Genomic DNA, 144179 nt, shown 5'->3' on the forward strand with positions numbered 1-144179 from the left:
AAGGAAGGGAAGCCCTGTTTTGGGGGGTTTAGGTCAAACTTGTTGAGCTTCTTTTAGGAGGGAGGGAGGCCCATTTTGTTTAGGGCTTCAGGTCATAGTTCAACTTTTTATAGGGAGGAGGAAAATTTTGGGTGAGCTTTTTTTAGGGGTGGCAGTGACCTACCAGTGATCTACCACAGACATCCAGTGATCTACTGGTAGATCACAATCTACCTGTTGGACGTGCCTGCTGTAAATCAAGCAGAGAGAAAGCTGCTTACAAGGCTCCTGTACAGGTAAGGCTGGCTATGGCTGATGGGAGTTGGAGTTGAACACCATCTGGAAGTCACCATGTTGGCCACACTTGCACCAGAGGAAGAAGGAAGCAGTTTTCACTGACCACCATCCCTGCGCCCCCACCCCAAAAAAACCAAACAACCCTGCCATAGAAGATCAGTGCACCCTTTGGAACAGCATGGGAGGTGGCATTGGGAGGTGCAAGGTGAAGGAGGAATTGGGGCATGGAGGGGGAATCACCTTCAGCAGAGCATCCCATGAGCAGAATTTTCACTCATGAAAGGACAGCCAAGGCAAATTGATATTTGTCTTCTTTTATCTGTCTCTCTTTTACGCTCAGAGAGAAGAGCTGACGCAATTGATCCTAAGGCTTTTGCAAGGCTGGAAAGAGCCTCTCTCCCACTTTGACCAGAGCAGAGTCCATCGTCCTAAATTGTCGGATGGGAACCTGCACAAAGCCAAGGAAATCAGCAACATGGTGCAGGAGCTGGAGACGGGAGTGGAAAAAATCACGGAGAAGGCTAGTTTGGTTAAATTCAGGCAGAACCGAACTTTGCTTGTGACTTGTATGTTGTGCCCTGTGGGAAACACAGGGCCTTACAACAGGACTTAGGGATCTTTTTTCAGCCCACATTCCCTTCTAAGTAGCCTTTTAAGGGCCACATGCCCTTACCAGAGTTCAAGGACAAATTCCAGCCAGGCAAACAGCAGTCAAGGAGAGTATGAAGCAGGCTGGAGAGGGGTGTGGCCTGGGAAAAGGAGGTGTGGCTAAAGAGGGGGTGGAGCCTCAGGAAAATCTCAAGAGCTCAACAGAGAAGCAAAGGGTGCATAGGGAAGAGATCCCGTTGGTATAAGTTTCCTAAAGTATCCCTGCAAGATAGACTGCTGTTTGTCCATAGCTGTTAGCATGACATCACTTACCTAGGAATAAGCCCCGTTGATTTCAAAAGCACTTACTTCTGAGGCTTTCAGCCCAAGTTAGTATCCTATAAACCTGGCTTTCTCCACCTTGAAATTTCCAGTGAATGCCCCAAGTGGCAAACATATAGTATCAAAAAGTCAGCTATGAATGGATTTTTACATGGGATTCAAGGCATATTCTTCTTCTGTAGTCACTAGAAGAGGCAAAGAACTATGCTGCAATCCTGGCCTCCTAACTACTGGAAATCCTTCTCAGTTCTCCTTGCCCAACCCACTCTTTCTATAATCTGTAAGGACTGGAAACTTGTGTTGTTTTAAATGAATGCTGAGATTGTCGTGGTATTTTTTTAAAAAAATAAAAATAAAATTCTATGCTTCTGCAGTTTGGTCACAGCTACGGTATGTAGATCCCTGGTACAAAAATGCTAGTCTTGAAAGTTTGGAATAACGCCATGCCAGTTATTACTGAGTGCATTGGTTAAAAGTATTCATCACGGAATATTTTACGAACTCTGATTCTGATATTTTTAACTCTAGCCCTATCTCTCTTTTTTTCAGGAATGTAGGTTTGGTTTTGTGTACATCCTGTCTTCATTTCATTTCATTTTTCTTTCTTTTATTCAGATGCAATCAATGGGGATTTTCAGCAATTCACTCAGCAGTGTGGGATCATCTGAAGCAGCTGGTTTATCCATTAATAATGAAGGCAATTTAATGAGTGACTATGAGTTTATCCATTGCTTCAGGAGAGACTCCAACAAAGTACAAAACTACTTAAAAGTTCTCAAATGTAGGATTGTGCCAGCAAATAGTTGTTGAATTTTTAAAATCTGCAATGGCAAGGCAGTTTCCAGGACTAGCATTGTGTATTGTCTGTGGAGGTTGAGCAAAATAATTTATAAAGGTCTTTATCATGCCTGCAGTCTCATTAAATTATTAACTGAAAAGCTGGATTCAGATAGCTTTGCCCCCGATTTCTTTTCATTGTAATCGGCTGAAAAATTAAAGAGGACAAATTATGACTATGTGGCTTGACACAGCAGACAAAATGCACTTTGGTGATAGTTCACAAATCAAATGCTGCATGAAATTGCATTTTAAATAGTTCGTTTTCTAATGTGAGCATGTAACTACCGGTAGTGAAATGATCACTAGCCGGAAAAGCACACCTGGTTCTTCCCTAAACTCCTGGGTGCTAGATCTTCCCCATATAGTACATGTTAGAATTAATCAAGGTTTAAGTAAGCTGTGCCAAACACTGCTTGATTCAGCTTACGCTTAGGAGCCAGGCCAGCCTTGAAAGACCAGCAATAACATAACAAAATATGAGCCATCACGACATTCAGACACCAAGGGCAGAGACAAAAGGGTTTGAAAAAGGTTTAGGATTTCCATTTGGCCTGATGTAAGCTAGCAGGAAGGTCAGTTTGGAGTTTGCAAGCTGGATCAGAACTGTGACAGGCAGAGAGAGAGAGAGAGAGAGAGAGAGAGAGAGAGAGAGAGAGAGAGAGAGAGAGAGAGAATGGCTGATATCTGTATTTTGGAGCAAAATGCTGCTGCAGGAAAACCTCTTGGAAGTGTGATGTTGGGAACTCCCTCCAGCTAGACTCAGGTTGTAAATGTGTAAATAAACTATAGATCATAAAGTCACCACATTTCTTCATGGTACCTCATTGCCGAAAATGGAGGGATAAAATAAACCCTGACAAGCACACCTAGTACCCCCAGAATCTCGCACCGCACAGAGATTGGGGTGGTGTGTAATAGTATTCTTTCTCTCTCTCTTGTATTTCTTTCCCATAACATCAGATGGACTAGTTTCTTTGATTTCAAGGTTTAAAAATGGTTTCGCTTCAGTTCAGTCCACTCCTGGCCTAGAGTGGAACACACACACACAGATGTGGTGGAGCAATGGCTGCTCATTCACTTCAATGGAAGAGGCAGCTTGGCTGGATGTGTAGGGCCCATCAGGATGGTCTACTACAGAGTCTTTTTCTCTCCTTGGTTTTTCTTGGCTCCTGCCTCATTTTTTGTTTGGGCACAATTCCACTACAGATATGCCACCGATCTGATGTTCGTTTACTTGCAAGTAAGCTCTGTGTCACTCAGTGGAACATTCTGCCAGGTGAGCTTGCTTGGGGCTGGAGCCAAAATTGGCTTAATAGGGACATTCCTACATCCCACGGAGCTGGTTTTATAAAAGGTTAGGTAAACCTCCAAAATGTATTTTGTATACCGTAGTTATGTTTTTACCTCCATCTTCAGTACATTTTATTTTACTGCTATGGCTAGTGACTGATACAATTAAAGATTCTTCTGGTCTAAAGGGTTAGAAATCTCTTTATAGAGGATTCTCTGTGTCTCCACCAACCCCCAGTTTCCAGGGTTCTTTGGGGAAGGCAGGACAGGAAATTGGTACAAAACGGATATAAAATTGTAGCATAAATAGGCTCTCAGGTTTTTTGTTTTTTGTCTCACCTACCATTACTTGACTCTTTGGTATCTTCTTAGCCATGACGGAGCTTACTGCCAGGACTCAGATTCTACCACCATTTCTCGCCTTAGCCCCACAACACCTACCACATCATCTATGACAAGTAAAGACGATGAGCTGATAGGATCATGCACTATAGGTTTTATCGCTTCCCTAATGACCTTTAGAGGATGTAGGGGGTATGGAACACTTTGTTACGTGGCGGCTACTACTTCTAAGATGGTTATATTGCACTGATAAAATTGACCTCCTCATATGGCAGTGCAGTAAGGCACAACATGGCTGACTTTTTCAACATGCAGAGAATGCCAGGGCCATACCTCCTGCCACCCTGTGGTCTAAACCGTTGAGCTTCTTGGGCTTGCCGATCGGAAGGTCGGCGGTTCGAAACCCCGCAATGGAGTGAGCTCCCATTGCTCTGTTCCAGCTCCTGCCAACCTAGCAGTTCAAAAGCACGCCAGTGCAAGTCGATAACTAGGTTCTGCTACATCAGGAAGGTAAACGGTGTTTTTGTGTGCTCTGGTTTCCGTCACAGTGTCCTGTTGCACCAGAAACTGTTTAGTCATGCTGGCTACATGACCCAGAAAGCTGTCTGTGGACCAACACTGGCTCCCATGGCCTGAAAAGCAAGATGTGCGCTGCAACCCCATCGTCACCTTTGACTGGATTTAATCGTCAAGGGGTTCTTTACCTTTACTTTTTACCTGCTTTATAAATGATTTGATCCTCTGTCACAGGACTGGGGAACCTGCGGCTGTCCTGATGATGTTGGGACTACAGATCCCCTTGTCCCTGACCATTGGCCATGCTGACAGGTGCTGATGGGAGTTGGAGTCCAACAACACATGGAAGGAAGGCCTCAGATCCCAGCTTTAGAGAAGACATGAGTGTTGTGAAATGTTAAATTACTGTAATTGGTCTGGAGAAAATGACCACAAACATTCCATTTGCATGTTGTGTGTACCATCATGTATTCTGAACTTCACATTCAACCTTTAAAGTTCACTTACCATCAGTTCCATCCTACTTCACTTACAAGTACTGTTCAAGGTCAGAAGGCACATATGAGGGAAGAAGACTGACTAGGGAATCTTTCTTACAGCATTAGTTTTTTGCCAACATGAACGTGTTACATTTTTGTTTTAGTGAATGGCGGAATACAGAAACTAATTCAGTGTCCATATAAAATACAGTTAGTCTTGTGGGAGGGATCATCCTCAATCAATGGTCAGTTATCATTTTGCTTCATCAGTCCCCCCCCCATATGATACAACGTCCTTCTCTGTGCTGTCTTGTTCTCGATACAAATGTAATGTATCAGGAGAGGAGTTTGCTTTTGTAGGTATCTGCAAGCCGCTTCTGCCGTTCTGTCTCTCTGAATGTTCTGGGAGGCTCTGCCATCTTGGACCTGACTGCTGTTGAGCTATTTCCCAAACAGGACATGGCGAGGAGGTAAAATTCAAAGGTTTGGAAAGGTAAGTCTCTTCCTCGGGCAGGCCCCTGTTTGACAGCACTTCTTTTTCTTTGGAGTTTCGCCATTTCATCCTTCGATTTTGGAACCAGATTTTGACCTGTTGGTGGGGTAATTTAACACCATTATTGTTGGTTTCTTAAGACAATTCCACCTACCATATGCATCCTAAGTTTTTCAATCCTCTCCCTGTTATACTTCTGCTCAAACAAGGAACAGAGCAGTCACTGGCAGAGGAACGGGAGTGCGGAGGGAGCGGACCACCCCCGGCGCCACTATTCCAGCAGGGTGCCATCGCAGTGGGGGCCACCCCCGGACACATGCCGTGCGCACCCCTGCAAGCGTGCCGGGCGCCACACCCCCACAGACGGCTCATCATGCCCCCAGAACGCGCACCATGCCCCTGCGGGTGACACGCCACACCCTTGTGGGCAGTGTTCTATGCCCCCGGTGTCATGGATTTAGGTGCAGAGCATTATGGGAACTGCGAAGATTCATGGGACTTTGGTTCTTGAGAGGAAGAACGGCCTGGGAAAGTAAACTTCTGAACTCTAAAAGAGAAAGGTTTCTGGTTCTTTTGATCCCGTGTAACCTTGCAGCTGTGAAATCTCCCATTCCTGTGCGATAAGAAATTAGGGAGGAAACTGCCCGGTGCGCTCTGAGAACTGAAGGCGTTAATTGCCCTGTAGGTTGATTAATGGGTAAACACAAGACATCTGTGTAGCCTCTATTTGATTGACAAGACTAACGGTTGTGGGTTCTTTGATTGGATTATTCAAACCTCAACTCTAACGTAGATTGGATAATGAGCCATAAGCCCACGTGGAACACCTCAAGGGTTGTGGGGATTTAAGTCTGTTAGAGATGAGGGTCGTCGTCTTTTGTCCTCTTTTGTCTTGCAAAATGACCCAGCAAGGTACTGCTGTCCTGCTCATCTTCAAAGAGCCTGAGAAAGACTGAGGTCTGCGTGGCTCTTGACTGCAATTTGCCGGATGGAGAGATGCAGTCTTGGATCAACCTTATTCTAAGTTTGTACTTGTAAGTTAGCTATGCTTTCTTGTTTTATCTTTGTATTCCCTTTGTTTTGAGAACTGTTGCATGTTACTTTGTTATGCTATTTTATAATAAATAGTTAAAAGAGATTTCTTGTGGATTTTGGTCCTTCCTGGTCGCACTGCTAAACCCAGTCCTAGGCTGCTTTGCCCCTACCAGGCAGAACGTGTATACTTTGTCCCGGTGGTCTTTAAGTGGACCCCCCGGGTGGTGGCAGCGATACCGGTTAAAGAAGTGTTTAAAATCCCTGTTCTAGCCATAGAGGTATAGCCAGACCCTTCCCCGGGTAGAGCAAGCAGCCCCAGTAGCCTCCGGAGGGAGAGCTGGTGGTGCTATAGGGGAAGAGGTTGAGGGTACTGAAAGGCAGAAACATGACATGGTGGCAGCGGTGTGGGATGCGACTTTGTGACCAGAAAGTGGACAAAATCCTTTGGTTATAATCCAGTTCTCAAAAAAGGGGTACAAGCGTTTTTATTTTGCTAGTGAGTCAGGACAATGGCAGCAGGCTTGCCTAGTGAGATCTTACAAGCTTCGGAGGAGTGGCAGCAGGAACGCAGCACCCACCCTTCGTATCGTTTTGCGGAACCAGATGATCGGTCTATGCCAAGGCAACCGGTTCCAGGAGTGTATTCTCCTTTAAGAGGGGCTGAGGAGTTAGCCAGAGAAGCCGAGAGGGAGCACGCGGAAGCGTTCAGGAGCCCTCGGTCTGCACATCAAAGGTGGACACAGCAGCTGGAGGAGGCGGGGCTGGGAAGCCAGGATAGGCTAAGTGTGCGCGCCTCACCGACAGCGGAGAGAGAAACGTCACCTTTGCAGCGGCAGCGGGAGGTGGAACAAGTACCAGTTGCACCGTACCCTAGACCAGTTGCCGGAGAGGTTGTGGTGAGATCCCGGGAGATGACTTCCCCACCCCCACGCAGAGTAGAATGGGCCCGTGAGGACGTCCAGGGGGATCCATACGCACAACAAAGACCAGAGCAGATGGGTCAGCGCACGAGCGGGATGCCGGCGGCCAGCCCTGAGAGATGTGGATATCAGGAACTGAGGACTCGGCTCCGGGAAGATTATCCATACGCCGAAAGAGAAGATCCAGAGTTTGAGGCGCAAGGCGTTTCTGAGAGCCGGAGGGCATATGTGGCGGAAAGTGAGTATCAAACTTTGCCTAAGAGATTTATGGAAGGTGTGAGACTGAGGGAAAGACACTATGCGGGTGGGGAAACTAGAGCAGCCAGTCCCCAAGGGGTTAAACCTTTGGAAGATTCTTGGGAACTGCGGAGGCGGCCCCCCCCCTGCATATGAAAGAGAGAGGATGCCCCGGGCTGAAGCTTTACGATTTGCCCAAGCAGAACTTCAGCGCAGACAAGCAAGAGGCCCCAGCTCTCTTCCTGCTCTAGAGTATTACGGTGATTGGCAAAGAGCTGCAGTGCCTAGACAGAGGGAACTGAGTCTCCAGGACATTAATCTCAAATATTTCCCGACTCACGACCCAAATATGGATGTCCTATCCTATTTAACCCTGTTTGAGACCACGTGTGAGGAAATGGCAGTTCCATATCGGTACTATATGCCGATCCTCAGGTCCCTTGTGAAAGGACCTCTTCAAGAGCTGATGGGGACGCTCTCACGAGAGCAGATGTTTAGTTATGAAACATATAAGCAATTGGTCGAACAAAGGTTTTCGTTGGACTCTCAGCATTATCAGCAGGCGTTTAGGAAGGCTGTTAAAGTGCCGCCGCAGGAGAAATTCCAGTTATTCGCTGCGAAATTAGAACAAAACTTTGGGCTGTGGTTAGCGGCTGAGAAAGTGCAGACTTTTGAACAACTGAGACAACTGGTGCTTTTAGAACAATTCCAGAGAAGTTTGCCATCTGAGATTGCAAGTTTGGTTGCGGATAGGCACCCTCAAAACCTGCAGGAATCGGCTAGATTGGCGGAGGAATTCCGTTCTCATCGGGCGCACATGGCTCAGAAGCCGCCGATGGGAGGGGGCGGGACCCGGACGGGCTCACCCGGGCCAGCTAGCTCAGGCATGGCTCTTAAAGCTACAGCGCAACTAAAGCCTGCCGATTCTAAACCTGCATTTGGAAAAAGGGGAGCATCTCCAGGCAGAGGGAAGGAGAAGGTGGCCCCCTCTTCGGGTCTGTGCTTCCTCTGTCACGGAAAAGGTCACATCAAAGCCCAGTGTCCGTTGCAGTCAGCTAGACGGTCCCCAATTGCTACGTCAACCCCAGCGGTGCGCCAAATCGCGCAGCCGGGAGAGGATTGGGATGAGGAGATCCGGCGTGCAGGAATCCAGGAAAGAGCGGAGGAGCGTGGCCCTGAGCTGGGAAGGGGGAGAGGGATGGAACGGCCCCAGGGAGCAGCCCCAACACCCCCGCCGGCGGCAGCGGCCCCTCAAGCAGCGAGATCCAGTGGATCCCCAGCGCCAAGTCCACCTGAGACTTCAGCTGAATGGGCTAAGAAGCATTTCATGGCTCCCATCCGGATAAATAATATCAGAGTTAGTTCCTATCGGGACACAGGTGCGGATGTTACCAGCGTATCTAAAGGCTTAGTACGCCCAGGGCAGGTGCAGCCCCAGCCTTTGAAAATCACTCCGTTTGGGACTGAGTCTATCTACCGCCCAACGGCTATTGTTGAAGTGGAGTACCAAGGCTACTCAGGAAATCAGCTAGTCATTCTACATGAGCCTCAGGATTGCCATGTTGCAGCCCTGGTGGGCAATGATCTTGCCTTCCTGGCTCACAAGCATCGACAGTTTTCCAGCGACCCTGCAGCTGATCCGCCCATTGGAGCAACCTGGAAGGAGGAGGAGGAGGAGACACCTTCTCCAGTGGGGATTTACGTGCCAATGGAGGGCGGGGATTGTTTTGCCATGGGAAGCTTGGAAAAACCAAGCCTTGAGGGGGAAGAAGGGGGGCGGGATATTGTGCCTCTTTCTTCTGCAACAGCCGTTTCAGCACCATCCAACGTGGAGAGGGGGAATTCCCCCCTCCCTTGCTCCTCGGCTGAGGAGGAACTTGAGACTGCTGAATTAGGAGACACAGCACGCCTGGTGAAGGAGCAGCAAGAAGACCCTACACTGCAGTCGTGCCGGGAAGCGGCCGGCGTCACTCCCAGGGGGGAGCGGAGGGCCCGCTTCCTCTACAAAGAAGGACTTTTGTTTAGGCAGTATTGGCCTAAAAGGGTTACAGATCGGGACTCTATTTTGCAGCTTGTGGTTCCTGGAATCAGGAGGGAAAAGGTTTTGAGTATGGCACACTCAGGAGGGCTTTCTGGGCATTTAGGGGTGCAAAAGTCTTTGGAACGCCTTACCCGATATTTTTACTGGCCCCAAGTGTACCAGAGTGTCCAACAGTATGTACGCTGTTGTGATGTATGCCAAAGGGTGGGGCACAATCGGGACAGCCCCCCTCACACCCTTCAAAGTATTCCCTTAACAGCGGGAGTCTTTGCTAAATGGGCTATAGATTTTGTAGGTCCTTTGCCTCGGACCCCCAGGGGGAAAAAATATATAGCCACGATTGTTGATTATGCGACTAGATATTGTTTTGCTGCCAGTCTTACTAATACCAGAGCCCCAGGTCTAGTACAATTTCTGTTCACTGCCTTTTGTTCCATGGGGATTCCCCAGGTTTTGATGAGTGATTTGGGACCCAATCTTTTGTCTGATGTGGTTCAACAGGTTCTGAAACTAATGGAAATACATCACCACACTTCAGTGGCGTATGAACATCGTATGAATGGATTAGTGGAGCGGGTGCAGTCCACCCTGACTTCTATGTTAAAGAAATGTGCATTGATCCATGCGTCTAGCTGGGATCAGGACTTGCCCCTGGTGGTAGCTACGTATAATGATTCCTACCAAGCAAGTCTGGGGTATGCTCCTAATCAATTGGTTTATGGGAGATTGCTGAACAGCCCTCTGTCCATGCTTAGAAAGCAGTGGGACCAGAGTGAGGATAGCCTCCAATTACCCTCTGTGGCTGAACATTTTCAGGCTTTGACCCAGACGTTGGCTGAGATTTGGGATCAAGCTAAAGCCAACCTGGAAGAAGCACGTAAAGAGTATACCCGCACACATGATGTGAAAGCTGTGGAAAAATGTTTTGAGGTGGGAGATAAGGTTCTGGTACTGAGACCCACACGTCCACATAAGTTGTCGCCTAAGTGGAGTGGTCCAGGTGTGGTTAAAGAGAGGCTTAGCTCTGTAAGGTATGTGGTAGAATGTCCAGAGCTACATCCATCTCCTCGACAATATCATGCCAACTCCATGAAATTGTATTGTGAACCTGACTCCAAGAGGGTCTTGGCTATTGCTGGAGGGCATGGAGGGGAGTCTCACTTGCCTTTAGACCTGCTGCAGGAGTTTAAGCAGGCTGGCTCCCTTGAGGATATTTTAAGATCCCATACACTGAACGCCCAACAGGCTCAGGAACTATATGAAGTTTTGTTGCCCTTTGAGTCCGTTTTCAGTACAAAACCAGGTCGGACTCATTTGGCCCAACATCATTTTGAAACTGGTACTGCTGCTCCCATTGCCTCACGACCATATCGTGTGAGTGAAGCCCATGCTCAGTGCATTGAGGCAGAGATCAAGGCGGAGTTTCAAGTGCAGACTGATCACTCGCCTTTATGTTGGCTATCACGCATGAAAAACTCCAATCAGAAACTGTTACGGTGGAGTCTGGCTTTGCAGGATTACAATTTTACTGTGGTTCATATCCCTGGAAAGCAGAATGTTGTGGCGGATGCCCTGAGTCGCTTGTATCAGTCTGTTGAGTAACTGTTATGTTTATTATGATTCTCACAGGCTGGGTGTCCTACCTTACAGGGGTGTGCGGAAATGTGGGACGCCTTGACCCCAAATTTCCGTTAGGGAAGGGGGTGTCATGGATTTAGGTGCAGAGCATTATGGGAACTGCGAAGATTCATGGGACTTTGGTTCTTGAGAGGAAGAACGGCCTGGGAAAGTAAACTTCTGAACTCTAAAAGAGAAAGGTTTCTGGTTCTTTTGATCCCGTGTAACCTTGCAGCTGTGAAATCTCCCATTCCTGTGCGATAAGAAATTAGGGAGGAAACTGCCCGGTGCGCTCTGAGAACTGAAGGCGTTAATTGCCCTGTAGGTTGATTAATGGGTAAACACAAGACATCTGTGTAGCCTCTATTTGATTGACAAGACTAACGGTTGTGGGTTCTTTGATTGGATTATTCAAACCTCAACTCTAACGTAGATTGGATAATGAGCCATAAGCCCACGTGGAACACCTCAAGGGTTGTGGGGATTTAAGTCTGTTAGAGATGAGGGTCGTCGTCTTTTGTCCTCTTTTGTCTTGCAAAATGACCCAGCAAGGTACTGCTGTCCTGCTCATCTTCAAAGAGCCTGAGAAAGACTGAGGTCTGCGTGGCTCTTGACTGCAATTTGCCGGATGGAGAGATGCAGTCTTGGATCAACCTTATTCTAAGTTTGTACTTGTAAGTTAGCTATGCTTTCTTGTTTTATCTTTGTATTCCCTTTGTTTTGAGAACTGTTGCATGTTACTTTGTTATGCTATTTTATAATAAATAGTTAAAAGAGATTTCTTGTGGATTTTGGTCCTTCCTGGTCGCACTGCTAAACCCAGTCCTAGGCTGCTTTGCCCCTACCAGGCAGAACGTGTATACTTTGTCCCGGTGGTCTTTAAGTGGACCCCCCGGGTGGTGGCAGCGATACCGGTTAAAGAAGTGTTTAAAATCCCTGTTCTAGCCATAGAGGTATAGCCAGACCCTTCCCCGGGTAGAGCAAGCAGCCCCAGTAGCCTCCGGAGGGAGAGCTGGTGGTGCTATAGGGGAAGAGGTTGAGGGTACTGAAAGGCAGAAACATGACACCCGGGATGCGTGCCACACCCCCGGAGCACGCACCACGCCCCCTGGGGGCATCAGCCATGTGCCCGCCTGCTCTCGACCCCCCGGTAGTGGAGCATGCAGCTTCGCCACTGAGCAGAGGTTCAGAACACAGCTGACAAGGTGCCAAATCTCTCTGTACCTGTGACTCCTTGAGACCCAGATTGAGGGCCAGTTTCTTCCTGTCTGTTTTGCTGATGTATTTCTGCTTCTGGAACATTTTCTCCAAAGCTTTCCTTTGATCTTCAGAAAAAACAGCTCTTCTTAAAATGCCTCTCCGGGATCGGGAATCCTGGGTTAGAAGAGGCAGAACACTTTCCTGTCCTGCAGCAAGAAAAACGGAGCAGCGCACATTAGTGTCATTAATCCAAGTAGCCAGATTTTTGAGGGCGGGGCGGGTGGGAATACTGCATATTACTTGGCAGGCAGATTTCAAAGAGTTCCCATACCGCTTTGTTTCAGAGATGCTAGTGCAGCACAATAAACTGCTGCAGATGAAGCCCATGCAACATATCTGTCCTTAAATATTACATCTCATTCTACAGCAATTGAACCCAGATGTTCTAAGTGAAAGGGAGATGCTCTACCACAGGGGTAGGCAACCTAAGGCCCGGGGGCCGGATGTGGCCCAATTGCCTTCTCAATCTGGCCCGCGGATGGTCTGGGAATAGGAATTCATTCATTTTTTTTATTATTTTTTTCAAAATATAGTCCGGCCCACCACATGGTCTGAGGGATGGTGGACCAGCCCATGGCTGAAAAAGGTTGCTGACCCCTGCTCTACTATTTAGTTACATCCCTTTCCTAAGTGTGTGTGATCAAAATGCTGGCCCAGTAAAGTTATTTGAATTTGGCCACAGTCTTCTATAAAACTCTGGATAACTCAGAAGATTTCTATAATCTCTGATTGGTTCAGATTGGTTCAAACAAACAGAACATCTAACCTGTTTTAACAGGAGATATAGGACTGATCACGTTAGAGCTAACCACTACAAAAAAAACCCCACAAGTTTAAATCAGATCTTACATTCTGAGCAATGGCCTCATTGTGATAAAGAACTTTATGGATTCCCACCCCTCACCCCCGATCTACTGTAGGCAGAAGAATAAGCTCACCTACAGATCACAACTGTTTTGTCAGGACAAATCAGCTGCAACAAGCTTGCAGGCCTGGGCAGCTGAACTCCACCCTTGAAGGGTGTAATACCATGTTGACACAAACGCTAATATGGTGCCAAATACTTTTGGGGGGCAAAGCTTCTCCTTTGCATTCTAGTATATGGTGATAAATGTCTCCTTAATGTGTGGAACAATCTTCATTTGCCTTTGTGGCAGAGACCACCTTGAAGGAGCGAGTAAAGGCTTTCGTCATGGTTTCCATTTTTTCCATTGCAATTCAATACGCTCTAGTTAAATGGACAATTAATAGGTCACTTCCAAAATAGTAGTGTATCAGTCCTGGTTAATAAACAATTGCCGCAGTTGATAATGGGCCCAGTGTATTCAGTGGGTCCCTGTATGCACTCGGCTCAGCTCACTAAATCCCTTTTCAGGTAGACAGGGTTATATGGGAAGATGAGCTAGAATGAGTCTATAAAAGTCAGTTTCATTCACTGCTTTATTTTTTCAGTCAAGTGCTTTAAATGGTGTCCAGAAATCCTCGCGGAATGCGAGACAGGAGAAAAGATCTGCGCACAGAACCCCGCTTTATGGCCACACAAAAGGGCAAGTGACCCCTGGCCCGGCCCTTTCAGCCCAAAATGGTTCCTAAAGTTCATCGGCACAGTGAAAAATGGTGGTGAGGTCGCGTGTGGATGAGTAAAGTGAAAGTGGCAATTGGTCACGGCGCTGTCGCCCATTGTGAGGTAGCTGGGCCCATGTAAAACGCTCTGTGGGAAAGTGTCAGCTCCCTAAAGAGGGGCTCTGAAACTTGCAGCTCATTAAACTGGCAGCATTTACTGCCTCACTTGTCAAGAATCATTCGACTTAGCAACTGGCCTCCTGAAACATTCATAAAGAAGCCTCTTCTACCATCACCACCCCCCCCAACCACCTAGGCAGCCGCCTCCTAGAAATCTGTCACTAGCACAAGAAGATCCTTCCAGCAGCCATATCTTCCGCCATGCATTTAGATTATTGCTCGGGGTCTTCCCGGAGGCATCGGGGTGTTGAACTTAGATTTATCTGGCTTATTTGATTCATTTTCAATATTCAAGGGCAGCTTTCCACCATAGGTGGTGACAGAGCAGATTTCAGAGTGATCAGTAAAGTAATCCATCAATCAAAATAGAGCAGTGTTCAAATTAAAAACAAAACAAAAAACAGAGTCAAAGCATAACTTACTTTAAAACAACAAAGAAAGGTCTTTGTCAAGTACAGGGAGATCATTTCCAAGAATCAGACCCACAGTACAGATAGCAGTGCTGTTTTTCTAGAAAAAATAGGTGCCAGAACTCACCATGAACGCCTCCCTTGTTCTCCTTTAATGCCAATGGTGGAAGGAGGAGCTGGAACTGAGTTCTGGCAAGTTCCAGTTGAAAAAAAATTCCTGACTGATAGGCCTTTGGTCTAGAGCCAACAGGGCTCTGATGTTCTTTTCACTATATTCATTCTTTTTTAGAGCATTTGACCCCAGTATCGCTTCCTTGGGATATTCCAGTTACCATCAACAATAATTTCTGTTGTTGTTTTGAGGATGGGTTCCTAACATCTGCAACCTAAACAGATGTGTCAAGAAAGGGGATCCTACCTAAATCTACTGGACTAGCGTAGGAACGCAGGTGGTGCTGCGGTCTAAACCACTGAGCCTCTTGGGCTTGCTGATCGGAAGGTCAGCGGTTCGAATCCCCGTGACAGGATGAGCTCCTGTTGCTCTGCCCCAGCTCCTGCCAACCTAGCAGTTTAAAAGCACACCAGTGCAATTAGATAAATAGGTGCTGCTGCAGCAAGAAAATAAATGGCGTTTCCGTGCTTTCTGGCTTCCATCACGGTGTTCCATTGCGCCAGAAGCAGTTTAGTTATGGTGGCCACGTGATCCGGAAAGCTGTCTGTGGACAAATGCCGGCTCCCTCTGTCTAAAAGCAAGATGAGCACTACACCCCATAGTCGCCTTTGACTGGACTTAACCATCCAGGGGTCCTTTACCTTTACCTTTTTACCTTGCTGGATCTAAATCTACTGGACTAGCCTGAAAATTATGTCATCGAAGTGGTATAAAATGAATTAAACTCATAGAAAGTACCTCTTCAGGTAAAAGACTGGGGGGGGGGCGGAATAGTACGATCAAGTTAGTTTGCAGTTACCATGTGGGAATAGTTTCAGAAAACCATGGGCCATGTTCACACCATACATTTGAAGCATTATGATACCACTTCAAATAGTCATGGCATTCCTGAAATAATTTTGGGAATTGTAGTTTGCTAAAGGTGCTCGGAGTTTTAGGAGACCTGCTCCCCTGCCCAGTCATTCCCAAAGTAGTTTAATGATTAGCCCCTTTCACATGGAACACTACCTACCTAGAAGCACATATCTAAAGCACTGGAAATGCTTAACAAAAACAGCAAAATCTGAATAGCTTTGAAATAGGGATGGGATTCAATCAGATGAGTGAAACAAACTCTTATACTGAGCAAATGACCATTTACTCCACCCCCACCTCCAAAAACCCTATTATCTGCTGATACATGCTCTTTCAGGAATCCTAACAGTATAAATAGTCATGGTAATGATGACGGCTTTAATTTGGTGTGAAATTTCTTCTAAATTTCTCTGCTACCTTTGTAATCTGTAATTTGTAATTTTGTATACGCACCTGTTTGTGTGTTTTCATATTTGGCCAAAAGGAAAGAAAACATGTTTTGTTTTGGTTTTTTAAAAAAGTATTATGCATACACCGTCACCAACTTTAATAGGGAGATTTAACCATATGTAGAACTCTTCCACTGATAACTGTGGGACTTAAAAATATTTGGCGGTATAATACCCCAAGTTTAAAATGTGGAAAGGATGTCTCTTTTCAAAAACATAATCCTTATGTTTCCCAAAAGTTAGGTTTTGGCTTGTGTTTTTTTTAATAAATAAATAAAAAGACTGGCATTTTGTTTTTGCGTTTCCCATTTACGAATGACCATTGATTCAGGCCTTGAAAGCAAATTGTGGATCTTTTCCCAATTCTCTGAAAGCCAGATGCCTCCCTTGGTTGGCACTTTCTCTCAATGGGGTTTAAAATCTCTCACAATTACTCAGTGTACTGAAGTCTGATAAATCTTTGGAACCCTTCTGAATGGAATTGCTGTGATTTTTACAGAGGCATGAGCTCTTTGCCATTGCATTACCAATTAGGTGTTTTTTTTTTCTCCTCTTCCCAGCGCACATTAAATCCTGCTGCTTTGGTTTACAGAATAACTCAAGCATTACTGATGAAGCATAAAAACTTACTTGGAAAAGCAGTGGGAGACGCAGGGTGTTGACAGGACCCACCGCAGCACGTCGAATAAACTGGCGGGGCTCTCAAGAAAAAGGGCTTCAGAAGAGCTGCAAACACAGGGTTGAGTCCAATGAATGTTGCTGGCATTCACAACACTTTTAAGTATAGATAATGCTACAATAGAAATCTATTAAAGCCAATTAGCGTTTCGCCATTGCTTTCTCTGTAAAAAGTGGATTCCATCAGGCGTCCACTGTGACGGAAGCCGCGTTTTTTTTCTGCCTAAATGCAAACACTGAGAAATGATAAGCCATCTCCTTTTGCAAGAAACTTCATCAAAATCTGTTTCATCTCATTGGTTGCTTAAAAATATAACCAGATGAACCATCCATGCACATTTATTTGCTGGCAGTTATTTTGTCAATCGTACACTTGCTTAGGTTAAGTCCTGTGATTCATTAATGCTTCTAAGTTCTGGAAGCATTGGCTGACGTTATCTCCCATTTGATAACTAATTTTGCAGAATAGCTAAGCAACGGCTGTTTTAAGTCACCATACTATTTACTCTGAATAATTTTAGTGGCTCTAAAATGCCAGCGTTGTAGGTTAGCAAATGTGTTGATCTAACCACCCACAGGTTGTTTGAATACCCACCGAGCGCATTTTAAATCTCAACCGTAATACAGAATTCCTAGAAACAATAGTTCGCTCCAATGAAAGAGGCTATTTGCATGCCAGTCATTTGTGCACAGTGACTTGCCACGTGGATCAGGAAATGTTCTCCATGGCACTGCGAAGTGCAACCCTTTCTTTGGACGATTGCCCTACCTGCACGGCAAGCCATTGCATGCTAATGGCTCGCTGCAGACAGATTGAAGGGGTCTCCACTCAGCTGCTTCACAGGCACCAGCCCAGGAATCTCACTGTGTTTCCCTTCATCCGACTCCCAAATAAGGATGCTATAGGATGAGGCACCAAATAGTTGGAATTGATTGCAGGAGCACAAGTGGTGCTTCCTTGCCTCTTCCAAATATCCTCCCCCACTGTATTCAGTATTCACCACATTTCAAAAGCTGTTTGAGCTCCAGTGTGGGAAGGCAGCTGATGAGATATTTGCCAAGAGTGACTTCTCTGAGTTGTGCTGATTTGAGTTTCCCTTTTGGTCCTCTTCCCTTGCCATGCATGTAGAAGCCATTGGGGAAATGCCTGCTACCAACGTGATGATCAGCATAATGGAATTATGGCTGACTGCGTTGGCAGTAAATAAATACTCCAGCAGTTGTTTCAAACTAAACTTTCATAAAAGTAATAACATTGGCACAGGTGCACCTGGAATAAAAAGTTAGGGCACATAGTGAAGGTAAACTGGGGCAGATAACTTTATTAGTTATCAGCGAGAGATATCCAGTGTGAATTGGAACCACCTTGTGATCTCCTTTGGGCATCCTAAGGACAATCCTGGCCCTGCCTGCTTCTGCCACACCTTTCAAATGTTGAAGGAGGACTTCCTGAATCAATACTTGTCCCACCCACCCCAAGTGTCAAGACTCAGGACACTGAGGGCTCATGCACATTTCCATTCGTCCCATGATTTCTACGTACGGGAATGAGATGATTTTCTTTTATCCCACTGCTGCCCTTGGGACAAGTGTCAATCCGCAGAAAACCCGACTGATGTCTGTTCCAATTCAGCACTAAATGGCAGGTTTTCCCAGGGAAAGAAAAACCTCTCAGACCTGTTTCTAGAAATCGTGAGACAAATGGAAGTGCAGATTGTGGGAATGTTCAGGGTGGCAGGAGAGGATATATTGTTTATTAATATCCTTCCTAACTTCCGCTAGCAACTTCCTTCATGTAGCAGAGTTAAATTCCCCTTTCTTACATGCACAGCAGATAGCTGGTTGCAGGCTAGTGTAAGCCTTTCACTATGAGAGTCCCATGGACTGCAAGAAGATCAAACCTATCCATTCTTAAGGAAATCAGCCCTGAGTGCTCACTGGAAGGACAGATCCTGAAGCTGAGGCTTCAGTACTATGGCCTCCTCATGAGAAGAGAAGATTCCCTGGGAAAGACCCTGATGTTGGGAAAGATTGAAGCAGGGCAGTCTCGAACAGGTCGGGCGCCCTGGCGCTGAGGGGCAGAGATCGCTCTGACGCCCCCGCCCTCGCAGCGCGCGGCATGGCTTCCGCGCGGCTGCGCAGCACCCCACCTACCAGCCTGGCACCCTGGCGCCCCCAAGGGCTCTACCTAGAGCTGGCCCTGGATTGAAGGCACATGGAGAAGGAGACAACAAAGGACGAGATGGTTGGACAGTGTTCTCGAAGTTACCAACATGAGTTTGACCAAACTGCAGGAGGCAGTGGAAGACAGGAGTGCCTGGAGTGCATAGGGTCATGAAGAGTCGGACACAACTAAATGACTAAACAACAACAGCAACATTATACAAATCAGTCTGTCTAAGATTGAATTGTGCATTTCTGGTAAGTTCCCTTTAATCCCTCTTTAAAAAAATAAAGATACGACAATCTTATTTAAAGTCAATAAAAGAAGTTTACTCACATCAGTTCACAGTTGGATTCCTGAAAGCAGACTTAGTTACAAATATGTACATGTGGATCTACCCCATATGGGGAATAGTCCCAGTGCTTCTGCTAGCTGAGAGCTAGCAGAGCACTCCTAACTAAAAAGCAGGTCCATCAAAGAAGGAAGTGAAAAAGAGAGAGAGTGCTGCGTGACTCGTCCTTTTGTTACCTGGACAGGTAAGGTCACACCCACCTCTAGTCACATGCAAGGAAGGATGCTCCAGCCCAGGAGGAACAGGAAGTTTTGACTGCCTGGACCAACATCGCCTTGCATGGGAAAACAAGAAATGTTGTATTTGACTGCTCCCAATAGTATACATCCCACACAGATGAGCCTTGAGCAGGCGTAGGCAACCTTGGCTCTCCAGATGTTTTGGAACTACAACTCTCATGGTCCTTGACCTCTGGCCCTGTTAGGTAGGGATCATGGGAGTTGTAGTTCCAAAACATCTGGAGAGCCAAGGTTGCCTATGCCTGGCCTTGAGCATAGGATAGAAAAGCTGTTCGCCACATGGTTCCTGGAAACTAGCCTCCTTAATGGGGTGAAGAGTTAGAATGGATGGATTTAAACTCATTTAAGCAGGAGTTGGAGAACCTGTGGCCCTCCAGATGTTGGAGGCTGGTCCATTGGAGCAACTGGGACACTATCCGAGCCAACCACAGTCTGCCCTCATCCAGCCCCTGCCTGCCTGCCTGCCTGCCTTCTTACTTACAATGAGTCCAGGCCCTGGAAATCTGTGTCCACCTCCTTAGTCTCAGCTCTTACCTGGTAAAACTCAACCGGGGCGAGAGCATTAACAAACCTAGAAATAGTTGCCTCCTCCACCCATCGTTGACTCTGGCACCATCTACTGTTGGCCTCCCTGCTTTCTTTGCTACTTGCCTCCAGATATTGCTGAACTACGGTAGAAGTCCGATGATTCCTGACCACTGCCCATGCTAGCTGGGATTGATGGGGATTTAACAGCCTGGAGGGCACTGTGTTCCCTACTCCTGATGCACTGAGTAAAGAAGTCCACGGCCATTGAAAAGTATGCTATACCCAGTGGAAAACCCAGGGTAAGACTTGGCAGTGTTTAAAAAAAATGCTCCCCCAAACTGCGCCCACAAAGAGCCCATTCTGCTCTCATCTAATTGGCAGTCGGACTCTCATGGAAGCCAATTGCTTGCAGGCTTGAGAGCAGAAATAGATGAGAATCAACAACTAAGACAGGCTGCAAGTCCCATGACATTTATTACACAGCAGATCTGCCAAAAGCCATTTCGCAGTTCCAAGTGACTGAACCTGAAGCAGAGCATGCATTTCCACAGATGCTTCTGACAGGGCCTTTCGGCTTTTGCAAGCTTGAGAGTCTGTTCTTATTGAAACACACACACACACAAGTTCTCCAAGCGCCTCCACCAAAGGATTCCAAGGATTCAATTGTTATCTATCACCACAACAGCCTCCAAGTCTTTCTGGTTGGCACTTCTGAAAAGTTAAGCTCAGGAACAGGCAGAAGAAATTACATTGGAAGTGTCCCAGATAGACAGGTTTGTTGTACTCAGAGAGTTGCTTCCTGACATATCAGCTCTCAGTGTGTAAAGTGGGCCTCTGAATACGTTTATGAAATGTTGCCTGCCATGGAATGAGCTACCTCTGGATTCCTCTCAGTGGAGGACAACTTCCGCAGCAGACTTGCAGAGTCTCAGGTCTAGGTGAAGCCTTCCAGGCCCACTATGTTGCCATTACAACTCTCTGCAGGCCATGCCAAACCTTCTCAGGCAACTTGCACCTTGAGTGTTTTTGCCTGGCTGGAATGTGTCCTTGAACTCTTATCATACCTCTTGCCTGTCCGAATGTTGAATAAAGAGGGGTGGGAGCACTGGCGAAGGAAGAGGAGTGCGGGGGGAGCGTTCCGCTCCCGGAAGCACTATCCATGCCCCCAGGATGCCCACCACGCCCCGCCCTGGGACACATACCAGCCCTGCCCCTGCCTGCTCTCCGCCCTCTGGTGTCGGAGCATGAAGCTCCACCACTGGGTGCGAGACTGTCTTTAAAAATAAAATTGCCACACAATGGTAAATTCATGGCTGCTGCTCTGCCCATTTTTGCCTCTGGCCCCTCCCACCACTAGCTTGTGGCTGTCCAAAGGGATTGTGATCCCTGGGCTCCGAAAGGTGTTCTCACACTTGTTCTAAAGCATTCTCTCCCAATGACAGTAATAAAGAAACTCGGGTTGTCAACTTTTTGAGCTTGGGATAAACACACTCGCCGCTACTTGTATTTTTCAAGTGTTCGGTTCTCTCAAGGCCAGGGCTGGCTCAATACATTTTGCTGCCTTAGGCAAAGGACAAAACAGCACCCAGCACTCCAATTTCATGTACAGAAGCCAACTACATTTGGCAGGTGAATCTTACTTCAGCGGTACTTGAAAAGCGCTCTCTATTGCAACTTCTAGCTCAGGGCGAGCTGCGTAGCATGCACAGATCTGTCCTCTGACCAGCACTGGGTCATGAGGTAGGGTAGAGGCAGTACACATTGAATCAGGTTCAGTTCAGGATGAGATGGTGGCAGACACAGAAGCTCCAAGTATGAACACATGAAGGTCACCAAACAATAGACAAACTGGATCTATTTTACAGAAGAAAGAGGTCTCTGCCCCTGCCATGATTCAATTCAGATTTGGACCCCAAACTCATCTAGAGATGGATAAATCCATCTGTTCCTCATATTTCCATTCTAAAGTTTAGTCCTCAACATTTCTCCACCCATTTGTAATTCTTAAAGAAAGTCCCCTCAAGAAGTCATCAGACTTTCTGTGCGCATGTCTCTTAATATTCAAATTTTCACAAGCAATTATACATTATTTTCACTAATATATGCCTTTTTATAAACATTTCCCCCTAATCTATGCACTTTTGTACGTGTTTTCTGGTTAGAAAAAATGCATTGCAAAATTTGGAGAAGTACAAATTAGGGCTTGCTGATCAGAAGGTCGGCGGTTCGAATCCCTGTGACGGGGTGAGCTCCTGTTGCTTGGTCCCAGCTCCTGCCAACCTAGCAGTTCGAAAGCATGTCAAAATGCAAGTAGATAAATAGGAACCGCTACAGCGGGAAGGTAAACGGTGTTTCCATGTGCTGCTCTGGTTTGCCAGAAGCGGCTTTGTCATGCTGGCCACATGACCTGGAAGCTATACGCCGGCTCCCTCGGCCAATAATGCGAGATGAGCGCGCAACCCCAGAGTCGGTCACGACTGGACCTAATGGTCAGGGGTCCCTTTACCTTTACCTTTATCCTTTTGATACATGCAAATTAAATAGGTTCAAATTAAAATGCAAACCAAACCGAATTTCTCCTCCATCCCCACATTGCCCCTTCCCTCCTACTGCAAAAATAAGAGTTTCCCTGAAATCGTTGGATTAAATAGCCAAGGAAATAAACTGCTTTTTTAAAAAAATAAATCTCTTATTCTATCAAGCGGTGTATAAATTTTATGAAATCAATAAAACAGAGATCGATCGATAGAGATCGATCTTCTAAGACGGAAGGGGGCAAAAAGAGACGATTGAGGCGTCGGGTTTCCACATCGTTTCAGAGCGCAGACGTAACAAGTGCGAAGTGGAGAACCGGATCCGCTTCGGATCCAGGGAGCGGCTTTTCGCTCTCGCGCAGCTGACGCAGAGCGTGCGGCGGGGATCGAGAGCGGGAAAGCCTCTTGCACTTCGCGGAGAGCGAGCAAGCGGGACTCCGGTTTCTGCGCCAGCAAGACGCGAAAGTTCGAGTCCCGGGTTTGCGCTCCCGCGCGCCGTTTCCAGCCGCAGAACCTGAAATGAGCGAGGGAGGAGGAAGTGCGTGGATCTGCCGCTCGCCCAAGATCGAGCAAGGGGATCCTGAGCAGCCGGGATCGCTTTAGGCAGAGAGCGGGTTGGGGAGCGGGGAGGCCTGACCGGCTGCTTGCTCGCCTACTGGCTTGGCTCACCTGTGGCTGCGGGCGCAAAGCTGCCTTCTCTGTCCGCCGTCGAGGCGCCCGGAGCGGGGAAGGGCCAGGGACTGCCGATCTGGGCGGCGGCTGCCGGGCACAGCTTGAGCGGGACGGGCGCGGCGGGCAAGTCGGCAGGGCCCTGCTGCGGAGCCGCCCCGCCGCCGGCCCGCAGCAAGTTCTCGATCAGGAAACTTTTGCCGAAGTTGCCGAAGCCCGGCGTGGCGGGCAGGCTGAGCAGGCCCGCCGAGCTGCCGCAGGGCCAAGCCAGGGCGCCGGGAAGCATCGCCGGGAACGGGAGGCGGTAGGAGTGGGGAGCCTGGCCCGGATCCGACGCCTTGACACACACACACCCCTGACGATCAGCCTCCTGCCGGCACCTCAGACGGGATCCGTAGAGGGGGCCGCGCGTGTCCCCATTCCACGCACCCACTTTCTAGTCCTTGGGGGGGGGGGGCTTCTTTCGTGCGCGATCGACGTGTCCCTCTCGCGCTCTGCAGAGATCCGACGCGGCGGACGAGAAGGTGTGTCCGGCCTCATTAATTACGTCCAGGAGACTTAAGGAGTGATGGACAAGGGCAACAAAGCAAGCGCGGATGGGGGCGAAGAGCTGGGCGGGGGCGCCCTCCGCCATTGGATGGGCATGGAGCCTCCTCGAAACCATTGGATCGCCGGGTCCCCCTTCTTGGCCGGCGCTGAAGGGGCTTCCCGGTTCCTTATGCGTGCCCCTCAAATGTTCACCACCCTTTCCCCTGGCAGAGAGACTGTGTCCCCTTCCAGATACTGCCCAGATTGAGCTGGTGAGGAAAAGGGAGCTGTGGCTACTCCCTGAATGCTCTCACCCACTCTGGGCCCATCCATACCTTGGCTCGATGTGGATTGTGAACCCCATAGGCATGGGCGTAGCTAGGATTTATCGTGTAAGGGGGGCAGGAGTCAGGACACCCACCTGTCATCATTCTCAGATTCAGAATGAAATAACAACAGTTGTTTTAAATTACGCTCAGAAAAACCTGTCAAAATCTTTCTACAATTTCTACTTTTAGTTAAGTATTTTTATTTACTTACTTAATTTAGGCGGTGCAGCTGCTTCCCCCCTGTCTACACCCATGCCTTTAGGTAAAGGTAAAGAGACCCCTGACCGTTAGGTCCAGTCGTGAACAACTCTGGGGTTGCGGCACTCATCTCGCTGTACTGGCCGAGGGAGCCAGCATACAGCTTCCGGGTCATGTGGCCAGCCGCTTCTGGCGAACCAGAGCAGCGCACGGAAACGCTGTTTACCTTCCTGCCAGAGCGGTACCTATTTATCTACTTGCACTTTGATGTGCTTTCGAACTGCTAGGTTGGCAGGAGCAGGGACTGAGCAACGGGAGCTCACCCCATCGCGGGGATTCGAACTGCCGATCTTCTGATCGGCAAGCCCCAGGCTCCTTTAATGCCCCCCTCCATTTGCTAATGCCTCCCACTTTCTCTTCCCTGTATTCGGATTGTCTCTGCAATCAGTGTAGCTCTCCCAGACAGATTGTCAAAGTGTAAGGGATCTCCGGATTTAGGGAGGGGAAGGTGTGGGACAGCAGGGGGGGGGGCAAATGCCATGTGGCTGAGCTGGGGTGTCTCGCAGAAGTGTGAGTGTATGCTCCAACCTTATTGTGGGATGCAGAATGGAGTCATCACATGTAAAAAGGTGTTGCACAAAAACAATACTTTTTATTGGGAAGAATTCTAGCAAATCTCTAAAGGGACAGTTCCATGGTCATTAAAACAAAACAAAAAAAACCTTTATTAGTTCCTTCAGTTCTTTATTGAGTCTGCTAGTGGGGAAGTGATAACCAAATTCTGACTGTCTTCCAGGTTCTTCAGAGGGCTTACAACCCCTTTATCCAACATGGGCCATCCATCTAGATAGCCCTGGTGCAGGGGCCCCCTTAGGAGTGGCCCGCAGGGCCCAATTTGGCCTGAGTGCTCCAATTGCCTTAAGGTCAGCCCTGATGAGACTATGCAGGGGTTGGACTGACAATCCCTGCACCTTCTAGGTCCCTGGTGTCACCATTCAGAGTACAGACTCAAGGACAGGGGTCCCCAAACTTCCAGCGCTTTGGGCCGGTGCCTGCAGCGCCGATGCCGCAGTGGGCTGGAGGGCGGGGGGAAACATGGGATTGCGCGCCCATACACATGCGCCCACGCTATTTCTGGTGCACTTCCGGGTCACAGGAGCCCCAGAAATAGCTTGTGTGCATGCGCATGGGCCTCCTCCCACCCAGAAGTGCGCCGGAAATGACGCTTGCACATGTGCACGAGCTATTTACGGTGCTCTGTGACCCGGAAGTGGGCAGCCGCACCGCGCCGGTAAGAGCGGGCGGTGGCAGTGGGCGGCAGGCCGGATAAATGAGCCCTTCGGGCCTTATCCGTCCCCCGGACCGTAGTCTGGGGATGCCTACTCAAGGACATGTTATGGAAATAAAGGGGGGCACTTATTGGGAATCAGTTTTGTCACCTCCTCCCCCACACCCCAAGACAATGAGCCCAGCCACCTTTTATTCACAATCACATAAGCACTACACCACAGCATGGCCATAAACTTGTATGTTCAACCGCTTAAATATACACCCAATATGTAGCCATGGAGATTTAGCTGATTTAGCAGGGAATGCTTCAGCTCAGCCTTTGCACTGTTGACTGAACACCCCCTGCTGTGCAGATAATGGAGAAAGCTCATAAATTATATCCCTTCTGGCATCCTGGCCAACTCTATTACACTGGTGTAAACCCTGGTGCACCAGAAGCACATAATAGCAGCAAATAAAATCTGCTCATACTTCAGCAACTGATAAGACTTGTCAACCAGTTCTTCCAAAGTCTTCCTCAATTATAAAGCTCCAAAATACAGGCCAAAAGAGAGCAGGTCTGGGAAGGGTGAGGCATGCAATGGGCACCACCAGTGAAAAGGCCCTGTTCCATGTAACTCCTGCCCTGTCATTTGCCCATTTGCCCTCCTTCTTGACATGGAAAGCTCTCTATTGGACCTTGAAGTCCCCAACAGCTGTTAAGCAAGCGAGCAAGCACACAGGTCACCTTTGTAACAGTCAGGACACCTATGTCCTGGCCAGGCCTGCACCCAACCTTGTTTTTGTACAATCTTGTTTGTCCTCAGTACGGTATCCAAAATTATGTTATCAACATATACAAACAGAAAAGTTGTTTTTCTTCATTTGCAAGGAATCGTACTAAACAAAGTGGCACTAATAAAGAAAAGTTCCGGGTGGCAACAGAAAGCAAACTAAAATGCTTTTGCAGTTCATCAAAACTATCCAGCAATATCAAGTTGTAGGAAAACTGGTGCTATTAACAGTAATCCTTCTAGTTGGTTAATTGGTTCAGCAACTTCCATGCACATGACGTGTGATGCTAATTATTTCCCCCAAGAGTTAAATGATAACTAATCAGAGGCAGCTACAAGAGAGCTATGAGATTCAGGTGAGGGTCAGATGCCTTGTCAATCCCAGCAGGTATATAAAAGGACAACCTGGCCTGCCCAGGCCCCAAAAGGTTTACAAAGTTCAGTTATTGCAAAAAATAAAATAAAATAAAATTCAGTGTTAATTTTATGTATTTTTTAAAATCGCCATGGTATTTAACAATAATATATTATGTCCTTTAGAGGAGAAATTGTGAATTGTAGAATTTTAAATACCCATTACCATCCTTGGCTTCACTCAATTTTGTTTACAGTGGTGCCTCACTAGACAAATTTAATTCGTTCCATGGGTCTTTTCTTATAACAAAAAATTCGTCCAGCAAATCCCATAGGAATGCATTGAATTTTTTTTTAAAAAAAAAATTTGCCCATAGGAACACATTAATTGAATTTCAATGCATTCCTATGGGAAACCGCGATTCGCTAGACAAATTTTTCGTAAAATGAATTCGTCTAGCGAGGCAACCTCCGCTCGGAAAATCCTTTCGTTAAGAGGAAATTTTGTTAAGCAGGGCATTCGTTAAGCAAGTCACCACTGTATAATACTCTTCCATTTTCTTCTAGTTGTGAGGGTGGGGAGGGGCCTCATAAGTGGAGTAGCCTCTCTTCATCTAAATCCGGCCCTGGTAGGTTCCCATTGTGAAATCATCCTTGCCAGGGCTGAATTTAAAGTCCGATCCCTGCAGCTTAAGAAAAAGCCGCTGGACGAAAATGTGGGAGGGGGTGGCATTAAAGCCATGCACCTAATGATCATTTCATTGACTCCATCAACCTTTGATTTTTTTTATTTTCATATCTCCCCAAGCTCCGAAAGCCCTAAACACTGCGAATGCAAGAAAGGAGCTGGGGAGGGTGGAAGCAAGAAACCAAGCACAACAGTTCTTGCTTTGGAACATCCACTTGGAGGTGATTTATTAAGCCTCGCTGAATAAGCCTGATTAAAATGCATAAACAGTTCTGAACAGTAAACAACCATGTCTAAGGATGAAAAAATGGGACCCACATGCTGTGCATGGAAATTGCCCTTAACACCATGGCCTATTGTTCAACAGATAGGAAGCCAAAGGTTGCTTGTAATCAAATTTGAAGTTTCCCATCACTTCCAAAAGAGCTGCTTCCTTGTGTAAATGTTTCAATTTGTTGTTGCTCAAAAGTGTTTCCTGACTTCTCCTCGCAGAAGCCCAGATTCCTTTTGACTGTCAGGTGGAAAGACAATTAGGGACTAGCAGGGAGTTCGCTGGGCTTTTCTCTCTCTTCCCTAAAAGGTGAAGCAAATGCGCTGAAGACAAAGGTTCCCACAGGAATAAAAGACAAATAGCTGTGAAAGAAGGAGAAAGCAGACACTTGGAAAAGTTTAGCCTTTTCTTACTATTTAAAAACCTAAAACGTAGGAAGAATACAATCTGCTTCTATATTATAAAGCCTCGCGAATAAATTCTTACACTTAGATGCATGAGCAAAGAAAGAATTTAGGAGGGGGAGGTAATAAACCTAAGCCAGGAACCATGTAGACTGGATTGCCTTTGCAGATAACCGGCTGGTAGAATATTTAAGGCTGGATAATTAAATAGCAATATGTACGTAAAAAAGATCTGTTTACGGCCCCTTGGAAATTATTTTAACATTTGTGTGGAATTTGGAGAGTAAGCCCAAAATTGAGTCTCGTTAACACTGTGATCCTAAGCATGTTTACTCAGAAGTAAGTCCCACTGCATTTAGTGGGTCTTACTCCAAAGTAACTGCGTATAGGAAATGGAGCATGTGTTGGAACCCTAGCCATTCTCAGGCTCTTGCATTCCAAGTTCTGTGTTGCCTTTGTGGACGAATGGCAAAACAGGAACCACAGGCCTCCCTTGCCAGCATTATAATTTCCACCTGTTCCCCATTTAAGATTGCTGCATTTTGATACTCAGCAAGCAAGTGTTCCTTGAAATAGGGAACAGGTTGCAAGCCTAAGCAGGGCCCAAACCACTGAACTTCACAGTGCATACAACCATATGCTCTCATCTGCAGGTTGGTCCAAGCAATGTCAACACTTCCTATGCTAACAGGCCTTTGGTGGAAAAGCATGTAGACATGGACCCTTTCATCAGGTCTCTGGTGTGAGCAGGCAAAAGAAAAGTCCTTGGTACTGTTGGGTCAGGATTTGGGAGGACAGAATTCCAGTTTCCCATGTAGCAGAAGGAACAGGAGAGCAATGCAGCAAATCTGATTTTGCACATTATGAAGTAGTAGGCCTACATATTCCCATCTAATGCACATTCCCGCCCCACAATAACACCATTACGTCTAGAATGTCAAATTACCCATACCTTTATCCGTTTTTTTCTGTACCATATGAATTTTGACTTAAATCAGTGACTTAAATATACCAAGTCACTGCTTTTGCCCCTTTGAAGGTCCTATTTCTGTGTCTTGCACAGCAGCAGCAATCAATTAGCATCAAGGCACTCTGATTAGTATAAACAAAATTGCAGGGAGAAGTGAAGAGTATCAACGAAAAACCAAAGTTCTCATAAACCCAGTCTACTTTTGAGGTAAAGAGCTTACAGTACTTTCAGATTAGATTCTTCTTTCTGTTTTTTAACATTATCTAGTTTATTTTTCTGGAGTTTACAAGCACAGAATGCAAGCTCTCTAAGGCATGTATTGTATTAAATATGTATTGCTAAGCATATTGCTCTCTGGAATGTTACAGTACCAAACTTGTTTGCAAAGCCCTCTGTTGTATAGCCAAGGATACAAGGTCTACTTTTTCTTTTAACATCTCCGTCTCTCTCTCTCTCTCTCTCTCTCTCTCTCTCTCTCTCTCTGGATTTTGCATTGCTGCACACACACTGCACTACCTGACAAACCCCTTTGGACTTTAATGGTTCAGTACAAGGAGATATTAAAAGTTGTGCAATCAATCCATAGGTATATTTAATTTTTCTTTGGTCAATATTGCAGCTCTCCCAGTTAAAGCATCTGTAAAAGAGCTTTTGACATACTGTAAAATGAAAGTGTCATATAATTATAATAATAATAATAATTAATAATAACATTGTGACCCTACATCAGGGACCTCAGACCCAGAGGTCAAATGTGACCCTCCAGGCACCTCTCTTTGCTTTCTTGGACTCCCCGCAGGCCACACTGTCTTCACAGCTACTTCCCTCAGAAGCCTGATTTCATATTATTATTATTTATTAAATTTGTATGCCACCTTATACCTGCAGGTCTCAGAGCAGTTCATACCCTACTTGAGTGCTGTTGCCAGACTGAAATGTGTCCCTGAGCTTCAACAATGCCTCTTGGCTCCCTGGAAACCAGCCTACTGTATGAAGGTAAAAATTATATTCATTGCTCTCCCCTCATTTGTCTTCTGCCCTGCCAACTTCTGGCATGTGGTCCCTGGAAGGCTATCAAGATGGGAATGTGGCCCTCCTAGACTGAAAAGGTTACTCCACCCAGTGGCAGAGATTCATGCTCTGGCACTGGGGGGCAGAGAGCAGGCGGGGCAGGGCTGGCGTGCATCCCGGGGGCGTGGGGTGCGTACTGGAGGCAGGGGTGTGGCACCCAGCGCGGGGCGGAGCAGCCAATGATGGCACCCCACCGGGATCACACTGCTGGGGGGCGGTGCACTCCCCCCCCGCACTCCTCTCCCTCCGCCAGTGACTCCACCTCTGTTCTAAATCATTCCTGAGGCTCAGCTATACAGCTGCAAATAAAACGTTTTAAGTGTGTTTTAAGCGCAATATACAATGTGACTCTAGATGGCAATGGGGAGCCTTATGGAAAATTCAATGTATTTTTAAAAACGCTTTTAAAAAACAAACACATTTTCAGAATGGTTTTATGTGTGTGTAGATTCCACCCTGTAAACGGGAAGAGAAGCAAAGGTTGGTAGTGGGAGAAAGAATGATTCTTATGAGGGGTTGAGCCTCAGACCTGCTCCCTTTAGAAATAAGCCAATGACACTTGTTACATTATCTTGAGAAACTAAGGAGACCTGGTGGGTGGAACTGTGAATGAGTGCCTCTTTCTTTCCTCTTTACTAAAGCTGGAGTGAATGGTTTGGTAGTATTTAATAACCATATTGCTTTCATCTACAGTTACTACTTTATCCTAATTTAGTCAACTACAACTTGGCTGAAATAAGAGGAAGCAGCAGCATATTTTTGGCCCCGAATTTAATTCTGTATTTGGTATATTTGCATCATTCAATATAAGCGCAAAGTGCTAAGCTAAAATGATTTCAAATATGCAGTGTTTAGAAGTGTGTGTTTATAACATCTCCAATTGAAAAGTAAAATTGCAGATGGTTCCGTGATTACTTTCATTAATGAATCAAAGGAAAGTCTAATGTGCCCAGAGAAGAGGATGAAATATCTTATTCTGGCAGGGGACAGAACACGCTTAGGGCACAATCCGCTGGGAAGTTCCCCTACCCAAGAACAACCGAAATGTATTTTGTTTGGGTTTGCACAGATGGTCACAACATGACTCTCAGTCTGCAAACAAACTTTCAAAGCCTACCCAAATGGAACGTTGTAGGAAAGAAAGAAAGAAAGAAAGAAAGAAAGAAAGAAAGAAAGAAAGAAAGAAAGAAAGAAAGAAAGAGAAAGAAAGAAAGAAAGAAATCCCAAACCCCATCTTTGGAAAAGGCCAGGTGTGATTCCCACTTAAGCCCGTTCGATTCCTGAATGAAGCGGGAATTTCAGGAAGCTGAACTTCAGGACCAATGGAGATGCTGGTAAATGAATCTCAGCGACAAAGGATGGAATGGTGGATTACAAATGAGCACTCCCTTTAGTTAGCTTGCTAAATTGGTGTGCAGCGCTGGAAAAAAGGGAACAATGGCTGGCTCCTGACACCAGGCTGTTTGTCTGGTGAGTGCTCCTCATTGCAAATGTTGGTACTATGCGAGTATTTTTTTGTGTCTTTCTATAAAGTCCTAATGAGCTCCTTGGGTGAGAGTGAAACCCGTTGCCTTTTCACACTGTGCTCAAGACCCCTAAACTTCACGGGGTCAGGCCTAAAGAAAGGTTAATGGACCATGAGGTGGCGCTTAATAGACCTGATATTAACACAGCAGCTAGAATGTCACCAAATGCAAAGTTTAGGGCATCCCATGAATGAGGTATTTGTTACACCCAATAATATACACAGATGATAACAGAGTAGCAGCACTCCATCAATGTCATCGCAGCAGGACTTTTGAAATCTCCCAGGTATGAAATAACGTTTGCAAATTTGCCCTCCCCCCCACAAGTAACAAGGGCCTTCGTTTGCTTCCAGGCATGGCATTGTAAGCTATATCCATCTCTGTACATATCAGGCCAATAAGTAATGTTGTCCGCCCCCCGCCCCCCCTTCAAGTTGGTTGTGTGTGTGTATGTGGAAACTCTTTGTTAAAAAAAAAAAAACCTCCACTGGGGCTGACTCAAACAATAGAATATTTGCATATGAGAAGAATGAAAGCATGGCTGGGCCTGCTATGCTAGGAAGCTTAAATAATAATAAAAAAAGGATAAAAAGAATCAGAGTTGCCTGTTTAGACCTATTCCACAGAACACTAGGCCTGTGTCAAAATGCACCCTCTGGAAAGGATCGTCCTTTATAGGATTTGGCCCTGGGTCTTTTCTTTGCATTATTCCAGAGTAAAATATAGTTTGCACACTAATCTCATTCAGCCATGATAACACAAACAGCCGTGTTGTGGGTGCCTTATAAGGACCCTCATTGAGTTCTTAAAAAAAAAAGTAATTGTCTTTATTATTAAACATCTTCTCCCAAACCTCCAATTGCCCATATTTAACAGGTGCAGTGCCTTTAAAATAAAATAAAAAGACACCCCCCCATAGCTGCCAAGTTTTCCCTTTTCTCACGAGGAAGCCTATTCAGCATAAGGGAATTTCCCTTAAAAAAGGGGATAACTTGGCAACTATGCCCCCCCCCCCAATCTAGGGCTGCACAGTATATCTCACTTAACCTTTTAGTTTCCATCCCTTCCCCTGATCATGTTCCATATAACCTGCTCCTTCCTGGGCTTTGATATTTAATGTACTCCCCCACCATGCGTCCATATTTATTTATTACTTGTAAGGTGTTTATATAATTTTTATTTTGTTTAAATATTTATAGGCTGCAAGGTAGCATACAACATACAAAATTGCAATAAGATGATACACCATACATTTAAAGCACATTTTTTGCCTGCTCACAAAGAATCCTGGGAACTGTAGTTCATTAAGGGTGTTGGAAATTGTAACTCTGTGTGTTCACAGCCAAAGATTATGGCCAACAGTCCCCACGCACAGACAAAAGGCTGCTTATCTTCCACCTTATCCGTTTCAGATAAAAAGAGGAGAGGAAACTTCAAAGGTGTACAGGATTCAAGGGTTATACATACTAAAGTCCCCCAGAATTCAGCTTATTATTGAATAGATCATAGAATTGTAAAGTTGGAAGGGACCTCGGGGGTCATTTTAGTCCAACCCCCTGCAAATGCAGGAATCTTTTGCCCAACGTAGGGCTCAAACCCACAACCCTGAGATTAAGAGTCTCATGCTCTACCAACTGGCGTGTAGGATTGCACCGTTAATTAACTGATTTCTGCACACTGTTGGTGCATATATATATATATATATATATATATATATATATATATATATTCGTTCTGTTGAGTATGAAACAAGATCATACAATTAACACATTGTGCGTCTTTCTGCAGTGACATTTCCCAGCAAGTACTTAATGAGCAATAGGTTTCACCCGAGGTGCAACATGGCAAACAAAGATTAATCGCTGCCATCTGGCTTTTTTCCCCTAGTGGCTGTAAAACTACAGTATATTATGTAACTGTTTCATCCAAGTGAATGAAAGGAAGGCGTACAGTATGTGAGTTCTGCAGTTGTCAGACTTTCTGCGCATTTACATCTCACCCCTTTTGACATTGATAGCAAGCTCATGTGCCAGACTAATATCAAAAGGAAACAAGCGCTTGCTGTCGATTGACCTTTGCCTCGTCTCTTAAAAATATGCTAAATCCAATTACTAATGAAGACTTTTAATGTGGAAACAGTGCAAGTGTGAAAAATGTTGGGAGAGACATCATGGAGTGGATAAGAGTAAGAAAATTCTTGCCCAAGAGCGCATAGTTTCTTGCCTTTGAACTTAAGCCAAATAGTTGCTAGTTAAATTTTCCAAATAAAAAAAAATAAAAATATGTATGCGTTTATTTTTTGAAAATATTTCTAACTTTTTAACCAACTGACATAAGAAAGTTAAAAGAATAAAAGATACAAATAACTCAAACTGTATAGAAACTTATCCATGTGTGTGACTACAGTGGCAAGAACGTTGCTTGCCGAAAAATGAAAAGCAGAAGAACTCCCAACAAAGGAAGAATGGATACAAAAACTTATGGAATATGCAGATATGGCAAAACTTTCTGGAAGAATAAGAAATCAAGATAACAAACTTTTTTATAAAAGAATGGAAATGGTTTATTGAATATTTACAGATAAAAGCATTGGCAGGATTATTGTAATAACCTGCAGTTTCATAAGAGTATATATTTAAAGAAGATGAACAAATGAGCAAATTAAGTTAATTAGGATATGCAGATGATATTGAAAATAAATTTAAGGAACCACAGAAAGAGGGGGCAGGAAGTCAAGTTCTGAAATGTCCAAAAATGTATGAGCCTGAAAAGTATAAATAAAAAAGTTAAAGGGGGGGAGATACAAAGGTTAAAAAAGAAAGCACAATTTCAACAATAGCAGTAAAATGGTCATATTTCATCCTCTTCCTTCTCCAAATTCTTATCTAAATAATATAGATCAGGTGTGGGGAAACTTTGGCACTCCAGATGTTGAATTAAGCCTGTCCATCAACCCTGGTCATTGTCCATCGTTGCTAGGCCTGATGGGAGTTACTTCGCTTTGCCGTTATTTTGAAGCCAATTAATCCTGAGAACTGTGGTTTGTTAAAGGAGCGAAGAGTTGTTAGGAGACACCCCTGTTTCCTCCACAGAACTACAAGTATCAGAGTAGTTTCACAGTCAATGTCTCTTCCCAGGAAACTTTGGGAAATACAGTTTTGTGAAGAAAATAGGGGTTTCCTAACAATTCTCAGCACCTTCAGTTACCAAGATTTACTGGGGAAGCCATAATTGTATGTTCCTATGTTAAATGTGGGACACGGGTGGCTCTGTGGGTTGAACCATAGAGCCTAGTAATAATAATAATAATAATTTATTATTTATACCCCGCCCATCTGGCCGGGTTCCCCCAGCCACTCTGGGCGGCTTCCAAAAAAACAGAAATTCTAAAATACAAAAATCCATCAAACATTAAAAGCTTCCCTAAACAGGGCTGCCTTGAGATGCCTTCTAAAGGTCTGGTAATTGTTCTCTTTGACCTCTAGTGGGAGGGCATTCCACAGGGTGGGTGCCACTACCGAGAAGGCCCTCTGCCTGGTTCCCTAGGGCTTGCCGATCAGAAGGTCAGCGGTTCGAATCCCCGCGACGGGGTGAGCTCCCGTTGCTCAGTCCCTGCTCCTGCCAACCTAGCAGTTCGAAAGCACGTCAAAGTGCAAGTAGATAAATAGGTACCGCTCTGGCAGGAAGGTAAACGGCATTTCCGTGCGCTGCTCTGGTTCACCAGAAGCAGCTTTGTCATGCTGGCCACATGACTTGGAAGCTGTACACCAGCTCCCTCATCCAGTAAACTGAGATGAGCACCGCAACCTCAGAGTCGTCCACGACTGGACTTAACAGCCAGGGGTCCCTTTACCTTTACCTATGTTAAATGTATTGTGCAAATGAGCCACACACACACCCTATTGGATGGTCTGGCATGGAGGCCAGAGGTGCCTTCCATACCTGGACTACTTGGATTTTCTAAAGTCTGGATCATAGCCATTGATTTATGTTTAATTGAATGTCTGCACATTGAATTTGTGTGTCCTGATACTGAACTGTCTGTCATTTTTAATATCTACTATAAAATCAGGGCAAAAGCTTTTAAAAAGAAAGGAAGAATTTATATAAACGTAGACAGTTGCATAAGATTTGGCCCCCATAAGCCCATCTCCAACACCTGAAACATAAATTCAGGTAGGAGTAAGTAATCTGATTGCAATTTAAAGCTTTAGTGCTGAAATATTTGACTGTACAGAATCACAGAGTTGGAAGGGACCACAAGGGTCGTCTTGTCCATCTTCCTCCAAGACAGGAATAAATAGGCTTTGATTGCAATCTTGCTTTGTGAAGAAAACAGCTGTATACATACAGCTGTATTGCATACAGCTGTACAAATATTCCAGTTTCTGATCTCATCACCATCCGCAAAGCTTGGTAGATAATCAAATATCTGGGATTTTCTACATCCGTTTGTTTGGTGTTACTGTATATATGTCAGTTCTAGTACGAGCGAAATGAAACCTTCCAAGCTAGGAGTTGTACAAATTTGCATTAGGATCACAGCATTGCTTCTTAAATCAAACCAAGCTTGTTCCTAGAACATAGGGTTTTTAGTCCATTGCAAATGCAGCTTCGGTGGTAGCAGCTGCTGTTTCAGGCCACAAACCAAAACACGACTGCCATCAGGAGGCCCAGGTGAACAAGGTGACCTGAAGTTTGTAGCTGAGCTATAAAAATTGTTGGCCCATTTGACAAAGCCCCAGGATGGAATATAACAATAGAGGGGAGATAACTAGCCTGTATAGTAAAGGTAAAGGGACCCCTGACCATTAGGTCCAGTCGTGACCGACTCTGGGGTTGCGGCGCTCATCTTGCATTATTGGCTGAGGGAGCCGGCATACAGCTTCCAGGTCATGACAAAGCCGCTTCTGGCAAACCAGAGCAGCACACGGAAACACCGTTTACCTTCCCGCTTGGAGCGGTACCTATTTATCTACTTGCACTTTGACGTGCTTTCGAACTGCTAGGTGGGCAGGAGCTGGGACCAAGCAACAGGAGCTCAGCCCGTCGCGGGGATTCAGACCGCCGACCTTCTGATCGGCAAGCCCTAGGCTTTGTGGTTTAACCCACAGCGCCACCCATGTCCCTAGCCTGTATAGTACTGATAGCCAAAAAGTTTGCATTGGTCAAGTGATTGGTAGCATGTACATTGGGCCTGGATGGCAGAAGATCTTTTTAATTGAGATGACATGGTTGCCATATAGCTGCGAAAGAAGAGTTGGTGCTTTGTGGTTGCTTAGAAACTGTGCTGCTCCCTGCAAGTCCATGATTCAAATCTTTCCTCTGACACAAAATCGCTAGCTGCCTTAGGCAAGGCGCAGTCTCTCAGCCTCATCCCTGGGAATCGCCTTGTAGAGTTGTTGTAAGAATCACACCTAGATAATGCATGTGAAGTGCTTGAAAGTGCTATGCAAAAGCCGAGCGTTAAACCAAAGGAGGGTTCCCTGGGAATCAACCCTGGAATCTGCAGTAGATGGTGGAACTCGGTTCTATAATATGTGATGTAAAGAAAGGGAAGAAAATGATTTGCTTTCATCACTGAATGATAACTAAGTGCAATCCTATTCAAAAATGTCAGGTTTTAAAAGCAGGGATTTTAGACTAGAAGTCTATATTTCCAGTGATGTTTGACCTGGCACCCTGCTCCCATCAGATGGATAATTGGAGCAATTTTTCTAGCTTCTATAGGGAATGATTTTCTGTCTGATGAAGTATTCTATTTAGCGGGGGCTTTTGTTGTCAGGGCACAACACTTTGGGGGAAATGTAAATTGAAACTTTAAGACACGCTTCAAATAATATATTGACATTTCTACAGAAAATGCATCAAGCATTTTATAAATGTGTTTTATGGTTGTAGTTCTCTTAGAGAAATTGTTTTTGAGGGGTTGTTTTCTGTTTATGTAGTGTTTCCCCCCCCCCCATTTTTTACTTGGAAAAAAGTCGTAAAAGAAACATGCAGGCTGGGTTTTACTCATCTCATCTCCTCCTGTGAGGAATTTTGATTTCTTTCATTTGAAGGAATTAGACATTGCTGAAACATGCTGGCAAACCAATGGAGCATGTCTGAAAATAATAATCCAACCTGGGAAAATGTTCCTTAATATGACCTCAATATTTTGTAAGGCCCATTCTGCTATTTCTGAAAAGCAAAGGTTAAGAGTTTTTTATTTATTTATGGTGAGAAAAATGTTTCCTTAGTTAAAGGTTGTATAAATATGCCCTCCTGTGGCCAAATGATGGATTGCAAGTACTGAAAAATGCTCAAATGTTGCAGTTAAGGGGGAAACACACAGGTCAGATGGAACAACAGGATTTACATGCTCTCAACACTAAGAATGGGAAGAAATGACACTGCCTAAAAACAGGAGTTAAAATTTGCCTCCAAACACATGCATAATCTTGACCTATAACCTTCAGCAGGATCAAAATACAGCTTGACAGTACAGAAAGGCAGACTTTCTTACATAGGCCTTGTCTGTACTAGCTGTGTAATCATCAGTATGTAGAAAGGAACAGGATATCACAGTTTTTCTCTCTTTGGCTCACTGTTAGCGGTTTGTACTGAACTATGGGCAGCGCCTCATCTAGCTATGTAAGGTCAAAACATTCCTAGAACTCTGTTGTCGCAGGACAAAGAGTTCAATGGCGTACGTGTTTGTTGTGTGACGCCGACGCTGCCAGTTTTGCAGAAAGTTGAGTGGGCTAAATGAGGACAAGACCTATCCTTTCAGTACCACGATCCTTTGGAAAAAAAAACCCTCCTTCCCCTCCTGTGCTGATGTGCTGTGCAAGGAAGGGAACAGATGCTTAGCAAAGTGCCCATGGCAACCAGTCCTTGGGTTTCCTAGGTGATTTGCTGGCTGATAGCCAAAGGGAAGAACGGTGACAAAAGTTAAACACAAGGCAGAGGAAACACATTTGCACTCAGGTGAAACAGGGCTGCAGCAACCACCCAAAAGTTGAAACTTTCAGGTCAACGTCCTGGCAGGGTGGCTTTATTGATTCACGCTATTTATATCCCAGCTTTTCACAGTTCTGTCTACTACAGGTTGGTGGCAAAGTTGCTGGAGGCACAGTTTCTTTAAGCGACCCTCCATTTTTTACATTTAATGCTACTAATAATTATTATTTATATTCCGCCCATCTGGCTGGGTTGCATTTAGACATAGGGCATACTGCATTAGTTTCCCTGTTATGCTGTTAGTACTGCTGCCCCATTTTCTAATAGGTACATGGGTGGCGCTGTGGTCTAAACCGCTGCGGTGGGAAAGTACCGGTAAATGGCATTTCCATGAGCTCTGGTTTCTGTCACAATGTTCCATTGCACCAGAAGCTGTTTAGTCATGAGCTGACCACATGACCCGGAAAGCTGTCTGTGGACAAATGCCGGCTCCCTCAGCCTGAAAGCAAGATGAGCGACAACGCCACAGTTGCCTTTGACTGGACTTAACCGTTAAAGGTAAAGGTAAAGGACCCCTTACAGTTAAGTCCAGTCACAAACGACTCTGGGGTTACTGCGCTCATCTCACTTTACTGGCCAAGGGAGCCAACGTTTGTCTGCAGACAGTTTTTCCAGATCATGTGGCCAGCATGACTAAGCCACTTCTGGCAAAACCAGAGCAGCGCACATAAATGCTGTTTACCTTCCCGCCGGAGCGGTACCTATTTATCTACTTGCACTGCGTGCTTTCGAACTGCTAGGTTGGCAGGAGCTGGGACCAATCAGCAGGAGCTCACCCCATCGCAGGGATTCAAACCGCCGACCTTCTGATCGGCAAGCCCAAGGCTCAGTGGTTTAGACCACAGCTCTACCCACTTCACCTTTACCTTACCCACTTTCTAATGTTCCTTTCACATTGTGAAGAATCTTTTGTGCCGGGGGGCCTGCAGAGTTTTTACTGGTATACCAGCACGTCAAGCTAAATGGAGGTGCTTGCACACACTTATTCTCCAGCCCTGCCTGACTATATGTTTAATTAGTTTTTTTAAAAAACCAAATTAAACATTATTTCCACCCCTGGATTTATTCAGGGCCGGATCTGGGTTCAGTGTTCCCTGGATTAGATGAGTGTGACTCTGCAAGGCCTATTATTTATAAAAACGATTGCATTTATTTAGACGGTCAGCATTTGAAGTGGATGTCGGTTGCTTGTTGGGTTTGAAGACATTGCTCCCGTGCAATGTCGGAAAAGGTTCTTAGTTGGCTGCACAGGGCCAGCTCTGCTGCTGGCATGGTGAGACAGTTGCTTCAGACTGAAGATGCTGGGAGGCAGGGAGAGGCAGGAAGGTGGTAGAGGACAGAGCTGTGTGTGCCTTGCAACCCCTTGCTAACTTTAGGTGCAGTAAGGTTGCTGTCCTGTCACCAGTGCTGAACTAAGATTCAGCTGCCAGTTTAGTCTGTTTCTGTTCATGGGCTTGCAGGGTGCGGTCTTGTCCTTCACCTCAGGCAACAAAATGCATTGGGTTGGCCCTGTGGCTATGTTAGCATACAATTGGAATCCTGCAATGCACCTTTACAGTACGTGTTGGTTCAGCAATCTCCCTACATAATCAGGAGCCAATTTTATCATCAGTTGTTATTACCAGTTCAGTTCAGTAGAGGGCAAAAGAGACTGTCATCATTTCATACTGGAACTTGCACAGAAGTACCGGTATGAAAATTAACAAGTCCTTGGAGGGTTATACACAACTGGAAACAACACTAAATTGGGTTATGGCTGCTTCACACCATTTTTCTATACACAGTCATTTTAATTTCCTCTAATACGTCGCTGCAGTGCCAATGAAAATACTGGGAATCAATTTCTGACACTGGGAAATGTGGCCCAGTCTCAGGAATGTTTTTTTCCATCAGTCTCTTGGAAATCATGCTTTATCCAATGGAAAACAATTAACAAAAATACTCTATTGGTTTTCCATGAACTCAGCAGAATTCACAATCAGTCCTTATGTCCCTTTGTTGCTTATTTTTTGCTGCTGCTTCTTTGGCGATCACTCATAGCCGAGTAAGATTGTCTTCCATAAACACTGTTTTAACAATAAATCCGTAAGTGACTGTGGAGGCCAATTCTGTGGAGGCCACATCCTTCCACAGTGGGGACATTGGTTTCCGGGTGGGAGTTGATCACGGTGTGGATTTGACAAGCATGCCTTCCTCTTAACACATTTCTCCCTTGCGTCCTGAGTTCGAGTGTCTTCAAAGCCCATGACACCTTTGGTAAAGGCTGTTCTCCAACTGGAGCGCTCGCAGGCCAGTGTTTCCCAGCTGTCATAGTCTGCCTCCCTTTTTCCCTGACTGGATTACCATGCCCAGTGGGGTCACCACCTAGCAGTCGTAAAAGACGATCAAACTTTTGCTACCATGACTTGCTGAAGTCGACGCTCCCCAGGGTTTTGGCTGTTCTGCTCTACAAACTCTCTAGAATCTAATGTTACATTTCAGGGTGAACTGGAGACTGGGCACATTTTGCCTCCAGCAATGTCTACCCTCTACCAGAGCAGGCACCATGTAACACACAGCATGGTATTCATATGTTTATTAGCTATGTAGTTTTTATACCCTGCCCTCCCTCCAGGACAGATCGCAATATCAAATATGTAATAGAAATAAGACACACACACAGAGGGACAGTAAAAGCAACCTAACACCCAAAGCTGCAAAAATCAGCATCAGTAAAGAATCAGAATCAACTGCTCCAGAATCAGCATCAACTTTTGTGTACAAACCACACATTATAAAACATTGCAGGGGGTTGGACTAGATGACCCTTGGGAAGTGTAGTTTGTAAGGGTGCCGGGAACTGCAGCTCTGCGAGGGGCAAACCTCAGTTACCAGGATTCTTGGGGAAATAATAACGTGCATTAAAAGGCATGTGTGCCTGCTTTTTGTAGACAACTCCCTGCACTTCTGGTTTCCCCCTCATAAAGCATTTCTTCAGAAACGGCTCTTCTTTAGAAGGCAGCCGGTTGGGAGCAAAGCAGAACAGCGCATTTTGTGTAATAGTGGGGCGGAAGTTCAAATAGTGATCGTGATGATAGGTACGTAGCCGTGTTGGTCTGACGTAGTCGAAACAAAATAAAAAAAATCCTTACACTGGAAATAATTTTTTAATTAGTGACCCTGAGATAAATTTTGAGGGGACGGTTGCCTTTTCCTGCATTGCAGGGAGTTGGACTAGAATCCAGGGGTTTCCCGACCTTGGGTCTCCAGCTGCTGTTGGACTACAACTCCCATCATCCCTAGCTAGCGGGGACCCGCGGTCAAGGGTGATGGGAATTGTAGTCCAAAACAAAAACAAAAACAGCTGGACACCCAAGGTTGGGAAACCCCGACTCTCATCCTATGAAAGGTCCTATTGGGAAGAGAGCGAGAGCCACCCCTTTCCAGCAGGGTTGCTGTTGGCTGCTGGTTCGAGCTCGACGAGCCCCCTGGCTGAGGTAAATTGCTGGGACCCACGCGCCCCTGAAAGAAAAAGCGGGACGTGGGGGGGGGGGAGAGAGACGCTATGGCAACGGGAGGAAACTCCCCTCTCGCTTTCCCGCCTCTTTCTCTCATTCAGGGAAGGCTGCCAAGAGGGCGGCGCCTTCAGCCCAGCCCGCTGCTCTTGCTCGGGCCGCCCCGCCTTTCTCCTTCTGGTCGCGGGAGCCCCGGGGCTGCCTTCCCTCTGTCAGCCAGACTCCTCCTGGAGATTATTCCACATTATCTGCAGAAAAGGAGGAATGCAGCAGCAGCAACAGCGACGGACTTCTGGGGAGATGAATGCGGAGAAGGAGGGTGTGTTGCTGGAGCTGGAGGAAGATGACGAGGAAGAAGAGGGGGAGGAAGAAGAAGATGGGGAGATGGGTGAGTAAGGAGGATCTGGGGTGGCGTTTTGTGTGTGTGTGTGTGTGTGTACACGTGTACATGCCGTACATTTAAAGCACACACGCCCCGAAAAAGAATGTTGGGAACTGTGGTTTTACCCCCACGCAGAGCTACGATTCCCAGCAAACTACAGATCCCAGGGGAGGGGCGTGCTTGAAATATGCTTGAGATGAGACGGTGGAGGAAGCGCATCTAAACTACTTTTGAGAGGCTAAGGCGACAGAGCTTGCTTTGCAACAGAGAGAGCTGAATCATGTCTTAAAATCTCTTCCCAAAGAGAGAGAGGGGGGGGAAGGGTGGGTTGTTTCCCCCCCCCCCGGCCGGTTTATTGGCTGCCCTTTGATTCACCCTTTATATTTTTAAAAGCGGTGTGTCAACAGCTTGGACAGTCGCGCAGGCAGCACAAAGTTAACTCGGAAAGTTCGGCTTCGCTATTCTTTCCAGCTCCTTTCCGCGGAGTTATTTGGCTTTCACCATTCAGCTGGGTCTGAAAGTGTCCTGTGCCGGGGGGGGGGGGGGTTCCTTCTTTCTAATCCTGAGTTGAAAGACCTCGCCGTTGTCTCTCCCCAGTGCTCGCCTCTCTCCCCTCTCTGCTTCCAAAACGCTGATCTAAGATTTGAACGGAACATTCGCAAAGAAAACTGACGGCAATGGGCGTTTTGACGGGCTTGGGAAAGAATGCAGTGTTGTTGTTCCGGGATCTTTGGTTGTTGCTTTTTTATTTTTGTCTGGGAGTTTAAAGTTCAGTGATCATTTGTCACTTTTCCAGATAAATGTGAGTCAGAAAAGACGAAAGAATAAGCTGGGAGGATAAATGAGACCTAAAGGCATGGTGGTGGTGGTTGTTTGTTTGTTTTTTGCAACAGATGATCTGGAAATACTGTACTCAATAGCGCCACCTTTCTCCCTGTGCTAAAGGAAATTCTTTAAAATACTGCTAGGATATATAAATTGAGGGTAACAATCCAGCAAAAGTCTCGACCAAGGCTGTAGTCCTCCTAACTCCACCTACTTGGGAGTAAGCCCCACTGAATCCAACGGGATTTACTTCTGAGTAGATGGGCTGCAGACCTGACTATGGCTCCATTTAAACCACACCTCCCACCCCCTAGAATCCAGGAAACTGTAGTTTACCCCTCACAGAGCTATAATTCCCAGCACCCTTAGCTACAGTTTCCAGGATTTTTGGAGGAAAACATGCTCTAAATGTATAGTGTATACACAGGCTGCAAGTCCCTTTGAAATAAAGAAGATTTAGGTTAGTCACATGGGGTCACGAAGAGTCGGAAACGACTAAACAACAACAAAGGTTAGTCACAAACCCTCTGCTGCTGTTTTAAATAACTACCGTATATCAGTAAATAAAGCAATAAAATGTGTACTTTATTAAATCTAAGCTGTCCTGGAAAAGGACATGGAAGTAAGTTTAACAAAGAAGTATAACATACAGGAACTGACAGTAGGAGAAAGATGCAGTTCGCTGTAGTGATGGAGCCAGCATTCTACCGTAGGTCCAGCAGGGAACACAATCTCTTTGGTTGCTGCGTTAAAAGCCACCCCCTGTGTCTAGCTTGGTCCTCAGTGCTGACATCAACATCAAGAAGAAGCGGTTCTGCTTTCCCAGTTTTGCCATGCCTTTATTTGACTGCCAAAGCAGCTTTGCTTGGCAGGGAGAAAAGGCATGATGAGTAGGGGGGGGAATGTATTCTCTGTCTGTAAGCGTTAGTAGTTAACTGTCTCTCACAGATAAAACATGAGAGGACTGTTTGCTTATTTCTTAAGTTACATTTTTTAAATTCATCAACTGTCTTTTCAAACAACCTGTGAGTTGGATTGCAGCCTAAGTCATGCTTAAGAGTGAACCCATTGAAACCAAAGGGACTAACTTAGGCCCCACTGATTTCAAAGGGACTGGTTTAAGGATTACCAAGTGTGAAGTCCATTTCAATGGGCTTGTTCTAAGCATGACTTAGGCTGCAGTCCCAACCCTTATATGCCAGGCTAATGCCATTTGGGCATTGGGTCTGATCTGGGCCCTGTCACTGTGCCAGCCTAGCACTGCCTACCCTCCCCACAACCTGCATTCCCACCCCACTTTTCTTTGCTGTCAACCATGAGTGGCAAGACTGCTGGAACTAGGATTGCTCTGCCCGTGTGGATTCAATCCTTGTTGCAGCAGGTGAGGTATGATTAATGAAGAGCAAATGAACAGAACAATGGAAAAAACCAGTCTACTAAAGCTGCGTAAAACTATGACTCACCAAAGAGACCGTACCAACTGAAGGTCGCATCGGTCAACCATAACAAATTATACTCCGTGTTAAAATGCCATTTTCTGCCATCAAAAGTGATACAAAGAGGGACTCCTCCAGGTGCCACAAAAGAGAAACTAGCAGAGTACCACTCCAAAACAACCTCTGAGGCACATTCAGCATACCCTCATAAATAGGCAGAGGCCACATTCAGATGTACGGCTAAATCCTTGTTTAACATTACATGAATGAGCCTAGCCTCTTCCTGTGCTTGTAAACTACAGTATTCCTTCTCCTCTTGTGGCTTCCCTCATGCCTGAGAAGAGGAAGCTTTTGCTTTCCCTTAACTGTGGTTTGTAACTTTCCAGCCTTAGTTACAAATGCTTCTTTCCCATAAAATTGTCACAAAAGTTGCTTTTTGTAATTTAGTACGAAAAAGAAATGTTACTCCAATCTTCTCCTTTCACTTTGTAAAATGAATCTGGCATTTAGCTCTTCTAAATTATAGTGCAGGTCTGTCTATGTAATTGACACGAGTCCTCCTTGCAATCATGAAACCGTTTACTTCTGCCTAAGTTGTCAACGGAAATAAAACGAAGCAGAGACAACAAACAACTGATGTGTGTGATATTTGCCAGTGATGCATGGAATCAGAAGAGACTGGGTATTAGGAGTTGTTCAGATTTATCAAAGGGATAGTGTGTGAATTATTTATCATTTTTGTTTCAAATTCTAACAAGGCAAAAGTCAATAGACATGTGAATGTATCTATTGTCATTTGTATTATGCTTAGGTCAAGTACCGTTATTTGTTGAAAGGTAGCAAAGTTATATAGACAACTGTCATCGGTGTTCAGGAAATCTTGTGGTTTATCTGCATCAAATGTAAATGTAAGTCTTGGTAAATGTCAACACCATTTTTTAAAAGTGAGGTTGAATGTGCAAGCAATCAAGCCAGTTTTAAAAATACTTCAGGTACTTGGAAGTTCACATGAGTAAGTTCTTTTTCCATACCCTCTGAAATAAATTTATTGCCTTTGTATGTTCATTACAGTTCTGCTCATTCTGATCATTGACCCTAATCCAACTGAAGCTGATTAATAGGGTGGGAGTTAGGTTTTAGTGTGTGTTCAGTTCAGACTCTATAGAGAGATCAGGGAAATGTAAAAATAATCAAACAGAGCTATGTTTCAGCTGCAGCAATATACAGGAACTAAGTTGGCATGGCACCACTTCCTTCTTTGTGGGTTGAGTCAGTCTTCTGGTTTTATAATCGAATCAAGCTGTCTTCTTAAAAACTGTCCATAGAGAGAAAGTGAACTCATGGACATTTTGTTACTTGTTTATTTCTAAAATGTCTATGCTACCCTTCTGCATTGCTGCATTGCATTCTCAGTTGCTGTTGCTGTTGAATCTATAACCTCAACCTATGCTGGAGGTTGTACTCTGGGATGTAATCCAGAAAGAAAGTGCCCCATTAAAATCAGTGTCTTTGAATGCATGGTTTGCAACCAGGCAAATTGATACTTTCTTTCCCTCAACTTGTCATGGACTGGTTGGAGACAAAGGAATGGTGGGAGGAACCAGCTGTGGAACCACCAAGGCAAGAAAGCTCAGAGCCCAGGGAATGGTGGTGGGACAATGATGAGAGGTCAGAGGGAGAAGATTGGAAAGAAGAGGTGTCAGGAGCTGAAGGGGTAAGCAGGGCTTAGTGAGCAGGGAGAGTCTGTGGCAGAGAGGGCAAGAATCGGAAGCTGAAGTTAGTGAGGTCAAGAGGCAGAGCTAGGTCAGGCTGGTGAAAAGTCATGGTTGTTTCCTCCTCCTACTGTGACACGCTCCCTCCCTGCTGCCTGCCAGAACCAGGAGAGACGTGAAAAGGTCAAGGAGAGTTTGGCTGTACACAGACACACAGTCTCCAATTGCTTGGGAAAAGCCCTGGAGAGGAGGAGACATAGACAGCTGTGGGAAGGTGGGGACCTGTAGCCTTGGCAACTGATTTTCTGGAGGAAGACCCACTGGGAATAAGTTGCTGCTTGTTAGGGCCGACAGTCCGACACTCAGAAAAGTCTGTGAAGATTGTGTTTTTGCTCATCAAGTGTTAACTCCAACTTTGGACCATGTGATTACTGACCACCACACCCTGTGACATAACTGTAGCTGTTGTTGCTCAAGAAAAGTTTTGTGCCTTGTCATGGAAGGCTTAGTGCACATACCAGAAAGAAGAAAAACTACCAGAACTACCAGAAAGAAGAAAAAAGAAGTTTTGTCTCCCTTCAAAAAGAATGGCAACAGAAAACCTCTGGCTCCGTGTGTGTGTCCAGTTGCCACTGTCCACTTGCACTGCAGTAACACAAGTAGGGCCTAGATTAAGCTAGATCTCTAGCTTTCATGTGGTTTACTGTAAGGGGAACCCCCTCACTACTGCTCTTGGCGCAAGACTGCCTGGCATTAAAAACTCAGAGCCACAAAACTGCATGGCAGGTACTTCATTAGGATGGAACATTGCCCCATTCTCCATGCCTCTTATTCCCTAATATAGCCATTGAGCCATGTCTCTATGATGCTATTGTGTGCAATGCTGATCAGTACTCCTGCTTGGCAAAGGCACAGGGACTGCTGAAATGAGTGGAACGGTAGAATTATTCCTTTATTCCCAAGGGGAAATGTCAAATAATTGTGGCTCATGTGGAAAGGAAAATGGAAAAGTTATGGAACAACAGCAAAAAATCAATAATGAATCCTGTTGTGATGCCTATCATTCTGAAATTTGTGTTAAAATGTATATAAGACATACCCCTTACCATCTTAGGACCCAACCAGATGAGATGATGGAGATCAGTGGTCTTAATGCTTTCTTCAAAGCAGCCATTGGTTGGAGAAGCAATTGAATCGGGCCTGTGGTACTACCATAGTTAATTGAAGTTGCTGTTAGTTCTGCAGGGCAGGAGTGGGAGACAGAGATACCTCTAAGAGGGGATGTTACGAGTATTTGAGCAGTACTTAAGCGAGTACAAGTGGCTTCCCCCCCCCCCCCGGCCCCAAGGCTCAAAATTTATCTTGCTGATCATGTTTTTAAAATTCTTACTATAGTTTAACAAGTACCTGGTTGTACAGTATTTTTTTTCCTAGACAAGTTCCAGTGAAATAGATAGTTCCTAGATAGTTCCAGTGAAATAAAAATCTTCACTTGTTGACCTGAGTTGAGGTTCTGGTTGAATGAGGAATGCCACATTTTCAACAAGTGGTAAAAAATTTACCGGTATATCTAAACACTTATTTTAATTTCCCAAGCTTCTAGGCCCCAGAATTCTGTGTTACTTGGCAAAATACATTCTAGCTAGCTTCTCTGGGATAGAAATCTAATAATTTGCCACCCTCCTAAATTATTTATTCAGCGACTGTACAGGTGCAATTTAAAAAATGATCCATTATCCGTAACATAAATTTATTTTACAAGCAATTGCTAACTTCTTTAGTGTACTCCTAGGAGTTTGTGTGTGTGAAATATGACACCCATAGCATTAGGATGCAGCAGAGCATCTTCTTCAGTTACCTAGGATAGTTTAAGACGTGTTGTTTTCCTGGTTTTGCTCTCTCTCTTGGATATTTTTATGGACGCGCCTTCTTCAAGAAAACACCCATTTAGAATTCCTTTCTCCATGACTTTTCTGAAACTACTCAGTGTGTTGTTTCACATGCTAAAACTAAACCAGTCCAAACTGTATTCTCTTCCAGTTATTTGTTTTCTTCATGTTCATACTAAAGAAAGTTATTTCTTCTACTATCTAACTGTCAAGGATGTGGCTAAGCAACTAGTCAGCTAGAGAGTAAAAATAAGATATTTCTATAATTGTTGCCTTCCTTACAAGCAGAAAGTGGGACATCAAACTTTCCACACACACAAAAGGCAAAAAGTGCCACATTTTGAAGTACTGCACATGTTATCCTATATATGATTGCACTTCCCACCTTTCTTCCAAGGAGTTCAGGGTAATGTACATGGTTCTTATCCTTTCCAATCCTGTGAGGTAAGTTAGGATGAGACAGAAATAGCCAACATATGCCTTCCAGATGTTGTCAGATTAAACTCCCTTCAACCCCAACCATTGGTTATCCTGGCTGGAGCTTGATAACACCTGGAGGAACAATACTGGCTACCTTTGGACTGAGACATAGTGCCTGGCCCAAGTTCTCCCAGCAAGCAGCAGTCTCAGGACCAATTCATGAACTGTTTTTCTGCATGGTTTGGTCCATTTTAATACCTGAATCCAAGAAGTAGTGCTATGCCAAAACCTAGCCTGCTTTTTGCCTCATCCCCAGCATACTTTAGAATCACTTTAGTACCAGGTATATAGATGAGTACAAAATCAAGCTTACTATATCATTGCAGGGTGGCCAAGGGTGTTGTGTGTGTGTCCCACCATCCCATTAAATATTTCTCCAACACTCTGTAACTTCCCTGCCTCTCCAAACTCCATGGTATGAAAAAGCCCCATGGTAGTCTTTACCTACTGATGGGCTTTAACTAAAGTGCAGGGAACTTAGTAGGCTGTCAGGGTGCATACCAGACAGGAAGCCAAGGATTCAGGAAGGCTGCAGATTGAAGGCCATCAAAGAGATGATTTATAGAATGAGAGAGAGAGGATACTCACAACCTCTGAGTCTGTGTCGAAAGTAAGGTAAATGTGGATGACAAATCCACTGAGTTTTACCTCTCCTTTGATAATTTTAAAATGCAATTTCTTTTCTCAGTAATTGATGGAGAGTAGTCACAAAAAAACATTGGAAGAAATATTTGACACACACTATTGGGCTGTACCTCAACAACACCTGGAGGACCACAGGTTAGCCTTTCCTGGTCTACACCTAAACTCCCTATTCTTACTAGTGTTCAGATAATTGAGGTCCAGGTTATATTTGAATTGATGTAATCCAAATCAAGAGAGAAGGGCTGGTCAGCTTCTGTGGCCAATTCTCCATTCTGCATTTGCTCTCTGCCTTACTTCTTTTGTTTAATCAAATTCAACATTTCTCCAGAACCAGCACAGGGACATTTTGAAGATAACTACATTAGAGGCTCTGGTTACTATAGCGATTGCGGGGGGCAATAAGAAATAAATTGTACTAATGATCCAAATTGTCTTTATTACCCATCTCCCTCTCTAAGACCAGACCTTCCTTATATGCCCCACTGGCAAAATCTAATATGTATTTTGGCAAGCAGCCGCATCTGACTATAGTTCTCAAGCAACTTATCTCATACTAATTAAGATTCTGAATAGAAGATTCATCTTTTTCCTCTAGCCTATAGTTTTATGATAATATATTTATATCCTGCACATAGGCCTGCATGATAGCTTACAGCAATTCTAAATACTAATAAAATAATTAATAATACAATAAAGTAAAATAAAAAATTAGTGTCACAATAAAACAGTGAAGCAGTATAGAGAAAGCAAAGTGGGAATGAAAAACAGAACCATAACTAATATTAAACTTCCTGTTCTCTCCCAAGGCATAGTGGAACAGGAAAGTTTTAATTTGTTTTCCAAAGACAAATAAAGAGTCCTGTGGCCTTTCTGATAAAAGAAACTCTGAAGTGAAAGTGCCACCAGAAAGAATATTTCACACCTAATTGCTTTCAAACTAATTTCTGATAAAGATGGCATTGGGAGTAGGCTCTAGTCTAACCAAATAACTTAATGTTCAGGGAAGAAAATCATGGGAAAAGCCAGCCTCTGGTATATCCTAGCCAGGTTGGACAGGAAGGTCTATAGCAGACTTTGAAGATTGTATCTAAACTCACCATTAATCAGTGGAACTCTTTCAGCACTGGTGTAATGTGTTCTAAGGGGCCAACACTGGTTAACAGCAGTCCTGCTACATTCTGCACTACAGCGGTACCTCGGTTTACAAACACAATTGGTTCCGGAAGTCTGTACTTAACCTGAAGCGTACTTAACCTGAAGTGAACTTTCCCATTGAAAGTAATGGAAAGTGGATTAATCCATTCCAAACGGTCCGTGGAGTACTTAAACTGAAGCGTACTTAACCTGAAGCGAACTTTCCCATTGAAAGTAAAGGAAAGTGGATTAATCTGTTCCAGACTGGTCCGCGGAGTACTCAAACCGAAGCATACTTAACCCGAGGTATGAGTGTAATTGGTTCCGGAAGTCCGTACTTAACCTGAAGAGTACTTAACCTGAAGCGAACTTTCCCATTGAAAGTAATGGAAAGTGGATTAATCCGTTCCAGACAGGTCCGCGGAGTACTTAAACTGAAAAAACTCAAACCGAGGCATACTTAAACCGAGATATGACTGTAGTTTCCAAAGGGTGTTTGGAGAAGTCATTTTGTAGGATTTGATTTATTTACAATGTATGTGTATGTAGGGTTATTTAATGTGGGGTCATCTGATGTCCTGTTAAAAGTGTTGTGGGAGGCGGGAATTATTGGTTTGTTGTTGTTGTTGTTGTTGTTGTTTTACTATATATTTTGTGGTTTTATATTATGATTTTATTTTGTGAACCACCCTGAGATCTGTGGATGAAGGGCGTTATACAAATTCAATAAATAATACTAAAAATAATAATAATGCAATGGTTGATTTTGAAAATTCTAAGTACCTGTTAATGGCTGGTCATTGGCTGTTATGTAAGTACCTGAGGCTGGTCTGAAAGCAAAGAGTGAGGTTACCATAACTTCCATCACAGAGTTTCGGTGTGCTGATGACAATGTAGTGTGTGCACACTCAGAGGATGACTTCCAAGCCATCCTAAATATCTTCGAAGAAGCTTATGAAAAGCTTGGCCTATCGCTCAACATCCAAAAAACCAAAGTGCTGCACCAACAAGTACAAAATAACCCCTCTGCAGTGCCACAAATCCAATTCAATGGTGTAATGTTGGAAAATGCCGCTCACTTCTCCTACCTGGGCAGTTATATTTCCATAAGAGTCAACATTGATGGTGAAATCCAGCATTGCCTGAGCTCTGCAAGTGCAGTTTTCTTGTGATTGAAGTGCAGAGTGTTTGAGAACCAGCACATTTGCAGGGAAACCAAAATGCTTGTTTACAAAGCTATTGTACTACGAACCTTACTGTATGCTTGTGTAACATGGACCACTTATAAACGCCATCTCCAACTCCTTGAAAGATTCCATCAATGGTGTCTCCGAAAATTTTTACACATCACTTGGGAAAATAGGCGAACTAAGCAACAATTCTTCAACATCAACTTTGTTGGACTGGTTATGTTGCTCGGATCCCTGATTATCGTCTTCCAAAGCAACTACAGTACTTTATTCCGGACTTAAAAATGGAAAGTATAATGCCAGTGGTCAACAGAAGAGGTTTAAAGTCTCTCTCGAGGCAAATCTAAAAAAAGTAGTATAAACACCGACAATTGGGAAACACTGGCCTGCAAGCACTCCAACTGGAGAACAGCCTTTACCAAAGGTGTCATGGTCTTTGAAGATGTTCAAACTCAGGACAAAAAGGAGAAATGTGCTAAGAGGAAGGCACATTTGGCAAAGCGTCACCATGATCAACTCCCACTTGGAAACCTATGTGCCCACTGTAGAAGGACGTGTGGATGCAGAATCGTTAAGACCATGTTCATGGAAAACCATCTTACTCGGCTACGAGTGAGAAGAAGAAGAAGAAGAAGAAGAAGAAGAAGAAGAAGAAGAAGAAGAAGAAGAAGAAGAAGAAGAAGACAGGCTGCTATGTAAGTACCTGAGACTGGTCTGTTGGAAAGTGGTTGGTTAGTAGGTTTATTTGTTTGTTTGTATTGCAATATTGAGGGGACCCAGGTGGCGCTGTGGTTAAACCACTGAGCCTAGGGCTTGCTGATCAGAAGGTCGGCGGTTCGAATCCCTGTGACGGGGTGAGCTCCCGTTGCTTGGTCCCAGCTCCTGCCAACCTAGCAGTTCGAAAGCACGTCAAAGTGCAAGTAGATAAATAGGGACCGCTACAGCGGGAAGGTAAACGGCGTTTCCATGTGCTGCTCTGGTTTGCCAGAAGCGGCTTTGTCATGCTGGCCACATGACCTGGAAGCTATACGCCGGCTCCCTCGGACAATAATTCGAGATGAGCGCGCAACCCCAGAGTCGGTCACGACTGGACCTAATGGTCAGGGGTCCCTTTACCTTTATTGCAATATTGAGAGTACAGTGGTAACTCTAGTTACAAACTTAATTCGTTCCAGAGGTCCGTTCTTAACCTGAAACTGTTCTTAACTAGAAGCATGCTTTCGCTGCACCGCTGGCACACGATTTCCATTCTCATCCTGGTGCAAAGTTCTCAACTCGAGGTAAGTCTTCCAGGTTAGCGGAGTTTGTAACCTGAAGTGTTTGTAACCTAAGGCGTTTGTAACTCGAGGTACCACTGTATTGTAAATTATGCTTCTGATTGGCTTATTGGGCAGAAATTATTAATTATGCAGTGGCCTGATTGGCGGGGAGGACTCTATGCCTCTCAAATCTGATTGGTTGCTTGACAGACAGGCTGGGACATAAATAGGCCTAATTTGCTAATATTGAGAGAGACTGCTGACCAGATATGAAGAAGACTGGCTGAGAATGGCTGAGAAGAAGCAGCTGGAGGCTAAAGGTGAAGCTGAAGCAGGTGGGAAAGGGACTATCCAGGCTGGAGGAAGCTGAAAATAATACTGTAGTCTGCCTTAAAAGAGCAAAATCATTGACCTTAAGCTGAAGATGGGCAGTGAGGTCATATAACACAGTAAGAAGAATTCAGGAAGGAGCTGACCAGAACTGCCTGCAAGCCTGGCTCAAAGGAATCCACAGTGGTCCACAGTAGCTAGTGGCAAGACTGACTGGGGAAGAGGGGCTAAGGGTAATGGCTATTAAGTTAAAAATGGTTAGGGAATAAAGTGTATCAGCCAGGTTCAAGGAAGCATCTGTAACACAGTCAGTTTTTAGATACAGCAGCTTTATTACAGCACTAGTGTAATTCAGCCCGTTGAGTAAACGGGCGCTAGAACATCCCGGGGTTCGGAGAAGAGCTTGCACAGCGCTTCTCCAAACCCCGGGACCTACGCTGGGGAGGAGAGGCTCCTTTCCCGGCCTGGCCTGGCTTGGCTGGAGGCGGCACCGGGGCCGGCCGCGAGCCCTGTGTTGGCAAGGTGGGAAGCCCCGTTTCTCCGCAGGACACAAATGCTTACCTCGCCACCGCTGCTTCACGGCCTCCCGCCACAGCCACAGCCGCTGCTGCCGCGGCCCCGCCACTCCTCTCATGGGCCAGGGAGGGTTGTGAGGAGGAGGCGGAGGAGGACCAAGATGACGGCATCGGGCTCCGGGCCTGTGGCGGCTGCGGGAGCCGGACCGGGCTCCTCAAAGGCGCCCTTCCTCCCCCCATTCACCTCCACCGGCCTCCTCCCTCGCTTCCCCGACGTGCCCTGCAGTGAGGCGGTGTCCGGCCGGGAGCGGCGGTTGGAGGAGGCAGGGGGGGGGAGAGAGAGCACGTGCAGTCTCTTTGTCCAGTCCCTGTGTCCGTGGGGCACATACGCAGTAGCGCGGACACAGGGACACAGGGACTGAACGCAGAGACACTTGCATATTATTATATAGGATATATGAGTAACCCTTAAAGAAGCAGCAACAAATTGAAGCATGGCATTCACCTTATCATATCAGATCTTCTATTACGCCATACTTCTATCAGAAAGGGTTAATAGAAAAGTAAGCTATATGCAGCTTAAGAAAGATATCTTAAATGCAGTTTCTTGCCCTTAGGAAATATATTGCCCCCCTCCCAAAGACATAAGTGAGGAAACCTTGTCTTATCTGTGTTCAGTTTAGTTCTTGGACATGATGAGTGCATCAGGCCTTTAAACTATGTTGGCATCTTTTTCTGTTTTATTTCCATGCCGATATATTTTCCATCTGTGTTTTATGGACATGTGCAGGACTCAAGTTCCCTGAAACTGCCAGTTTTATCTCAGTAATGTCACTGTTTTTCTTCATTTCTGTCCTTATGTTTAGTAACCAGCTACATATTAATTAAGGAACATTTCAGTCAACCCTTGTCTTCAGCAGCGAATGCAAAATGAATGTCTGTTGAAGAGTAATTGCAGATGGGCAAGAGGGCGATTCAATTGCAGTTCAAGCAAAACATATTAAGCCACAGCATATGCACAGGAGAAGGGTTAATATGCAACTTCCTCTGCCACACTATTAAAGTACCGAGCTCATCCTAGAATACTAATTGAAGTGACTTGCTGGCACAAAAAGCAAAGGCAAGAGCCAAAAAAGCAAACAAAAAGAAATCCTTCTGTACTACACTTGTTCCTTTTTTATTATTCAGTGCAGCTCTGATTTATATTGAACATTATCTGGTGCATTTCACACCCGCAGATGCCGCTAATATTCTGCATGTGATATGAAAGACCATAGGAAGGAGTGCTTGTGTGAATCAGGAAGAGCACAGAATAACTTTTTGCAGCACCATTTCCGTCTAGTTTAGGTGATAAAAATAGCTATGCACTGCTCCTTGTGATCAAGCTCTTAATACCCAGCGTTTATAATTCAGCTTTTAGGAGTGTAAAAATTGCCTTGCATGGTCAGACTAAAGGTCCATTCATTAAGTCTCCTGTAGTATGAGATGCCCATAGCAAGCCTCCATGCCATAATGGTGGTAGCCTTCCTTTGTTGTTTGTTCTCAGCATCTTATGCTACTTCAATTATTGTAATTGACACCTATTCATAAGGGACGCGGGTGGCTCTGTTGTCTATACCACTGAGCCTCTTGGGCTTGCCGATCAGAAGCTCAGCAATTTGAATCTTAGTGGTGGAGTGAGCTGCCATTCCTCTGTCCCAGCTCCTACCAACCTAGCAGTTTGAAAGCATGTCAGTGCAAGTAGATACATAAGTACCACTGCAGCGGGATGGTAAATGGCATTTCCATGCACTCTGGCACTCGTCATGGTCCTCCATGCGCCAGTAGCAGTTTAATCATGCTGGCCACATGACCTGGAAATCTGTCTGTGGACAAACACCGGCCCTCTCAGCCTGAAAGCGAGATGAGCGCCGCAAGCGCTGGACTTAACCTTCCAGGGGTCCTTTACCTATTCCTCCATGAATTTGTCTTAATCCCTTTAAAGCCACCTGAGTCCCATTTCAGATGTTGCAGTACCACAGCAATCCTTATTTCCAGTGTGGCTAAAATCGCCACCTTCAGGTGATAATTTTTAAGGGGCCATATGGATGTCATTCCACAGCACTCCCATAGAAGAGCATCTTCATGCAGTGCTGGCTTCAGGATTTGTGGGGTCCAACATTGACAGTAAGGAGTACTTAGGGGTGCTGTAAGGAAACCTGTGTTACTTCTTAGCATAGCAAATGCTCATCGGGTTTCTATAATACATTAACAAAACTCTTTCAGCAGAGTGATAACATATACCAAGGAAGGGCAGGAGAAGGAGATCTATACACATAGCCTTTCCCTTGACATACAATAACTGTGAGATAATTTTTAGAAACCTTAATTCTAGCATTATTATGTTTGGTCCGGGAACTTGCCCTTTCATGAGAACTGATGGTATGGAATTGTTTAGCCAACCTGCCTTGCGAACAGATATTTTGCAAGAAAAAACACGGGAAAAGAATAAGATGAAATGAAGTTTCCACTGCCATATAATCATAGATTGTATGTAGAGTTGGAAGGTACCCTGATGATCATCTAGTTCAACCCCCTGCAATGCAAGAATATTTGCTGTCTCATATGGGGTTATTAGCACCACACTTTAACCAACTGAGCTATCCACATCATGAGCATGTTTAAAACACAGAAAGTGGAAGCTCAGCTGTTTGTAGCCACCGGCATTAAACTTGTCTCATACAAAAATTGAACGCGATCAATCCACTGTTCATAATTTTACTAGCTGCCCTCACCACCTTTTAAAACAAAAATCAAAATCAGGACCTTCAGGTGAATGTCTGAGACACACTCCCATAAAGACCAAGTGTGCAGTTTTTCAGTGCTGCTGGATTCAAACCAAGTGGTGTTTCAGTGGCCGGCAGTGCTTTCTACCATCTTTAGCTGGTACACAAACTGCAGCCCTATCTGGGGAGAACTGATCTTGCCACAGTGTTGTGCACAACACAAGGGGCTGTCTTTAAAAACATTTCAGAAACTCAGAATGGGCCAGAATCCTTGGAGGCTAGGCAGTCATCATCATTATATTAGCTGTGCTATGTACCAGTGTGTTTCTGGGGTCAATTTAAAGTGCTGGTTTTTACTTTGAAAGCCCGAAACAGTTTAACACCAAGTTCCTTTTTGGACCACCTGCACTATCCTGCCCACACTTTAGGATCTGATTCAGAGGCTCCCTGACATATTCACCTTTTAGGTTGCTTAGGTGGAAGTCGACAGGAAAGAGAGGTTCTTCTCTACGGTGCCTGCATGACTTTGGAATTCCATTCCATCAGATCTGTGCAAGGTTACTATGCTGCAGGGTTTTTGGAAGACATTGAAAGCATCTTTTTTCATTTGTTGTTCTAGGAGTGATGTTTTACTGGCTGGGTGATGGCTTTGGGTGTGTTTTTACGAAGAGCTTTCCCTAAGAACCTTAAGCTTTTTAAAGCTTAAACTTTTTATATTATTGTTTTCTTTTCATGCTGTTTCGTGTTTGCAAACCACTTTGGCTGGAAAATGTCTCCAAAAGTGGCCTAAAGTGTTGTTGTTTTCAAATAAACAACACAACACAACAGGGTATATCCCATTTTATTGTGAGAAAATGCCATTAAGTATAAACAAGGTAAAGGTACCCCTGACAGTTAGGTCCAGTTGCGGATGACTCTGGGGTTGCGTGCTCATCTCGCTTTACTGGCCGAGGGAGCCGGTGTTTGTCCACATACAGCTTCCGGGGCATGTGGAAGCAGCTTCTGGCGAAACCAGAGCAGTGCATGGAAATGCTGTTTACCTTCCCAACGGAGTGGTACCTATTTATCTCCTTGCACTTTACGTGCTTTTGAACTGTTAGGTGGGCAGGAGCTGGGATCAAACAATGGGAGCTCACCCTGTCACGGGGATTCGAATCGCTGACCTTCTTATTGGCAAGCCCTAGGCTCTGTGGTTTAGACCACAGTGCCACCCTCTTCCCTTTTATAAACAACATACTTGATGCTATAATAAACCATATACCTGAAATGTAAGGTATTGCCATGGGTTTGCAGAATAGATTTAGTAACATGTGAGTCCCAAGCAAAATGTGTAAAGGGTTTGTATTGGGGGTTTTGATTATTGATTATGTTATATCTTATATCAGGCATACACAGGACTTGAGCAGAGGGAAGCTGTCCATCAAGATCAGCTGCTAATGCCAAGCTCTGTAGCACAGCAGAAAGAAAAGCTGTTTCATCTTATTTGTGCTGCCGTGGTTTCCTCTGTGTATATATCCATTGGCAGGTTAGCATCTAAGTGTAGATCTGTTTTACAGATACATTATTCAACAGTTTCCTGACCCATAACCATTTAAATGGATCTAAAATGTGAGATAGTTCCCATAGCAATGCCCCTGAGTTTGCTTGCAGCTGTAATCATTATTTTTGGCAGGTTTACTTTTCCAAACACAATGCTACCTATAAAAAAATGATGCATGTAGCATATGAGAAATATGATGAATTGTTCCATCTAAGCAGCCTGTCTAGTGGGACACGGAGGTGTCATTCATCAAAATATTCTCCTCAAATCATGGCAATTCCCCCCAGGTCAACTGTACAAACTCATAGTCAGCTTCAAATAGCCCCAAATGCCCCCATTCAGAGTGCAGAGCCTGTTATGTAGCTTATCTCAGAGAGTTTCATTATTTCTGGTTGCAACTGAGGAAGAAGCACATCATTACTTCTTTAACTCAGGGTGTGTTTAGACATTAGCCATGCAACTGTCTGGCTCAGGCACCCCCAACTGCAGCCCTCCAGATGTTTTGGCCTACAACTCCCATGATCCCTAGCTAACAGGACCAGTGGTCGGGGAAGATGGGAATTGTAGTCCAAAACATCTGGAGGGCTGGAGTTTGGGGATGCCTGGTCTGGCCAGTGCTCTCCTATATAGTCAAATGTATACATATATTAAAATAAATGTATATTTTAACCATGGTTAAAAAATTAACAGCATTGAAAGTGCACTAACTAGAACAATGGGGAGTTATCACCATTAAATAATTCTTGCCACCATATGCAATTTTACAATCTCCATAGTTGGTTTGGAAGAGAGAAGAAGGGAAAGGGAATGGAGCCCCCAAAAACTTAGCAGAGTTTTTTGAGTGGGGGGGAAACCTGAATCTTTAATCCATATACTAAAAAACAACTTATTCTGTAATTCTTCATCTTACATTGTTGTTGTTGTTTAGTCGTTTAGTCGTGTCCGACTCTTCGTGACCCCATGGACCATAGCACGCCATTGATGGCATTGATCCATGAAGGGGCATCTTACATTGGTTTTTCACAAATATGAGAAATTTAGGTAAGATTCCCATTTTACAGGTAAGAAATTGTGGTTGAGAGGCAATGGCTTATACATAATAGGTCAGTGGATAAAGTGGGATTTGAATCCTGGTCTCCTGTAGGGGAAATCACAGCCTATCAAAATATTTCTGTTTGGAAATAAAAACACTGCAGGACATAACCACATTGTAAGCCTCAAAAAGAAGTCTTCAGTGTTACATTGTCAGAAGAGGAAAGTAGCTTACTTGTTTGGCTATATGATATAACTGTGTTACTAATATTTGCAAGTCATGTTTGTGAAGTGGTACCAACCCAGTCATGTTTGTTACAGTTTTTTGTGCAGAAAAAGCTTGCAAGTTTTAAATTGTTTGGAGAGAGGGCCTCCTCTTCATGCTACAAATATAACCTGTTGATTGTTTTATGTCCAAATTGCAAAAAATAAAACAAAAACTATCCCAAAATGCATGAAACCTTAAATCAAACCTTCCTTTACACATGCTAGCAAAAAACAACAACTGGTCTTTGATAGGGTTGCCAGACTCAATTGAGGACAGGACTTCTGTGCCTTTAATTGCCCTGCTCTCTTTTGAGTCTGGAAACCTTAAAGAGAAACCAGCAGACCCTTTGCTTGGAAATTAAACAAAGGGTCTGCTGGTTTCTCTTTAAGGTTTCCAGACTCAAAAGAGAGCAGGGCAATTAAAGGCACAGAAGTCCTGTCCTCAATTGAGTTTGGCAACCCTAGTCTTTGTGTATGCTGTGTCCACTGTTAATTGATTTCACGTGGATTAGATGAATAAAAATCAGAGCACTGTCATTTAGAGCTTACATTATATACTTTCCAGCCTTACGTCTTGTCATCATAATTCTTCTGAGGGCTGTAATTGAAAAAGAAGAGTTTGGGAACACTTCTCCCCGCCCCCAGTTTCTTGTAGAGTGGTATATTCCCATGTTAATCCGGTCAGTCAGGTTTTTCAAGATGTTGGGACACTTTGCTCGCTAAGAAAGAATTTATACAAAGCTTCTTGAGACAGAATAAACACCTTGCTATTTCCATTTAGGAAATTTGCTTCATTCTCCCCTCCTGCATTCCCAGAGTTGATAGGGCAAATGAACACCAGTTCTTTTAAAGGTGAAATTGTTGTCATTGTTCAAGGGTAGGAAAGAGCAGCTGTAGCTTGTGTAGGACTCGGCTTCTTAATCTGCAAAAGTGAATCACATCACCAGCTACCCAGTGCTGCCAAAAGAGCTTAATTCTGGAGCCACATGGAAGAAAAGCAGCCAGGTAAGAAAAACAGCTAATGTAACTATAAGCAACAGAAGGCTCAAGAAGAAAGTGCATGCTTGATTGAAAGGCAGCAAACCTTTCTATGTTATATGCAGGAGTTTCAAAGGGCAGATATGGGGATGGAGTGGTGGGATTTTGCCAGAGAACAATATGGAAGGAAGCGGTTTTTGAAGGGACTCAATCCACAAAACTTGCTGCACAGATGCAGAAGTAACAGAAGTAAGTTAAGCAGCAGAAAGGTCATAATGTGAGCCATAATTGACAAATTGCTCATGTGTGTTTGTTAATCATACATTTAAGCATGCAATATTTACACTGCCTACCACTGGGGCCGAACTGAGGAAAACAGCCTGGGAATGAAGGATGCAGAAGGGAAGGACTAGTCATGTAGAGAAATGCAGAGTTCTTAATTCATATCACATAGCATTTGAATAATAAATAAATGGAAACATTCAATTAAATATCAAATTGCATTTGGAAGATTTTTCTGTAACGTAAGAAGATATATTTCCCTTCCAACATGGTTTAGAGCAGACCTTCTTCCTCAATGACATGTTCAATGTTTCATAAAAAAGAAGGGAAGCCTGAAAGAGAAGCCATTTTTGTCTTTTCTACATGTATATTTTTGCTTGAAACATGTCTTAATGCTAATCTAGGGAGATTTTCACGTAGCATTTCGTTATTTTAAACCTTTGTTGAACTTCAAAGGTGGAGCTTAATAGTACATACATCCTTTCCAAGCATGTACTTGGCACGTTTGATATAATTAAAGTAGCAGTTTCTGTGATCTAATAGGAGTAGGAACTCTCAGAGTCATGTTCAGAGAGTAGCTTCTTGTATGAGGCAGGCTCAAGCAAGTATCTTTAACATTCTTGACAAGTGCAAACTTACAGCCAAACCAAACGTTATGCCATAACATAAATAACAAAATCCCAAGGGGCACTTTAATGTGGTGGGGGTGACATATTTCTGTTTTGCCCTGACTCACCTTCAATGGTCTGCTATTTTAACGCCCCCCCCCCTTTATCTTCTCTCACCTTTTTCCTAGGGTACCTTGGTGTTACTTTAGGATACATATCTCTGCACCACTTAAGCTTTCCCCCCTGCTATTTGGCACATGGTATGATTAAATGCATGAGATCAAGTAGGTGGGTTCCCATGAGGCAAGACACTGTAATAACAGCAAGAACCTTTATTGAGCTACATAACTAGGAAACAGAGGCAAAGCAACTGCTTATACTGTATACACTTCTGAAAGCCTGGGCCACTCCCAACAGGGCTGTAGCTAGGAGGTGGTGAGGTGGGTCCCTGCCAGGGGTGCAGGCGAGCCCCCCCCCCCAAAAGCAAAATAGGCTTTAAAATATGTCCATAAATATGTCTATAAATAAAAAATATTGAATATTGCTTCATAAGAAAAGGTTTTAAATAGAGGGTGAATTGAATGAGTGGAGGGGGCAGCATTGGAGGAGAGGCAGAAAGAAGAGCTTCAGTAATTTGTCCATGGCTAGGGGGTGAAATCTGGACGGTTCTGCCAGGGGCGCAAGATCATCTAGCTACGGCTCTGACTCACAATGTGATTGGCTGTCTAAAGTTCCAAACTGCGAATCACAGCTCAGAGTTCAAGGGCCAATGGCAGAGGCCCAAATCTTGAAATTTTCTGTGATTGGACAACATGTATCAAATCAGAACACAGGAGCTCACAATCCTTAGTCCAGACTCAAGCACAGGTGAATGCAGACCACTGAATATATAACATGAGCTACCAACTGTTGCTTTTGGGAGGGGTGGTGGAGTAAAATGATGTCTTTTTCAGAGCACCCAGAGTTGCTTTAGGTGTCTAAAAGTTTTCACATTTCACAGAAGCAGTTTACCTTTCTTTTTAAAAAAAACACAAAAAAACAGTACTTGATAGCAATTGTTTAACAGCGCTAGTGGAAAATATACTGTGGATATTCTGCAGTGCTGAGAGGATCCTTTTTAAGATTCATGGGTTATATTATAAACTTACTAAAAAGGTTTTTCCTTGAATTTTAGGGTCTGGGGGGAGAGTCTTTAAAAATGTTATGCTTTCAAAGCTCTCACTATAATTCCCACATCTGCACCAAACTCTGTGCTTGGTTTGAGAGCCAACCAATTGAGATTATTGAACAGGACCAACATTTTAAGTTATGACTCATATTTTTGAAATTTAATGTTGGCGGAAAATTGCTTGAAATATTTTCTTGTTTCCCTCCCTGGAGCAAATACGACACCACCCCCACAACAGGAGGCAGGAAATGGAATTATCCACATCTGGAAGAAACGTTAAGAAGCTTAAACAATATGGAGAGTAGGTTGCCACAACCTGCATCTCTAATTCTAGATATGTTTTATAAGTTATACTAGGCTATATTTTCTGCCCAGTTCGCATGGCGAGCTTTTATTATACAAATCCCTTTGTGCAAAGCAGTTTCTACACAATTTCAAGCAATTTTATCTAGGCCAGCAAAAAGTCATATCAATTAAAACATGATTTGAAATGTCTGCAAACTTTGGCAGAATCTTCCCCTCTCCATAGCTCATTTTGGTACACAGGGTGTCCACTGGAATGTTTTTAGGTTGTTATCTAGAGGACCTGAACCCTGAATCTTCTGCCCTTTCCTCCTCATTTTTAATTACCAAAAATAAAAATAAAAATACTTACAGGGAGGCTGGGCAGACTGCAAAGTGCAAGGCAATCACAACCATAATTTCTTCAAAAATCGAAATTTACACAAATATATTAGCATATGCAAATTTATGTTTTAAGTCAATGCTTTGAGCCTTTTAAGTACCTGGCGCCCCTATGTGCAATACTAAAAGTGATATCAAACCAGCTGCACCCTGTGGAACGCCCTTCCATCAGATGTCAAGGAAATAAGCAGCTATCCTATTTTTAAAAGACATCTGAAGGCAGCCTTGTTTAGGGAAGTTTTTAATATTTAATGCTGTATTGTTTTTAACACTTGATTGGGAGCCGCCCAGAGTGGCTGGGGAAACTCAGACAATAAATTATTATTATTATTATTATTATTATTATTATTATTCATTAGAAATGTCCTTGGTCAATTTGGGGGTGGGGGAGAGGGGTAAGGAGAAGGATAGCCCATTGTGACGGAGGGAATTATTTCACTGTGGCGGTCTAATCACAGTGGTTTGTGGGAAGGATATTGATGGTAATAAACACATTAGACTCACATGCTTGTTGTTCTTTTCTCAGTTTTGTCTCTCTTGAGTAGGATACATAGAATAGTGTTTTGGTGGACTACGAGGCACCCCTCCCATTACCAAATATGGACCCAAACCAAATCTTGTTGCCAGTGCATACTCCTAATAATTGCCTGTTTAAACCCTTACCTTGCCATCTTCTGTGGGTGTTTTGTTACATAATGATCTGCATATTTTCTTGTTTATCCTTCGTTTGTCTCCATGGGATATGATGATATAAATAAATAAGTGGAAATTTAAGAGTAAATTTGAAATTTTCTCCAGTGCAATGCAGACCAATAGTAATTAACTAGAAACTCTGATGAGTCATATTGCCCTGCGATTTACTCAGGAAGGAAGGAGGAATTCACAAGAGAGAGAGCAGGGAAGGGGAAGAAGGAAGTGAACTGTGATCCATGAAAGCTTATTCCACAATAAGTATTTAAAGTACTGCTGGACTCTCAGTTGTTTTTGCTGCAAAAGACTAGCCGTCTGGAAATAATTACGGTTCAGAAAAAACAGCAGCATTATTTCTACTCTTGCCCAGAGTTAAGTGAATCTGTTTCTCAATCAAGATACCAAGTGTGAATTAAACTGAACACATGCTTAAAATCAGTGCTTTTTTTCTTTAAAAAATGTTGAGGGGTACTCTCATTTTCCTATTCATATTGAAATACTGCCCCTCAATGAGGCCAAACTTAGATTAAAAAAATGTTTAGGGGTATGCATAACCCTGCGTATCCCCAGAAAAAAGCACTGCTTAAAATATAGCCTTTATTTTACCACAAACATCCACCATGAAGCAGTAATAATAATAATAATAATAATAATAATAATAATAATAATAATAATTATTTATTATTTATACCCCACCCATCTGGCTGGGTTTCCCCAGCCACTCTGGGCGGCTTCCAACAGAAGTATTTAAATACAGTAATTTATTAAACATTAAAAGCTAAACAGGGCCCTAATGTGCTCACTGAACTTTGCAGCCAAACTAAAAATTCATCCTGTTGGAAACAACTATATCACTGGTTTCACATCAAACTTATTGTAAGATAAATGTGCTTTATCTACCTTTATATCACTTTTTATAGTACAGTAATGTTTCCAGAAGGCACACCTATGTTCAAAAAAGTCTCCTGGGGATGACTGCCCATCTGTGTTCTTAAAACTACGTTTACAGGATAACCAACATAGTCCCTTCCATATGTTTTGAACTACAGCTCCCATAATCCCTTATCATTGGCTGGCTTAAATGTTTATATATTTATAGGGAATTTAGCTGTGAGACTGATGTGGGAACATAACCTGGGTTCATGAATAGCTACCTAATGTTGCCTGTTAGGTTCTTAACTCTCAGAAGTAGGAATGAAAGGGCCAAGCTGAGAATTTCACCTCAAAATGAAGAAAATGTCACAAAATTGAAGGCTGTAACTAAACTGTCTCTTCTGTATTGTTTTAGTCTTGGAAGAAGTGGCACAAGATGTCCTTCAGAGCTATGGAACAATGCCCAGCCAGCAACCACTGCATAAGCCAGAATGGGTAAGTGCTACTTCAATGAATGTTGTTATCTTTGCTTTCTTCTCCAAAGCCTTTTCTGTGGTGGCCCCATCACCACTACTATTTGGGGAATATTGTCCCCTTTCATGGGAGAAATGTTGGCGGGTATGGAGTTATGCAACCCCCGAGCCAAGAAGATAAGTAACTATGCAACCTTCAGAAGACATCAGAAGGCAGCCCTGTGTAAGGAAGGTTTTTTATGTTTAATGTTTTATTACATTTTTATATATGTTGGAAGCCATCCAGTGTGACTGGGCCAACCCAGTCAGATGAGTGGGGTAATAATAATAATAATAATAATAATAATAATAATAATAATAATAATAATAGGACACCTCTATATTCATCAGAGAAATATTGGAGTGTATGTACTTGTGTTCTGGCAAGGAGAACAATAAGTAGTATTATTGTGGCAGCAATTTTGGCAGTGGTGGCAGAAGAAAACATAGTCACACGGGGGTTTGCAAGGACACTGGAGGCACTGTGCCAAGACCCCTCAGAAGTCTGGAGCCTCAAGAGAAGGAGAATTTGCAGGGCCATTTTCACATGACACTTCGCTTTGTTCTGTGATCTCCCTTTACTGAAGAATATAGTGAGATTTCAGAATCTTCAATTCTGAAGGATGTGCTAGCAGGCTTAGGGAATTACCGTAGATGTGGCAGCAATGGACTGAAGATGAACCCAATTGTATTTCACCCTTGACCTCTGAGTCTTAGTTAACATCCCAGAAATACTGATAACCATGGCACTAAGAGGAAAATAAATGAGAATAGAGACACTCACATGCAAGAAAAAAAATTAATTGTAATGTATGATCAATTACTACCTTGCTTTCACAGGGTTTAGCTATGTTGATGTGTGTCACAATAAAACCAACAGCCTCATTGCCCAATAAAGCTTATGCCACAATAAACCACTTAGTCTTTAAAGTGCCACCACAGGCTTTGTTGTTTTATCTTGTTTTGCTTATGCCGCACAATATCAACCCTATAAGGCCCCCATGGGCTACATAGGAAAGTACACAATAACAGTCATGCTAATTCTACATTCTTAGGATAATTAATAGCTGGTTAATTATTCAGGAATAACTATGTCAATAACATGCAGTGCTTTAGTTTTAGAACAGATTATGTGGTCTCTTTTCATTCAGTAACATTGCTAATTAACTGTTGTAAGACTGTATTCATATAATACATGAGTAATTAGCAAGTGCTGCACAATACATTATAAGCCCAAATTGGAAATGGAAGTGAAAGGTGGAAGGAGGCCTTAGGGTTTTGGTTGAGTTTAAAGTAACTTGATATTATTATTATTATTATTATTATTATTATTATTATTATTATTATTATTTCTATACCACCCAAGAATCACAGGGTAGTTTACAATATAAAACCACAAAAATGCACAGCATAGTAACAAGCGAAAACAATAAGACCCCTACCCCAACTGCTTAAAAGGCCATAGATAGTTTCATTAGCCAAAGGCCTGAAAGAAGAGGAATGTTTTTGCCTGTCACCTAAAGATATGTAACGAAGGCACCAGGTAAGCCTCCCTAGGGAGAGCATTTCACAAATGGAGAGCCACCACAGAAAAGGCCCGCTCTCTCGTGTTGCCACCCTCCGGACCTTTCATGGAGGCAGCACATAAACAAGGGCCTCAGATGATGATTGCAGGGTCCAGGTCAGTTCCCATAAGGTGTCAGTAACATGGCTCACCCAAGAGAGAGAGAGAGAGAGAGAGAGAGAGAGAGAGAGAGAGAGAGAGAGAGAGAGAGACTATGCAGATGAGAACTGGCTGACAGAGCCGAGAAGGGGTAGTTCGACCCCCTTCCTAAAGAAGACACTGTCAGCTCTCAAAAAGTGGGAGAGTTAGGAGGCAGCCAGAGCATTGCTAGGCAATTAACAATCAGCAGATAAGCAGAGGACGGAGAGTGTGTCGAGTGGAAGTGTGGAGGGGGAAGGCCAGCTTCTCAGTCCCCGTTCTAGGAGACTGGATAAGCTCAGAGGACAACGGAAGGGTAAGAGGGGAAGGGCAGGAATTTGGTGTCCTTCCTGCTGTGAAAGCAGCGGAGATTCAGACAGTTGGTCAGTCTGAATCAATCAATGCAGGCAAGAAGCCATGCTCTGGATGTGCTTTTTGTAAATAAATGTAACACAAAACTGCCGGAGAGGCATTACTTCTTATTGGGGCTTGCTTGCCTGCCTGAGATCATTACATAAGGGAGAGATGGTCCTTAAGGTATTGCGGTCCTGAGTATGTAAGAGAGTTGGGGCATCTTAAATCACTATACAGCATCCTTCACTAAATGCATTTTATGGATTTAGTCAATCCTTTCACACACCTGATTGGATTTCTAACAGTACAAAATGATTTCAGTTCTTGGTATCTTCTTAGTATCTTTTTAACCAGAAACAAGAAGTATTTTGAAGCAGGTTTTGAAACTGCTTAGAAAGCATGAGATGTGCAACCATTTCTCTTTTTATGGCAATAATAGGAAGGGTAAATCCTGTAAGATTCTAAGAGGAGCCCTGTTGGGCCAAAGGCCTATCCCATTCAGAGAGTTCATATTGCTTGTTAGTCACTGCATACCCATAATACCTCTTCTGTGGGAGCTAAGGACCCACAGTACTGAACAACTCACTACTAGACTAATCCCCAGCTTCAGACCATGAGGTAAGAATCATAGAATCACAGAATCTTAGAGTTGGAAGGTACCCAAGGCTCATCTAGTCCAACCCCCTGCAATGCAGGAATCTCAACTAAAGCATCCATGACAGATCCAACCCATGCTTAAAAGAAGGAGAGTCCACAACCTCCCAAGGGAGACTGTTCCACTGTCAAACAGCTCTCACTGTCAGAGTGTTTTCCCATATGTCTAGGCAGAATCTCCTTTCCTGCAACTTGAAGTCCTACCAGGAGAAAGCAAGCTTGATCCATCCTCCATGTGACAGCCCTTCAGATATTTGAAGGTGGCTATCATATCTCTCCTCAGCCTCCTCTTTTCCAGGTTGCTCATTTAAGCCATGGATTGATCCCTTGGCTCCAGCTGCATATTTATTCACTTTTTAAAGCCATGGCTTCCAGTCTCATTTCCCCACCTGTAAGGGTAAAACAACAGCATGTAATAAATCAGAGCCAGCCCTACCCTTAGGAATGGGTAAAGCAGCCCCTTCAGTTGGTGGATTTCTGGGATAAAATAGCAATGATGGCATCAAGAAGCCACCATCTGAAACAAAAGGCACCTCTGCATAGGAGCCTGCATTCCCCATCTGAATGGGATTCTTGTTTAGAAATGGTAAGCAACTCACCTGCTATAGGAATATAATAGGTTGTGGAGGAGAGGAGGTATGTCCAAAAGCAGCGCTGTTTTGAACATTGGATCCACGTTTGTACGTGGACAAAAGAATAAGACAACACTGCTATTTCAAAATCGAAGTATGATGTGCTTTTAGAAGTACATGCTGTAAAAGATGTGGTACATAACATTAAGTGGCAAAACCATTGTGCAGCTAAGAACCACTAGTGCACACCTCTCTCTGTGAATAGTTGCTTGCCCACTTGTCTAGGATGTGTAGCAATTCTTTCCTGCGAAATAGGGTGACTCTTGCTCAAGCCATCCAGTGGAACATTAGCAAACAGAGACACACAAACTGGTATGCATATTCAAGACAGCTAGGCAAAGCTTTTGTACATGTTTGAGATAAATATTCAGATCAATGTTTGCTCCCAAGATCTGCAGCGACAAGCTTATGCATTCCATTGGCTTTTGTTTTGGTAGACTATTCATTCCATTATATAAAAAAACAATTTCTTCAGCATGTATTGGATTAAAATCCAATCTTTACACCTTGTGGGGCGGCACATAGATTTTGTGTATGTTGTGATGCTATCCAAATGTTTTCCTACAGAGCTCTGCTGAGCCAATTGACCGTACATGTGCACTTTCTTGAACTTAGAATCATAGAATTGTAGTTGAAAGGGACCCCCGCCCCAGGGTCATCTAGTCCAACCCCCTGCAATGCAGGAATCTCAGCTAAAGCATCCATGGCAGATGGCCATCCAACCTCTGCTTATAAAACTCCAAGGAAGGAGAGTCCACAGTCTCTTGAGGGAGACCGTTCCACTGATCAAAGCTGTGCTGGGTATGTTCTGTATGATAGTAGGTTGGAATTTTAACTCTGGTATGTAAAGATGGCTGGAGTATTTACTGTAATGGTAAAGGTATGATATGTTCCTTACAGGCAGAGTTTAATCTGAAGCCTGACTCCCTCTACTTTAATGATGGCCAACGAAGAATCGACTTTGTTTTAGCATATGAAGATGAGAGCAAAAAAGAACATAAGAGAAGCTTTCATAAAAAGCAAATGGTATGGTTTGCCTTCTTGTTTTATGCTGCTGTTTTGGGGGGCTCCACTTTTATGGGCCATTTGAAGCATCTGTTTTTAGTGATTGCAGCTTCCAAAGGTGTACCTTCCCTTCTTTGCTTTTGTCTTTTCCCACAAAGCTGAGTCATAGAATTTCAAACAAAGAGAGGATTTGCTGTTCTTCCCCTTGGCTTTTTCTCTCTTTTTTGTCTTGATATTTCCAGTTGGGTTTTATTTTTTGTAGTTGAAAGCTTTATTATCCCTCGAATTCAAATGTACTTAATGCTGGAATGCTCGGTTACTTTTCTTAGCATTTGCCACAAAGAGAGGACTGAGGCCAAGAATGAGAAAAGGAAGCTTTTAAAAGTTATGCATTCTGTATACTGTAGTTCAATTTTTAGCTTGGTATTGTGCTTTTGGGATAGTACCCTTCAGAATGAATCTTCGAATGCAACCCAGATTATTATTATTTTTATTTTTAAAAAACCACCCTTCCCTGCACTTAGAAAACCAGCTCATCAGAGAGACAGGTAAGCCATCTTCTGTACTCAGGGCCGTCTTAAGCGCCCCTGGCGCTATGGTGCGCCGGATCTGTTCCTAAAGCACGCACTGAAAGAGGAAGTTCTGGGTCACGTGCATTGGTATATATAGGTCCCTTGATCCGTTTGGACTGTGCCCCATTGGCCATATTGAACCCAACATCGAGGGACCTACCAATCGGGTGTTGTGGCTGACCAATCTTGCCCACCCACAACACAGGGTGTCGGTTTCCAGGTCTCATCGCAACATGTGCCCTCTTTGAGGGAGGACCCAATTTCCCAGCATAATCTGCTGACATGTCTTAGTCTTAGGATACTGTATTTTTTTGTGTTCAGTAAGTCCATCAATCAATCATTTTATTTGTATGCCACCTTTCCAAAGTTAAAACCATGCTCAAGGATGTTTTCAACATATAAAAATACTACATAAGTACAATAATAACAACAGTAGTCCTAAGCAATTTTTAAAAATCAAGAAGTACATAACCAAATAGAACAATTAAAGGAATATTATTAATTTACTAGTATCTTGAAGCCCATTAAATTAACAGGTGCTAGAACATGCGATCCCCCCGCCCATTCCTGCTCTCTCTCTCTCCCCCTCCCTTCTTTTCTCCACCCACACGTGCCGGGACTCTCCTGGGCTGCCACCGGCGCTGCTCCTCCATCGCTGCTCCGCCTCCTCCTCCTCCGCTGCCCCGGTCCATGCCTAGGCAGGAGAGGGGGGGAAGGTAGGGGCGGCCAGGGCCCTCTTTCCTTCCTGCCCTCCCCCTGGGCTCGAGCCCCCTCCTTGTCCACCGCCGCCTCAGGACCAGGCCTAGGCCCCGCTGCTCCAGCGGCTGCTCCCACCGACGCTCTCCCTGTCGTTGCCCCCCCGGCGGCTGCCGCCACTGCAGCGCTACATGGCCGTCGCCATAGCCAACCAAATTTAGTCAGACACTCAGCCTCATGATAGCACCGCGAGGGAAACGGTAGGCAGAGGGGGGGAGTGCGTGCACGCGCGTGTGCGCGATGCCCGCTTGCTGCTGGTCACCGGGGGGGAGCGTAGGGGGGGGGGAGGAAAAGAAAGCAGCCTCCTCCTCCTCGCACTTTAGAGGAAGCGCAGTGAGGTGCTGTCCGGCCAGGAGCGGCGGTTGGCGGCCGCAGGGAAACGGGAGGCAGAGGGGTGGGGGGTGAGGAGAGCGCGTGCATGTGTGCGTCCAGTCTCTGCGTCCAATCCCTGTGTCCGTGGGGCACATGCGCAGTAGCGCAAACCCAGGGACACAGGGACTGGATGCAGAGACACTTGGACTTTATTATATAGGATGCCTGAGTTTTCTATATAAAAGTTCCCAGTAAGTTTTAAAAAACAGAAGTTGGTTCACTTTTTGTCTGCATTAATAAACCATCATATCCTGTCACATGCTTTGTATTCCATGACTTGTTCTAGGTTTTGAACTTGCAAAATATATGCAACCACATGGAAATGAAGTCATTGGTCACCCATATGCAAGCAAGTAGTGTGATTTAAAACCCACATGACTACGCAATCTCACACTGCCCTCCTAAGCCAGGCCAGCTATGGTGCTAGCCTCCCCAAAGTGCAATGAAAATAAAAATGGCAATAACTCCAATTTTCTTTAGATTGACTAAGCATGACCTTTCTAACCTCAACGAAGCCATTTTCAGATTTCCAGTTTGTAGCGCAGGGCTTAGCTGCACCATATTTGTAGCTATGTTAATAAGCGTTTTAAATTAATGAATGAGTAACCCTTCTTAACTTCAAAGGCTCCATTCAAAAGTAACACTGAAACACAGTTTGGGACTAGAGGAACAAGTCCTGTACTCGTGTGCATCTCCTCTTCCTCTCTCTCTCCTTCCCTCAAATACCTGGTTTTGATTAAGTGCTTTCTCTTTAGCACAAACCATAGTTACCTCTTACATTTAAACCAGCAAATGATGATCTGCATTTGTTCTCCAAAATATGCAACCCCAGTTCTTGCACAAATCCATTAATTACTACCATTACTCACTTTTGATAGTCTGGGATAGGGAGTTAAGGCACCCCTTATCTGGAGCATGTGTGTGTCAGAGAAAACTCTCTTCTGTTCTGCTGATGACTGCAAGGAGATTTACACCTCCATCTTCTGCCTAAAGAGGTCAGCCTCTGATGGCTGTAGGGAGTTCGTCTCAGCACTAAAGTCAGCAGCAGAAAAGCTACAATGATCAGCATAAAAGGAGGAGAATCTCCTCCTCACTGTTCTGTGTAAACATTGCTGCTGAATTTTAAAAGTTTCTACTGGCTGTTATTTCAGTCTCTGCCCATAGACTGCAATAACTGTGGTCATTGCCCCATTAAGACTGGATTAAGATGCTATAATTCTGATTCATTCTAATTCTGGTAGCTAAATTGGACTTAATAGCAAATTACCAACAAGGAAGTGAGAACACTTATATAATGCTAGTGTGGAGCCCTCCCAATATGCATGGAGATAAAACCAAAGGGTTGGATCCCATGTAACACCAAGCTAAACCATGGTTTGGCATTACATGACCAAGCCTCAGTCTCTCTTTCCTCTTACTTGTCAAGCCTAGTTAGCTACTTCCTTCTTGGCATATACCATGGTTGGTTATTATCTCTGAACTGGCAACCAATGGTTTGCACTTTTCCTCGCTCCAAAGCAGGATGGTTGGTTGGATATAATTGCAAATCACTTACCAGATTTGGATGGTGCTTTAAACCATGGCTTGCCTCAAACCAAGATGCAGGTAATGAAACAGACTGCATGAAGGACAGAAGAACTGCATGAGACAAACCACTGTAGGAAGTGGTTCAGTATATTGTAGATTTACCATGAGATAAAGACCAGAGAACATCCAGTTTACCAGGATCTGAAGAGCCTGATTTCATAAGTAAATAGTATTTTACTGACTCATTTGTACCATGCAAATACAGTAATTCAAATTTACTTTGGCTGCTTGACAAATTGAGAAGTTGTTTGAACAGTTTTCTTTAACGCAAAGAGAAAGCTTTCTTTTCCGGTCCTATAAAACAATAGCGTGAATCGGTATGACTAATTTGACCCAACAACCCCACCCCCTTGCAAACATGAAAAAAACTCACTGCAGTCAACCAAATGCAACCAGCCATGCTACGGGCACTCCAGTCTCTCACACTGCCAACAAAAACAAACAAACAAATTAAGAACCTATCCATGTGACACTGATGCAAAAACTCCACACGTACCCTATGCAAAAGAATGAAAGATCATGACCCTCTATCTTCCTTCCACCTCTCTCTCCCCACCTCTTTCTCCCCAACCTCAAAATTCCTTTGATAGCAGTGTCTCACACTGAATGTAACTGACCTGTAGAACAGACCCAAGAATTGAAAACGTGATCTGTGTTATTTATGGAATTATCTCTTAAAATTCAGTATTGTTATATATTTACTTTTGTTCTGTTTTATGAACAATTTCTGTGTAAGAAAAATGCCTGCTTTGCACGCAGTGGCAAAGCCATACTTGCCATCTTGACATTCACAGAACTATAGCCAATGCCAGCTCCCTGTCTTGTGTGCTTGTAGAACGCACACATGTTCAAACATATACATGTGTTTGTTGTATGGATTCATTACATTGCGTGTGCAGCTTAATACAGTATTTTGATATGTGAAACACATGCAAAGAAAGCCATATTCTAAAGCTCCTTGATGATAAGTTAAACACAGTGATTTGTTCTTTTTGCACAAAGACCTTGGTGCATTTCTGTTGGGAATATGAATTGTTATGCTCTTTGGGGGGGGGATGAAATTTTGAACTATTTTTCAATCTATTTCAACAGAGGAAGAGGCTAGCATATGAATCTAACTTGATAAACCGTGGTTTGCAGCTTGAAGCAACAAGTTCGGTGAGTGCAGCTCCCTTTGTACTTTTGGCAAAGTGTGAATTTTTACATCGAAGGTGGGGGGGAATGAATTTGTATGGAAGTGGCATTGAAATCTATCCAGGTGCTTGCATTTTTTTCACACCATTCTCTCTTTAATCCGGCAATAGTGTGTGTGTGGGGGGGGGGGATCTCAACTCCCTCTTTTTTATATTTATTTTATTTCTCAGGTGTGTGTGACAAATCAATGCATTCAGAACACTTGGTTTGAAGTGGGTTTAGTTGCACAAAGGAATGTCTCAAATGTTACAGCAGAGAGAGGTGCCTGCACTTTCATGGGAGAACCATGCCTTTCCTGTTATGTTTTAATGGTGCTGTCCCTTCCACCGAAAAGAAAAGAAAAGGCAGCTTACACAAGAGCTCTGTCTGCACACTGCAACACAGTCGGTGCTCTAGTTCATAGTGTACTTTCTCCACTGCAAGTTAATCTGCTTTTATCTGCAATAGTGTAGATTTGTAATGCTTGCAGAGTATTTCTGTCTGGTCAACTGCTCCTTCTAGTGTTCCTGCATAACTATTAGAAGTTCATTCTGTTTCTGCACTTGCTGGGTTATTATGGGATGACTCTATGATTGCTAGAAATGAATTGATATGGTTCACCTTCTCTAACCCCCTATGTTATTCCACCTTTTTTTTTAAAAAAAAATCTCAGATAAAAATGGCACAGTTTCTCACTTATGCACAACAATCATGCCTTCTTTCATATTTCCATCCACCCATATTGCTGAAATATAGTAAGCTGAAGAGAGAAAAATTACCCCTCTTCAAACCGGCACAATTTACAGTGCCTCTACCAGTTCCCAGATATTTTATATTGTGGACAATGAAGGTCAGCTGCATATATTACATGTGGCAAGTGATAAAAATCAAGAGCAAATCAAGCTTTAGAGCCAACTTAGTCATATTTATGACCATATGTCATTTTTATGCTAGTGTCATCAACTGGCATTGTTCATCAATCAAAACATTTAGAAACAGCAACCTTGCTCTCAGAGGTAAATTTTGTAATCACAACTAGTAATAGAATTTTTTAATACAACTTTGTTCATAACATGCTCAATAGATTTATTGACTTAAAACTAGACAGTTATTTGTCCCTTTAATAGACACTTTTCTCCAGTAAAAACCTATATCTCCTTTTCCTTGAAGCTTAGCTTGTGCCAGAGCTTAGACACACAATCTATTTTCAATGCCAGGTCTCATCCCCAAAACAATGAAACAACAGTAAAGCCAAAAGTGCCTCTGGGTGTCTTTATCATACCTTCTGGTCATCTTTGAATCATCAGAAGGAGTGATGGGTAAACTCCTCATGACTTACCTTAGACTTAACACATGCACACCTGCAAACTCCTAGACTTCTTAGCATCTACTTGGAGGGATGAGGGAGGCAGAAGGAGCAGCAATATGGGAGTCTGCATGGTTTCTTTCTCTTTCCATCCATCTCTCTGTGTGTGCATGGATGCCTAGCAGACAGCAACTCAAACTCTCCCTCGGGAAATTGCTCCTTCTTTATTGAACACCTATCTTTCCTATTCACACTTTAATCCCTGAAGCAGCAATAGTGTGCCTGGTTAGGGGAGGATGACGACTTTCACTCTTAGAAATTAAGCACCACCTTTCCAGTTGTAATCTTATGGTGCTCCTACTGTTATCGGCGTGTCAAGTGCAGGAGAACTTCTCAGCTGAGTTTGTCCAAAAATGTCCCTGGGTAGTCCTTTGCTGATAATGTCTTAAAACAGTGATGAAATTTATATATGAATATCCATTCACTGCAGGTCGTGGATGAAAAGCTTATATTTGTAAAAGTGCATGCACCTTGGGAACTGCTGTGCAGCTTTGCTGAAATTATGCACATCAAATTGCCCCTGCAACCCAATGACCTGAAAACCCGTGAGTCACCATTCAAGTGGATTAGCAGGTTCTTCAGTGTGGATGAAAATATCATCAAACCGGAGCAGGAGTTTTTCACTGCGCCATTTGAAAATGACCGTTTGTCAGACTTCTACATACAGGACAAGGACACTTTCTTTAATCCAGCCACCAGGAGCCGGATAGTAAGTTCCCAACATTTATATAAGGATGAATTTACTTTCTGTTGGTGTAGATATCTAGACCGATGTTTTTTCCCTAGCTGTTTTGAGCATCAGACCAGACAAACAATGCACGAACAATGTTTTGCACCGCACAATCAATCTCTGGGGATGGGTTGTAGCTTGGAGAACGGCCAAATCTCAGTGAGAGAACTCCTGCTTTGTTGTGAAAAAGGTCCTCAGTTCAGCCTTTGGTATCTCTACGTTGAGCTTGAAAATGCTCCTGTTTGAACCATTGGAAAGCCTGTAGTCAAACAATGAACAGAATACTGAGTTACATGGACCAATGGTCTGAGTCAGTATAAGGTAACTTCCCATGTCCCTCTGATTTTGGTTCAAATGAGAACTTTTGGCTCGTTCTGCTGTGGGAATCAGGGCCGCCCCCGGCAGCCGCGCTGTGCGCTGTGCCCGCTGGCCCGGCCGCGCAGCTCCGGCTGCGCAGCTCCGCCCGCCCACCGCGCTGGGAAACGGGACGGTGGTGGGGGCGCCGGAGGGATCCGTCGCATCATGGCGCCAGGGCGCCAAATATACTTAAGACGGCCCTGGTGGGAATTTTTACTCCCACAACTTTTCCTGGTCTTTATCAAGTACATAGTTATGTGAGCCTGTGGGCCAGGCATGGGCAAACTCAGCCCTCCAGATGTTTTGGGACTACAACTCCCATCATCCCTGGACACTGGTCCTGTTAGCTAGAGATGATGGGAGTTGTAGTCCCCAAACACCTGGAGGGCTGAGTTTGCCTATGCCTGCTGTGGGCCATGACTCACACATATTGTCCCCTGCAGCTTCTGTGCCTTCAAGAAAACCACTCTCTGTCCTTCAGAATCACAAATGTTTTTGTTACAGGTAGGTAGCCATGTTGGTCTGATGTAGTCGAAACAAACAAACAAAAATAATTCCTTCCAATAGCACCTTAGAGATCAACTAAGTTTGTCATAGGTATGAGCTTTCATGTGCATGCTCTGAAGAAGTGTGCATGCACACAAAAGCTCATACCTATGACAAACTTAGTTGGTCTCTAAGGTGCTACTGGAAGGATTTTTTTTTTTACTTTTTGTTTCGACAAATGTTTTTGTTCAGAAGTGTTCCCATCCTGAGAAAACTCCTTAATCCCGTTTTTAGACACTCCTACCACATGATAGATGTCCCCTGAGCTTATCCTGGTCTAATTCTTCATTAATAAAGAACTTTGGGGGTTTTTTCAGGTTCACTTTATTCTTTGCCGTGGGGAATATGCTATAAGAGACAACGTGAGAAAGTTTGGAATCAATAAGCTACTGGACTCTGGGATCTACAAAGCAGCTTTTCCACTCCATGATGTAAGTTCGATATTTTTAAAAAGTACCTTTCGGGAAAAACCAAAGAAACAACCCTGCAATCCTAGAAATAATCCTAGAAACAATGATACAAAAGGTTCTATAGAAGCCAATAAGAAAATACTAGCTGGCCTTTTAGCTGTTTGTTGAACATTCATCCTGATTTGCTTGCTCAAAAACTGCAGGGAGGCTAAAAAAACATTAGCCACGTATTGAGCATTCATTCTGATTTGTTTGTGGGAAGGTAATATTAGTGTTTCATCAGTGAATTATCATCATACACTTTCCAGTGCATTTTGCTTATCACCAAAAGCCTGATTTGGGGGTGGGGAGTGAATTTGTTGTACAACATCACCAAAGCAATTGTAATTGCACTACCTGAATATGTCAGAATGTGATTGACACCCAAAATCACACCCAAAAATCATAGCAATCTGGAAGCACCCTGTATGCCAAATTGTGGCCTGTCTCTTTTGCAGCTACTGCAGTGGACAAACAGTATATTTTCTGGAATATTGCAAAATGGACAAACACTAAGTGATATATACCATATTATTCCGTGTATAAGACGACCCCTATTTTTGACCCCCAAATTAAGACTATTTAATTGCAACATACTGTGTATAAGACAACCCCCAATTTTAAACTTAAAAAATTTGGGGAGAAATACACGGAAAAATACAGTATATATTTTATACAGTTTTAACAAAGTCACTGCCTGGCTTTTGCCCTCAGTGTCTTTACAAGAATTATGTATATTTAGAGTGGTTTGTGCAAAATACAATCTAGTATTGGGGTATATATTGGCCCATGGACCAAATAACAAAATTAATTATGCTTAGCGTCATATGAAGGAAGGTTCTGAACCTTTTAAAAGTACTCGGATGGAGTAAAATGGTTATTTAAAACCTCGGTGAATGAGACAAAGAAACAATAGGATTATTTCTTTATATGTTTTCTTTTTTTCAAGCTGCAACAAAAGATGAAAACCCAGGCTTTATTTTCAGCATTTTTTATATATCTCTTCCATGTTGGTTTTGAAATTGAATTCCTGAGCTCTGGGTTGGCTTTTTTCTTTAGCCGTGTACATTTTTCCTCCTTTCTTTTAACTCAGAGATGCCAATTTGCCCCATGCTTGTGGCAGGTAGCTTTTGCCCCTTAGTCTCACAGCAGAGCTTTCTCTCTTGACTAGTGCAATCACCTTTCCCAAGGCTGTCAACAATTGTTTGAGCTGAAATAAAACTGCTGTTGTGAAACCTTTATTTTCAATAACGATGGCTCTCTCAAAGGTGAAGAAAACTCTTAATTTTATATATCTTTATTATTTGGAAACAGAATCTTTTTGTGAGGTAATGCTTTATTATCCGTCTTTGTGCTTTTGTCCTTCTAGACTGCGGCGTTTTGTGATTCACTTGTTTTGTTCTTTGCTTTCCTTCTTTTTGTTTTGTTTTGTTTTGTTATGTTTGCACTTTTTGAAAATAAATAAATATAATATAAAAAATAAAATGCAACTAGTGCGACACTGATGCATCACATGGTGCTAAGCCTTAGTCACAGCATCTTTCCCTCAAGGGAGGAGGCTGGAAGTAGAAGCCAGAGAAAGTCCTTGGAGAGGCAACAAGTTGCTCCCTTGCCACCACTGCTCAGGAAGAGCACAGGCTCAATTTCCTTCCTGAGCTTGGCAGCAACAGCACTGGAGGGGGAAATAGGGACATTCCAGCATCAAATCAGAAGCCAGGGTGGCTTTCCTGGGCTGCCCCTGGAAAATCAGGACACTTGGAGGCAAGGGCGTACCCAGGATCAAAACTAGGGGGGGGGGCAAGAGAGAGAAGGAAGGAGGGAAGGAAGGAAGGAAGGAAGGAAGGAAGGAAGGAAGGAAAGAAAGAAAGAAGAAAAGAAAAAAAGAAAGAAAGAAAGAAGGTGTGAGAGAGAAGGGATGGAGGGAGAGAGAAAAAGGAAGGAAGAAAGAGGGGGGAAGGAAGGATGGATGGAAGGAAGGATGGAGCTCCCATCCCCCCCCAGCTCAGGCTGCTCCTTCCACGTTCCTGTCGCTGGCTGCAGCAGCGGAGGGGGCAGAAACAGCCCGATTTCCATAACCCGCAGTGACATTTCCCCTTCAGTTTTTGGAAGGAAAAAGTGTGGGTTATGGTCCGTAAAATACGGTATTTTTTATTTTATTTCTGCTTCTGGGGAGGCAGCTGCCCCCCTGCCCCTCACTGAATACGCCCATGCTTTGAGGGTATGCCATTATCCCTGACTGTTTGCCATGCTGAGTGGGACTGATGGGAGCTCAAGAGTCCAACAGCTCCTGGAGGGCACCAGGTTGAAGCAGACTATTCTACTTAATATCTCTTATTATTCAAAGGAAGCTAGAAATTGCCCCAGACATTCACATGTCTAAACAGGCAGCATTAACCGTCTCTGTGGCTTTTTCTGCATAGTGTGGGAAGCTTCTGTGTCAATTGCAGCAACTACAAGGAAATCATTTATGACTGCTGCGGCACATTACAGCAGCAGCATTACAAAAATAATGATGATGATAAAACATCAGATTGTAGTTTCCTCTAAATGAAAAATGGTGTAATTTGACCCTCAGGCATTTCCTGGTAGGCACTGCAAATGCTACAAGGGAAGCGATTCCATTTTTGGCAGAGGACTGAACAACAGCTGACATTAAAAAGGCATGGCATGAACTGTGCCTTCAAGGAGGTGGGAATTATTTAATTATCCACTCAATACTTTGTTTCACAGTCAAGATTCAACTACCAGTCACAGGATCCCAACTGTCCAAATGAACGGTACCTGCTGTACAGAGAATGGGCTCATCCTCGAAATATTTTCAAGTTACAGCCCTTAGATCTTGTCAGGTAGGTATGGACAAGCATGAGAGAGTCCTCTTCTAATGTGATCCCTCCCTGCTTCATATATCATTATTTATAGAGAAAACATGCAGAGTGCAGGTAGGTTAGTCAAGTGTGTGTCATCATCCACCAATTCCTACAGAGAAGTACTATCTGTATATAAAAAAGGGACAAAGAATATTTGAGGGACTCTAATTAGTCACCTTAATTTGTTTCTCTTGATGTTCCTTGGAGACAGTTTGATTTTGTATAATCATCTACTTGTTAAATATTTGTGAGAATGTTCAAGATGCCTAAATATATTTGTGTAATGAATAAGAAAACCAAGGTCCCACTTGGAAGTTATCTCAAAGCCACGTAATTTGCAGCACAATTCTATGCATATCTATCCAATGTATACCCCTTCTCATTCAGTGGGACTTACTCCCGAGTCATTGTCTAAGTCTGCATAGGATTGCAGTTTTCATGCAACTGAATTATTTGTTTCTTGATATTTATAATTGGCCTTATCCCTAACATTGTAGCATAAATGGAAATATTTGAAACTAGGTTTCTAAAAAATGAAATAAATATGTTAACCACAAAAATGGTACCTGAAGAAGTGTGCATGCACACGAAAGCTCATACCAATGACAAACTTAGTTGGTCTCTAAGGTGCTGCTGGAAGGAATTTTTTTATTTTGTTTCGACTACATCAGACCAACATGGCTACCTACCTGTCACAAGAAAAAGTTAAGCAAAAGCTATGAAAACTTAGCCCTAAATCAAAAATTACCAGGCTTGAGCTTTAACAAAATTCCAAATTAAGAAGGTTTCACATTAGTAGAGAATCCACTGTGAATATTGACAAATTTTAACACAAGTGAATTTGTTATTGTGGTGCTCTGATAGTTCCTTTGGGACACGGTTCCCAAGGTTTCTTAACATCTGTGTGACAAGCAGAAATTTAAAAGATAAAAAGTATTTTCTATTTCTGTACCTCTGTGGAAGTGTCTTGCTAAACTTGCTGGGGGGGAAGGATGGCATCGCTGCTTCTGAATGCTCTTGGAGATCGTTCATAAACACAGAAAATGAGGCCTCAAGGTTCAATTACTTTAAGGAATCTGGAAGCACAAAACTGATGGCAGTACACAATGATCCGTGCATGTCAGCATTAAATATAAGGAGTTTCTCGCTTCCCCAAATTATCGGATTGAGAGGAAATGTATATTCATTCGTGGTTTCTAAATATGTGTTTTTATCTGCAGGAAATATTATGGGGAGAAAATTGGAATCTATTTTGCCTGGCTAGGATTCTATACTCAGATGTTACTCCTGGCAGCAGTTGTTGGACTCGGGTGCTTTTTGTATGGCTATTTCATGAAGGACAACTGCACTTGGAGGTAACCTTCAACAGTTTATATATGATCCAGCATGCATATGATACAGCATAAAGATCCAAATATCATTAAGTGGACCATTCCCAAATAATAATTTGTTGTTCCAGAGTTCAGCAGAACTCAGTAGGATTTTCAGTGCAATCTCAAACATATTGACTCAGAATTCAATGGGGATTATTCTCAAGTCAGTGGGGTTGAGGCCGCAGCCTAAATTATGAGCATGCATGTATAGGATTGCATTGTTCGCTGTTTTATAATAACATATGAGTGGTCAAGTTATTGTTTACATGTTCAAACATATTTTGAAAGATTAGAAAAAGATGCCACCCCTTTTACTACTGAGTAACCACATTCACAGGGACGCGGGTGGCGCTGTGGGTTAAACCACAGAGCCTAGGGCTTGCCGATCAGAAGGTCAGTGGTTCAAATCCCTGTGACAGGGTGAGCTCCCGTTCTTTGGTCCCAGCTCCTACCAACCAAGCAGTTCAAAAGCACACCAAAGTGCAAGTAGATAAATACGGTACCGCTACAGCAGGAAGGTAAACGGCGTTTCCGTGTGCTGCTCTGGTTCACCAGAAGTGGCTTTGTCATGCTGGCCACATGACCTGGAACCTGTACGCCGGCTCCCTCGGCCAATAACGCAAGATGAGCGCTGCAACCCCAGAGTTGGTCACGACTGGACCTAATCACATTCACAGACTCTCCAAGTGTCCCTATTCTCCAGGGACATCCCTGATTTAGAGAAGCCATCCTGGTTTATGATCCCAGAATGTCCCATTTTCCCTTAGGGTGTCCCTATTTTCATTGGATAAATATCAGAGGGTATGGCGTTATCTGAACCCCTGAGCTGTCTGAAGGCAATCCTGTATGGGGAAGTTTTTTTAAAAAAAAAGTTTAATGTTTTATTATGTTTTTATATATGTTGAAAGCTGCCCAGTGTGGCTGGGGCAACCAAGTAAGTTGTGTGGGGTATAAATAGTAAAATTATCATTATGGAATGGGACATCTGTTATCAGAGAAATGTTGGATGGTATGCATTCAATGTGAAAAGGTTGCTAAGTATGCTAAGGCCAGCTAATCTTCAGTGTGTGGTACTGTATTGCCCCACAAATCTCCTATCATCTATGACCAATTTCCCAAACTTCTTTTTTGCCTCTGCTCTTATTACTTTGTTTCATAGTTCTCTAGAGTAATATATTTTGGACATTATGGACATACCATAGGCTTAGAGGGAAATCTCGGCAGTTCTTTTTTATACAACTCTCAGCTGAAATCAGTGGGGGGGGGGGAAATCTGCTGTTGAAACTCACAAACCTGTATAAATATTAGCTTCATTTATGAATTAAAAAATTGTGATGCTAATGATAATAAAATAAAACACAAAATAGTAATGGGGAAAAATAAAGGCGGAAATCAACAGGGCTATGCTACGCAAGGGGTTTTAGGATTGTAGCCGAAGAGCAATGAAAGATAAGTTACTGCAGTGTACATATATAAGATATGTTTGGAACTCAATTGCAAGAAGTCACTTGGAGGGGTGGCATTTTGGAAAGAAAAACAGAAGATGGGAGAAGATTAAGGAGTTCCTCCACTCAATCATTTTCCTGGAGAATGGAGTTATTGAGAAGTTATTGCTTCTCCATAACTTGTTTTTTTTCTGTACAAATGGGTCACTATGGTAAAAAACACTATTGTATGTAAAGTCTACTTTGGCCTTATTGAAGTAACTGCAAAGTGGAAACTTAAGGGACTATAGCATGCAAGGAGAACTATGAAAGCAGTGAATTAAGCAATTTGTTCATTGAATTACTCAGCATCTCAGATGGATCCTTTTAATTTTAGTCAAGAAGTCTGTGACCCGAACATAGGAGGTAAAATCATCATGTGCCCCCAATGTGATCAAGAATGTACATATTGGAACCTCACAATCACCTGTGAATCGTCCAAGGTAACAACAACATTTACTCTTGCAGAATATGGAAAATCGTTGTTTTCTGGGGCATGAAATTTTATTCTGATGCGAAGTTGGAAATACATTCAAAAGAAAAAAGAAAATAAAAGAGGATGGATACTAAATAATAATACGAGACCACTAATGAAAAGGGGAGAATGCAACATACTGAAGGTTAAGTTAAAAGAAAACCTCAGGGAAAAGCTCATTAGATAAATATGTCTATTTTTATTTGATTGGGATGTGAAACTTGAAGGCAAGCTCCTATACTGTACTGTCTTTCAGCATCCCACCTGTTTGCTCAGGTAAATGAGTTTTGGCTTTATGAAGTATCCTTAGGAAAATGGGTAGTCCATTAACTTGAATTGCTCCCATCTACATGTGGTTTGTCCTGCGCATCTGTGTTTGAAGAAGGAGGAGTGACAGTCTGGTGCTTCTTATAGCAAGGCTGACCTGGCCACAAACTGTTTTCTTCTCCTTCATAAATAGAGCGAGCCAAACCTCACTTTAGAAGGGATATGATAGAGAGGAAAGTGAAAGAAATGGAATAAACCGCAAAGATATGAAATCATTTTAAATGTGTGTGTGTTTTAATAGACCTAGACTTAGCATGCTTTTCATGTGATAAGCTTATCACATTATAGCTTGCCTTCCACTGGTAGATTTTTTTGTGTATATGATGATAAGAATGCAACAGCTGGAGCTGCTAATCTGTGGTGTTAGTTTTACACAATCATATTATCATCTGATGGTTGCTGCCATCACATTGGGAATATATAATTTGTGACATTTCATTTGTTTTCAGTTTGCTCAGGTTTTTATGTATGCATTTAATATTCCCAAAAATGAAACATATTTTGCCTCTCTTTTCAGGATAAGTGGGCTTTATAAATTGGTTTGCCTTTAAAAAAAACAAAAAAAACCCTTACATATCACATATTTTGCCATTTTCCATGATGTGGGACTAGAATTGGCATTACAGTTCTGTTTTCTAAAACTTGGCAGAACACTAAAAAAGGGGGAACTTTTTTAAACTATAAAATGCAGACTGTTATCAAAGCAACTTCTCAAACAGTAGCAAGCTGTGTGCCATCGCCATTGCTTCCAGTTGGCAAACGCTTCCTCCCCCCTAGCAAACAGATGGTCAGTGTCTTCAGCTGATTAGCTGTGGGGCAAGAAAGCAGCAAAGAGGTGTCTGAGTTCAGCCCTTCCCCATAAATGATAAGGAATGCTTTTCTTATAGCATTGTATGCATACTGCAGGAATGTCAAATGCAGAGGTCTAGATGGGGCTTCCATTTCCATGGCAGAAGAGATGGTCTGCATGTGAAAATCTGTTTCCATGCATTTCATTTCTTATGAAATTAAGTGTTGTGTAACAGCTTGTGTTCTTTAGCTGTGCCAAAAGACAATGCAAAATTGTATGCTAACCCCTATTTTTCCAAATACTTTGCAGAAGCTGTGTATCTTCGATAGCTTCGGAACACTTGTGTTTGCGGTATTTATGGGAGTATGGGGTAAGCTAATTTCAAATACATTATTTGAGGCAGGAGGTTTGGGGGGGGGGGGCTGGGGGGGTTTAAAATCCAAACCAAAGTCAAAATATGGCTTTGTTGCTATGGGTAGACTTCTGGAGGGTCCCATTTCAGATTGCAGGTAAGGGTTTCATATTTTTGAGTGCTCCCCCTTTAAAAAGAACCCTGCATGTTATTACATCAGAAAAGAAGCACTTGTGTGACTGAGATCATTCTTTCCTCATTTTATTAGTTCATATACTGTACTACCGCACATCTGGATAGCTAAGTCGGTAGAGCATGAGACTCTTAATCTCAGGGTCATGGGTTTGAGCCCCATGTTGGGCAAAAGAGTCCTGCAGTGTAGGGGGTTGGACGAGTTGACCCTCGTGGTCCCTTACAGCTCTACTATTCTATTCTATTCTATTCTATTCTATTCTATTCTATTCTATTCTATTCCTCTATACATACAGTTGTTAGCAACTAACATATTAAATGGTCATGGTAAAGTTTTGGGTTTGTTTGGGGTTTTTTTACCCAGAAAGCATCTTATTTCACTGAATAGATGCTATTTACAAGGTCACAATAACTAGCATTAATCCGCCCTGTTTAATCACCATGCTTGCTTGCTGGTGATTAAAATTAGTGCTATATTGAAATCTAATTGCACAGTATGTCAAGTAACATTTAGGCCACCATTAGCACTCTGTAAAGGTGAATATACAAAAAGGTGCCGTTGTAACATTTTAGACAAATATTTCAAATTGACGACAACAGGCTTTCAATGTTAAGTATGTTGCAACTTAGTCCTCCGACACTTAACATTAAAATGGACCAAAACTACCTATTTTCTACAATATTTAAATTGAATTCAAAAGACTTGCCTGTAATGCACAATTCTTAAGTATTTATTAACAATAATAATGACAGTAATAGAAGAACAACTTACTGAAGTGTACATGGGTCATGTCACCCAACAGCCAACTGCTTCACCATGCGAAATGGCTTTCTGATGCTATTATGATTTAATACAGGGATTTCCAATGATGCAACGCATTATTTTAGTGCATTATATTAACATGCACACCTCCCACAGCGGTGTCATAACAGCATGGCTTCTGCAAGATTCAAATCCTTGTTAACTGAAAACTCTACTTAAAGTAGGTGCCAATCATGGTTAAAGTGAACAGGGGCAATGTATACGAAAGACAGGTGGGGGTAAGTCCCAGGCCCTTGTTTTTGTCTTAACCATGGCTGAGTTAAAAAAAACCCACATACCTGTACACTAAGTAGAAGAATAGGAGCATTTCCCCCTCCCCCTCCCCCTCTTTTCTTCCCATGCAAAAACTGCATGCAAAACTAATGTCTCACCATAAATGAAACTGACCTGTAGAAAACACAACTTAGAAAAGGAGACAATGCACGTATTTTTGTAAACTAAGAAATCTTTAATAAAAAAAACGCACTATGGTTGAGTTAGCATTGCATCATGAAAGTGAGAGAGAGTACACATTACCCACAGCTTTCCTTAATACAGTGGTACCTCTGGTTAAGAACTTAATTCGTTCTGGAGGTCCGTTCTTAACCTGAAACTGTTCTTAACCTGAAGCACCACTTTAGCTAATGGGGCCTCCTGCTGCCGCCGCACTGCGACTGCATGATTTCTGTTCTCATCCTGAAGCAAAGTTCTTAACCCGAGATACTATTTCTGGGTTAGCCGAGTCTGTAACCTGAAGCGCCTGTAACCTGAAGCATCTGTAACCCGAGGTACCACTGTAAAACAGAGATCCTCAAGTTTCTAACAAGAAAGTATATTGAGGCAATGTGTAGCTAGAAGAAAGCACATTGTCTAGCACTGTTATTGAGTTGCATTTCTTGTTGTATGCGACATATGCTGCTGTTGCAGTCATGTCCTGCTCTGGGGCTTTCTATAGGCATCCAATTGGCCACTGTGAGGATGTAGGGCTAGACTGGCTGGGCCTTTAATCCAGTCCAGAGGAGCTCAGCTCTCCTTATGCCCTTAAGCTTCCATATGTGCACAAAAGGCACAGTTTTTGCAACATTAGTGAAGCATTCCTCTTTTCTCCATTGTATTCAATGCAGGCCCAATTCCTACACTGTGCAGAAAGGACCTCCTGGTAATATGGCTTCTGGCAAAGGCCCTCATCTGCACAGTACTTTGATCATTTGGGTATATAAGGTGAGAGACAATCCTGGTCCCAAACTGTATAGGGCTTTATACACCAAAGCCAGCACCTTGAAATTTACTAGGGGTTTCTCAATGAAAAGAATAGTAACAGCAAAGAAGGGTCCTTGAAAAACAGTGGTAACCTTCCCCTGCAATAAAGGAGAGCTGAGTATGTTTCAGGTCAGGACCTGTGACCTTCCAGATGTTATTTAAGAACAGCTCACATCATTTCTGACCATTGGCCACACTGGCTGCTGTGAATTCTTTCTGCACGAAATATGATGCATCACAAAAAGAAGACGATTTAAGGAAAAGCAACAACAAAAGATAGTTTCCACTGTTTTCCTTCTAAACACCTGATTGCCATTCCATTAACCGGCAAGATTTTACTCCATTTCTTCACAGATTGGCAAAGAAAACTAATAAACCTTGGATTCGTAATCCTCAACAGCTAAAATTATCCTTGCTTAATCCTTCTTTCATCAGTTACTTTGTTTCTGGAGTTTTGGAAAAGACGGCAGGCTGAGCTGGAATACGAATGGGACACTGTCGAGTTCTTGGAGCAAGAGGAACAAATACGTCCCGAATATGAAGCGAGATGCCATCGTGTCGTAGTGAACGAAATAACACAGGTCTGGATAGGAGCTTTTTTTTTTATGTGCTTGGAAATATTATAAGAAAAGTTCTTTGGACTCTATCAAGTCCAGTATTTTTGTCAGGAGCCAGATCTATTTGTAAGCTAAGCTGAATATAATGTAATATGGAGAAAGAATCACAACTTGGCATTACTATGCCCTTGTTTGCTGGTATTTTTAAGAATGTTGTGGTTGATTGCTGGTAGTTTTGACTTGCATTTTTTATGTTGTGCCCTGCCTTGGTATTGATACCTTAAGCAAATAATATATAAAATAAAATATTACATAGATAAAACTCCAACCTCATGAATTTTGGGTGGAAAGGCTTGGAAAAGCGTCTTCAGGAAACTTGGGGTTGTATTCACTGTTAGTCATTCTTGGCATAGCAGTACACACACACACACACACACACACACACACACACACACACACACACCCCTAGAAATTCTGACAGGGTTGTTTTAGAAGTCAGATCAGACATTTAAGTGAAGTAAATTAGTGTGATGAGATCATCTTTGTCTTTGCTAACAGTTACATCGATTCTCACCACTTCAGAGGCTGCCAGCTTTTCGTAACGAAATTTGGCAAATGTGTTGCCAATTGAAATCCTACAAGAATTACTCAAAATTAAGAGGACAAAATAATCTTTGATTAACCAGGAGATTTTGCTAACAGAGAATAGAGCGACAGTAAAGAAGCATAGGAGCATAGGGAGGTTCCATATACTTATGGGGCCGTCCACACTTGTCCAACTGCTTCCCCAAGGAAAGCCACTCTTTACCACAGAATCAGAGCAAACATTAGTTGAGTTTCCCAAGGATTGAAGTTTGCTCCCATTGAGCAGTGAAGAGAGGGATTCCCCAGGGAAAGTGGTGGGGCATACCAGTGGCGTAGTGGAGGTGGGCACGGGGCAGTTGCCCTGGGTGAAAATTTTCAATACCCAATGCTGCCTTAATACAGCTGCATGTTTCTTTTGCTGCGCTCCATTGGAAACAGCTTCTCCATGTGAACCAGGAAGTGACCTCTCCAGACCAGGCATAGGCAAACTCTGACCCTCCAGATGTTTGGGACTACAATTCCCATCATCCCTGACCACTGGTCCTGTTAGCTAGGGATGATGGGAATTGTAGTTCCAAACATCTGGAGGGCCAGAGTTCGCCTATGCCTGCTCCAGACAATGGAATGGCTCTTCTTTTCTTATCTCAGTGGCTGCGATCTCCTGGGTAATGTGGACACCATTAGGCAGTTGAATGCACAAGTTTGCTCTGTCCGTTTCCTTACTTCCCTCCCACCCCTCCGCTTGGCCCGGGCTCTGGCAACCTATGCTATGCCCCTGGGGCAAACAGAAAGCTGTTCAGACCCATGCCTAAGAAAGCATGAATCAAGCAGAAAACCATTCGGACCCATGCATTGTAGTGTGAAAGGGTGGGCTTTAAAACAGACCGCTAACACATCTGTTCACACAGACTGGCAGCTGCTCTCCTGGGTTTCAGGCAGGAGTTTTCCTAGCCTGGGAATTCATCCCAAGAGCCTCACACATTTAAAGGATATGCTCCACTACTGAGCTCTTGCCCTCGTTCTGTTATATTTCAATTACGTGTTCAATTATATAATAAGTTTGTCACTGTCTGAGTACTGCACATTTTAAATTCATAGTTCGGCTCTGGGGGGAAAGACCCAAACTTATTCTAATGACATAGTAAAGTTCTCTCATTAGAACTTTATTTCATCCTGGAAAGGAGGCTGTGCTGAGGGCAAGTCTCGCCATCAATAAATAAGGCTCATGTCATCAGCCATAACTAGGACTCAAAGGATATATATCCTAGCAGATTGTAATTTACGTGGAGGATTATGGAGTAAAGGGGGATAGTTTACAATGCCTTCCCATAACCTCCATCTGAAATGAGTTGATTTATATTTTGTAAAGCAGGGGAACTATTTAATATGATGTTGGGTATGAGGCAGGTGCTTGCATAATATACTACAACACAAATCTAAAGCTATATGATGAAAAAGAAAATCACTTTATAACTGCAATGGGTGCCATGTGAACAGAAGTTTATTTATTTATTGTAATATTGATGCACCAGCTTTTATTTTTCTTTTATTTTTTTAGTGTTCACAGGTGGTTTCCAAAAACCAAACATACACATGAAAATAAATCCAATTTTTACAGTATAAAGCAATTTAAAGCTATCCATGTCTCTATAAATATATTTAAAAATAAGAAACCTCCAACTAATTTTGAATAACAATGCTTTCACCAGCAATGTTCAACTTTCACGTGGCTTTTCTGCTCAGAGATACCTGAGAGGGACCTCTTTGCTTTGAGCTATACTATGGGATAAGGACTGGCTGAGTGGTTCAGAGATCTGATAGGCTAGAGAATAGTAGATTGACAGAAATGTCTCCAGAGCCTCTCTTGAGTTCAAATGGAAGGATTAAATGTGTGTGAAACAGTATTTGGTTTTGATTTCATTTTAATTTTTTTGTAATCACTTGCCATTGTCCTTGGTAGGGCTGTGCCCCATTAGCTCTAGTGGAACGACCTCCCACTGCCTGGTTCTGAGCAGAGACTATTGCTGGAACGTCCCAGGGGACAGAATCCCTGATGCCTGGAATCTTTATCTTCTCAAGGACAAACTCCAGAGCAGAACTTATTGGCAGAACTTAAAACACAATGCATGTTATATGGCAGAAAGTAGCTCCCTGAGATACTCATGGCTTTACTGGTTAAACAGAAACAACAGCTGCAGTACTTTCAGTTGTCTGAAAGAGTCTGGAATTTGTTGCAAACAGTGGCAAATAGTTTCATTACCAAGAAATGGTGTGATGGCTTTGTCCTTACCTTACTCTGAAAGAATGGTCAGCAAAAAATTGGAAGGTGGCTAAAATGTCGAGTTTAACGATATATATTTGGCTGAGGAATGGCAAGAAACTATTTTAATTTTATGAAGACCGAATAAAGCTTACATATTAAGAGGTTTTTATGACACATGGCTGGTATTGATGTTTATACACCTATGTATTAAATTCAATTTGCAAAATTGACCTAAATAAATATCTCACCTGAGCTTAATCTCTTGCATTCTGTAGTCCAATGTAGCAAGAATATTGATACTCATGAAGGCATGCCAGCTAATTTGCACCTAATATCATCTTCCTGAAGATGGAGAATTCCAGATTAGCATTTATGAATATGTGGCATTTTTCCTACAATATTTTTATTCTAACATTATTATCCTCCAATATTGAAATCTAGCTTCAGCCCTTTGAAAAAAAAAATCTTTTGTTCTCCATTTTTGGTGCTGAAAAGCAATGAAATTGTTTTTCTCACTGTTTTGTTGCCAATTCTTTAATGTTTTTGTAATAACATCATAAAGTATATCACCTACCACTCTCACCTAGGGGAACACTGCTTTCAGGTTATGCTATGGTGATCAGATACCTATTTGTTATTGCACAGCAAGTATAATTTACTTTTACTTTTAAGTCAGTTGATTATTGACCTGAATGGATCTAAACTGCTTACATCTTGTGTTAAACAATAACTAATATTAGTGGTGAGATTTTTGAAGCTGCATTTTTTTGAGCATTATTTCCAGCAAATCTCAGTGCAGTCTCTCTGCTTTCAGAAAGGGGAATCCTATATAATAATGTCCATGTTGTCCCTGCGTCCAGATGTCCCGTGTGTCCCTGGGTCACTGCGCATGTGCCCCAGGGATACAGGGATTGGACAGCAGAGACTGCGCGCGCACACTCTCCCCCCACTCTGCCTCCTCCAACCGCCGCTCCCGCCGGGGTGGAGGCCGGCGAAGGCCTCCTCACAACCCTCCCTGGCCGTGAGGAGCGGCGGTTGGAGGAGGCGGGGGGGGAGAGTGCGCGCGTCCTTCCTGTCGGCGGCTGGGGGAGAGGAAGGAAGGAGGAGAAAGCGCCGCTTTCTCCTCCTCCGTTCCTGTCCCCCTGCCGCCGACAGCAAGGACGGGTCCCAGGGTTCGGAGAAGCGCTGCGCAAGCGCTTCTCCGAACCCTGGGATGTCTGCTTCCTGTCGGCGGCTGCGGGAGAGGAACGGAGAAGGAGAAAGCAGCGCTTTCTCCTCCTCCGTTCCTGTCCCCCTGCCGCCGACAGCAAGGACGGGTCCCAGGGTTCGGAGAAGCGCTGCGCAAGCGCTTCTCCGAACCCTGGGATGTCTGCTTCCTGTCGGCGGCTGCGGGAGAGGAACGGAGAAGGAGAAAGCAGCGCTTTCTCCTCCGTTCCTGTCCCCCTGCCGCCGACAGCAAGGACGGGTCCCAGGGTTCGGAGAAGCGCTGCGCAAGCGCTTCTCCGAACCCTGGGATATCTGCTTCCTGTCGGCGGCTGCGGGAGAGGAACGGAGAAGGAAAAAGCAGCGCTTTCTCCTCCTCCGTTCCTGTCCCCCTGCCGCCGACAGCAAGGACAGGTCCCAGGGTTCGGAGAAGCGCTGCGCAAGCGCTTCTCCGAACCCCAGGATTCTAGCGCCCGTTATTGAACGGGCTGAAAACCACTAGTTTTATATAATCCTTTCAAATTGTAAGCTTTTCCTTTGACAGAAACTTAAAAGCATGTTTTGCTTCTTTTACTTTTACTTAAAATCTGGGTAGAGCAACTTTTAAACTGATGCTTGGGAGGGAGAAGAGGCATGTCTGCCTCGGAACAAATCATTGTCCATGGATAAAGCAGAAAATATTTGTGATCATTCAAGTGCAGGAGAGGTAGAACCAGACACTGAGAGGTCACATGACAGCAATTCAAAGAAGTCAATATATTTTTCACAATATATTTTTCATACATTCGTAAATGATCCACAGAATTACTTTAGGCATGGTCAAGGGCTTCGGAACCTTTTCTCCTTTGAAGAGCAGATCTCCAACGTATAGCTGGAGCTAGCCCAAGACATTTTTGCCGCCTGAGGCAAAACAGCAAATGGCCCCACCACTGCCATCACCCACACACTGACACAAATGTCATGGTGTCTAGTACCCAGTGCTGGTTGGTTTATTTTCACCTTCAGAGAGAAGATAGAGTGATCATAAATTAGATAAGTTAAACATTTGCTGCCCTTCCATGAAACCCAAAACCTGTCGCCTGAGGAAACAACCTCTCTCTATCTAATAGCAGGGCCATTGTTGGGGGATATCGCGCACTGCTTTTGAAATTCCTTACAATTCCAAAAGCCTTTTCCTAAATGACATTGGGAGAGCCGTTGTTCTGAGAAACCCAAAACACCTTTAAATGCACGGAACTAGTTGCATAGTTTTTTGGGGGGGAGCCCATTTGAGGGGGGAGTATGTAATTTTAGCATGATAACCCACTAAACCTCTCAAAACTAGATTCAACAATGCTCTGACAGGTTGAGGGTGATATTTGAAGCAAAGTGTTTTAATCTGGAAACATAAAAAACACAAACGAACTGTTTACCTTAAACACTGAGTTACGTGAAAAAGAAATGTACATATTAACAAAGGGAATTCTTTCTCAATCCCCTTTCTTCACAGCAAGAAGAGCATATCCCCTACACAGCTTGTGGAAAGTGCATGAGGATGACCTTCTGCACAAGTGCTGTCTTATTCTGGGTAAATTTTCTACTACTGCTGCTTGTCATTTATTTAGCTTTGTCAGCATGATAGACTCTGTAAAGCTTAAATGGTTATGGCCCCTTCCTGAAGGACAGTTGCTCATGTGGTGGACTCATTTCTCATGGCTGTACTGCTTCAGAATTGCATAGGACTTTTCTTCTAATAAAAACGAAACGCAACCTGCTACATTAATACATTTCTGTATTAAAAGTTCCGGCCTGACATTTTAAAGCTTTTCATGGGTTATTTTTGTCTTAAGAACACTTTGAAAAACAGCTCTCCTTTCAAAGGAACTGCGAGAGTTGAGCCATGCAAGCAACTGTGCTTTTAAACTGGATCTCAGAATGGCAAGGATTCCTCACTTTGTTCTCCCTCACCTCCAAGAAAGCCCCGCATCTTTCTTCCTTATGCCAGGCTTGATCCCTTCCTTCCCTTGTCCCATTTTCCCTCTTTTTATGCTGTCCTGCATTTAATTTCAGGTGTTTTTGCATAGCTGGACTTCTCTCCTGACGGCTCCATTTCTGGATTTCTGTCTCCTTACTCCCATCTCGATCCCCCACCTCTTCTGAACCCCCTTCTTACCTCTTGTGGCTTGAGTTCTTGGATACTTTGGCTCATTTCCTTCACAGGTTATATTTCAAAGGTACGTTTTAAAACATCTAAAAATGATACGTTTGTGCACAGCAGAACATGATACCAGCAGCTTCTATAATACCGTAGGACTCATGTTCTAGGGAGCTGAGATAGACAATGGCTGGCCTGGCACTTGGTAGAAAACATAACATTTTCTGACATGAAGTGATGCTCAGTCCAAACCTCGTTACCCTTCCTGCCACTTTTTTCAGACGTGTTGTTCGAGGAATCTGGTTCAATAGTGTGTTACAGATGAATGGGTCTTTTTTACCCGTTTCATTTGATTAAGAGAGCAAACCTGGGTGTCCTTTCCTCTTCCCCCCCCCACCCCCATTCCAGCCTTAATTCAAAGGAGAAACTAAAAGAAGTCTACCCAGCCATAGGGGAAAATGTGTGGCATCATGGAAGAGTTTCAAAAAGTGTTCAAATGTGCCACTAGCCAACGCCAGTGGTAGGGTTGTCATTAGTATGGCTGCCATGAAAGTGCTACTGTAATCTTCCTCTTAAGGAACATACCACAAGGCTATGAGAAGGAAGAACATTGCAACGAGCAGAGGCAATTGGCAAAAGGAGGAAGCTAAAATTATATTCAGGGCTGGAGGGGTGAGATTTATTACAGTGTGCTGCACTGCATGCTATTCTTGTGTTCCTGTCTATCTCCCTTTCTCCCCTTTTTCCTTTTACCCTCCATGTCCAGTTCCCTGTGCTCACCTTTATTTTTTCTCCCGCAGCAAATAGATATTGTGGGTGCTGTTGTGGAAATGTTTTCTGTACTTGCCTAAGATCCAGGACAATCAGATCAGAAATTCCCCCCAGACGTCATTTCTGGCTTGGAAATCCCGTTATTGTCCAAGAAAATCTGGACATATGGCAGCCCTAAGATTCAGCGAACCCATATTTACTGTTGGGGAAAATTTAATGTCTTAAAAAATGAGTTATAATTTGGGAGTTTAATTATGTTCAGAAAGTTTATTTATGAGAGGAACAAAATGCATTGTAGGTATATGCATCAGAATAATAGTATATCGATTGCTATACACAATCAGTGGCATAAAGGAAAGTGCATGTTAACGACTGATACATTTAATCACACTTTTGAATAATGTATAAATCTAATATATTTGTATTTATAGTTTCATTTACTTTTTCTGTAATTATATATGTTACTGTGTTTATAGAATAAAATCATCAATTAAATGTGTGTGTGTGCACGCTATATATGTGCATATATGTGACACATAAAATATATCATACTCATTACATAGCAGTTATGTTGTTATTTGATTTCAGATCCTGCTCATTATCGCCTCGGTTATTGGCATAATTGTTTACAGGCTGTCTGTTTTCCTGGTGTTTTCCGCAACGCTCCCAAGGCACATCAATGGCACTGAAGCCATCCAGAAATACTTGACTCCACAAGCAGCAACTTCAGTTTCTGCTTCCATCATAAGCTTCGTCATCATTATGATTCTGAACATGATCTATGAGAAAGTAGCAATCATGATTACTGACTTTGGTAAGATGATCTCGTGCCCCAGCTACAAAGCCTTTCAGAGTAAATGGAGAAAAATGTTGTGTTCTTAAGGGGTAACTCAGCAAAACAGGGTGCCTCTGCCATGTACTTGAGAACTTTTCCCACCATTGCTTGCCATGACTTCTAAAGATTTTAAAGTACAGGCTTTCTCAGTTAACAAAGAAATGACATTCAGCTCCTTGCCTAAGAAATCCTTCTATAGCCAGCATGAAAGATCAATTGTTTACAGCTGTATATTTATGAAACTGACAAAGCACGGAATATTACTGTAATAATTCCAGCCTTATGAAAATGGATCAGCACTGCATAATGCATTCAATTACATTCGGTATTGTTTATAGATAGCGTAGCCATTTTCTTGTAAATAAAAAGGGAAAGAATCACTGTTTGAAACCCTTCATGCTTTAGTAAATAGCGAAAACAGAGCAAACACTGCTGGTTTCCTTCCCATCCAGGTCATTTACATTAAAGGAGCTGTCCTATTTTGGCGCATCTAAAGTAGCTTCATTTTAATATTCTTTCATTTGCATCACATCAAAATGTTATGTTCATTATGTATTGAATCTGCTGGAGGCTTTTTGCATTGAGAATTGCTGCTTGTTCTTGTGTGGAAGAGCACATATTTCCCCCCCTTTTTATAACACGTTGTCATGAAATTAACATAATGGCTACAGTATATTAGAGAACTCCAAATAATCTAAATTATAAAGATGTAAATTGTATTCAAGTCTGCAACATACATATCTCTAAAGCTCTTCTCGAGTTAACCATTTCTCTCTCCCTCACCCCTTAAACTACAGAACTACCAAGGACGCAGACCGATTATGAAAACAGCCTCACCATGAAGATGTTCTTATTCCAATTTGTCAACTATTACTCTTCCTGTTTCTACATTGCATTCTTTAAGGGTAAATTTGTAGGTTACCCTGGCGACCCTGTTTATTGGCTGGGGAAATACAGAAATGAAGAGGTATGAATGAACTACCTGCATTGGGTTTTCCTCTCTTCATTTTTAATTTTCTTTTAGCTAGAAGAGTTGGGGTCAAACCAGATGTTACATATAGATGGAAGTAACATTAGCAGAAGGGAAAGCAGATGCTTAATCCTTTCCTAACTGCTTTTCATGAACTTCCAAGTAGGAAAACAGACAGAAGATGAACGCTGCTGCTGCTGCTGCTGCGCTTTTCCCAGTTCCCCCTTCAAAAGCTTAATTTGATTTTTGAAAAGCCCATCATGGTAATATTATATATGTATGCGTATAACATCTCGTTTGGCCCTGAATCTTGGCCACTTCATCAGTTTCAAGTGATACATGGGAAGAAGTGATGGTATTAAAGTTTGGTGGGATTGGAATCTTGCAATGGTAAACTGAAGAACTCAGCTTCATAACTACCGCCATTTTGAGCTGAGTCCAAAGTCCTCCAAGCTCATATTCCACCAAACCTCAGGTGACATAGCTTATTGCAGCCATAGTTGATCCCTCCCCCCCAAAAATAATAATAACTTAGCTGCAATGATTTAGGGAAGTTTTTTTATGTTTGAAGTTTTATTCCGTTTTTAATGTTCTGTTGAAAGCCACCCAGAGTGGCTGGGGAAACCTAGCAAGATGGGCGGAGTAGAAATAATAACTGATGATGATGATGATGATGATGAAGATGAAGAGGCCTCACAAAATGGTCAATGTTGCTTGAAATAGCAGGTGATTTGCTTACTTCTCCTAATGGCTGTGAACACTGCAAATTGCAATGCCACTGTAGACAACATGGCACTGTTACTATTCTACAACTGTATAAAGAATCTTTGGTGCTGCTTCAGCCCCTCCCACTCTCCCCACCCCAACTCCACTTATCTAAATTGTGAGAAATGTAAATGCCCTGAATCAGGCCAGAGAGAGGGCCAGCCCAAGACAGCTTGCTGCCCAAGACGAGGGCAATATGGTGCCTTTCACTCCATGATTCCTATTTCAACACTGGCAATAAGACACAAACCTGCACCATATCTGAGGACAGCAAGCTAACTTTTGGACCCAAGGCAGGCAACTGCAAGGCACTCAAAACTCTATCCTCCAACTTCTCCACCCCTGCCCTGGCAGCTGCTTTGCTCTACCTAATAGCAGGGCGAGTTCTGGAAGTAGGCTTCTGAGTGTTGACTGCAAGATTAACTATATGCTATTCCCACGCTGGTAATCAATTATTTTGGAGGGCACAGATTATGGTTAAAGGTAAATGTAGTTCTGCTGCAGACGTTACACAAGTTTAACCTCTAAACTCTGTGGGCTGGAGACCCCAGGAGCCATATGTAAGCTATTCTTTGCTTTTCGGAGAAAAAGTCTGGTATAAATGAAGCAAATTTATTAAAAATGAAGGTGTTACTTTGTTTTTTAGTAATAATCACCAATGTTAGATGGTTTGTGCATTTTTCTGGATAGTTATCTGAATAGGAATGATGCTAAACAAAACATTATGCTAGTCTTTTTGAAGTAACAGAATATATTTTAATATAATGTTTTCATTAATTGAAAATTCGTTCCCTGCAGCTGAGCTGGAAAATTTTATGTCATCCCCCCCCCCTCTTCTTCCAATCCTAGTGTGATCCAGGTGGATGTCTCCTTGAACTTACAACACAACTGACAATAATAATGGGAGGCAAAGCAATCTGGAATAATATACAAGAAGTGCTTCTTCCGTAAGTAAAAAGTGTTGATAGCTAGGAGTCAAAACCAAACCTGAATTTGAAAACAGGGTGGTTGTTTTTAATGAACCTGAATTTAAACCTCTTGGTTGCTTTGAGCTCACAGCAGAAGGCAGTCCCTAAAACACAAAAAGCTGCAACTGATTTTTTTAAAAAAGTGGTTTAATCATCAGAAATTCATGAGGACTCCATAGGAGGTAAGAAAGGGCCTCATCCAGTCCTACAGATTTGGGAAATATTAATGAACAATGAGATAGTTGTACCTTACTTTACTTTCTGAAATATGGGACTGGTTTAAACTATTACATTGAGTTACTTCTCAGAATGTTGGAAATTCTAAGAAACAAGTGGCAGTAGATTAAAGCAAGGTCCAGAAACATTAGTCTCCATCAATGGAAAACACAGCAACATATGCTTTTGACCATGAAGAGGTCACAAAGGGAATCCCTATTCTCTATTGTTTTTTCTCTTTTTTTTAAAAAAAAGGTAGAAAAATGAGGATCCAAACAGGCCAAATCCATCAGAGGCTCTACAGATGAAATAATGAATGGATCTCCCAGTGTAACATGTGGCTTGACCTTGCCTGTATCTGCCAGAAAGGGCAAAACTGAGCCCATTATTATCTCAAAGCAAAGAGGCAGACTTAGCTATTCCATGTTGGACAAAAATTGCATGATTTCTACCATAAAGAATAAATCTAGCTGGTGATCTCCATTCATAGGTGGCTTAAGAACCTGATTGGAAGATTTTGTTCGGCTGCACGATCTGAAAAAGTTGTCCCTCGCTGGGAACAGGACTACCACCTGCAACCCATTGGCAAACTTGGATTGTTTTATGAGTATCTTGAAATGGGTAAGCTGGCTGCTATAATTCTCTTTAATAATTAACCTTCTATTAAATAATTACAAACCCGTAAAAGTGGGATGGGTGGATTTTGCTAGATTGGATGGCTGTGCTATCTGAACACAGAGTATTTAACTGTGGTTATACACAAGACATTAGGGTTGCGGTTCTATATACACTTACCTGAGAGTAAACACCTCTGAATACAGTGGGGCTTTACAACCGCATGTTCTCTAACTGTCCTATTTAATGTTGCTCTCTTGCATATATATATATATATATATATATATATATATATATATATATATATATATATATATATATAATACTTCCACATACCCCATGTCCTGATTGGCATTATAAATTCCTTTTTACAATGCCTTTGGTTTCTTGCTGGCTACAGAGTGCAGATAATGAATGGAATCAACTAAGTATTACTCAAAGTAATTTACTTGGAGTGAATGAATGAAGATGACTAAGATGGGTCCATTAGTTTCAATGGATCTAGTCTGAGTAAATCCTAGTTGAATATCACCCATAGACTTTGGGTAACTTTCCCATACTTTTCTGATCCAAGAACTCAGCTCTCTCAAGTGATCCAGAGTAGCTCTGTTTAGCCACTGAGTTTGGCATGCCTGACTTCTGAAAGCGCACACAATGCTAATTAATATTTCACCAGTGTTTGTCACATTTCTCATTGGCAGTTATACAGTTTGGATTTGTCACCTTGTTTGTGGCCTCGTTCCCACTGGCTCCCCTTCTGGCACTTATGAACAATTTACTAGAAATACGTATAGATGCCTGGAAGATTACCACACAGTTCAGGCGCATAGTTCCTCAGAAAGCTCAGGACATAGGAGCATGGCAGCCAATCATGCAAGGAATAGCTCTTCTTGCTGTGGTGACCAATGTAAGTACAGTCTTTAAGTAGTGACAATTTGGGATCTGAAATGCCAAACAGTTATTTTCCATGGGGACGTGTTCTTCAATCAGTTGTAATGTCCATTCTCCACATTCGCACCTTCGAACAGTATGAAATTGTTGACGTGTTAGATGTTCTCCATTTCCTTGAGGAATGAGAAGTCCAGTGACAGTGGTACCAATGGATGGTTGGTTGGTTGTTGTTTTTATGAGATACCAATTAAGACTCATGATGCCTTTGTGATACCTGTTTGTATACAAGCTGACCATCCTGGGTTGTACTTTAATGTGCATTCTATTTTGTTCTTATTTTGTATTGTGCTTTAAATGGTTATGACCCATTGCAAGACAATGTGTGATGACAGCTAGTATATAAATATTATAAATTAAATAAGCATATTCCCTTTCTCCCTTTGAGGACAGGATCAACAAACCCTACTGCAATGAATTTTGCTAAGGCTCTGCGGTAGGAGTTTCCACTCAGTTAAACTGGCTGGTGCCAGGTTTAATGTCCAAATTTTACTGCTAGCTGGCACCATGCTAGAGGCATTCCCCTTTCTCTTTCATACAGGAGGAGGGAACGCATCTTCTGAGATGCCTCTGGCAACACTAGTAAGTCACTTAAAAAGAAATCCTGTGTGATTTTTCTCCTAAGTCGACCTTTTCTTCATCTAAAAATTTGTTTTCAAATGGATTCAGATGGTTTGATCATAAAGGTAAAAGGTAAAGGGAGCCCTGACCATTAGGTCCAGTCGTGACCAACTCTGGGGTTGCACGCTCATCTCGCATTATTGGCCAAGGGAGCCGGCGTATAGCTTCCAGGTCATGTGGCCAGCATGACAAAGCCGCTTCTGGCAAACCAGAGCAGCACACGGAAACGCCGTTTACCTTCCCGCTGTAGCGGTTCCTATTTATCTACTTGCATTTTGACGTGCTTTCGAACTGCTAGGTTGGCAGGAGCTGGGACCAAGCAACGGGAGCTCACCCCGTCACAGGGATTCAAACCGCCGACCTTCTGATCAGCAAGCCCTAGGCTCAGTGGTTAACCTACAGCACCACCTGGCCAAATAATTATTGCCACCTAAGTTTTACTCAGAGTTGACTTAATGAAATTAATGGATAAAAGTTTGCCATGGCTATTAATTTCAAGTGTCTACTCTTGAGTAGAACTAGCACTGAATGCAACCCTTAGTAACAATATCCTCTGAAAATGCAACAGTGGCCCAGGAAGCCTGACTGTCATAACCACAGCAGAGGCTTTATAAAATAAAAAAAAATAACAATCCCTAAAATAGTTGATGCCATGCTTCTTTTACAGCAAGTTTCATTTCTTTCCACTTTATGGATTACTCTGCAAAACTGGCAGAACTTTAAGTGGATATTGTACAAAGCTCCCTTGGCACTTAAGAGTTCGTGCAGCAGAGCTGACGTTGCTATATTCAGTTGCCAAGCATAAGCCTAGTTTTCATTTGTTCTGGGGTAATGGGAAAAGTGATCACGTCTTGGAACATTGAAATCAGAATATTTTTTTAGCGTGATCCTCTTTTTTTAAAAAAAAGCAGCGTACAAATGGTGGGGGGGGGGAGTTTATTTTTACAGAGTATCCAGAAGAATATATTCTCCTGTGTATGTCATCACTGCTGTTCCACATCTGGAAATCATTGGAAAGAGGTGGAAGTTTATGTGGGAAGAATACTGGAGGGGGAGGAAGAGAGAAAAGCAGCGTAAAGAGCAAATAAGTTACACTGAATTCCAAATAACATTTCGCAATAACTCAGTGTTCTTTTACATAGGAAAAGTGGGAAGCGGGGGCAGTATTAGAAAGGTATAATATTGTGATCACTCAGAGGGTGTTCCCTACTAGTATTCAAAAACCTGGTTCTTATAATCATTTCTGCAAAGCCACCAGGGTATTACATCCACAGTTTATTGCATGCATTGTGTGGTAGTCTGTCAGGGAAAAGCTGATTATGTTTTATCCCACCCTCCCACCAGGGACACAGACCATTGCACATAGCCTATTGTGGGTACAACCATAATGGAAACAGGAAGGGAGTTGAGATTTTTTGCCAGCCAGAAACTGGAGAGATCTGAATGTAATGCACTTCTGTTTTGTACAATAATATATTTCCCATTTCCAGACTGATACAGACACACACTCTCTCTTTGTATAAAATTCTACCTAGATGCAGTTAAATCTTGCTCATTTCCCTCTCTTTTCAAATGCAGGCAATGATAATTGCTTTTACGTCTGATATGATTCCACGCCTGGTGTATTACTGGTCATTTTCCATTCCTCCCTATGGAAGTCAGAGCACTTACACCATGAAGGGGTACATAAACAACACACTTTCCATCTTTGCTGTGTCAGACTTCAGAAACGAAAGCAAGCCAGTCACTCTTCCCATGTTTGCCAACCAGACAACATGCAGGCAAGTCTATTTTCCCATTTAAAATAGCATATATATATATATATATATATATATATATATATATATATATATATATATATGGATATATACAGTCGTACCTTGGTTCTGGAACGCCTTGCGAGTTGAACGTTTTGGCTCCCGAATGCCGCAAACCCAGAAATGAGTGTTCCAGTTTGCAAACATTATTTGGAGCCCGAACATCTGACACGGCTTCCAACTGGCAATCAGAAGTGGCACCTTGGTTTCCGAAAGTTTTAGAAGTCGAACGGACTTCTGGAACAGATTCCATTCGACTTCCAAGGTCTGACTGTATAGTCTCTCTCTCTCTCTCTCTCTTGCACACATGTCTTTCCTCATACTTTACTTCTCAGCATTGCAAAGTAATAGTAAACAATGGTCAAAAGAGAAGATAAAAAAATGAAAGATTGTTAAGTGTCTACAAAATAATGCATTTCGGTAGATGTGATTTATCTGCATTTCCTTCTCATTATGGGACAGCTGCTATTCCTGCATTGCAGGGGGTTGGACTAGATGATCCTCAGGGTCCCTTCCGGCTCTACAATCCTACGATTACCGTATTTTTCCATCTATAAGACAAGGTTTTTAACCCAATTTTTAAGGTCTAAAAATGTGGGTCTTCTTATCCACAGAATTTAGCAATTATATATATATACAGTATATAAATACTGTAAATACGGAACTTGCTCTAGCAGTCCCAGCTCCTGGCAGTGGCGAGCCACGGGGCCTCCATAGTCTGCTTGCCTCCTCCCACTCTGCCCACCCTACAGCGGGGAGGGAGGCTGTAGGCAGTCCGTTTTTTGCCATGCAGTGTCTTCGCGCCGCCCGCACACAAATGGAGCCATGCGAAGATGCCGCACAGAAAAAACAGGTCACACACGCAGCCTGCCCCATGCAGCCCCATGCCTGTAGGGTGGGCAGAGGCAAGCAGATTGAGAATGCCCCACAGGAAAGGGGCTGCCTCTCCAGTTGGCCGTGGTGATCAAAGATATCTCTTCCCTCCACGCCTTTCCCGCAGGGCATTCTCAGCCTGCTTGCCTCCTCCCACTCGCTGTGTGTGCGATCTGTTTTTTCTGCGTGGCGTCTTTGCGCGGCTCCATTTGTATGTGGGCGGTGCGATGTTACACAGGAGGAGCGCAAGGCGTGATGTTTCACTGATGTTTAAGGCGCAGGGGGGGATATTACTTCAATCGCCGCGCTCTTCCTGTGTAACGTTGTGCTGCCCATGCACAAATGGAGCCGCACGAAGACACTGCATGGCAAAAACGGACTGCCTACAGCCTCCCTCCCAGCTGTAGGGCGGGCAAAGTGGGAGGAGGCAAGCAGAATCTCCGCAGGAAAGGTGAAAAGTGCTAAAAGTACCTTAATTTGAAAAAAAGCTTCACCACTGTTCCCCCCCCCCCAAAAAAAGAGAAAACACTCAGCAATTGCCAGTGAGGGAACAGCTGATAGGCAACCTGTTAGAAGCATGGAGCTGTTAGCCCCTGGGAAATCCTCCCCCCCCAAAAAAAAAAAAATTCAACAAGTCAGGGCAATTTCCCACAATTTTCTTCATTTGGGGTCCCCCAAAATAGGGGGCGTCCTATACATGGGGGCGTCCAATACACAGAAAAATACAGTACATTCTGCTTCACTTGTGTGTGCCTTATCAGGAGACTGGGATGGATTGTGCTCCCCCTTCTGGCCTGAGTGCCATATTGCAGTCTGCTGAAATGATTGCTTCAATGTCTTTGACCGTTAGGTACCGGGATTTCCGATACCCCCCTGGGCACGAACATCAATATGAACACAATATCTATTACTGGCATGTTATTGCAGCCAAGCTCTCATTCATCATTGTCATGGAGGTCAGTATATTTCCTCCTAAAAGGAGTTTCTTGTATTAAAAACCATGTCAGCATGTGTCTTCCATTTCTTCACCCTAAAGTTGCAGTATACTTTTTATACCTTGAGTAAGCCCATCCCAGCCATGCAATGGGGTGAAAATTTCTCAGGCATGTATTTCAGAAATTTCCTGGTGTGATCCTCATGAAAATCAATAAATTTGGGTGGGGGAGTTGGGCGGGGGGGGGGGGTCTACCCTACCCTAATTGTATACATTTCGGAAGAAAAACATACGAAAATTGTGCAAAATGAAATCCTCATGAATATCCTCTATCTAAAGCAAGTCTAAACAAAAGCTACCAGTTCTTCCCTTTCTCCTCTTCGGTGGAGAGTGGAGAAATACTGAGCAAATCTTGAATACTGTTTTTTGGGTGTGTGTTTTTTAACTGCCTTTCTGAAGACTGAGATAGGGAAAAAACAAAAAGGGAAAAGGTTTGTGAATGTGTTTTAAAAATTATGTTATTAGTAGCTAGTTTTTAACTCTGCTTGTAAGGATATTAAACTCCACTAAGATCTCTGCCTGCCACCCTAGTTGGGAGTTAAAAGAGCCATTGCACAAAAAAACCGATTTTTGCTTTCACTTGGTTAACTATTTGTTTTTTTGAAAGATGTTTGTGTATTGCTTAATTATTTACACTTCTAAGCAGTGTCCTTTTACATCAAAACAATCCACAGAAAATGGGACAATGAAGGAATAAATGTTTATCATAAAGCTGGACTACCTCATAGTGCCTGCTGGAACAAGAAAGCCTGATTCAGGCACCTGAAGTTCCGCAATAAGAATTTTATAATAGTAATTTTATTATTTATACCCCCCATATCTGTCTGCAAGGAAGGGGCCTGTCTAATCTCGGTTGGGATGGAATCCCACAGCCTTGGGCTCACAACCCTTAATGCACAGGGTGGCAGCGATGGTGCAAAACATAAAATGCATTCAAACTTTCAGCTCGGGGAAACACTGTTTCTTCACAAAGGGGGTAAATGGGCAGCTAGGGAGCTGCTGTCCATCCCCCGTCCCCCGAGTCTGTACCCAGGGGAGGACTCCAATGAGGGTCCTTCTCTGTCCATATTGCACAAACAGTGCATAGCTCTGTGGTCTCCATGATAGGTAGCACATTGGGATGGCACAGAAAAACAGCTGCATGGCGGGTGCTTTCTTAGCAGGGAGCAGAGAGAGAAATAAATTGCCACCTGGGCATGCTCTCAGAAACTCTCTTAGCAACCAGCAGGAAACCTTAAAGAAACATTTCCCCTTGCCGTGCATTAGAACAGACCAAGATGTGAGGTTGTTTCTTTGCATCTCCAGATTAGATCTATCTGTTGAAATGAATGTGGATGTGCAGATCTTCATGTGTCTTGTTATCTGAGTGCACATAGGTCATATCTGCACTATGAATTTAAAGTGCTATTGTATCATTTTAAATAGTACGTGATGGCTCCCCAAACCAAAGTATCCTGGGAACTGCAGTTTGTTAAGGGTGCTGAGAATTCTTGGGAGACCTCTATTAACCTGCCACAATTGCCAGAGTGGTATAACAACCAATCTCTTTTCCCAGGGAATTCTGAGAATTGTGGTTCTGTGAAGGGAATAGGAGTCACCTAACCTGACAATTCTCAGCACCCTTAAGAAACTGCAATACCCAGAATTCTTTGGGGGAAGCCGTAACAGTTAAAGTAGTGTAGTAGCACTTTAAATGTGTTTAGCAGATGTGGCCTACAGACTTCCAGATTGCGGCAAAAGTCAATAACTCGGCAATGTTACTCTCTTTTATAATGGTTGTATGCTGACTCTGTTTGTGTCCCCTCCCCCTCCCCCACCCAGCATGTCATCTACTTTGTGAAATTTGCTATTTCACACATAATTCCGGATGTGTCAAAGAAAACCAAAAGCAAAATTAAACGGGAGAAATATCTAATACAGACACTCCTGCACGAGAACCCTCTGAAATCTATGAAGAAAAATATGGGGAGCATCGCCGACAAAATATTAAAAGGCGCAGGTGGCACTTTCCGACCTAAAACTGAATAGAGACAGGACAGCCTGACAGTGGCTAATCATTGGTGTGTGAATCTTTCTACCAAAACAAACAAACAAAGGGATTGGACCAAAGACTTGGTAGAACGTAACTGCAAAGGAAGAAGTGAATGCTCGTAAACAGAATGGATAAGCATTTCATCGTGGTTTTTGTTGGCTGTTATAAAGGGGCTGTCTTAATCGAAACTGTTGTGGTGTGCCTTCCAGCTGTATGCCATTTGAAACCAAACCTCAGAAACCAAACCACTTGTCTTAAGAGTGACACGGCTTATTCGGACCAGTTTTGAATACTTTGATTGCCTTGTCCAGCTTCATCAAACTGGGTAGAAATGGACACTGTGGCAAGGAGGGGAAACAGGGCTGCATACGCTGGCCTCAGCCTCGAGCCACCTCCGCTCAAATGTACAGTCCGCACAAAATGAATTAAAGCAAAATGGCAATCCTAAGGTAAGGGGGGGAACTACTCTTGTGTTCCATAAAGCCTTAAGAGATACTGTATGTATACTGAAGAGAACGCAGTAATGATCAACCAGGAGTGGCCAGTGCAGTGGGGTAGGGACACCCCCTGCTCCCCTGACAGCAGTGTTGTTGCTGCTGCTTAATGGGGCAGTGCAGGGCTGGGGCTGGGTGCCAGTGAAGTGAAGGCAGCAGTAGAGCAAATCCAGTATCTCCTTCCTGCACAGGCCCAACCTGACTGCCATGCTGCCCCATCCCATTAAGGTGAACAAAATAACACACCATGATGGCCAATAACCATGGCACTAAGCACTATTTATAGACTAATACAAATGATCAGAAATTGCAACCAAAATCTCTAAATCTTCTTCACCAGTCGCGGTAGAATAACTCAAAAGTTTGAAATATACATAATCTGTCACCAAATACCGCCAGAACAGAGTTTCCAGATAACCAATCTGTTTTGTTCAATGCTTCATCAGCCAATCTTGATCAATTCTTCATCAGCCAGACTTGTAAGAATTAATATGAGAAGTATGCAGTTCAATTTCTTAACAAGCCGATCTTACATGTAAGTAAATATAAACGCTGTAGAAAATATGCTCTGGATCAGTGCTCATATGATATTGTAGTCACTGATGCTGGTAACAAATTGTAAAGCTGTTTTTGGACCGTCCCATTAAGGAGCAGCAGAACCACTGCTGTACAAGCAGCCACGTGGCCTTGCTCCCCTGCACTGGCTGCTCCTGCGTTCAGCATAATATAAAGGGATTTGCATCCCAGTCAGAGCCATACTGTCACTGGCACCTCTGCAGATTAGAAGAGTCACAGAGGAGTGGACACTTTAGACCTGCCTTTGTTTTTGCTCTGTGTTCTCTAATTTTCCACCTCTCATTTCCACCTGAATGTTCCTAGAAGTCTCTGGCAAGTAGTTCGCGGTGCTAGCAGACATTACAGTTTTGCTTCATGGATCTATAGCCATTCTTCTGCTTCACTGGAATCCCAAGCTCATGTCAATTTCTGGAGAATGTCTGAGCGTCCAGCTGCCATCTAAAACTATTGAGCTCCAAAATGCGGAGCGGAAGATCTTGCACTGGTTTGTAGTTTTGACTATAGACGTGTCAGGCCTGGTCAATGTAATGCATTACAAAAGGCACCATCAAGAAATATTAAATGGGATGGAGAAAGCCTTTTCAATCATTCAGAATGTTGAACAAATATTCAAGTCCCAACTTCCAGACCATGAGAGCATTGTGCCTGTTGATCCATGGGTATTTACACACACACACACACACACACACACACACACACACACACACACCACTCTCTTCACTTAAGTAAACATATACATGAACAAGCAACCACATAGAGGAGGAGATATCTCCATGTGCCTGTGTATATAATACAGTGGTACCTCAACTTACGAACGACTCGACAACCGAATTTTTCGACTTACGAATGGGGGTAATGGCCGCGCGCTTATGAATGTCTCGACATCCGATAGGATAGGGATTTTTTGACTTATGAATTTTTAGATAGGGTTGCTTCAACTTACGAATTTTTCTGTTTCCAATGCATTCCTATGGGGAATCGCGTTTCCAATGGCGTTTTTCGACTTACAAATTTTTCAACCTATGAAGGTGCCTTCGGAACGGATTAAATTCGTAAGTCAAGGCACCACTGTAATTTGATTCAGGTAAGTATGGTGTGTGTGTGTGTGTGTGTGTGTGTGTGTACATAAGCAAGTGTGAATTCTGAGTTGGCCTAATACATTTTGCTGCTTGAGGTGAAGGACAAAATGGTGGACCCACATATTCTGTGTGCCGAAGGTTACCAGACTGGCTGTAAAAGTACATGACACACACAACTCTATCCTCCAATATCTCACCCTTGAGCCTCACCCTCATAATCTGCCACCTGAGGCAGCTGCCTCCTTGGGCCTAATGGTAGAGCTAACTCTGATTCTAAAGAGGTCAATGAAAACAATAGTCTGATGTGTAACTTGTGTCACCAGCAAAGGAATATTTAGAATGGGGTGCAGCTTATAGTGTTTTATCATCGGGTTGCCAACTTGAATAAAATGTTTGGGGGGAGTGTGTGGAGATAATCCCCGCCCCACAAAATAAATCACAAGATATGGTGCACACACTCCATTTGAATGGCAATGCCCGTCAACTGGGGAGGAGCTCAAATATTTTTTTGGGGGGGCAAAGGGACCTCAGCCCCTAGGAGTTGGCTCCTATGTTTATCACTGTTTCAGGAACAACTTGCTGGTATTGTAAGGAGTACATTGGTTCACAGAGCATTGAAGGTCTTTGTGCCAATTGATTTTGCAAAGCTTTTGATTGATCTAATAAAGATTACAAATAGAGGTGCAATCAGTTTAGAATATTTGACAGTAATGGCTGCTTTATTAAGTGTTTTTTCCCCAAGAAACAGTTACAACAGACGGATGGAAGTAGTGTGCTGTGAAACTCTGACCACTGACAACTTGTTCTGACATTCGAATTAAGAGACTTACTCAAAAGATCTATTGTTTTACTGTGTTAATTGTGTGTCAGCTATGAGGCAATGTGGCTAACTTTACATTTAATAGGGGAGCCATTAGGGGAGACATAAGTGTTACTTATATATGAATATATATTATGAAATACAGAGTTGCAGTTTTGAGTAATTGATTTTGTTTTAATCATGGTAACAGAAAAGAATATTGATGTAATGCTTGCATGAGATAATCTTCTGTATTGCTGCTTCATTTTATCTCCCATCAATGCAACTTGACATATTTGTTATGTTGTATAATATGCACACACACCATAATGAATATGTTCTAGAGATACCTCCAATGAGGCCTGATGCTATGGCATGCAATCTTATGCTCAAAAGTACATTGCACTGTGTTCAGTGGGTCTTTTTCCTCAGGGAGCAATTGGGTCTGCAATCACATGCACATTTACTGGGAATAAGATCCACTGAATACAACACAACTTATTTCTAGTATGCATGGATAGAACTGTGATGAGAATATATAGTTTTTTTCAGATAGGGTATCAACAAAGAAAAATTAGATATCCATCCCAGGTTCAGATCCTGAACTAAAATTACAGTTTCTGGTATCCTATTTCATGCCACGCCTTATCTGTCTCTCAGTATTTCCTATTTGCAGACTACTATACCTCCCCAAAATTATGGATCATACCAAGTGTTATGCAGACACTTACCATGAGGCATAATACTGTAATTTAAATTTCTACACTATAATGCATATATTTTGGCTGGTGTCCAGTGCTAATTATACTCACGTTACTCTTGTCCATTAATCCCAATGGGTCTACTCTGGGTATGTCATGGATCCCACCCTTTATTTGTACACCTTCTTTATATAGATTTTAAAATTTCTGTTTCATCTATTCTGAAAAGTGAAGTCATCATTTGAGTTCATGGATTTCAGGCTAAAATTTTACATTCAGCATCAAATAACTAGAGGTTCATGTCTCAAGACTTGGTTGCTCAAATTGGTGCTTGTTTGAATTGATATGAAAGACTTCCTGTGCTGTTGGCTCTGTGATAGGTATTTAGTGCATGCAGGGCATCATGTGATAATATTATCATCAGGTGATGAGCACACATATGGAGATTCACCCTTTCTTTGGGCATATTGCCTGACATGGAAATCACTCTTCCCTGAACAGCATTTTTCCCATTCAGTAATAGTTTATCCATAAGTTTCCCATAATACATACAAGTTCTGCTCCCCTTCCTAGAATTAACTCAATTAGTCTTTATCTACAATATTATATATAGTGCATGAACCGCGGGGCAGGATTCCTGAAAGATGCATGAACAAAAGGGGTGTGAGCTTTTACCAGAAATCTACAATCCTGCTTTTTGAATCTAGATTGATTGATCTGAACCATCCTGCTCTATATCTTGAACTTTTCTGCAGTCCCATACACACTTACCTGGGAGTGAATCCCATTTAACTCGATACATCCTTACTTAATCCCATATAAGACTGCTCTGTCGGACATTTTTTTTAAAAAAAACTTAGGTAGGCCCAATAATGTTAATGGGAAAAATGTTTTTTTTCTAATTACATCACTGCTGCACAATAATTTTTAAATTGGAGGTTAAAAAGAAGAGCGACCAGTAAGTGGTATTATACACTTTACAGAGCTTCTATGCAACAGATTAAAAAGCCAACAAGACTTTTGGTAATGACCTATAGAAATTAGAAAGAGTTCATGCAGGAATAAAGTTTGGAAGATTGTTTTGCAGATTATTACTTCCATTAGTTATATATTGGCTTTGGTTGTAACCGTAATGCAAGCTGTTTTGTCAACAACAGACAGTAACCGCGATAGCGATAAGTCCCAGGCATCTCACAGCAAGAAGCGCTGGGCCAGCATTTGGGGGATCAAGCTGTGAATGAATATTTCAGAGGATTCCCCTGGCTTAATAGTATTTACTAAGAACATGTCTCTGTACTTTTCTGATAATATTGACTATTATGTTCTGAACTGAATTTTTCCTCTTCTTTTTATTTATTATCATTGTAATAAAGTTGATTTTATAATGTAACATACTTAATATTGGCCTTTTTTAAAAAAAAAACATGACTGCAACACTGAATAATCTACCGATAAGTGTTATTGAGAGGGTGTTTATGACTATTGCCAGACTGTAAATTTTCAATTATCCGAAACATTGAACACATAGTTCTACATACGAATGAATGCAATTTTCTTAAAAGAAACATAAAGTCTACAAATGATCTAAAGCCTATGGAAGTCAGGGAAAAGGCCATGGAGCAGGGCTTACGTGGGAAGTGCTAGGAGGGAACAAGGTGGTGGTGAGGGTGAGTCTATTTAGACACACTGGAAGAGGCAACGCAGCACCCCTGCCTATGTCCACAAAGCCCTGACCTCTCCTCTACCTGCCCAGGTGTCATAGACTGGCTGGATGCAGAGGAAGTTGCGCCTAAGCCATGGTTCACTGCTATTAGTGAATTGCCATTTAATTGTAGCAACTGCCTCCCCATCTACCACATTAAATTCATCCAAGCAGCAACTATTCTTCCAGGGCTGAGGTGATCAGATGCTGCAGTCCATTTTTTATTGTTTAAATGGAACAAAATGTAAAATAGATCCTGTTGAGATGTATTGAGAGACTGAGGAGGGAGGGGTTGGGACAGCACTGTCGTCCCCCGTCCCCCAGCATAGGGACGTAATAGCACAGGAGGTGGCTTTAAGCTGTTTTTAAACAAGCTGATCCCATTAAGAACCAACTTCTTCCTCCTGCCTTGATGCATAGAGTGGCTGAGTGAATCAAGGCAGGCATGCTTATTTCCACAAATGTACAACTGGTGTTTGCTCTTCCCCCACTTTACGCAATCCAGTTTTTATACACGAGTGGTCACCGTCTCCTGTTACTGCGACCTGCTACAAACATCTGGTGCAAGGATTCTGCGTTAATAAGGGGCTGTTACACTAGAAATATTTCATGTAAATGAATGCAACTGAACTTGCAGTTTAGCAGCGGAGCTTCTTTTGACAAACTTTGCTCCAGGAATTCTTTAATCAACCAGTTATTTTCTAAAATATTCTGCCTGCTTAACACCGCCCTAGCTTGAATGACTCATATTTCATCAGCTGCAAACGTGCAATATTCTCCCCACCCCCACCCCCCTCTCTCTCCCCCCACATTTTACACTTCCTGCTTGTCTGAGAACTTGAGGGACAACTAGGATTTAGAGGCTGGCACTTAATCGCCCGCATTCGTACTAATCTCGCATGGGAATTGACAAATCACACAAGAATTGTCGTCTTCTTTTTTATTCCTCGTACTGGGAAAGTTGGGGAACAGGCAAGGGAGTTTTTAGCTCAGTGGTGCCTGAAGCCATATTGTGCCAAACACCTGTTGGAAGAATTATGGATTAGTAACAACTAGTTATTATAGTAGAAAAACGCAGCATAAAGGAAGATAAATGTTCCTTTAACAGCAGAGCTTCTTTGGGAAAATTCAGCCATGTTAAATGTTAAAAATAAGTCTCTCTTTTTTTAGTATTCCCCTCTCCAAATGTAACTTAAAAATGTAGGTGTGGTTTTGGCCAGTGACTTGTTCATGAGCTAAATAAGGTGGAATCTACACACATATAAAAACTGTTCTGAAAAGGCTTTATTGAAAAAAGTTTTTTAAAAAAAAAATACACTGAATTTCCCATAAGGCTCACCATCGCTATCTAGTGTCACATTGTATATTGCACTTAAAACACACTTATCACGTTTTATTTGCAGTCATAGAATTCATTTTAGCTGAGCCTAGTGAAAGTATTACTCAGTCTGTCTGAACATTTTGTAAATATATTTAAGGACTCCTATCATTGTAATTGTTTTATGCGAATGAGTCTTCTAGACCATCCCCATTATGAATAGACGCTGAGCAAGGTGTAGAAACAAACACTTAATGCGGAAAATTAAGAAACTGTGCTATGCTCTCCTGCCATGACCTAAACACACGGCTTCACTTGACTAGAACATGTTTGATACATTTATCTTTCCCGCCCTGTCCCAAGTGCACAAGCCATAGCTGTCAACTTTCAGATTTGAAAATAAGGGATCAGCAGCAGCATCACCTGTCCCGGGGACAGTCTACGGTATATCTAACAATCCAGGTTAGCAGCGGGAAACAGCGCTGGAATAAGGGAATTTCCAGCAAAAAAAAAGGGAAGGCTGACAGCTGCGGCTTGGAATAAGGGAGTTTCCCGCAAAAAAAGGGAGGGTTGACAGCTATGGCACAGGCTATGCTAGAATATAGCTCTATCTAAGCATATCTTCATAATAACTCTGTGATTCAAAACTGAACAGGCATCAGGCATAGCAGACATTAAAAGATGCCACCTTTAGCGGCTTTGGTGACACAAAACCCTGGAATCCCCTTGGTGATGGGTGGGCTAGAAATCATATAAACAAGCAGGCATGCAAGCAATTACCGGAGATGCGCAGGACCTCCCAAGTAGCAATGCCAAGTGTGCGTATGCGCATCTCATCATTCATGTTGTCATGAACTGGCAGGACAACGGGGAGGAGGAAGAGGATCCCGGCAAGGGGTGTAGCCAGGACTGGGAAGCACCAGGACAAGCTGGGGGTGGGAAAGGGGAGGATGGTGTAGGAAGTACTCATGGGGTGATGGAGGATGATGAGGGGATGAGGGTCAGGGCACAGGAACCAGAGCAGCAGGACCTATCACCAGAGCCAGAGGGGCCCAAGTCTCCACAAATATGAGGCATAGGGAGCAGCAGGTGAAATGCTCTAGGAGGCCAAGGCAGGCAAAGGCCCACAGCTGGCCAGGTGGGTCTCGCTAGCTCTGGGAGGAGCTGGGTGATTCCTCAGCTGGAGTAGGCTTTGACCAGGTGAGAGTCACCTGCCTCATCAAGCCCAAATGCAGCAATCAGCAGGAATAGTATAAAAGGGGAGCAGAGGTGAGGTGCAGTGTCTTCTCAACTGCCCATGTTGAGAGCTCTTGACTTGGATTTTCCTGGACCTCCATGGAACTGCTTTGGGTTTGACTCTGGACTGTATCCTGACTGCTGGGCTTCAGACTTGGCTACTTGCATTGACCCTGTGCCTCGTTTCTTGACCTTCAGACTTTGAACTTGGCCTACTGACTTGTTGCCAGGTAGGCCCAGGGGTTCAGAACACATGTGATGCTACAGTTGTACAGTGTAGTAGTTATGGCTGTGCACACACAAATACTGATCTGGGACCAGAACTTTGGATTGGCACAAATGTGATATGGGGCATTCCAGGCCCGGCTTGACCTAGACCGAGGCCCTGTCAGGGTTGAGACAGATGACGAGGAAGAGTGGTGGCTAGCCCCCCCCCCCTGACGAGCCCCCACAGAGGCAAGCCCCCACAGAGGAATCTGAGGAATTCACACCTGGGGAAGACTGGTGGAGGCACTCCTCGGAAGAAGAGCAATCTGACAGGGAGGAGGGAAGATCAGAACTGCAGCAACAAGTCGATCCAGAACCAGGCCCCAGTCAGGCAGGTTATCAGATGGCCCCTTCCCCCCTCCCTTCTCTGCAAGGGAACGCAGAGCTGAAAAACGCCGGCTGCAATTGGAAACAGCTGCAGCTCATAAAAAGAGGGGGGGAACCTGCTACTTAAGAGAGAGGTGGGCTGGCCACTCCTCAGCGTCTGCAACGTCGTACTGAAGTGCCTAGTTCATCTTGTCTTTGGTTCCTGTGATCTTGATCTGGCTTCCTTGACCTCGGCTTTTGGACTTCTGGCTTCCCTGACCTCGGCTTTTGGACTTCTGGCTTGACTGACTTTGGCTACTCTTGACTCCAAGTAAGACTTCTGGCTTGAACTGACCTTCCCTACTCTTGACTCCTATGTAACTGCCTGACTTCAACTGACTCTGACCAGTCTATTGACCTTGGCTTGTCCGACCCCGTCTGCTGCTCTTCAGTGTGCCTACTTGCTGGCACCTTAACAGGCCCTGAATTGATTTGGGAGCCAGCCCTAATGTTTTATTAGGATTTTAAATCCTAATTAAATGTGGTTGGAACAGGGGCAAAATGAGACACACACACCCTCACAGCCACATGCTTACTCAGGGTTTTAAAATTTGCCTGACTGTCTCTACCCGATCTAACCAAAGTCCAATTCAGTTTGGGATGTGGGCCTTGGTTAACTCATGTGCATAGTCCCAGGAGTGGTACCCACTTGCCACAAAGGTGTTGTCCCCGCATTCACCACATCTGTGGCAGTGAATAGACTAAGATACAATCCATTGTGGTTATTACTTGCTTTTAACTGTATTTGCAGTGACTGTAAAGAAATTGGGGTGGAGCAGCAACTGCTTTGGAGGCTATCTTATTTCACTTTGCACATCACACTTTTCTTACGAACTTGGGATTATTTCCATACTGGCAAAAGCATGGAACCTATGTGCTGCATGTGGCTATCATGCATGTGTGTATCTAAAACTGAGTATTGCAAAGCCCATAGTGTAAGATGCCATTCGTAGCAGTTTACCAAACTGTACACATGACAAAACACTTCCCTAGGCATATGCTACATGCAATGACCGCCATATACAAATGTTGCACTTTTTTCTTTTTTACACAGAAGTCCTTTACGGGGAGAAAAAGGCACAATCGTTTCCTGGAAGAGCTGCAATTTTTATTTTTTGCCCTAGAATTTTCAGCACTCTCCTTTCCAATCATGTTATTTGTCAGTTCATTTAACCAGTTGTAAACTAAGTACAGGGATGCAGGGGGCGCTGTGGTCTAAACCAGAGCTTAAGGCTTGCCAATCAGAAGGTCGGCGGTTCGAATCCCTGCAACGGGGTGAGCTCCTGTTGTTCAGTCCCTGCTCCTACCAACCTAGCAGTTCGAAAGCACATCAAAGTGCAAGTAGATAAATAGGTACCGCTCCGGCGGGAAGGTAAACACTGTTTCTGTGTGCTGTTCTGGTTTGCCAGAAGTGGCTTAGTCATGCTGGCCACATGATCCGGAAGCTTTGCGCCAGCTCCCTCGGCCAGTAAAGCAAGATGAGTGCCGCAACCCCAGAGTCGTCCGCGACTGGACTTAAGGGTCAGGGGTCCCTTTACCTTTAAATACAAACATATATATTTTTCAGTTTGTAGGCAGAAATTCATTTCTTGGTATATAATGCATGCATACTGATGCTCGCACCATACTAACAGTATGATCCTTACCATGTCTGCCCAGACTTTTTATATAGGATCAGGTTGTTTGATGTTTTATTATTTTATGTGTTGGAAGCTACCCAGAGTGGCTGGGGCAACCCAGCCAGATGGGTGGGGTATAAATTATTATTATTATTATTTTAATAAGTCTGAATGAGTTCCATGGGGCTAACTCCCAGGTAAGTGAGTTAAGGATTGCAACTGAAGAGAATTAATTCTATGGTGAGCTGCTCTCCTCCAGATGTAAATGGCATGATCTGAAAGCCCTGGGCAATCCCTCAACCTGAACAGAGAGAGGGATGAGGATGACTATAAATCTCATAGCAAAGTCAGCAGGATAATCGCAGATATTTTGTACAGCATTGTCCTCAGCAGAGGTTGGTCTCTCCTAGATCCTTAATGGAGTAGATAACAGCTGAGAGAAGATATTTGCAGCCAGTTATTTCCCTTTACTTGGCAAGTCTCTTCGCAGCCTAAGGGCATAAAGCGGGAGACTGCAGAGGGGATTAGCAGACTTTCTTTTCAGCATTACTGATGTGCCAGACTGATGACTCTATTAGCATTGTGTCTGGTGAAAGATTTATTTCATGCATTGTCTTCAGAAGCCCATCACAAATGCAACAGCCCCATGAGTTTCCAGGGTCCATTTTGTTCACTCCCCCCCCCAAATAATGGATTGTAGTGGCAACTTGGTCTGCTGATGGCCATGGAAGAAGATTTCAGCATTTCCTAGGCACCATGACAACATGGTATTCTATAAGTCTTAATTGTTGTTGTATATGTTTATATACCACTTTCCAGCCTGAAGGGGTGTGTTTGCAAGGAAGTAAACAACCTAGTCATATACAACCAATAAAGCCAAGAAAGAAATGATTCAGATCTCCCAGTTGCAAAATAAAAGGAACAAAACATTAGAATCAGGGAATAAAAACAGTTGCTTAATAGAAAAAGTGCACAAAAGAATATTTACCAACTCCTGGAAAGAAGAGACAAAAAGAGCCAAACACACCTCCTAAGGAAGGGAATTCAAGTATCTGAGTGTCATTCTGGAGAAGGCTGTGTCCCATTGACTTAGAAATCTGACCCCAGAGACAGGTAGAACTCAAGAGGAGAGCCCTCTTTCAGATACCCTGGACTAGAGATGCAAAAGGAAGGTGATTCTTGTGGATTCCAATATGAGCTGAGCTGATCCACAACTCCCAGACTAACTCCAGGTCAAAACATCACTCTCCCTCACATTTGGCCCTTCTCCAAATACTGTATTGCAAATCAGTTGTATTCCTGGTTTTCAATACCTGGAATAGACTTCAAATCTGTTGGCAGTACTAAGTGCAACCCTTTCAACTGCAGAAACAATTGCTAAAGCTGTAAACAGGGCAAGCTTCAAAAAACAAATTAATTTCCATCTTAGCCTCAAGCAGAAGATTTTCCCCCCTCTAAGATTATGTGTGAATGGTGAACCATTCATACAATTCAATGTATAGGTGCTGCCATGAGTAATTGAATATATTAATAAAGCCTATTATTCCTGCCATAAGCTATTATTTCAGGATAAGTCTTTTAGTGTAACTTGAGGCAAGCAATTCTCCCAGCTTTCCTTTGTTTGATTTCACATAGTTTGCCTGGAATTGAGCTAGATTGAAACTCATGCCCCTTTCATATTAGGTACAGCCAGTTCATTTAAACAGACTCTGGGGATATTAGTGCCGAAGTATTCATGAGACAAACCAAGCCGTAACGTGTATCTGAAATACGTGTAAGAACACTTAGGCCTTCTTGTTTTGCAGATTTAGTTTTATTTTAATTGGGCTTTATGTGTATCCACTGGGTATGTGTTTTCTTTTTAATGAAAAAATTAAGGCCAGTCTGGTGAATTATTTTATTATTGACAATGGTGCACAAATTGAGGAAGGGATGGAACTGCAAAAGCGTCTCGAGTTTTGAATCCCAAATGAAGGCTAATTCAAAGATGCAGACTTTTGACTTGACAGTGTTTGCTGAGTCTGAAGAGTCTGATACTTTGCCGCTTTGCCTTGTACATGATTGCTTTAGGATCTATTTGGACTGGGTTCAGAACTCAATGGTAGACTACATGTTTCATATATAAAGTCCAGGGTGCCTCCAGATATGAGTGATTTAGCAGCAATATACCAGTTGTGATTTTTCTGCTTCAGGATATGTGTGTGTGGAATATAAAGTCTCCATCCAGACCTGTTGATTGTGAATAGGTTGGAGGGTGATTTTGTGTGTGTGTCAGGTTTGTAGCATGACCCCTTCATTGTGGTCGCAATCCTGGCTCCCGCTGAAACCGTAATTTAAGCAAAGTAAAGGAAAGGGAAGGCTGCTGTTGAAATTATTTTACTTTTTTAAAAAACAACAACCTGAGCTGTTAAGGCTTTATCTGCTGTTAGTCTGTTGTATTTTAAACAATTGCTTTTGCTTATTTTTATGGTTGCTTTTACTTGTATCATATGTATTGGAAACTGCATTTTGATATTACATGCTGGCATCCTTTAAAAAAATGAAAATCTTGATGTCTGCCTGAAAAAAAATAATGAAATGGATCTTACAAATTAAAGGAGAGTAAAGGGAGAGAAGCATTCACTCAAGAAAAGAGAACAGTGTCGAGTTCCTTGAGCTTGATCTGAAGATAGACATAAGAGATCACAAATGTTGGCATATGTGGGAGGAAAATATCCACAATGTATCTCTAGTCTTTTCCCCCCTGAGACCAAAGATGGTCTTCCAGTTGTTAAGACTCCAACTCTCATTAGACCCAGTCAGCATGACCAATGCTCAGGGAGCTGCAGTCGGGATATATCTTAAAGAGGTACACATTCCCCACCTCTGCCCTAGACCAGATTTGGTGGGGGACGGTTGCTCTAATATTTGCTCCGAGTTGCACCTAAAGTCTCCAGCCTTTCAGTCCAACTGTACCCTTTGAAGCACACAAATACAGCATGTACCCTTAAGCTAATAAGCACAGCACCAAAAGCATATGAAGAGGGATCCAAGGTCAAAGCTCTAAATCCAAACTTGGGGAGTGGCAGAGCAAACATTAAATCTTTGTCTTAAAAGAAGAAGAAGAAGAAGCAAGAGACAGATGTGGAATCTCCCCAAGTTAATAAAGAGCTATAGCTCTCTCCTGTCCTTTAAAGTGTAAACAGAAAGTCTGCTGAACCTAATCTGTTATGCCAGTTTTTTCTTTTTGTTTTTTATTACTGCTAGAATACAATGCCTGTGAAACTGACCAAAGGCTCTGTCAGGAGTTGGTTTTTACTCTGCCAAGTCTTTATAGGTGCTTGTTTACATACAGCTGCCTAAGGCCAATACATTTGGTTCCCCCATGTGAACAGTAAAAAATGAAGAATGAAAAATTGGGGTTTAAGGTGATTAGAGGCATGATTCAGCCAAAGATAAATATTTGTAGATAACTGAGGCCTAGTCCCATTGATCCTTGTTGAGTTCCTTCCCATTGAAATCGGTAGGATGGGCAAGTCTGTCAGTTGTTCAGTCCCCCCACCCCAAATCTTAAAAACAGTTCTCCACATTTCCACATCGTTTTGTGATTTTCCTGAAAATTCTCATGAAAATTCATAAGCATGTTAATGCATTTTTTCCTATTATACCCATGTTTATATGCAATTTTGCCTAATATGTGTGTTTCTATGCACAATTTACCCTAAGATACACATTTCTGTATGCATTACACAGCTTGAGAACTGCAAAATTTAGGGAAATGTGAATTTCGAAGGATGGGTGAATTTCAGCTGTGTTGTTTCAGAAATTGTGAATTAGGTCAGTACGCCTTTAAATGTGTACTGAATGTGATAGTTTATTTACACATTAGAGAAGATATTTTCTACCCAGTTTGGACGAAACGGGACAGAATTGATTACTTCAATATACTTTGTACAGGCTTTAATGTACAGTACGCTGAATCCAGAGTTCAGTCTGGTTTGGAGAGTGGCTTCCAACCCATCCTATATTCTAAAGATTGAAAGATTAAGATGACTCAGGACCTCCATTTTCCCCATCTCTCACTACATAGTTGAAATTGGTAAGCCAAATACAGTAGTTAGCCAGTCATCTGAAGCATCCTGCCAAATAGAGGGAAAAACCCTTTACCACCTTTTTGCATATGATCAGAAGAAAGGGGTAAGAAAATTATCCTCATTTGGCAGTACATCACAGGCAGTGGTAAATAGTCATCTTTATTGAACTTTTATCAAGTGGTGTATAATTTTTTTTGAAATAAGTCAATAAAATATAAATAAGTGTTGTAGCTATTCACTTTTATTTATTTCCTATTTCTATTCCAGTGGAATAGAAATTTATTTATTTATTAATAAATAATTTATTTATTAATGAATTTATTTATTTATTTCCTATTTCTATTCCAGTGGAATAGAAATCGCATACCCACTTCATCCCTAAAATAAGTTGATTATTACTCTCAGAAGTGCCCTGTAGAGGGAGCAACTCTTTCATTTAGCAGCCAAAGGCAAGCAGAAAAACCAGAATGGGAAACTATTTACCTTGAGAAAAGTGAAGTGTGTGTGTGTGTGTGTGTCCATAACATTTCAGATATAAACATATACCACTTTTATGCAAAATAAATGTCTTTTAAAATGTGTTGTGGGGAAAATAGTTAGGTTGTACTTGCTTTCATTTTTATTATGTATTTTGTGTTTTTATTTTGTGGTTTTTATGTTGTGAACCGCCCTGAGATTTCCGGGTCATAGGGTGGTATAAAAATAAGGAAGATAATAATTGATATGAATGCACTTTTTATTACTACATTTATATCCCATCTTTAACCCAAGGGGCTCAGCATGGTGTAAATGGTTACACACCCACACCCACAAACACAAACATATTTTATCCTCACAGCAACCCTGTGCAATAGGCTAGGTTGAGAGGCAGCGACTGACCCATAGTACATAACCCAGTGAGTGTCATAGATTGAGTGTGGATTTGAACCTGGGACTAGAAATCCATTTTACCATTGCGGGGACGACTGCGGTCAGGTGACCTGTGTCCCGGCTCAGTCGACTTTCCAGATGCCAACTGTTGATGGAGAACTGCGAGGCCTTTGGCTCATTGCATTTACTGTAACCCAGATTTGAACCAGACAAACACTTCAGGCTGAAGACACTTTCTGTTCTGGATTGTTCTCTATGTGGCAACCGTTTGTATCAATACACAACACTTTCAGGCATCTGCCCTGGGCCCTGCTTTAAAACAGCAAGAGAGGGACCGCTGCCATTTTGATTTCCTATGGCGACCCTGTCGTACTGTTGCCAGGAGCACTGTGGGAAATTTAAATGGTGGTTTTCACCCACCTAAAAGCAACTGAAGCCCTTCAAGCTGCAAAGTGGCCCCAATTTTTACCTTTTCAGGATGCAGGTGGGGTGGTAACTACCAGCAAACGAGCCCATCAAAGAGAAGTTTCTCCCTTCTGAGTTTGTTTTTCTACATGCTCCCCAGGTGAGCTTTCAAAAACATGACTCAATTCCAGAGCCAACTTCTGAGGTGATGCAGCCAGCTGTACTTCCTCAGCGTTCAGTCACCTCATTCTATGGCAGGCAACCCCAATCTTCGGCCCTCCAGATGTTTTGGACTACAATTCCCATCATCCCTGACCACTGGTCCTGTTAGCTAGGGATCATGGGAGTTGTAGGCCAAAACATCTGGAGGGCCGCAGGTTGGGGATGCCTGTTCTATGGCATGTGAAGAGTGAAGAGTTCACAACCAGTTGTTCCTTCCTGAGATTGAGAAGCAGAGAAGCCCCACTCCCATGGCTTATTTCTCTAAATATTCAACTTTTCCCTTTTTGGGTTTCTGTATATTGAGCTCTAGAAGGCCATCATGCTGCAGTTTTTTAGCAGTTTATTAGCATTCTAATATTTACTGTTAGCGGACATTCTGTATCTGAGAGTTTGGGACCAAAATTGGACACTGTCAACTATATCATGTACTCTCTACCAGTGTTTCAAACGCCTTTGGCAGTTTCCCCTGCATCGTTTTGGTTTTCCTTAGTGACCTATCCATTTCAAGGGATGTCACCCCATTAAGGTCTCCTAGCATCACTATCTTATAATCTATATACGGTAGCCAGTCATTTCATTTAATTTTTTTATAAAACTCAACTTTTCTTTCATTGGGAGCATACACTCCCACAAAGATTACTTTTTCTCCAGCTATTTGTATTTGCACACCTAATATTCTGCCCTCCAGGCCCATCCTAGCCATAGAGGCTAGTGGCGCGGAGAACCACAGCGCCGGGCGCTGGAAGGGCGCCAAGTGAGTGCAGGGTTCCAGCGATCTGACCAGGACTGCGCTCCACGAGCTGAGAGGCTGCGCCACGTCTCTCTCCTTCTCCGAGGTCTCCGCGCTGCGCCTCCTTCCCGTTTCCCCAGTGCTGGGATCTGCTCAGTCGAACTTCGCCACCAGCGCACCCACAGCGCCCAAGCAGCTCTTGCTCGTCCCGCGGTGTGCGCGCTGGTGGCGAAGCTTGACTGAGCGGAACCCAGTGCTGGGGAAACGAGAAGGAGGCGCAGCGCGGAGTCCTCGGAGGTGGCCTCCCGCTGCTGCCGCGGTCCGCTTGGCACTCCCGGGCCCTTGGAGAGGCTCTGGAGGGGGGGCGCTGGAGGGACCTTAGCGCCAGGGCACTGGATGGGCTTAAGACGGCCCTGCTGCCCTCATTGTCTTTAAAGGCTTGTTTGGCCTCATATTTGCTTTTTACATAAATAACCACTCCCCTCTCCCCCCCCCCCCAATTTGGGTTTCTGTATATTGAGCTCTGGAAGGCCATCATGTTGCAGTTTATTAGCATTCTAATCTTTACTGTTAACGGACATTCTGTATCTGAGAGTTTGGGACCAAAATTGGACACTTCAGCTAGTCAAATAAGTCTCTAGCCAGGCCGGGCATCGATTTGTTTCATGCTTTCTGCGAATGCTCAAAGAGAGCTGCTTTCAAGGAGGAAGAGAATGTTCTCACTTCTAACGCCCAGGAGACTTAAGCACAAAATTCCCATTAGCAGCTGGTAACGGGAGTTCTCTCTGCCGATACCTTGTGCACCGAGAGAATAAAGCATCCAAAATAACAGATTTCAGAAATGTGTGAAGATGGAAAAAGTCAAGTTCAGAACACAATGAGATTAAATTGCAGAAAAGAATAAAGCTATGCGTTCAATGAGCAGTGCAACCAAATGCATGTCCACTCCGAGATAAGTTCAATGAGACCTGCTCTCAGGTAAGTGAATATAGGAGCACAGCCTAAAATTGAAGGATAATGTTCAGAGATATTGTAACAGTGGTTGGAAGGCCAACAGTGTGTGAGCAGATACTTGCATACAACTGGTGAATTGATTTTATAGTTTAAACATTATGGCAGGCCCGGCTCTAGGTATAGTCCCGGTGGCGCAGGGCTGGCGGGGGGGGGCGCTGCGAGGGTGGGGGCGCCAGAGCGATCTCCGCGCCTCAGCGCCAGGGCGCCCGACCTGCTTGAGACGGCCCTGCATTATGGGCAGCAAAAACCCATAAAGTTTGATACCCTCAGTTGCCACCGGGATGTATCTTCCAACACAATTCAGGACAAAGTGATGGACTGGGTGGGGCTGTACTCTTCTATGTCCTTGGCATCTATCTGGCTTATGTCCTAGCTATCTGATGACTGTATTCCCTCATATTAACCTGCCTGTGTTTTGAGATATTTGGGGTGACTCTTTTTTTGGTCCTGCCACCCTTACCAGCACCATTGGTAGGGACATGGGAGAGGCCCTTCTCAGTAGTTCCTCCCAGACTTTGAAAGTCCCTCTCTTGAGAAGCTAGACTTGCTCCCTGCTTGCTGTCCTTCCACTGGCAGGTGAAGAATTTCTTGTTCCAACAGGCTTTTGGGAACTGACTGCTTTTAATGAAAGGGCTGGTGCAGTGCTGTTTTTATTGTAATTATCTGTATATCTCTCTCTCTGTGTGTGTGTGTGTGCGTGCATGAGAGAGAGAGAGAGAGAGAGAGAGAGAGAGAGAGACTCACACAAACATACACACACGTTTTAATTCTATCAATGTCAAATTGTTTTTTAATTATTGCTTTCTATGATTGCTTTCTATCGACGTTATTACTGGTTCTTACTTATAAGCCACCTTGAGTCCCTGTCAGGGAAAGAGGTGGATTATAAATAATATATGATGATGATGATGATGATGATGATGTCAGTAAGCTTGAAGTCCCAGGATTGCCTTGCTAGACATGAACGATATGCAGATCAAAATTGTCAGAATGATAATTTCATAGACTGAATCCTTGGAATTACCTGAGAAACTTTTAGTAGGAATCAAGATGGGAAATTTCCATTCAGAAGCAACAAATTTATATGAGCAGGGTGGGAAAATCAGTGAGATAAGTAGGCCAAGTGCAGGATGTATAGTTTCTATTTTTAAAATGTAGGTTGTGTTACATACAGTGCAATTGAATCCTGATGTTACTCAGCCTGTACCTGTGATTAAGGAAGTCCTCAGGCGAGTGATACACGCCCATTAAATGCAGCTGAAGCAGCCATGCTGATCTCCTGACTCAGATCTAAAGCTTCATTCTTCTGTGAAGCTATATTTTGTAGGAAAAGAAGAGGAGTAGTGCAGGATCTGAAAGGAATGGACACTTCTAATAGCAAGAAATGGAAAAGAAATGGACAACCTTTGGCTTTTTAAAAAAATGATCCGTCCTCTCCCCCATGCTTTTTAACATATACATGAAGCCGCTGGAAGATTTGGGGGTTTGGGTTCAGTGTTCATCAATATGCGGATGATACCCAGCTCTAACTCTTAAATCAGAGCCAGTTAAGGCAGTGATGGTCCTGTGTGAGGGTCTGGAGGCAGTTGGAGGATGGATGGTGGCTAACCAATTGAGATTGAATCCTGACAAGACAGAGGGACTGTTTGTGAGGGACAGGGGGTTGGCTGGTGTGGAGGACTCCCTGGTCCTGAATGGGTAACTGTGCCCCTGAAGGACCAGGGGTGCAGCCTGGGAGTCATTTTGGAAACTAGAGGGGCTTAGTACTAATAGTAATAGAGAAAGTAGGGTCACCCAACTCTATATGGTAAAGCACTTTTTTTTTTAGAAGTATGTGCTAGCCCCTCTTTTAAGGGGGGGGGGTTGAAGTAACCACTTGGGGTCCATCATCTGCCTTTGAACTGTGGGGTTCTCAATGGAGGGTCTTGTTCATTCTTCTCCATTTTGTTTTCTCCCTGAAAATTGCCCCCTTTGTGCTATTCCCCCCTCCTAAAGTGCTGTTTGCTCCTCCTGTTGAAATTCTTTCCATGTCCTCAGACTTCTGTCCACAAAAAACCTTTCCCGCGTGCACAGTACAAGCAATATAAATTATTTGGCTCCATTCCACTGCCACTGAAAATTAAATTCTAGTACTCCTCAATGGTCTTCCTTTTTTGTATAGTATTAGTAGCATAAAGCACTTGTAATGTAAGAGGAATGTATTCAGGGTGAGGGTGTCGTTTCTGCAAGGCTGACACAGCAACCATTTTTAAAGTAACACACACACACACACCCTGCCCCAAACCAGACAATAAACATTAATCTATGCTATTAATGTAATGTGTAGTTTCACCCTGAGAGACATGATCTGAGGCAAGTCAGTCCTAAATCAGCTGGATTTTACTAAAGAAATAATAACAATAAATTAACAATCCATTAGTATTAGCCCTGTGTGTGTGAAATATAAGTCTCCAGTCCTTTGTGACATGGAGAAGGCTGTCTGCCTATTGGTCATAGGGCCTGTACTCTCATCTAAATCCTCCCTCTTACTAGGTGAGCCAGAATAAATTTTGCAAAGTGGATATACATCTTTGCAGACTTACTATCTTCACATAATGGATTCGATTCAGGTCAAGATGGAGCCTTAGATTAATCTAGTTTCTGATCATAATTTTTTTTTATCTTATGTAACAAGATTTATATACTAAAATTTTAAAAAAATAAGTTTAGGTTAAATATAATGAAATATTGAAATTGCCAATAGAAACAGGCATTAAAAAGCTAAGCATAGTTATCCAAATACATACACTCTGTTGGCTATGGATAACTTTGCTCTTCTCCAATTAAGCTCTTCAGCTGGAATAAATTTTCTCTTGCATTGTTGACACCATACAAATTACCTGTTGCTGACAAGCAGGTGTCAGCAACAGGTGCAGCTATGTTGAAGCTGAACACAGTTGGACAACAAGATGAGAGATTGGCAAACGGCATTATGTATGGTTTCTGAAAACCACATTTTAACTCATGCATGTCGGAAAGATTAAACTGCATCGCAGAAGTTCGGTATCAAAATAGTTCTGGGGTTAGTGAGGCAGGGAATGAGGTCAGAGGAAACTTCCAACTTTTTTTTCAGCTTTTATTTTAAGAAATAATCTGGTGATGGTGATAATCTCTGTAACAAGAACCAAAAGTAAGACAAAACAGCAATGCATAGGAGTCGAAAGCAGCCTAAAACTGTTGTCAAGTAAAAGGGATGAGAAAATACACCCACACCCATTTCTAGAAAAAGCATTCTAGAAATGAAATACGATGTGCTTTCAGGAGAATTTCATGTGTGGAGAAAACCCACTCATTAAGTAAGGTGATTTATATGGAGATTGCTGAGAAGGCAATCACTGATAGAAAAAGAGCATTGCATGAAACAACCTTTAAAAAGTGTATTTAAGGAGATTTTAAGGGGAGAGGGAAGAGCCTCGGGATAATGGGGTGATCTGAAAGCCATGAATGAATAGAACAAAAGGAGCTGAAAGGGACATGAAAATCCAAAGTGAAAGAAAAGAAAGGGAGAAGAATACATGAGCATATACGGTAAAAGTCACCAGGGTCACCAACGTATAAACGAAAAATCTACACGTGTATTTTTTTTAGAAAAACAATTGTGAATGTGAATCATTTTTCCAACTGTAGAAAAATTAAAATAGACTCATAGTAACAGGAAGCATCTTCATAGGAATTTTTCACATGGAGAAAATTATTTAAAACAGAAAACGTTTTGGCATTCAAAAATGTGAGAATAAACAAGCCATGGGTTAATGAGCATGTTTGCCGATTCACTCTCACTCCAGTCAATGGCCCATCAGTTGGCAGGACTTGTTTGATGCTGACAGTTGAGCAATCAATTATCTCTTGGAATATATATAGAGATATACATACATACATAGCACAAAAAATGACTACAGAACACATTCTCTGGGCAGAATAACCACTGGTGTTTGAGATCAAAGCGAAGATTGCAATACTATATGCATTTACCTAGGAATAAGTGTCACTGGCCTCAGGCCGCTTCCATTTATTGGGTATACGGCGTTGTATACCTGAAGGAGCTCCCATCGTTAAGCCCAGACACTGAGATCCAGTGCTGAGGGCCTTTTGGCAGTTCCCTCATTGCGAGAAGTGAAGCTACAGGGAATCAGGCAGAGGGCCTTCTTGGTATTGGTGCCCACCCTGTAGAATGCCCTCCCAGCAGATGTTGAGTAATTATATAAGGCAGTCCTGTATGGGGAAGCTTTTTAATAATAATCATATAATAATAATAATAAAATAATTTATTATTTATACCCAGCCACTCTGGGCGGCTTTCAACAGAAAAATAAAAGAAACGAATCTATTAAACATTAAAAGCCTCCCGAAACAGGGCTGCCTTCAGATGTCTTCTAAAAATCTGGTAACTGTTTTTCTCTTTGACATCTGATGGGAGGGCGTTCCACAGGGCGGGCGCCACCACCAAGAAGGCCCTCTGCTTGGTTCCCCGCAACTTAGCTTCTCGCAATGAGGGAACCGCCAGAAGGCCCTTGGTACTGGACCTCAGTGTCCGGGCAGAACATTTTTAAGGTTTAAGGTTATTATATTTTTATATGTGCTGAAAGCAGCCCAGAGTGGCTAGGGTACAAATAATAGTAATTTATTATTAATTCTGATCTGTTGGCAGGGTGTTGGCTATTCATTCTGATTTGTTCTCCCATACTGTCACTGTCCCTTTCCATACTGCAAAAAGTCCAGTGTGTGAGGAAAGCAAATTTCTTCAATTATGTATTAGTTTCCATACCTGCTCTTTACCATACGTTTATCAGGGTGTTTTGCAATAATAAAACACACAATTATAAAAAGCAAATCAAACAGTTACAACCAGGAAGCAAGAAAAATGCAAAAACTAAACCAGTTCCATATATAAGACAACTAAAATTAATTCCATATACAAAAACAATTATAAACAGTTCTTGAACAGATGGAGACTGGGATTACTTTGCCAGGATGCTTCGTTAAACCTAAAGACCAGGCACTTAAGCATCTGATGCATAGTTAATTGACAGCACTATGGTATGCAAGTCTGCTACCTGAAGGAGCATCTCCACCCCCATCGTTCAACCCAGACACTGAGGTCCAGCTCCGACGGCCTTCTGGTGGTTATCTCACTCCAGAACGCCCTCCCATCAGATGTCAAGGAAATGAGCAACTATCTGACTTTTAGAAGACATCTGAAGGCAGCCCTGTTTAGGGAAGTTTTTAAGGTTTGATGTTTTATTCTGTTTTTAATATTTTGTTGGGAGCCAGCTGGGTGGGGTATAATATTATTATTATTATTATTATTATTATTATTATTAATTATATTACTCAGAAATAAGTCTGTTTTTAATGGAGCTTACTCCCATTACAGGATTGAAGTCTAAGTCTTGCATTAGAGCTGGCAACGGGGGAAAGCAGCTTCCTTAGTACCTTTAACACAGGCACCCCCAACCTGCGGCCCTCCAGATGTTTTGGCCTACAACTCCCATGATCCCTAGCTAGCAGGACCAGTGGTCAGGGAAGATGGAAATTGTAGTCCAAAACATCTGGAGGGCCGAAGTTTGGGGATGCCTGCTTTAACAGATAGATGTACAACAGGTAGGTAGCTGTGTTGGTCCAGTGTAGTCGAAACAAAATAAATAAAAAAATTCTCTTCCAGTAGCACCTTAGAGACCAACTAAGATTGTCATTGGTATGAGCTTTCGTGTGCATGCACACTTCTTCAGATACACTGAAACAGAAGTCACCAGGTCCCCACATATAGTGAGATGTACAACAGTTTGCTCATTTGGAAGCACCAGTTATGGGACAAACGTCATCTCTTCACATTCTGCCTGCGCAGACATTTTATCACGTGTCCATGGATTTATTTTGGGGTCCTCCACTCCACTAGGAAAAGAGGACGCAAATTCACAATAGAAACAAAAAATACAAACAATTTATGCGAATTGTGTCCTCTTTTCCTAGTGGGTTCGAGGAGCCATTTCACAGTGTCCTGGGCCAGAAAATCCTTAGGATGAGTGTCTCTTTAGCTAATGTGGAAACAGGAGACATTGAAAGTGACACTGAGTGTTCTTTCTCCTACAGTTGCTTGGCCTTGTTTGTTAATTGAGGTATATTCATATTGAATTCCGCATGTGTGACTGTATCCTCATTTCAAGCCTATTCTTCTAGAAAACAACTTGCCACGTGCGTTAGGCAGCAGCGGGCAAGGTGTACCCAAGGGGGGTAATTATCACTTATTATATTGAAAAGAAAAGGGGAATGTAGCACCACACAAATGTTCTGTGATAAACAAGGATGCCAGAAAAAGCAGTCACTCTTTATACCTCTTGCAGGAAATAAATAAGGAAAATCAGGAATACTTGTTTTATTTACATGAGAGTTTATTAAGAGGCACATGAGGAAAGTTGCCATCTGTACAGTACTTAGTCCTGAGGACACCAATCGCCACCAAAGGAAATAATAATAATAATATATAATTCTTATTATTTATCTTCACCAGCTACTGCCAGTATTAGTGGAAAGGAATGCATGTGTGCTTGGTATTCTGCAGCTCAGAGATAGGCCCTCTTTTATTGGCCTTACCTTTTTGAATCCCTTTCCTGCTGTGAGCATTGCTTGGCTACACTACAAAAATAGCATAGATAAGCCGGAATGCCCCAGGGGAGCAAACAGACCTATTGCCTTAGAGATTGCTCTCAAAGGTCTGCTTTAGCAGATACTGGTTTTCCTCCAAGATTCTAACACATTTCAGACCAACATAAAAATTGTGCCAGGCTGACAGAGACAGCATGCACTCAAATACTTCATTCTCAGCCACCAGTCATCGTCCCCGACATCTCTCTCTTGTTTCTCAGTTGTCTGTGTTGTCAGAGTGAACTCGATTCCTCTCCTTTGAAAAATATTTGACATAAGCCAAGCCATCTTTGTCTTATGCTTTTGAAGGTCTTTGTACAAGGAAGTCAGGACCTCTCTGCCCTTCTGTGTTGCAAATAATAGTGAGCAGAGCTTTATGCCATACGGTCCCTCTCATCACATCTGAATTTGTAAAGAAAGAGCCAAAGTAGCTGAGCAGACCATTTCTGAAGGATAGCAAAAGCTTTTAACTTGCAACTTCCATGCTTTTTGGATCGATGGTGCATTCATAAAAGCCTCAATTCCTCCAGTCTTTTTGATTCTCCACTACATCTGCGATTCAGTGCCATCAATATATATATCCAGTAGCAGCTTAGAGACCAACTAAGTTTGTTCTTGGCCTAAGCTTTCATTTGCATGCACACTTCTTCAGATATGTGCCACACATGTCCTTCTGGACTGCCTTTGTGACACACAAATGAGACACCACCTTGTCCTGGTTTCTTTCCTCCTTCCAGGGAAATTTCTGAAGGCGGTAGGGAGGGTTGTTCTGTGGGGTTCCCTTCTGATACTCTCCAAACAGGCAAAGCACTTCCAGCCTTCATTGCTTAGGCTTGCAATCCTATCCCTACTTACCTGGGAGCAAGCCCCAGTGAATTCAATGAGACTTAGTAGAGATTGCCCTACTTTTCAGCACAAAAAGTATTACCAAAGTGGTTCACATGCTAATATTGTCTCACAATACTTTTAACTCTGTTTTGTGCCGTGCTGTTCTTAAGCCCTTTGAAACCATCAGTGAAAAGTGTTATAAATAATAAATACACTCACTTAAACAGAACTGTTGCGTTTTTAAATCCTAGAATTCATGTTAACTGGAGAGTATGCCTAACCTAAACCATGCTTACTAGCAGGTAAACCCCGCTGACTTTTCTCTCTGTGTGTATGATAGATAGGGATGAGTAGGAATCAATTGCTATTTTAGTCATGTGAGCAACACAACTAAAAACTGATAAAAACTTATCTTTTTAATCTAGTGAAGCCCCCCTCCCGATGTTAGACTTTACGGCCAATGTTTATCCTTTTCTATGCAGGCACACACATACGCCCAGGAAAACTAATGTGAGATATTAATAGTAGATGAGCTGCTACCAGTGGAAGTGATTGTATTTTCTCAAAATTTGGTAGATGCCTTGGCAGTTCTTGAAAAGCAACCAGTTTCTTTGGCCAACTTATTTGTAGGCGAGCCATTATATACAATGTAGTGTGGAAGGAAGAAAAAGAGAAGTTAATTCTTTTTTGTAGTGAAATAGTGAAATTCAAAAGAGGGGAGTGGATGGGAATGTGAACATGTTGTAGATGCTACAGAAATTCAAACAGGAAGGTACCTTGTGCATAATGTTCCCAAAGCTGAATATAACAGCAGGAATGGCCAGTGAGGACCCGCAATCTAAATTAAATGCAGTACCCTTTAAAGACTCTGGGTGGCATCCAACTAAATCATATGCAGAATAGACCCACTGAACTGGACTCACTTCCCATTTTCAATCCTTTTGCTTTCCCTTTTCGTGGTATGTCTTTTAGATCACAGGGATGTTACCTTCATTGCTCTATGTATTGTACATGCCGGTTGCGGCTGTTCAAAAACGTTAGCTTTTACTCTCGCTAAAAAGTAAGTTTTAACCCTCACACTGGTGGCTGCCAACCTTTTCAGGCCGCTGGGTTGATACGGCATTTTGAAAAGGGGTCATAGTTGCCTTCCACAAAATGGCTGCCATAGGGGTGTGGCTTAACACCAAATGACCACCATATCGAAGAGCCGAAAAAGGAGGAGTGTAAAATGGTGCAGGTGTGCGCCCCGTAAGCCCTCCCCCATAAATGGAAAACAAAGGCACCTACACCAGGCATTGCTGTACTCACTCACAAACCATACTTGCTCTTTGCACCTCTCCTCTGTTCGGATCAGAAGGCTGTGTGAGTGTGTCTGGCCCTGGTATCCACTGAAATATGGGCATGCTTAAGCTGTTCAGTGTAGGCGAGGCTAAACCAGTACAAATAGGAACTGGACAGGAAGAGAAAGTAGGAGATACTGGGGGACACACCTTACTCTACAAACTTGCTTCTCCAGAATGTTGCTCTGGAGCACATTAGTAGACTGGAACATTATGGTACCTTTTGTTTGCTATAGAGCAGCAGCACCGCGCGCACACCATTAATTTAGCAAGCAACAATTTTGACAGTTCCAATTATGGTATTTGTGTCAAGACAAAACCTGTTTCTACCTGTGTCTGCTGGCCACTTCGAGAAAATTATTGCTGCCTGGCACATCCTTTGCTTTCTGATTGTTTGCTAGGCTCCACTTAGCAATTGCTTCATATACTTCCAGAATGAATTTGCATGGTGTTCTCTAGCTCAGCTCAGTTCTGTTGTGACATCTTCACAAACAGCAAGGGAGTTTCCCGGCGCAGACACTCTGAAAGGCGAAGTTATATTCTAATAAACACAGAGCTCAACTTCTACCTCCCTCTTCCACATGCCTGTGGCAACAGGCATGATTTAGCCCATGAGTCACTCCATTAGTTGCATCAGGAGCGGAATACTACACAAACATGGCACAGGTCAAATGATCTCACAGGTACAGATGGACTTGGCCAAGTACAATGCAGTCATTTTAAAATAAGGACAGCACAATGAGATTTTAAATGAAAATAAAACCACTAGACAACAAATGGACAAAAATCTGCACTCAAGAGTATCTCTCTCTCTCTCTCTCTCTCTCTCGTTCTCTCTCCCACCCACCCACCTACGTTTTGTACTGTAAGCAGAACTAGGACACTTTCAGATTGCAGAATGAATTCTGAAAATATTTTTTAAATGTTTGTGTTGGGAAGTTTGGTGTGTGTGTGTGTGTGTGTGTGTGTGTGTGTGTGTGTGTGATGATGGATAATTAAATATGGTGGCAATAAAGGCAGAGGCCCTTTTGGGTGAGTGCATCCCAGATCAGGGAATCAGGGATATTGTTTGTTCTGGACAAGGCTGAACTTTCCCCTTAGAAACGTTAAGTAGTTTAGGGTGCCGTTGGAGCCATCATTGTCACTTGCGTCCCAGAGAGTTGCACCAGCCCTTAAGTGTGGTTTGCAAGTTGCAGTTGGTACAGAATGCTGATCTAGGTCTACCTACTAGTCAGTGCATTCCAGACCATTCATGTTAACCACTCCTGAAGGTATTGCTCTGCTTTCCAATTTGCTGCAGAGCTAAGTTTAAGGTTCTGTTATCATCCAATAAAGCCTTGAACTAGAACTCAATTACCTGAGAAAATGCTTCCTCCCACGTGAACCTACCTATGCACCGAGGTCTGTAGAGGAGCTGCTCTAGGTGGCACCATGGCTGCTCTGATCCACCTTGCATTATCAGGAAAATGGCTTCCTCTGCAGTGACAGACTCCCCTCACAGATCGGTGAGCACCCTCCATAACGTGCTTTTGTCAGCACTTAAATATGTGTCTTCATTGTTGATCGCTGGCTCATTAATTCCTTTTTATCATGCTTATTCTGTGACTCTCTCTGTATATTTTGCTTGGTGCTTAATGTTTTAATTATGTTGCACAACACTTTGGTATGCCACATGAAAAGCCGTATAGAAATCCCTTTTAAAAATACTGTAGGGCAGGGGTGTCAAACTCAAATTCATCGGGGGCCGCATCAGCAGTTTGGTCACCCTCAAAGGGCCGGTTGTATCTGTAGGACTATGTGTCCATTCTTTATTATCATAAATTATTGTCACTGCATTCAATTATTACTGTTTTTTGTAATAATGTAAGTAATAACTAGCTCTGAAAGCAGAAACATAGTCAGAATAATGGCAAGTAGATATTAAAATGTACAATTATTGTACAATTTATTGAAAAATGATTTTTGGTAACTGCACTGGGTGGTGGAGGCTCGCTAGGGTTTCATGCAGGACCTTTGCAGAGCTACTAGTACCTGGAGATGCTGGGGTCCTTCTGCATGCAGGACAGATGTTCTGCCAGTGAGCCACCACCCTTCACCAAAGGGACTGGCTGAGGTTGACTCACTGGAGCTGCTCTCCTGGTTCCAGGGTTTAAGGGCCAGAAGTATAAAGCAGCATCCTATGTTTCTGAGGAGAGGGAGAGGGAGGGGAGGGAAGGGGAGGGAAGGGGAGGAAGGAAAGAAGGAAGGAAGGAAGGAAGGAAGGAAGGAAGGAAGGAAGGAAGGAAGGAAGGAAGGAAGGAAGGAAGGAAGGAAGGAAGGAAGGAAGGTGGGAGTGGGAGGGAGGGAGGAAGGAAGGAAGGAAAGAGGGGAAAGAAGAGTAGGAAATAAGGAAGAGAATAAAGAAGGAAAGAAAAAGAAAGAGGGAGAGAAGACAGAAAGGGAGAAAGATGGAAGGAAGTAGAGGGAAAGAAAGAATAAGAATGAGGGAGAGGAAGAAAGTTGGGAAGGACGGAAGGAAGAAAGGAAGGAAGGAAGGAAGGAAGGAAGGAAGAAAGGAAGAAAGAAAAAAAAGAGGGAGCAGGAGGGAGAGAGGAAGGAAAGAGGTGAGAGAAAGAAGAGTAGGAAAGAAGGAATAAAGAAGGAAAGAAAAAGAAAGAGGGAGAGAAGACAGAGATAAAGAAGGAAGGAAGGAGAGGGAAAGAAAGAATAAGAACGAGAGAGAGGAAGAAAGAAAGGGAAGGGGGGGGTCGCCGCCTTGATTCAGCGCCAGAAAAGAGCGCGAAGGGACCCAGGGGCAAAAAGCATTTCCCCGGCCCCAGCTGTTTGTCGGCACTTTGTTGGCGCGGCGCTTCAGCAGCAAGGTCCCACTGCTGGGTCCCGCTGGCTGGGGCGCTCGGCGGGCCACATGACGAGGTCTGGCGGGCCGGATTTGGCCCCCGGGCCTTGTGTTTGACACCCGTGCTGTAGGGGTATGTTCAATTCCAGGTATAACTGCAGTATAACTTTTGTATACTGCAGGGAGACCACAGTGGCAGTAATACGGTCAAAACTGTATGCCCCTTTTGGCTTGTAGATGCCCCTTTTGGCTTGTAGAACAAGCAATGAACATTCTCAGTATTAATTGCTTCTCACCCACTGCTTTCAAGATTCAGGGCTAGCCAATTCTCCTTTACTTATACAGTATATTTTCTATTTAAAAGTAGTGCTTCATATTTTAAAAATCTCTAAGTGGTGTGCACTATGTACAATATAAAAAACATCACCCATTAAAATGGCAACCTGAAACCAATAAAACATTATAAAAACAAGGAAAAACAGAAATTCAGGGAACTTGTACATTGGGGTCCTATCTGAAGAATCAGGGAAATCTTGGGCAAAATAAATATTTACAAGGCATCTGAAGCAACTGGGGACTGCTGATTCACGTATGACAGATAGAAAGGAATTCTACAACACAGGAGCAATAGCAGAAAATGCCTGTTTTGGGGTTACCACCATGTGGTATTCTGTGGGGTGCAGTGTCACAAGTAGAATTTCCCCAGGTGATCTAAGTGACCATACTGATCTATGCTGCAGACAGCCTTGCAGGCATATGGGTATGTATTTATTTAAAGCATTTATACACTACCCTTCATCATCAAGTATTTCTAGGTGTTTCACATATCAGCCCCTTAACCTTGTGAAACAGAGAGATAAACATTTACAGGTGCACCATACTTAAAACATTATTGAAAGAATACAAACATTGCCACCTACCTGGAGGATAATAATACTACCGGTAGCATGGGACCAGGTGAGTGAGTCTCCCAGGGAAAAGCATTCCATCTCTGGAGTAAGACAACCCTGCCCCACAAAGTTCTTTCTGTAGATCATATCTACTTCATCTCTGAAGGTTAAGGCACCCATAAAAGAGGACCAGCAGAATATCTTCCAAGTGTGGAAGAAACTGATATGTGGAAAACTTTTTCAGATGCCTGGATCCCATGTGGTTTGAAGTTAAGTACTGGCGCTTCAAATTGGGCTTGGCAATAAACAGGCAGCCAGCACTATTCTTTTAGAACTCGAGATGTGATCCAAATGAGCTGCACCATCAAAAGCCTGGCTACTGTAATCTGCACTTAGCTGAAATTTACAAACATCTTCAACAGAAGTCAATGCATCACAGTAATTGGGAAGCTTCAAAATAGTTTTTTAATAAATGGAAGCTTTAAATTAAAAGAGCACTTCTATGCATGCCTACTTAGAATTCCCACTGAACTCAATGGGGTTTACTCCCAGCTAACTGAATTTAGGACTGTAGTCCAAATTTGATTATACCAAGCTTTTGCTGGCATAACATTTCACTAGCATAGTGTGACTCTGTGACAAATGTGTTGGCAAACATATGCATCATGCAAGCATACTTATTAGGGAATTCTGGTTGGCAAGCAGCTTCTTTTTTAGAGCAAACCTGAGTAATAGGTGGAATGACCCTCAGAGGTGACAGAAGAGGATGCTTGGCACCAGCAATTATCTTGTCACCATATATTGCCTACATAAAGTGGTGCCAGTGAAGTTATTAGGTGCTGGTTCTGACCTTTAAAGCCCTATGCGGCCTAGGACCCTCGTACTTACCGTACGGGAACGCCTCTCCTGGTATGTCTCGCAGGTCCATGAATAATAATAGCTTAAGGGTCTGGGGGCCTAAAAAAGCCAGATTATCCTCCACCAGGGCCAGGGCTTTTTCAATGATGGCTCTGACCTGGTGGAATGCTCCCACGAGACTAGGGCCCTGCAGGACTTGATCCCCTTCCCCAGAGCCTGTAAGACAGAGCTATTCCGCCTGGCCTTCAATTTGAATTAGCCTGATCCTCCATTCCTTTTCCCCTTTCCCTTTTCTGTGAAGAAACCCATTTGGGACCCCACATTTAAACTCTTCCCTGGTCTCCTTGCTGGCCCTAGCAGGACCAAACTTGGCCTGTTAGCCCGGGCGATCACTTGACATTTACTAAACTGGGTCCCCCCCCCAAAAAAATGACCCCAAATTTTTTGAACTATATTGACATGGATGACATGGTATGTTGTATTTTATGCTGTTTTTAAAGTCACTTTTAATTAATGTTTCATATTTGCTGTTAGCCGCCCTGAGCCCGGTTTTCAAATCAGGAAGGGCAGAGCGGACGGAGTGAAGAACAGTAACACAGATCAGATAGAGAGATGTTAATTTAATTTACTTATGTTTTTTTTACAGCTAAGCATCTTGTAAGATATCATATTCACCAATTCATATTATCAGCTAGTCACTGATGACCCAACTACATACAGTACAACTTAATGTGATTTTTCCTTTCTGTCTTCTTCTTCAAAACAACAAAAACAGCCAGGGGGTGGTGTGCTTAGGACAGGGTCCCCAAACTACGGCCCCCGGGCCGGATGCGGCCCAATTGGCCTCCCAATCCGGCCTGCGACGACCCCCGCCGCCCGCTGCCGCCACCCGCTCTTACGGCGCGCGTCGATCTTCAAAATCGGCAAAAAATCGCCGAAAATCCTTTGTGCGCATGCGTATGGGCCTCTCCCGACCCAGAAGAGGTCATTTCCGATGCACTTCCGGGTCGGGGGAGGCCCATACGCATGCGCACAAGCGATTTTCGGCGATTTCTTTCCGACCGTGTGAATGTGCGCATGCGCACGGGCGCGCACTCCCCCGCCCTCCGGCCCGCTGCGCGCACACTCTCCTGCCCTCCGCGCGGTCGGCGGGCACCGGCCCGAAGCCCGGTAAGTCTGGGGACCCCTGGCTTAGGACCTCAGCAAACGGGGGGGGGGGAATTAAACTTTACTGTGTTGCAGATTTTGGGAATTCCAGCTTGCAAAAGCAGCAAAACAAAGTGCCAGGCAACTACGGACCCCCGTTTCTGTATTTGTCACTTAGGGACCACAATCATTCACCTAGAGGAGGAACAAGGTCACCAGCTATGGGCCAAGGTGTCACAGGGGTAAGATTGTCCCACCTTCACTTCTGTTCCCTAAGTGTGATTGTCATACTTAGGGTGTCTATCAGGGTGGCATGGTTGGAAGTCACTGCTGTCAAACAGCGATATTGACAAAGTGTGGCGATATTCTTGGGACACAACACAGTGGGGAAAGTGGTAACCCTCTGCCTCTGGAAAGAGGCACATTCCATTTAACAACACATGCTCCTTCTGAAAAAGATAAACTCTGCTGTTTGTCAAAGCACACAATTTCCTTGGCCATCAGCCTAAGCCATCACCATTACAAGGCTTCAGGTTCATGAGGGCATCACCAAAGAATTAAATGAAAAACTGGACTGTATGGAGGCTGGTTTGGCTTTAAGTTACCCATCTGGAGGCTGGGTTAAAGAAATAAAAACAAAGGTGGAAGTGCTTCTTAGCTGCAGAAGTGCCTCCTACCTCTCCCGGGTTTGAAGTTCTCATCAGAGAGAACTTCTGATGCTAAGAAAAGCCCAAAACCACAACTATGTTCTGCATAGACACAGGTCTTCTCAGAAGATGCAACTTCTACTAAGCTCTGTGAACCTTCTGCATTAGCAAGTTGGTTAGAACCCAATCCATTTGGCCACTTCTCTGTTGTTCAAGGAAAATTTGAGCAGTCTTTTGAGATCCCTGGTATAGGATGAAAATTATGAATGGCCTGAGTGTCCTCTATTTCTCCTGCAAATCGTATTGGAGAGTGAACCTGCTACCAGGGCCCACTTCATCATCAACTTTCAAACTGCTCCCATTATTTTAGATTTCATTCAGGCACACTTTTACCAGAGTGATTTGCATCACAGTTGTTCTTTGTGGAGTGCTGTACTGTGAAAGATGACACCTACCCCGAGGAGCTGCCAAATTCATGTCTAATTCTTCCAATAAAAAAGTCAGAAGTAATACTAGCTTAGAAGAAAGTGAAGCTCTATTGTAAAAGAAAATGTCCTCCCCCACCAAAAATGTGAAGCAGTGTTCCCTCAAGGATGCATAGTCATGATCATATATGGTCATTATAGATCTCTTGCCCATTTCAGGTTCATTTGCAAGCTGTTAGTTAGAATTAACTTTGAGTAATTATGTCTTTATTAACTAACATGATCAGTGAAAATTATCTAGGTCGATAGTGAAGGTAACGTCGTTCTCTGGATTCTACATTTACTATTAAAAAGGAATAGCAAATTCTTATCTCTTACTGGAAAATCCCTCACTGATGACACTAGTTCATAGCCTTCTCTACCTTTTCACATATGAATTTTTCAAGCGCTTCTTCTCAGGTAGAATGTTGCTCCTCCCTCTTCACATCTGAAGAGCACCAGCAGGCTTCCTTTTTATTTTCAAGGTAACCTTTACCAACCTTGTCTAGCGACGGAACGAAAGAGCAAGATTGCACAGGGCAAAATATTGTTGTGAGTGGAAGCTTCAGTTTCTCTAAGCTGATGCTTTTACATTTATGACAGCTTTGTACTACTCTAACCCTATAAGCCAGGCATCCCCAAATTGCAGCCCTCCAGATGGGATCAACTCCCATGATCCCTAGCAAACAGGACCAGTGGTCGGGGAAGATGGGAATTGTAGTCCAAAACATCTGGAGGGCCAAAGTTTGGGGATGCCTGCTATAAGCTATTCTAACAATGGAAATTTTCAAACACAATATTAAAAAACAACTGTGTATTCCCTTTGTACCACTTGCAAACGTTCTTGGTGGCAGGAAAGAATATAAATAGGAACCAACAGGGTGCGGTTTGAAGGCACAAGAGGCCACTGCTTTGTTGAAGCTAAGCAAGTCTGGGTCTAGTCAACATCTGGATAGCCACATATGTACCACCTTGAATTCCATGATGGACGAATGTAAGAAAACAAAACGTACATTCTGGTCTGTGTAGCTTTTTGTCATGGTACAAACCAATTAAACCACACTGTTAGAACAAGGGAACTTCCAGCAAGAAGAAAGGAGGAAGAGGCAGCTGCATGAGGCAGGCTGCAGCTTAAGGGCTACGTCTGATGTGAGAGAAAAGCACCTGCACTTTTGGGATGGTTGCCAGTTGACTGTATTATCCATATAAGGTTTCTAGCTGGTACCAAATCTTTGTGGAACAAATGCTAAACCTGACCTCTGATGCAACCATATGTAGTACTCTATTTGCTACAATTACAACATTGCTAGGTACTTGTTTTCCTGTGACTGGCTTTTCTAGGCTAGTGGAACTCATTCCACTTTAGAAAAACACCAGCTCCAAATTATATGAGCAGGGAGCACAGCGGCTAATCCTCCCTGCCCACTAGCCTATTTCAGCAGATTCACTCCACACATTCTGATTGAAGCAGCATCTCACTCTTCAGTCTTACTGCTTTCCATCTGCCCCTTAATTATAGGATGTCAATGCAACATAGTTACGCAATACGTCTCTGGAACTTTATTAAACGGTTTGGTGCACAAGAGATAACAGCATTTTTTCATCTGGATAATTAAAACACCATTCTGATAATGTCCTTTTGATGGGGCATGATTGCACAAACACATACACCCTCTACTTCTATTATTGCAGGAATAGTGAGAGACAAGTGTCTTTCTTCCATACCCTGCTTGTCTAAAAACAACATAAAATAAAACCAGAGTTTTTAACATGGTTAAGAACCGGCTACACGTATAACTCAAAAGGAACAGATGTTCTTTCTGCGACAAATGTTATGCATTACACATCAGTGAGACACACCAAAAAATGCTAGAACGTATTCACACTTCTTGACAGCAACACACCACACAGAGTTCCTGCTAACTTCTAGCGATGTTCACCTTTAAGCGGCTGTATCATCCCTCCCCCCCCATTTCCCTGTCCCAAGTTAACATTCTGTTGCTAAGGAGCATTAAAATCTTCCTAGGTCTAATTTGGGTTTTGTTTTGTCTGCTTGCTTTTTAGGGTATTTCTATTCACTTGCACATGTGTGAAAGGTGCATGAAGAGCTGGAAAAAAGCCCTGGTGGTAATAATAATTTTAAAAAACATTGCAACATCACATACAAGCTGGCTTTGGACTGGATTCAGACCTGATTTTGTTGTCCCAAGCATAGTGTTATTGAAGCCCAAACTAGAATTGTTGACTCTGCCCATCACTGGCTCGGGTTCCATCTACTGTTGGGTCTTCCCATCTTCCACCCTAGCGGTCTCAGTGGGCACCAGAAGCTGAGAGCTGCTTAGCCACCGTACAGACAAAGCACCCATAATGCCCGAGTGTGCAAAACCAATGGCCAGATGAGCACATCTGCACCAGGCTTTCCAGTTCTGAATTAGTGAGGGCCGGGGATATGTTACTACAATGGTACCTTGGTTTAAGAACAGCTTAATTTATCAACAACTTGGATTAAGAACGCTGCAAACCTGGAAGTAGGTGTTTTGGTTTGTGAACTTTACCTTGGAAGAACATGTCCCACTTCCTGTTGAGTGTGTTACATTTGCAAATTGAGTCCCCCCACTGCTATGGGAAAGCACGCCTTGGTTTAAGAACGCCTTGGTTTAAGAACGGACTTCCGGAACGGATTAAGTTCGTAAACCAAGGTACCACTGTATTGTAATGCTGTTCTTCCATAAATGTCAGTATAACTTAAATGAACTCAAAGTGGTCTCACTAAATCTGGGTCACTTACAGGGTCCAAAGACTGGATGAGCTTCAGCAAGAACTGTCTCATGTGACCTTGGACCATTTCCTGTGTCATCACCCACAAAAGTTAAACATTTTAAAGTTAGTTGATCATGTAAGCTTATTTGACTTCTGCCTTGTCTAGTCCTTAGTCAAGGGTTAGCCTGGTAGCATTTCCCATTGAAAGAACTTTCCAGACTCCTTTGCCTGTGCTTCACCATGCTCCTGTGTGATAGGAAAGCCTAAAAATCAATGGTGTATACAGAAGCCCATTCACCTTTTGGATTCTGCCCTAATTTTGGTGCTTGTTTTTCTGGTTTAGACTTTCATTGTTCCTCTTTCCAGTGAACACTTGCAGGAAGGGGAGGGGAGAAATCATGCAGGATTTTTTAATTCCTTAGAAGCTCTGTTCAAATTCATTTTTTGGCAGTTGCAAGGGACAGAACAAGAGCCTTTTGCTTCCTGGCAGAATAAGGTCTAATGTGCCATTATTTTAACTCCCTCCTCCACCTTGAGATGTTCATATTTTTAACTCTGCGTGAGTCTAAACAAAATTTTAAAAAAACCAAGCATTATTAAAATTATGTAATTACTGGGTCCATTTATTCAGTCAACAAATCCTAAATTATGTTGGCTTTGATTTTGCTGTTTCACAAGGATTCTACCTTACATGCACCATAGCAATGCTCAGGGCAATCAAGCATTTTAAATCTCTCTCTTACAACAGCTGTGACTGAGGAGTCTAATACGTTGAATCAGGACCAGAGTATTAACCAGTGTTGGGTCTTGCACTACACTCCCAACATGCACTCCCATCATAAGTTAATATTAGTACCAATATCAGCTTGCCTTTTAATGGTAATAGGAGCTTCAGGAACTCTATTTTTGCAGGGGCAAAAAAAAAAAAAGTAACCCCACTTCAGAGTTGCTAAATGTGACCACTAATTTAAGCTTGGCCTTAATAAGGGCAGCAATTGGTGCAATTTTGGGCAACATAAAATATCTGAAAAGAAAGAAACAATCATTGTAGCCTGCTTAAATTGTGACCATTTCCAAAGGGGTAGGGTTGACATACATCCAGGAAATCCCAGACATGTCTTCTTTTTGGGGGGCCAACATGCCCATCTTGGGGGGGGGGATTTTCACATTTTAAAGGAAATGTCTGGGTTTCAAGATTTTGTCCTCTTTTTTGCTCTTCAAGATATGGCAACCCCACCAAGGGGTAACCATGCTAATCTGCTGCAACAAGGACAACCTAGAGTCTTGTAGCACCTTAAAGACTAAGAAAAATAATTATGGCATATGCCACTTCATCAAAAGCATGCAATTCAGGCAGGGGGGAACCATTTCAATCGCCTGGTGAACTCTCATCTGTGCAAGCTTAATGCCGAAATAAAATGTCTTTAAGGCACAAACATGTGGCTTGCAAGATGAAGATGGAGTCCAATTCCTATCAGCTTTAGCCAGCATGACCAATGGTCCAGGATGATAGCCGCTGCAATCCCACACCATCCCCACTCTTGCTCTAAAGAGCCACAAGACTCTTCCTTTCCAGTGCAATTTTTCTAGAAAAAGAGGTGCTGGAATTCACAATGAACGCGCCTTGCTCTCTTATAATAGCAATCGTGTTCCCCTGAGAGGAACTGGAACTGAGTTCCAGGTGAAAAAAAAGCCCTGCTTTTAACCATTGTTGACAAACTGACAGTGGACTAAGCACTGTCAAAATT

The 144179-nt window shown here is 43.2% G+C and overlaps 4 protein-coding genes across 5 annotated transcripts in view; 3 read left to right on the forward strand and 1 right to left on the reverse strand.

Annotated features, from left to right (window-relative positions):
- The window catches only part of LOC118091115 (prolactin-like), a 4497-nt gene extending 2404 nt beyond the window's left edge, over nucleotides 1-2093 (forward strand). The window contains exons 4-5 of the mRNA XM_035127759.1: nucleotides 617-796; nucleotides 1822-2093. Of these exons, the coding sequence (XP_034983650.1) occupies nucleotides 617-796; nucleotides 1822-2016 (375 nt within the window). The 3' untranslated portion in view covers nucleotides 2017-2093. The remainder of the gene's footprint in view (nucleotides 1-616; nucleotides 797-1821) is intronic.
- Nucleotides 2094-4666: 2573 nt separating this feature from the next.
- DBX2 (developing brain homeobox 2) lies at nucleotides 4667-23355 on the reverse strand. The gene is made up of 4 exons (XM_035127708.2): nucleotides 23070-23355; nucleotides 16536-16631; nucleotides 12241-12422; nucleotides 4667-5262 (listed from the first exon to the last, which is right to left on the reverse strand). Exons 1-4 carry the CDS (start codon nucleotides 23353-23355, stop codon nucleotides 4927-4929), a joined length of 900 nt encoding a protein of 299 aa, XP_034983599.2. The 3' UTR covers nucleotides 4667-4926.
- Nucleotides 5620-11690, forward strand: LOC132592754 (uncharacterized). The gene has a single exon (XM_060279622.1). It carries the CDS (start codon nucleotides 7420-7422, stop codon nucleotides 10999-11001), a length of 3582 nt encoding a protein of 1193 aa, XP_060135605.1. The 5' UTR covers nucleotides 5620-7419; the 3' UTR covers nucleotides 11002-11690.
- Nucleotides 23356-42152: 18797 nt separating the features above from the next.
- On the forward strand, nucleotides 42153-109417 carry ANO6 (anoctamin 6). 2 transcript variants are annotated; one of them, XM_060279623.1, is made up of 20 exons: nucleotides 42153-42358; nucleotides 65070-65149; nucleotides 69409-69534; nucleotides 73893-73958; nucleotides 75770-76048; nucleotides 77290-77403; nucleotides 80152-80267; nucleotides 81509-81643; nucleotides 83483-83588; nucleotides 85047-85107; nucleotides 87779-87924; nucleotides 93441-93518; nucleotides 95445-95670; nucleotides 96489-96658; nucleotides 98276-98373; nucleotides 99101-99231; nucleotides 99927-100132; nucleotides 102373-102575; nucleotides 104335-104440; nucleotides 106300-109417. In XM_060279623.1, the coding sequence occupies exons 1-20, from the start codon at nucleotides 42235-42237 to the stop codon at nucleotides 106504-106506; spliced, it is 2778 nt and encodes a 925-aa protein (XP_060135606.1). In that variant the 5' UTR covers nucleotides 42153-42234; the 3' UTR covers nucleotides 106507-109417. The 2 variants fall into 2 exon arrangements, with proteins under 2 accessions (XP_060135606.1, XP_034982418.2); XM_035126527.2 differs by lacking the exon at nucleotides 42153-42358 and adding an exon at nucleotides 59793-60376.
- The last annotated feature ends 34762 nt before the right edge of the window (nucleotides 109418-144179 follow it).

Source organism: Zootoca vivipara, chromosome 10 (genome assembly GCF_963506605.1).
Source record: "Zootoca vivipara chromosome 10, rZooViv1.1, whole genome shotgun sequence".
Taxonomy (NCBI): Eukaryota; Metazoa; Chordata; class Lepidosauria; order Squamata; family Lacertidae; genus Zootoca; species Zootoca vivipara.

Coding starts and splice junctions, on each gene's coding strand:
- LOC132592754 (XM_060279622.1), top strand. CDS start 7,420: ATGCGGGTGGGGAAACTAGAGCAGCCAGTCCCCAAGGGGTTAAACCTT.
- DBX2 (XM_035127708.2), bottom strand. CDS start 23,355: ATGCTTCCCGGCGCCCTGGCTTGGCCCTGCGGCAGCTCGGCGGGCCTG. Junction 12,423..16,535: donor GTCTCCCACTGCTTTTCCAA/GTAAGTTTTTAT, acceptor TTCTTGCTGCAG/GACAGGAAAGTGTTCTGCCT. Junction 5,263..12,240: donor TGGGTCTCAAGGAGTCACAG/GTACAGAGAGAT, acceptor CCCCACCAACAG/GTCAAAATCTGGTTCCAAAA.
- ANO6 (XM_060279623.1), top strand. CDS start 42,235: ATGCAGCAGCAGCAACAGCGACGGACTTCTGGGGAGATGAATGCGGAG. Junction 96,659..98,275: donor GGAAATACAGAAATGAAGAG/GTATGAATGAAC, acceptor TTCCAATCCTAG/TGTGATCCAGGTGGATGTCT. Junction 102,576..104,334: donor GCCAACCAGACAACATGCAG/GCAAGTCTATTT, acceptor TTTGACCGTTAG/GTACCGGGATTTCCGATACC.